This window comes from Hyperoodon ampullatus, assembly GCF_949752795.1.
Source record: "Hyperoodon ampullatus genome assembly, chromosome: X".
Classification (NCBI taxonomy): Eukaryota; Metazoa; Chordata; class Mammalia; order Artiodactyla; family Ziphiidae; genus Hyperoodon; species Hyperoodon ampullatus.
The window spans coordinates 113,533,795-113,673,845 of NC_136913.1; the positions used below are offsets into that span (position 1 = coordinate 113,533,795).

At 38.8% G+C, this 140,051-nt stretch overlaps 1 protein-coding gene and 1 pseudogene across 2 annotated transcripts; both read left to right on the top strand.

The window, feature by feature from the left end:
- Nucleotides 1-36,147: 36,147 nt before the first annotated feature.
- Nucleotides 36,148-106,285, top strand: LOC307069800 (uncharacterized protein; the record flags this gene model as incomplete). Its single annotated transcript, XM_079728115.1, is given in 7 exon segments — nucleotides 36,148-37,137; nucleotides 89,693-89,756; nucleotides 91,234-91,419; nucleotides 105,345-105,647; nucleotides 105,649-105,804; nucleotides 105,808-105,971; nucleotides 105,973-106,285. Coding segments are annotated over 7 exon segments (2,121 nt in total). The 5' UTR covers nucleotides 36,148-36,202.
- Nucleotides 106,286-113,556: 7,271 nt separating this feature from the next.
- LOC307069801 (olfactory receptor 2W1-like) lies at nucleotides 113,557-117,181 on the top strand (annotated as a pseudogene). Its single transcript has 3 exons — nucleotides 113,557-113,568; nucleotides 116,350-116,713; nucleotides 116,803-117,181. The product of its transcript is annotated as an olfactory receptor 2W1-like (transcript).
- Nucleotides 117,182-140,051: the final 22,870 nt, after the last annotated feature.

Below are 140,051 nucleotides of genomic sequence, written 5' to 3' on the forward strand. Positions count from 1 at the left end.
CCAGGACCTTGATCACCTCTTCACTGGTAGATTGTTGCAGAATCAGAATGCCCCGAAATGGCCATCAGAAACTGAACTCAAGGTTATCAGGTATCATTTGGATCCTGTGAAAGAGCAACCGAAAGATTCATGAAGTTGTTGTCTGATCATCACCTGATCGATTCCTTTAACTATGCTTGGGGCAAAGGTTATGCAGCTGCACAAAACTAACTGCAAATTCCACAAGGACTTGTTGGTCAGATCTGTCTGAGCAAAGGGCCAGGTCACAAAATAGTTGGAGTCAGGTGGCACTGAGGCTAAGTGCATGGACTCTGTCCCCCTCTCTTGTGGTCACAGGATATTTCTAATGCTGACTTGCTCCCTCACACAAATGCCTGGGTCTTACCCTGGATGAAGCACCAAACAAGAGAAGGGATAAATCCATACAGATCCATCTCCACTTATACAATTTAAACTAAATCAGAACCCTTGTGTTTCACTGGATGGCCATCAGCAAGGGGTGTTTAGAAGGGATTCCTGTATTCAGTGAGAGTGTGGACAAGGAAACCTCAGAGGGCTCTCCCAACTTTGATTTAAAAAAAAAAAAAAAGAAAAAAAAGCCTATCTGTTTCAATTCACCAGAAAACATAGGTTCTTTATTTGGTGTAGTAGTTAAGGTGTCTGATTCTGGAGCTATACGGACCTATTTGAATCCTGGTTTTGGAGATCACTCGTTCTGTGACTTAGGACTTAACCTACCTAAGTGCACTAATCAGTAAAAGAAGGGCACTAATAAGACCCACGTTATGAGGCAATAGCAAAGGTTAAACTAAATATTTTAAGTAAAACACTTGGTACATATTAATTGCTCACTGACTTCTACGCTCTTTATTCCTTTATGACCACTCCTACTTATGTATTTACTATTTTTTTTCTTCTGCATTTCACTAAATGGAAGCAGAGGTATTGTTTTTTGTATACTATTATCGTTTTAGACCAACAGCAGTGAACCTTAGAGACTGGCTGAAGTATAATCTCCATGTTTCACCCCCTAACCATCCCTCAGACACACACACACACACACAGACACACACACACACACACACACACACACACACACACACACACACACCACAGCAGTTTTGTCTGGAGCAGATGAAAGAAGCATCTTTTACTTGTGGTAGTAATTCACTCCTTTTTGCTCTATCCAAACTGTTGGAGTTAACTCCTGCTGCTAGTGCTGCTGCTGCTCAGCACAGCAGCCTGCCCAGTGGAATATTCAACTTATACCTCCAAAATGGGAAGACTGGAGGAGAAATCCTGGGCTGAGTGGAGACAATGGATAAAACACTGTTTTGAGAGACAAAAGACATGAGTTCTAGTCCTGGCACTAATTTGTATTGTCTTTCAGTGGAAAAGCCACTTACCCCCTTTGAGCCCCATATTTTCTCATCTTGAAAATGGAAAAAGCAATATCCACCATGGCATTCTTTTAGGGTTGGCATGAGGATCAAATAAGATAATGAATGTGAAAACACTCCGTAAACTCTGAAGGGTGATACAATACACCTGGAACGGATCCCTATTATTCTTCCATCATGGGAGGTGGGAGAGGGAGGAGGAATGCGTCAATATGATCATTTTCTGCTGCCTGCTTCAGTTCCTGCTTACAGAGCTGTACTCTTTGCCCTCCCACTCACCCCCTACACACACATCATCTATTCTGCCTCTCCACTGTGAAAGTTTCAACCTGTGAAGGCTTAAACAAACAGCTCTCGGTTGTTCATGTATCTTGAATCACAAACGACAGGTTTTCAATGTTAGTTTCACGTCCTTGTATCATTTTTTAAATTTCCCATTTTAGGCTAACACTATTCCTTGATGTCTGTATCCATTGCAGGCATTCAAAAAATATTAGTTGAATGAATAAATGACTCTCTATTAGTCTTTAGAACATAGTGAAATCTTCCCTTAAAATAAGATTGAATTGCTTTTTCTTCCCCAAAGAAATAAACATACAAAATTAAGACTGTATTAAGGAAATGATTGGATACACCCCATCTGCACATGCCACTGCATTAACTAGTGTCAATATAACAGCCAGAATGGGTATGTTATTAACTTGGCTAATGTGTCTTGGATATGTACTTATAGGAAATAATCAGGCACTCCTCTTATTTGTTGAAGAAGTAACCTTTCATGTTCAAAAAATGCATTCATGTAAATTTACAGTACCAGATGTTTAAGAAAAATTTTTTGGTTACCCGTCTTTTCTTCAGTTATGTAGCTCACTGGGAATCTTCCAAAAATAGCATAACATTTAGAATTTAAATAAAAATTCACTTATTTACTTATTCAATAATTTTTTTTTTAATGCGGTACGCGGGCCTCTCACTGCCGTGGCCTCTCCCATTGCGGAGCACAGGCTCTGGACGCACAGGCTCAGCGGCCATGGCTCACGGGCCCAGCCGCTCCGCAGCATGTGGGATCTTCCCGGACCGGGGCACGAACCCGTGTCCCCTGCATCAGCAGGCAGACTCTCAACCACTGTGCCACCAGGGAAGCCCTAAAATTTCTTTTTTTAAACATCTTTATTGGAGTATAATTGCTTTACAATGGTGTGTTAGTTTCTGCTTTATAACAAAGTGAATCAGTTATACATACACATATGTCCGCATATCTCTTCCCTCTTGCATCTCCCTCCCTCCCACCCTCCCTATCCCATCCCTCTAGGTGGCCACAAAGCACCGAGCTGATCTCCCTGTGCTATGCAGCTGCTTCCCAATAGCTATCTATTTTACATTTGGTAGTGTATATATGTCCATGTCACTCTCTCAGTGCAGTCTTCCAAAAAATCATATATTCCAACCCACATATTTCCAGATGAAGAAACAGAAGTCCAGAGAGGTTAAGAGACTTGTCTAAGGTCTCACAATGAATCAGTAGCAGAGCTGGTGTTGGCACCCAGATCTCCTTGACCTAATTCAGTGACCTTTTCACATCACTATCTGGCTTTCCCCTTAATTTGTTTTCTGAAGTTATTCTGGATAGGACTTTCACATTTGGTACATTCATTCTTTCAATAACAGATGAAATAACAGCGTCATCCTCTGTTGCTGTATTTGAGCTATACAATCTTGTGAAAATATCTTGCTCTTTCTGGGTCCTAGTTTCTTCATCAATAAAATGAAGCAGCTAGATTAGGTGGTCTCTGAGGCTCTTTCCAGCTTTGAGCTCTAATTTCCCATGGCTCTGTGAGTTAAACTGTACACACATCATTGGTCATTCTCAATATCTGACTGAGGGATGCTGAAAGATAATTTCTGTAATTCCATGAATCTAGGCTATACAAACCACTCCATCCTACTTGCTCTCTCAGCCCTCACAGTGACAGAAATGTCATATTGGTGTTTGGTCTTAGTGCGAGGCACTGAGGTAAGAGCATGGGAGGGATGTTTCCAAACTTACTAGCCACCTTAAGGTAGAAAAGCTCAATCAAAGATCGGGTTAAAGTGTCCAGGTTATGTCACATTCTAACCCTATAATCTCAGACAGTTTTTTCAACCTCTCTGCCATCAATTCCCTTATCTAAAATGGAAATAATTTTACCTAAATTAAATGACTGTTTTGAAGATTAAATAAGAAAAAATATACAAAGTGCTTAACAGATATTTAGGTGCTTAATAAATGTTGCGTTGGCTTCTCCTTAAAAGTCCATTTTGTGTTTTATGATTCCATATATATGAAAGGTCCAGAACAGGCAAATCTACACAGGCAGAAAGTAGATTAGTGGTTGCCAAGGTCTTGAGGAGTGGTGCAGGAATGGTAGGTATGGAGGTTGGTTTGTCTGCTTGTTTGTTTTGATCAAAAGCTACCTGATCCTTAAAAATTTATGGACTTATACTTTTAATAGGTCTTAAACTTTTAACACTTATGTTGCCAAGGACCTTATTGTTCCTTTATTTCAATGTCCACCATTATTTGATATTCCCATATGTTTACAAGTTTCTCAGCCTTTCTCTCTTTTTTTGGTGATGAAATGTTCTAAAATTATGGTGAAGGTTGCACAATTCTGAATATACTAAAAATTCTTGAATGTACACACATTCACATGTGTGTATTTTATGGTATGTGAATTACATCTCAATAAATCTGTTACCAAAAAAAGTAATCCTGATGAGTACTAGGGGAAAAAGTCCATTATAGATTGGTCATCCTTGGCTGCATCTAAATCCTTCTACTGACCTACAGCAGAGAGCCCTGGTAAGCACTGGATGAGATGATTAATTTAAAAATACTTTGAAAAACTTAAGAATGATACAAGAAATGTATTCAAAACAAATGATAAAATCATAATTGGAGAAATAAAGAAATGGAAAGAGACACCTTGCTCCCAAACAGCAAGGCTAAAATATAAGAAAGATGAGACTCTTTAAGTTAATGTATAGATTTAATGCAATATCAATTTAAAATTCTCCGGGATATTTTATAGACTATGAAAATTTTATAGTGAAATTCACCTGGAAGAATAAGAAGACAAAAATGACAAAAAGTATTATTTTTAGTAATGATGCAGATAGCCTCTCAGGTTTTAAACTTTATTACAAATCCATACATGTAAAAAGGACCATCTGGCATTGGGTTAAAAACAAAGATTGATCAATGAAATAGCATATTTTAGAGAAAGAGAACCAAATACATAAAAACATCTCCAGTTGGCTAGAAAGAACCTGCATACACATACATATATATACACATACAGTAAAGGAAGCACTAACAAATAAATATTATTGGGAAAAGTGTGTAACCATAAAAAGAGAAATAAATTTGGATATGTACCTCACATCATATATTTCAGTAAACTCCAGATCAAAAAGTTAAACATAAAAATCTAAACTGTGAAACTAGAAAAAAATGAATAGCATTGTTTATCTAGCTAGTGTAGCCATTGAAAAAATGGAAGGTAACATCAAAGCCAAGATGATGTGTTCAAATATGACTGAAAATCTTGTGCACACTGTACTATAACAAAATGAAGATCAAAAAGGAAACAACAGAAAGATAAAATTATGTAATTGAGCAGAACTTTTAAAACACATCAGTCAGAACATATAAATAAATAATGAAACATATGAGATCAATGTATGAAGCTCACTAGATGAATGGTCAAAAAATGGACAACATTCACAGTAGGAAACATACTGAGTATGTAATCACATAACAAAACATGTGACCTCAGCATAATACAAATTAAAACACAGTTTCCCAAAAACCTTGGTAGGTATATATACATAATAAAGAGCACTATCAGGAAACAGGTCACCCTGTAAATTCCTGATGGAAATGTTTATTATCTGTCTTGCCATGTAAATTGCTGGTGATATTTCTGAAACACAGCTCTTTGCCCAAGTAATTTTATTTGCAGGAATACAATCCAAAATAAATAAAACTAATTTATGCAAAAATGTTCATTATATTGCTATTTAAATATTCATCTACTGTATATGTATATCTGTAAATCACCATGTTATATGTTTAGGGGATTCAATTACGTGTAAGACCCAATCCCTCTCCTCAAGGATCCCATAATGTAGCAGGGAAGGCAACTATATGTAAGATAAAGACAAAGAACTACAGCAGCAAAGAAGAAGAACCAATTTCATTCCATGGGGGTGGAGTGGGGTGGGGTTGGGGAGAAAAAAGGTATCATGGAGGAGGTAATATTAAACATGGACCTTGAAAGATGAGTGGGGTTTGGTGAAAGATGGGAATGGTTAAAAGACATTTCATGAAAGATTCCAAATGATCAATAGCTGAGAGATGGCTAAACACACCATTGGATATTAACAGGCTGGATGCCTATGTAATCACTAGAAACAATGAAAAGAAATATATTTGTGAAATAACCTCAAGCCACATAAAACCATGATTGTAACTGAAAAATGTCAGACAGGCACTCAGAGTGCTGGATATCCACAATGTTTGATTCAGTGAAGTTGCTCAAGTTTCATAATTTTAAAAAGTCAACACCACTAGATACATATGAGTGCTAAGACAAACCAACAAGCATTTGATCTGATCCTTCTCTGAGATTAAACTCTCAGGGTCAGGAAGGCTGTGAACATTGAGTTCCTGCAGTGTCTTCAGGAAATTAAGAGTGGTAGTTGCTTGTGGTTACTGCAAGGGGCTGGATTCTGTGCTTCACTTTTACATTTCCTATGAACACGAGTCATGTGTTTGACGTGCTGCTCCCTCCTCTATTCACCCTCTTGCCCCCTCATATCCTAGCCCACTAAATCCTCTTCTATTTCAACAAGCAATTGCAATGCCTTGTCTCCAAAATCTATGAGTAATGGGATAGGAGTTAGGAGGACTCCAAACATCTGTCTTGTTTTACTAAGTCTACTGACAGGGAGAAAGAAAAGCACCCAGGATTGAGAACCTTAGTTTATGTAAGCTTGGAATTCATCAGCTCTGATTCCTCCCCACTACATTCTTACCCAAATTTATTGAGTGTTTCCTTTGCAGACATAAAATAGAAATGTGAAAAGCAATTTGGAGCTACTCAAAGACTATCTTGTTTCTATGTCTGAAGTTTTTCAAGTTCTATGCCTCAGGCAAACATATAAAAATAGATCAGTTTTTACTGTATGACCAAAATCAGTGGCTCTTGGTGAAAAAGCCCACCCCATTGTTCACTCTCCTCCACTCCAAATGTAGGAATTTCAACAAAATGCACAATGCCGCTAAACTCACCGACAATGTCTTGTCATCTTTATCAAGGACACCTTTAGCATTTCACCCATCTCCCTCAACTGTTTCTTCTGGAAGGATTGAGGCTTTCAGCTTCCTGGACTTCCATATAAATAGCCACTTATGATCCAACTGTGTAGTATTCAAAACAAGCAATATACATCATATAATGCAGAATCATTCTCCTCTGAGAAAATCTGAGGCTAACTGAAAGGCTACTGTGTAAAAAAACTCTTTGCTTAATTATATCTTATGTTTTAGCAAATGTTAAAAAAAAACCTCATGCCACTAATTTTTTTCATCCAAATCCCACTCAAGTCTATTCCTACACTTTCACTGTCCTAACACCCCTGTGAGATTACTAGGCCAGTGTTGGTACACACTTTCACATCTGGGCTGATTACAATCAGGTCCTATCAACAGGCCTCAAATTAGAAAGAGCAATGGGAGAGACCTTCAGGATGGCAGAGGAGTAAGATGTGAAGATCACCTTCCTCCCCACAAATACATCAGAAATACACCTACACGTGGAACAACTCCTACAGAACACCTACTGAACGCTGGCAGAAGACCTCAGACCTCCCAAAAGGCAAAAAACTCCCCACGTACCTGGGTAGGGCAAAAGAAAAAAGAATAAACACAGACAAAAGAATAGGGACGGGACCTGCACCAGTGGGAGGGAGCCGTGAAGGAGGAAAGGTTTCCACACACTAGGAAGGCCCCTCACGGGTGGAGACTGTGGGTGGCGGAGGGGGGAAGCTTCGGGGCCGCGGAGGAGAGTGCAGCAAGAGGGGTGCGGAGGACAAAGCAGAGAGATTCCTGCACAGAGGATCAGTGCCGACCATCACTCACCAGCCCGAGAGGCTTGTCTGCTCACCCTCCGGGGTGGGTGGGGGCTGGGAACTGAGGCTTGGGCTTCAGAGGTCGGATCCCAGGGAGAAGACTGGGGTTGGCTGCGGGAACACAGCTTTAAGGGGGCTAGTGCACCACAGCTAGCCGAGAGGGAGTCCGGGAAAAAGTCTGGACCTGCATAAGAGGCAAGAGACAATTGTTTTGGGGTTCATGAGGAGAGGAGATTCCTGCCCTGTGTGCCCACAGAAGGCAGATAGAGCACTGCCTAAGCGAGCTCCACAGATGGGCGCGAGCAACTGCTATCAGCTCAGACCCCAGATACAGGCATGAGACGCTAAGGCTGCTGTGGCCGCCACCAAGAAGCCTGCATGCAAGCACAGGTCACTATCCAAACCCCTGCCTCCCAGGAGCCTTGCAGCCCGCCACTGCCGGGGTCCCGGGATCCAGGGACAACTTATCCGGGAGAACACACGGCATGCCTCAGGCTGTTGCAACGTCATGCTGGCATCTGCCGCCGCAGGATCTCCCTGCATTCTGTACCCCACCCTCTCCGTGGCCTGAGTGAGCCAGAGCCCCCTAATCAGCTGCTCCTTTAACCCCATCTTGTCTGGGCAGGAACAGACGCCCTCAGGCGACCTACATGCAGAGGCGGGTTCAAATCCAAAGCTGAACCCCAGGAGCTGTGTGAACAATGAAGAGAAAGGGAAATCTCTCCCAGCAGACTCAGGAACACCGGATTAAACCTCCACAGTCAACTTGATGAACCCTGCATCTGTGGAATACCTGAATAGACAACAAATCATTCCAAAATTGAGACGGTGGACTTTGGGAGCAACTGTAGACTTGGGTTTGCTTTCTGCATGTAATTTGTTTCTGGTTCTATGTTTATCTAAGTTTAGTATTTACAGTTTATTATCATTGGTAGAATTGTTTATTGATTTGGATGTTCTCTTCCTTTTTTATTTTTTTATATGTACATATATATATTTTGTCTGTATAGCTTTGCTTTAACCATTTGCCCTAGGGTTCTGTCTGTCTATTTTTTTATTACGTATTAATTTTTTTATTTTCAATAATATCTTTTTTATTTTTAAAAATATTAATTTAATTTATTTATTTGTTTCTTTCATTTTTTCTCCCTTTTCTTTTAAGCAGTGTGGCTGACAGGGTCTTGGTGCTCCGGCCACTTGTCAGGTCTGCGCTTCTGAGGTGGGAGAGCCAAGATCAGGACATAGGGCCACCACAGACATCCCCACTCCAAGTAATATCAAACAGTGAAAGCTCTCCCAGAGATCTCCATCTCAATGCTAAGACCGAGCTCCACTCAACGACCAGCAAGCTACAGTGCTGACACCCTATGCCAAACAACTAGAAAGACAAGAACATAACCCCACGCATTAGCAGAGACGCTGCCTAAAATCATAATAAGGTCACAGACACCTCAAAACACACCACTGGACATGGTCCTGCCCACCAGAAAGACAAGATCCAGCCTCATCCACCAGAACACAGGCACTAGTCACCTCCACCAGGAAGCCTACACAACCCACTGAACCAACCTTAGCCACTGGGGAGAGACACCAAAAACAACAGGAACTACAAACCTGCAGCCTGTGAAAAGGAGACCCCAAACACAGTAAGATAAGCAAAATGAGAAGACAGAAAAACACACAGCAGATAAGGGAGCAAGGTAAAAACCCAGCAGACCAAACAAATGAAGAGAAAATAGGCAGTCTACCTGAAAAAGAATTCAGAATAATGATAGTAAAGATGATCCAAAATCTTGGAAATGGAATGGAGAAAATACAAGAAACGTTTAACAAGGACATGGAAGAACTAAAGAGCAAACAATGATGAACAACACAATAGGTGAAATTAAAAATTCTCCAGAAGGAATCAATAGCAGAATAACTGAGGCAGGAGAACGGATATATGACATGGAAGATAAAATATTGGAAATAACTACTGCAGAGCAGAATAAAGAAAAAAGAATGAAAAGAACTGAGGACAGTCTCAGAGACCTCTGGGACAACATTAAATGCACCAACACTCGAATTATAGGGGTCCCAGAAGAAGAAGAGAAAAAGAAAGAGACTGAGAAAATATTTGAAGAAATTATAGCTGAAAATTCCCCTAATATGGGAAAGGAAATAGTCAATAAAGTGTAGGAATCGCAGTGAGTTCCATACAGGCTAAATCCAAGGAGAAACATGGCAAGACACATATTAATCAAGCTATCAAAAAATAAATACAAAGAAAAAATATTAAAAGCAGCAAGGGAAAAACAACAAATAACACACAAGGGAATCCCCATAAGGTTAACAGCTGATCTTTCAGCAGAAAATCTGCGAGCCAGAAGGGGGTGTCAAGACATATTTAAACTGATGAAAGGGAAAAACCTACAAACAAGATTACTCTACCTAGCAAGGATCTCATTCAGATTTGACAGAGAAATTAAAACCTTTACAGACAAGCAAATCTAAGGGAATTCAGCACCACCAAACCGTCTTTAAAATAAATGCTAAAGGAACTTCTCTAGGCAGGAAAAACAAGAGAAGGAAAAGACCTACAATAACAAACCAAAAATAATTAAGAAAATGGTAATAGGAACATACATATTGATAATTACCTTAAATGTAAGTGGATTAAATGCTCCCACTGAAACACAGACTGGCTGAATGGATACAAAAAAAAAGACCCATATATATGCTGTCTACAAGAGACCCACTTCACATGTAGGGACACATACAGACTGAAAGGGAGAGGAAGGAAAAATATATTCTATGCAAATGGAAAACAAAAGAAAGCTGGAGTAGCAATTCTCATATCAGAAAAATAGACTTTAAAATAAAGACTATTACAAGAGACAAAGAAGGACACTATATAATTATCAAGGGATGAATCCAAGAAGGTATACCAACTGGAAATATTTATGCACCCAAAATAGGAGCAACTCAGTACATAAGGCAAATGCTAACAGCCATAAAAGAGGAAATCCACAGGAACACAATCATAGTAGGGGACTGTAAAACCTCACTTTCACCAATGGAAAGATCATCCAAAATGAAAATAAATAAGGAAACACAAGATTTAAATGACACAGTAAATGCAATGGACTTAATTGATACATATAGGACATTCCATCTTAAAACAACAGAATACACTTCCTTCTCAAGTGCTTATGGAACATTCCCCAGGATAGATCATATCTTGGGCCACAAATCAAGCCTTGGTAAATTTAAGAAAACTGAAATCATATCAAGTATCTTTTTGGACCACAATACTATGAGACTAGATATCAATTACAGGAAAAAATCTGTAAAAGATACAAGAACATGGAGGCTAAAGAATACACCACTTAATAACCAATACATCACTGAAGAAATCAAAGAGGAAATCAGAAAATACCTAGAAACAAATGACAATAAAAACACAACTACCCAAAACCTATGGGATGCAGCAAAAGCAGTTCTAAGAGGGAAGTTTATACCAATACAATCCTACCTCAAGAAACGAGAAACGTCTCAAATAAACAACCTAACGTTACACCTAAAGCAATTAGAGAAAGAAGAAAAAAAACCCTAAAGTTAGCCAAAGGAAAGAAATCATAAAGATCAGATCAGAAATAAATGAAAAAGAAATGAAGGAAACGATAGCAAAGATCAATAAAACTAAAAGCTGGTTCTTTGAGAAGATAAACAAAATTGATAAACCAGATTCATCAAGAAAAAAAGGGAGAAGACTCAAATAAATAGAATTACAAATGAAAAAGGAGAAGTAACAACTGACACTGCAGAAATAAAAAGGATGATGAGAGATTACTACCAGCAGCTATATGCCAATAAAGTGGACCACCTGGAAGAAATGGACACATTCTTAGAAAAGCACAACCATATGAGACTGATCCAGGAAGAAATAGAAAATACAAACAGACCAATCACAAGCACTGAAATTGAAACTGTGATTAAAATCTTCCAACAAAAAAACCCAGGAGCAGATGGCTTCACAGGTGAATTCTATCAAACGTTTAGAAAAGAGCTAACACCTATCCTTCTGAAACTCTTCCAAAATAAGCAGAGGGAGGAACGCTCCCAAACTCATTCTGTGAGACCACCATCACCCTGATACCAAAACCAGACAAAGATGTCACAAAGGAAGAAAACTACAGACCAATATCACTGATGAAAACAGATGCAAAAATCCTCAACAAAATACTAGCAAACAGAATCCAACAGCACATTAAAAGGATCATACACCATGATCAAGTGGGATTTATCCCAGGGATGCCAGGATTCTTCAATATATGCAAATCAATCAATGTGATAAACCGTATAACAAATTGAAGGAGAAAAAACATGACTATCTCAATAGATGCTGAAAGAACTTTTGACAAAATTCAACACCAATTTATGATAAATCCCTCCAAAAATTAGGCATAGAGGGAACTTTCCTCAACATAATAAAGGCCATATATGACAAACCCACAGCCAACATCGTCTTCAATGGGGAAAAACGGAAACCATTTCCACTAAGATCAGGAACAAGACAAGGTTGTCCAGTGTCACCACTATTATTCAACATATTTTTGGAAGTTTTAGCCACAGCAATCAGAGACAAGAACGAAATTAAAGGAATCCAAATCGGAAAAGAAGAATTAAAACTGTCACTTTTTGCAGATGACATGATACTATACATAGAGAATCCTAAAGATGCTACCAGAAAAATACTAGAGCTGATCAATTAATTTGGTAAAGTAACAAGATACAAAATTAATGCACAGAAATCTCTTGCATTCTTATAAACTGATGATGAAAAATCTGAAAGAGAAATTAAGGAAATATTCTCATTTACCTTTGCAACAAAAAGAATAAAACACCTAGGAATAAACCTACCTAAGGAGACGTAAGACCTGTATGCAGAAAACTATAAGACACTGATGAAATTAATTAAAGATGATACAAACAGATGGAGAGATATACCATGTTCTTCGATTGGAAGAATCAACACTGAAAATGACTCTACTACCCAAAGCAATCTACAGATCCAATGCAATCTCTATCAAACTACCAATGGCATTTTTCACAGGAATAGAGCAAAAAATTTCACAATTTCTATGGAAACACAAAAGACCCAGAATGGCCAAAGCAATTTTGAGAAAGAAAAACGGAGCTGGAGGAATCAGGGAGCCTGACTTTAGTCTATACTACAAAGCTACAGTAATCAAGACAGTATGGTACTGGCACAGAAGCAGAAATATAGATCAACGGAACAGGATAGAAAGCCAGAGATAAACCCACACACATATGGTCATCTTATTTTTGATAAAGGAGGCAAGAATATACAAGTGAGAAAATACAGCTTCTTCAATAAGTGGTGCTTTGAAAACTAGAGAGCTACATGTAAAAGTATGAAATTAGAGTACTCGCTAACACCATACACAAAAATAAAGTCAAATTGATTAAAGACCGAAATGTAAGGCCAGACACTAAAACTCTTAGAGGAAAACATAGGCAGAACACTCTATGACATAAATCACAGCAAGATCCTTTCTGACCCACCTCCTAGAGAAATGGAAATAAAATAAAAAATAAACAAATGGGACCTAATGAAACTTAAAAGCTTTTGCACAGCAAAGGGAACCATAAACAAGACCAAAATACAACCCTGAGAATGGGAGAAAATATTTGCAAATGAAGCAACTGACAAAGGATTAATCTCCAAAGTTACAAGCAGCTCTTGCAGCTCAATATTAAAAAAACAAACAATCCAATCCCAAAATTAGCAGAAGACCTAAAAAGACATTTCTCCAAAGAAGGTATACACATTGCCAACAAACACATGAAAGGATGCTCAACATCACTAATCGTTAGAGAAATGCAAATCAAAACTATGAGGTATCACCTCACACTGGTCAGAATGGCCATCATCCAAAAGTCTACAAACAATAAATGCTGGAGCAGGTGTGGAGAAAAGGGGACCCTCTTGCACTGTTGGTGGGAATGCAAATTGATACAGCCACTATGGAGAACAGTATGGAGGTTCCTTAAAAAAGTAGAAATAGAACCACCATACGACCCAGCAATCCCACTACTGGGCATATACCCTGAGAAAACCATAATTCAAAAAGAGTCATGTACCACAATGTTCATTGCAGTGCTATTTACAAGAGCCAGCACATGGAAGCAACCTAGGTGTCCATTGACAAATGATGGATAAAGAAGATGTGGCACATATATACAATGGAATATTACTCAGCCATAAAAAGAAATGAAATTGAGTTATTTGTAGTGAGGTGGATGGACCTAGAGACTGTCATACTGCATGAAGTAGGTCAGTAAGAGAAAAACAAATACTGTATGCTAACACATATATATGGAATCTATAAAAAAAAGAAAAAAGCAAATGGTTATGAAGAGCCTAGGGGCAGGACAGGAATAAAGGCACAGACATAGAGAATGGATTTGCGGACACTGGGATGGGGATGGGTAAGCTGGGACGAAGTGAGAGAGTGGCACGGACTTATATATACTACCAAATGTAAAATAGGTAACTAATGGGAAGCAGCCACATAGCACAGGGAGATCATCTTGGTGTTTTGTGACCATCTAGAGCAGTGGGATAGGGAGGGGAGTGGGAGGGAGACGCAAGAGGGAGAAGATATGGGGATATATGTATATGTATAGCTGATTCACTTTGTTATACAGCAAAAACTAACACACCATTGTAAAGCAATTATACTCTGTTAAAGATGTTAAACAAAAAGAAAGACTACCTCTGCGTCAAAAAAAAAAAAAAAAAAGAAACTAAAAATAGAACTACCATATGACCCAGCAATCCCACTACTGGGCATGTACCCTGTGAAAACCATAATTCAAAAGGAGTCATGCACCACAATGTTCATTGCAGCGCTATTTACAATAGTCAGGACATGGAAGCAACCTAAGTGTCCATCGACAGATGAATGGATAAAGAAGATGTGGCAAATATATACAATGGAATATTACTCAGCCATAAAAAGAAACGAAATTGAGTTATTTATAGTGTGGTGGATGGACCTAGAGTCTGACATACAGAGTGAAGTAAGTCAGAAAGAGAAAAACAAATACCATATGCTAACACATATATATGGAATCTAAAAAACAAAAACAAAAATAGGTTCTGAAGAACCTAGGGGCAGGACAGGAATAAAGACGCAGACGTAGAGAATGGACTTGAGGACACGGGGAGGGGGAAGGGTAAACTGGGATGAAGTGAGAGAGTGCCATGGACTTATATATACTACCAAATGTAAATTTGATAGCTAGTGGGAAGCAGCCACATAGCACAGGGAGATCAGCTCAGTTCTCTGTGACCACCTAGAGGGGTGGGATAGGGAGGGTGTGAGGGAGTTGCAAGAGGGAGGAGATATGGGGATATATGTATATGTATAGCTGATTCACTTTGTTATAAAGCAAAAACTAACACACCATTGTGAAGCAATTATATTCCAATAAAGATGTTAAAAAAGAAAAGAAAAAGAAAAAATACCTATTGGAAAAAAAAAGATTCAATGAGTTTAAATTCATAGACATGTTTCAGGGCAGTCCACTATTTGCAAAATATAGTATTGGATGAGACGCAAGAGGGAGGAGATATATGTATATGTATTCACTTGGATTCACTTTGTTATATAAAGCAGAAACGAACACACATTGTAAAGCAATTATACTCCAATAAATGTGTTAAATAAATAAATTAATTAATTAATAATAAAGTTGAAATTATATTGGCTTTGACATACAAGAAAACTGAGTCTGAATCTTGTATTTACTACTAAGCAGTTTTACTTTAGCAAAGTTGTCCTCTCTGAACCTCACCTTTCTTGTCTGTAAAAAGGTGATAGTAATACTAACCTCATATGCTATCGTGATGATTAAATATGAAACATAGGTAAAGCACATGGCACATGACAGCTTCTCAATAAATGGTGGTCACTATTAGCTGCTATGTAGGTTAATACATTGTAGCTTTCTCTTCAGAACATATTTGTACATTAATTATTTATAAATACTCTCTCTTTCTAGTTCTCAGAATAAACATAGATCTTCTCTACTTTCCCAAAGAATAGCTTGGCAATACTGTAATTATTAGCAACCTGATTTTACACATAAGGAAACCAAAGTTATATGACTAGTGTAATGTCATACAGTGAGTTAGTGACAGAGCTGAATCTAGAACCCAGGTCATCTCATCCCCAGGTCAGCAGATTTTATGCACTCAACTGATACCCTTTAGACTAGGCTGTACTGCTATTAACAGTTTGTGGTGTCAGGCAATAATAACAATTATTTTCATTCACTTTTTTTAACATCTTTATTGGAGTATAATTGCTTTACAATGGTGTGTTAGTTTCTGCTGTATAACAAAGTGAATCAGCTATACGTATACATATATTCCCATATCCCCTCCCTCTTGTGTCTCCCTTCCACCCACTCTAACCCACCCCTCTAGGTGGTCCCAAAGCACCGAGCTGATCTCCCTGTGCTATGCGGCTGCTACCCACTAGCTATCTATTTCACACTTGGTAGTGTATATATGTCCATGGCACTCTCTCACTTACCCTTCCCCCTCCCCATGTCCTGTATTGCTTATCTAAGTCTATGCAAGAAGAGCGAAATAGAATACTGGAAATCTGAGTAATTCAGACTAAAGCTTTTTTCCTATGTTCGGGGCAAAAGAGCCAAATGAAAAATACTTGGGCAGTTGCAGAAGGAGCAGGGCAAATTAATGTCAATGCTTACTTCCCCATATATACTCCTGTCCTCCTCCAATTAGTCTGACCATCTGAGTGAAGGGTGCAACTCTCCATCTAGCCAGAAACCTAGGAGTCACACTTAACACCTTCATATCAATACCTCCTTTCTCCACTCCTCCCTTATCCAAGGTAACCAAGTCCTTCTAACTCTATCTTCTAAATTCTGTTCAATACTTTCTAACCCCTTTACTAGGTGAAAATTTTTTCTCACCTGGAAACTGCAAAAATCTGCTAATTGATCTCCATTTGGATTTTCTTAGGCTTCTAAAATAAATTTATTATGCACATCCAGTTGGTCTTTTAAGACAAAAATTGGAATATGTATGGAAAAAGTGAAAATTTATGTACTATTATTATGTATCTTGTCCTGTATACCTCTTTTCCTTGAGTCTCTAATTATCATGTTGACTTGACTAATTTTCTATATAATTATTTTCACTTTTCCCACAAACACTATCAGATGTTAAGACTACAAATATCATTTCTTCCAAATAATAAAATGTCAGATTAATTTATTCAACAAATATTTACTGAGGGTCTATTATGTCCTAGGCACTAGAAATGCATAGTGAATAAGATAGACAATATCCCTATTTTTATGAAACATGCATACTTGTAGATGAAGACATATAATAAACAAATATATAAATATATAATACAATGAAAATGCTACAATAAACTTGTTCAATGCCATGATGAAAAAGGGTTTCCAGTTAAATGCAGTGGATTAGACATTCATATTTATCTATAAATGACATAAAAGAACTATTTTAGAGCCATAAACCCATGAGAAAAAAACAGGAAAGAGTATGAAAACAGCAGCATTTTGGGAAATGGAAAGCTAAAGGCAAATATTAACTGATTAGCAAACCCATGGAACCTGAATCCTAAACCAGCAGTGAGAAAATGAACAAGACAATTTGTACCAACAAACTCCCAAAAGGCTCAGAAACTAGCAGCATCAAGTCAGCATCCGGTACTTCTATAAGTGAGGGTAAAAGTGGAGCCAAAAACATGGGAATTAGTAGATAAGTGATTTGTGAAGCAATTAGGCCTCCAAATCCCCTTCTTTATTCTTTGCAGCTGGGTAATTCCCCTACATACTTCCCTCTCACAAAAGACTAGAGACTTATTCTCTGATAATTAAAATAGGAGTTCTGTCTTAGAACTGAGTGTAAGATTAGGTGAAAGTCTAGCTATATACTGCATGTTGAGACCACCAGCCCTCTTCCACTTGGTTCTCAGAAACCTAGAGCCAAGGCTTGTATCCCCCAAGTAGAAGATTAGAAGATTATTTTCTGAGAGAAGTTGATCAGACTTACAGAAAATTATCTGAAAATAATTAGGGATTCACCAAAGGAAAGAATCCAGCCAAATCATCCTACAGTAGGGCCCACCATAACAAAAAGTTTTAATCGTGCTTTTCATGCCCCATTCAAATATAACCAAACATTCAAGGATCCCAAGACATATGATTTGTTTTTAATTCTTTCATGGAAGGAAGAGATCAAAACAAATGAGGAAAAAAAGCAACTTAGAGGAAACATTTCAGGAAGATGAGAACCTTAAAAATCTTTAAGATCATCACAAATATAAAAGAAGATATTGTAGTCATTAAACAAGAATAGTATATTATTTTTTAAATGTGCATTAAATAAAAGAGTTCTTGGATATTTTAAATGACAGCAGAAATAAAGCTTCAGTAGAAGTAGTGGAAAATGAAGTTGAAAGATTCTCACAAAAACTAGACCAGAGGGGGAAGATGGCGGAAGAGTAAGACGTGGAGATCACCTTCCTCCCCACAGATACATAAGAAATACATCTACACGTGGAACAACTCCTACAGAACACCTACTGAACGCTGGCAGAAAACCTCAGACCTCCCAAAAGGCAAGAAACTCCCCACGTACCTGGGTAGGGCAAAAGAAAACAAAATAAACAGAGACAAAAGAATAGGGACGGGACCTGCACCAGTGGGAGGGAGCTGTGAAGCAGGAAAGGTGTCCAAACACTAGAAGCCCCTTCGTGAGCAGAGACTGTGGGTGGTGGAGGGGGGAAGCTTCGGAGCCGCGGAGGAGAGCACAGCAACAGGGGTGCGGAGGGCAAAGCGGAGAGATTCCCACACAGGATCAGTGGCGACCGGCACTCACCAGCCCGAGAGGCTTGTCTGCTCACCCGCCGGGGTGGGGGGGCTGGGAGCTGAGGCTCGGGCTTCGGTCGGATCCCAGGGAGAGGACTGGGGTTGGTGGCGTGAACACAGCCTGCAGGGGCTAGTGGGCCACAGCTAGCCGGGAGGGAGTCCGGGGAAAAGTCTGGACCTGCCAAAGAGGCAAGAGGCTTTTTCTTCCCTCTTTGCTTCCTGGTGCGTGAGGAGAGGGGATTAAGAGCGCTGCTTAAAGGAGCTCCAGAGACGGGCACGAGCCGCGGCTAAAAGCACGGACCCCAGAGACGGGCATGAGACGCTAAGGCTGCTGCTGCCACCACCAAGAAGCCTGTGTGCGAGCACAGGTCACTATCCACACCTCTCTTCCAGGGAGCCTGTGCAGCCCGCCATTGCCAGGGTCCCGGGATCCAGGGACAACTTCCCCGGGAGAACGCACGGCGTGCCTCAGGCTGGTGCAACGTCACGCTGGCCTCTGCTGCCGCAGGCTCGCCCCGCATCATGCCCCTCCCACCCCCCGGCCTGAGTGAGCCAGAGCCCCCGAATCAGCGGATCCCTTAACCCCGTCCTGTCTGAGCAAAGATCAGACGCCCTGAGTCAACCTACATGCAGAGGCAGGGCCAAACCGAAAGCTGAGCCCCGGGAGCTGTGCGAACAAAGAGAAAGGGAAATCTCTCCCAGCAGCCTCTGGAGCAGTGGATTAAATCTCCACAATCAACTTGATGTACCCTGCATCTGTGGAATACCTGAACAGACAATGAATCATCCCAAATTGAGGAGGTGGACTTTGAGAGCAAGATTTATTATTTTTTCCCCTTTTCCTTTTTTTGTCAGTGTGTATGTGTATGCTTCTGTGTGAGATTTTGTCCTTATACCTTTGCTTTCACCACTTGGCCTAGGGTTCTATCTGTCCATTTGTTTTTCTTTTCTTTAAAAATTTTTTTCTTCATAATTTTTTATTTTAATACATTTATTTTATTTTATCTTACTTTATCTTATTTTCTTTATCCCTCCCTCCCTCCCTTCCTCCCTCTCTTTCTTTCTTTCCTTCTTTCCTTCTTTCTTTCTTTCATCTTTTTCTCCCTTTTATTCTGAGATGTGTGGCTGAAAGACTCTTGGTGCTCCAGCCAGGAGTCAGTGCTGTGCCTCTGAGGTGGGGGAGCAAACTTCAGGACACTGCTCCACAAGAGACCTCCCAGCTCCACGTAATATCAAATGGCAAAAATCTCCAGGAGATCTCCATCTCAACACCAGCACCCAGCTTCACTCAACGACCAGCAAGCTACAGTGCTGGACACTCTATGCCAAACAACTAGCAAGATAGAAACACAACCCCACCCATTAGCAGAGAGGCTGCCAAAAATCATAATAAGTCCACAGACAACCCCAAACACACCACCAGACATGGACTTGCCCACCAGAGAGACAAGATCCAGCCTCAGCCACCAGAACAAAGGCACTAGTCTCCTCTACCAGGAAGCCTACACAACCGACTGAAACAACTTTAACCACTGGGGAGAGACATCAAAAACAACGGGAACTACGAATCTGCAGCCTGCAAAAAGGAGACCCCAAACACAGTAAGATAAGCAAAATGAGAAGACAGAGACACACACTGCAGATGAAGGAGCAAGATAAAAACCCACCAGACCTAACAAATGAAGAAGAAATAGGCGGTCTACCTAAAAAAGAACTCAGAATAATGATAGTAAAGATGATCCAAAATATTGGAAATAGAATAGAGAAAATGCAAGAAACATTTAACAAGGACCTAGAAGAACTAAAGATGAAACAAGCAAAGATGAACAACACAGTGAATGAAATTAAAAATACTCTGGAAGGGATCAATAGGAGAATAACTGAGGCAGAAGAACGGATAAGTGACCTGGAAGATAAAATAGTGGAAATAACTACTGCAGAGCAGAATAAAGAAAAAAGAATGAAAAGAACTGAGGACAGTCTCAGAGATCTCTGGGACAACATTAAATGCACCAACATTTGAATTATAGGGGTCCCAGAAGAACAAGAGAAAAAGAAAGGGACTGAGAAAATATTTGAAGAGATTATAGTTGAAAACTTCCCTAATATGGGAAAGTAAATAGTTAATCAAGTCCAGGAAGCACAGAGAGTCCCATACAGGATAAATCCAAGGAGAAACACGCCAAGACACATACTAATCAAACTGTCAAAAATTAAATACAAAAAAACATATTTAAAGCAGCAAGGGAAAAACAACAAATAACACACAAGGGAATCCCCATAAGATTAACAGCTGATCTTTCAGCATAAACTCTGCAAGCCAGAAGGGACTGGCAGGACATATTTAAAGTGATGAAGGAGAAAAACCTATAACTAAGATTACCCAGCAAGGATCTCATTCAGATTTGATGGAGAAATTAAAACCTTTACAGACAAGCAAAAGCTGAGAGAGTTCAGCACCACCAAACCAGCTTTACAACAAATGCTAAAGGAACTTCTCTAGGCAAGAACACAAGAGAAGGAAAAGACCCACAATAACAAACCCCCCAAAATTAAGAAAATGGGAATAGGAACATGCATATTGATAATTACCTTGAATGTAAATGGATTAAATGCTCCCACCAAAAGACACAGATTGGCTGACCGGATACAAAAACAAGACCCATATATATGCTGTCTACAAGAGACCCACTTCAGACCTAGAGACACATACAGACTGAAAGTAAGGGGATGGAAAAAGATATTCCATGCAAATGGAAAAAAAAGAAAGCCGGAGTAGCAATTCTCATATCAGACAAAATAGACTTTAAAATAAAGACTATTACAAGAGACAAAGAAGGGCACTACATAATGAACAATGGATCGATCCAAGAAGAAGATATAACAATTGTAAATATTTATGCACCCAACATAGGAACACCTCAATACATAAAGCAAATACTAACAGCCATAAAAGGGGAAATCGACAGTAACACATTCATATTGGGGGACTTTAACACCCCACTTTCACCAATGGACAGATCATCCAAAATGAAAATAAAAAAGGAAACACAAGCATTAAATGATACATTAAACAAGATGGACTTAATTGATATTTATAGGACATTCCATCCCAAAACAAAAGAATACACATTTTTCTCAAGTGCTCATGGAACACTGTCCAGGATAGATGATATCTTGGGTCACAAATCAAGCCTTGGTAAATTTAAGAAAATTGAAATTGTATCAAGTATCTTTTCTGACCACAATGCTATGAGACTAGATATCAATTACAGGAAAAGATCTGTAAAAAATACAAACACATGGAGGCTAAACAATACACTACTTAATAACGAAGTCATCACTGAAGAAATCAAAGAGGAAATAAAAAAATACCTAGAAACAAATGACAATGGAGACACGACGACCCAAAACCTATGGGATGTAGCAAAAGCAGTTCTAAGAGGGAAGTTTATAGCAATACAATCCTAACGTAAGAAACGTGAAAAATCTGGAATAAACAACCTAACCTTGCATCTAAAGCAATTAGGGAAAGAAGAACAAAAATAATCCAAAGTTAGCAGAAGGAAACAAATCATAAAGGTCAGATCAGAAATAAATGAAAAAGAAATGAAGGAAACGTTAGAAAGATCAATAAAACTAAAAGCTGGTCCTTTGAGAAGATAAACAAAATTGATAAACCATTAGCCAGACTCATCAAGAAAAACAGGGAGAAGACTCAAATCAATAGAATTTGAAATGATAAAGGAGAAGTAACAATGGACACTGCAGAAATACAAAAGATCATGAGAGATTACTACAAGCAACTATATGCGAATAAAATGGACAACCTGGAAGAAATGGACAAATTCTTAGAAATGCACAACCTGCCAAGACTGAATCAGGAAGAAATAGAAAATATGAACAGACCAATCACAAGCACTGAAATTGAAACTGTGTTTTAAAATCTTCCAACAAACAAAAGCACAGGACCGGATGGCTTCACAGGTGACTCCTATCAAACATTTAGAGAAGAGCTAACACCTATCCTTCTCAAACTCTTCCAAAATATAGCAGAGGGAGGAACACTCCCAAACTCATTCTACAAGGCCACCATCACCCTGAAAGCAAAACCAGACAGGGATGTCACAAAGAAAGAAAACTATAGGCCAATATCACTGATGAACATAGATGCAAAAATCCTCAACAAAACACTAGCAAACAGAATCCAACAGCACATTAAGGGGATCATACACCATGATCAAGTGGGGTTTCTTCCAGGAATGCAAGGATTCTTCAATATACACAAATCAATCAATGTGATACACCATATTAACAAATTGAAGGAGAAAAACCATATGGTCATCTCAATAGATGCAGAGAAAGCTTTCGACAAAATTCAACACCCATTTATGATAAAAACCCTCCAGAAAGTAGGCATAGAGGGAAATTTCCTCAACATAATAAAGGCCATATATGACAAACCCACAGTCAACATCATCCTCAATGGTGAGAAACTGAAACCATTTCCACTAAGATCAGGAACAAGACAAGGCTGCCCACTCTCACCACTCTTATTCAACATAGTTTTGGAAGTTTTAGCCACAGCAATCAGAGAAAAAAAGGAAATAAAAGGAATCCAGGGGCTTCCCTGGTGGCGCAGTGGTTGAGAGTCCGCCTGCTGATGCAGGGGACACGGGTTCGTGCCCCGGTCCGGGAGGATCCCACATGCCGCAGAGCAGCTGGGCCTGTGAGCCATGGCCGCGGAGCCTGCGTGTCCTGAGCCTGTGCTCTGCAACGGGAGAGGCCACAACAATGAGAGGCCCGCATACCGCAAAAAAAAAAAAATAAATAAAATAAAAATAAAAGGAATCCAAATCGGAAAAGAAGAAGTAAAGCTGTCACTGTTTGCAGATGACATGATACTATACATAGAGAATCCTAAAGATGCTACCAGAAAACTACTAGAGCTAATCAATGAATTTGGTAAAGTAGCAGGATACAAAATTAATGCACAGAAATCTCTGGCATTCCTATACACTAATGATAAAAAATCTGAAATGGAAATCAAGAAAACAGTCCCATTTACCACTGCAACAAAAAGAATAAAATATCTAGGAATAAACCTTCATAAGGAGACAAAAGACCTGTATGCAGAAAATTATAAAACACTGATGAAAGAAATTAAAGATGATACAAATAGATGGAGAGATATACCATGTTCTTGGATTGGAAGAATCAACATTGTGAAAATGACTCTACTACCCAAAGCAATCTACAGATTCAATGCAATCCCTATCAAACTACCACTGGCATTTTTCACAGAACTAGAACAAAAAAGTTCACAATTTGTATGGAGACACAAAAGACTCCGAAAAGCCAAAGCAATCTTGAGAATGAAAAACGGAGCTGGAGGAATCAGGCTCCCTGACTTCAGACTATACTACAAAGCTACAGTAATCAAGACAGTATGGTACTGGCACAAAAACAGAAAGATAGATCAATGGAACAGGATAGAAAGCCCTTAGATAAACCCAGGCACATATGGTCACCTTATCTTTGATAAAGGAGGCAGGAATGTAGGGTGGAGAAAGAACAGCCTCTTCAATAAGTGGTGCTGGGAAAACTGGACAGGTATATGTAAAAGTATGAGATTAGAACACTCCCTAACACCATACACAAAAATAAGCTCAAAATGGATTAAAGACGTAAATGTAAGGCCAGAAAGTATCAAACTCTTAGAGGAAACCATAGGCAGAACACTCTTTGACATAAATCACAGCAAGATACTTTTTGACCCACCTCCTAGAAAAATGGAAATAAAAATAAACAAATGGGACCTAATGAAACTTAAAAGCTTTTTCACAGCAAAGGAAACCATAAACAAGACCAAAAGACAACCCTCAGAATGGGAGAAAATATTTGCAAATGAAGCAACTGACAAAGGATTAATCTCCAAAATTTACAAGCAGCTCTTGCAGCTCAATAGCAAAAAAACAAACAACCCAATCCAAAAATGGGCAGAAGACCTAAAAAGACATTTCTCCAAAGAAGATATACAGACTGCCAACAAACACATGAAAGAATGCTCAACATCATTAATCATTAGAGAAATGCAAATCAAAACTACAATGAGATATCATCTCACACCAGTCAGAATGGCCATCATCAAAAAATCTAGAAACAATAAATGTTGGAGAGGGTGTGGAGAAAAGGGAACACTCTTGCACCGATGGTGGGAATGTGAATTGGTACAGCCACTATGGAGAACAGTATGGAGGTTCCTTAAAAAACTACAAATAGAACTACCATATGACCCAGCAATCCCACTACTGGGCATATACATTGAGAAATCCATAATTCAAAAAGAGTCATGTACCAAAATGTTCATTGCAGCTCTATTTACAATAGCCAGGAGATGGAAACAACCTAAGTGTCCATCATCGGATGAATGGATAAAGAAGATGTGGCACATATGTACAATGGAATATTACTCAGCCGTGAAAAGAAATGAAACTGAGTTATTTGTAGTGAGGTGGATGGACCTAGTGTCTGTCATACAGAGTTAAGTAAGTCAGAAAGAGAAAGACAAATACCGTATGCTAACACATATATATGGAATCTAAGAAAAAAAAATGTCATGAAGAACCTAGGGGTAAGACAGGAATAAAGACACAGACCTACTAGAGCATGGACTTGAGGATATGGGGAGGGGGAAGGGTAAGCTGTGACAAAGTGAGAGAGTGGCATGGACATATATACACTACCAAATGTAAAATAGATAGCTTGTGGGAAGCAGCTGCATAGCACAGGGAGATCAACTTGGTGGTTTGTGACCACCTGGAGGGGTGGGATGGGGAGGGTGGGAGGGAGCGAGAAGCAAGAGGCAGGAGATATGGGAACGTGTGTGCATGTGTGGCTGATTCACTTTGTTGTAAAGCAGAAACTAACACACCATTGTAAAGCAAGTATACTCCAATAAAGATGTAAAAAAAAAAAAAAAAAACTAGTCCAAAGAAACAGCGACAGAAAATAAGAAAAGAAAATTTTTTTTATTTTGAAGATCAAACCAGGAGGTTTGGAATAGTTTTGATAGGAATGAAAAGTTTTTCTGAAAGAGAGCAGTGAAAATGGAGGAGTGGAAATTATCAAAGAAATCATTTAAGTAAAATTCCCAGAACTGTAGAAATAGTTTCCGGATTAAAAGGGCCAATTGAGTACCCAGCAATACTGATGCAAGTAGGTTCACACTAAGGCATGCCATATTGAAATATAAGAATACTGGAAACCAAGAGGAGATTATATTTGAATGGCAGAAGTTGAGTAGGAAGGCAAAGATGAATAAGGGCCACAGAGATGACCATAGTCATGGCACTGCATATAACTACTATATCCAATTCATCATACTCTGCCTGCTCTGCTCTAAAAGGTCATCCAGTATCCAAAGACTTCTATTTACCTCTACTGTACCCTCTTAGCCCAATCCAATTGTCTTTCTCTTAGATTACTACAATAACCTATAACTGGGCTCTCTGTCTTTACTCTGGGTCCCTATCGCCCATCGTCCAGATAGCAGCCAGAATCATCTTTGCAAAGTGTAAATCAGACCCCTTTTCTTCCTTTCTTAATCCTATCAATGGCTTTCCACTGCTTTCAGAATTAAGTCCAAACACTTCACCATAGCATTCTGGACTCCACTATTAGATGCCCTTGAATATCTTTTGACATCATCATCTATCTGTCTCTCTCATTACTTCCAGACACATTGATTTAATTTACATTCTATGTACATGCCCACTACATTTCCAGCTTAGGTGTTTTTCACTAGTCTCTATCTGCAATCTCCAGCTCTTTCTCATCACTCATTACTTAGGTCTCAGCTCACTTGTCACTTCCTCAGAGAAAAATTCCCTGATTAACTTACCTAAAGCAGTCACTGACCCAGCAATTCTCTACACCATTTTATTCCAGCATTTATTCTAGCTATTATCAGCTAAAATTATGTTTTTAAATTCATCTCTCTGTATATATTTATTATCTGTATTCTCCGACAAGAATATAAGTGCCATATGGGCAAAAGTGAATTTGCCTATCACTTTGCATGTTCATCGGTGCTCAATAAATATTGCCTGAATTTCTAATGGATTAACCACCAAGAGTTCACAGACCTTAACACAGCAACAGAATAGAGTTGCAGATATTCATGGTGACATAGTGGCCACATATTAGATAATCCGAAAGGCATCCCATGGCTGAGGAAAAAAATGATAAACAGGCTCATCAATGTCACACCTGAAGAGAAACCGATAGCTTCAAACTCTGCTATAATGTCCTCTAGCTTCTTTGTTCCCATGACTAAGGAGTAGCAAACATGGAGAAAAGACACACTAGTGAGTAAGAAATACACAAATGGTGTAAAATGGAGCATGTATGTGTAAGGTAGCGGTGATTATTTTTATACAAGAGGGTAATCAAGCCCAGTTCCTCAGTATAGCAATAGAAAAAATAATTTTTATTGCCCCTCAAAAAGAGACCCCTGAAGAGCCAGGCTCTAACGGATTCTCAAGAACATAAACTCAAATTGGTGGTATTAGATTTCCTTTCTTTACAGATCACATGGCAAGCCCAGTTTAGGAGAGGGTACTTGTCTTAGTCTGCTAAGGCTGCCATAACAAAATACCACTGAGTGGCTTAAACAACAGAAATTTATTTTCTCACAGTTCTGGAGCCTAGAAGTTGCAGATCAGGGTGTCAGCATGGTCAATTAATGGTGAGAGCTCTGTTCCCAGCTTGCAAACAACCACCTTCTTGCTGTGTCCTCACATGGCAGAAAGAGAGAGAGAGAGAGAGAGAGAGAGAGAGAGAGTGAGAGAGAGAGAGAGGGCACCCTCTGATGTCTCTTTTTATCAGACATCTAATACTAATCCCATCATGAGGTGCCCACACTCATAACCTCATCTAAACCTAATTACCTCCAAAAGGTCCCATCTCCAAATGGCATCACACTGGGGGTTAGGGCTTCAACATATGGATTTGGGTGGGGGGACACAATTCAGTCCATAGCAGTAATGAAACCGATAGAGAAAGGGGGCAAAGTGTAAGGCAGGCCTGCCAGATGATACAGTTGAATGAAAGAGTCTACAATTACATCCCTCGCAAGATTTATCTATTGGTGGAGCTCACTAAAGCACTCCTACGTTTCCAATTATCCAACTCCCAGAACTCCCCCTCTCCATCCTACTACCCTTCCAAACCATCATGTGGTAAATACAAAGATTGTTATATTCTAAAGTTATCTGATGGGATCAACTTACATAGCCAGGAAAGGAATTCCTTCGTGTTTAATAGATCATAAATCTAATATGCATATTAGGAAAATAATATGTTCAAAGTCACACTGAAAATAAGATTTCAAGCCGGATTTGGGACCAGAGCTCTTGTGTCCCAGCAAAAGGCTTTTCCCTCTGAAGATACGGCTATTGTCCAAAGGGACCCATGCCTCAGGTTGGTTCTGAAAGAATGCCATAGAGATTTAAGGGCTGCTAAAACCTTGGGTCACTGTGACCCTTACTCTGTACTTCGTTGTTGAATTCTGTCTTTCACTTCATCTAAGTAACTGAAAATCAGGAAGATCCTCCTTCTCTACCAACCTTGAATCTCATTAGGGAAGAAGTACACTGTGTACTTGTTCCCTTGGCACTTCGGGTGGCAAATTTCATCCTTTCCCAGGCCAATTAGAAGCTTGCAAGTATCTTGTTCCCTCGCCAGCTGTCTTCAAGGACAGTGTGCTCCCTAAGACCCGCATGACAACAAATATTACTTAACACAGACCAATAATTCCATACCACAGTTGAAAATATCAAGATTACTACTGAGATTGAAGCATTGACTAGAAAAGAGTCTCAATGATCTCCTGATTATGAAGCAATTATGGGTATAGGAACTGTCACCTCCCCTAAACTTATGTTCTCCAGGACATCTTTTATGATAAAACCCACCTAACTCTGACTACTCAATTCCTCTACTTTGCATTCTATTGTTTGCCTTTGTTCAGTTGTTGCTTTAAAAGACTACTTTGGGATGCAGAGCTGTCATCGTACAAGTATGTGTTCTCCCTAACCAACTTGTGTGTTCTGTATAGCTGCTTCTGAGTATGGTCTTCATCACCTGTGCTTTATCTGTTCTAAATTTCTCTTTCCTGCATTTCTTTTCACTGACAAAATAATCTAATGTTATGGGGAAGCATAAAAGCTAAGGATTGGCAAAATATGGCTCATGCACCAAAAAAGCAAGCTGAATAGCAAAATGTGACACCATCTGCTATGATCCTCTGTGATAATAGGAACTAAATGGTTTAAATTTGATGCCCAAATATCTCCCTACTAATCTCCCTTCAATAGTCCTGCTAGGTCCCAATGTCTCCTTATGTAGCTGCCAACAAGACCTTCATAAATTGATAATTGGATGGAACAGGGATGCTGTAGGTAATCTAACACTTGCTCTCTCAGCTTTCTCACTCCTCTCAGTATTTTTTGTTTTATTATTATTTTTTTGCTGTAAAGGATGTTTGTGGAGGGGAAAGAGAAACAGGTAAGAAGGGGAGTCAATCATAGATGCTTGGGCCCCCTCCCCCAACTGGATGAGAGAGGAGAGGGGAGACCTGTGGGATGCTTCTCTCACTTCATTTTCTCTTCTCTAATCCTGAAGAACAGCTTTAATACTGCCTCTTTCTCCCATTAGTGAAACAATGAATTAATGGATAATCTGTTTGTCCACCCTGAAGAGATTGCCATTAAAGGTAGAAACAGAGACTGGCTCCAATTTAGTTGACAAGCTGATAACAGTTCCCAGTGTTTTTCAAAAACTTTTATTAATCAGATTACTTAAAGCTATGTTTAATCTTTTTCTCTCCCTTCTGCTGCTTACCTTTACTACCACCTCCAGATGACCTCTCTTCCCTAACACCTCTTCTATAATAAGTCCACTACCCCCACACATAGCATAGGTGAACCGATCAGGCAGACTGTAATTTTATTGTCACAAACTCTTTCTAAGCTAGAAATTGAAAAACTTCATGAATTATACATCAAAACACATACACCAAACCAACTGTGTTAGATGAAAAGAAATTGTACTATTTCTAATACCCACCTTCTAATCATCGATGATCACATTTCCACCACAACTTTCATAAATGTACCCAATTAGAAATCATAGAATTGTCAAGTGTCAGAGTGGGAAGGGAGTATAGAGATAATTTAGTCTAACCCTCTCATTTACAGAGGATAAAACTAATACCCAGAGAAAGGGCTTTCCAAAGGTCACTCAGGTAGTTGAGAATATAAGTTCAACTAAAACCATGGCCATGTTTATGACCCTCTGTGTCAAAACAAACATATATTCAACTAAGAATTTAAGGGTATTTGGATCCATCCTCCAAACGAGGAAGCATCAATCTTTTCAAAGCAAAAATGACCCCATTCATCATATCTGAACATCCCTGCTCTTTTCTGTACTGCTTTGCTGCTATTGTCAATTCCCAGGACTCTTTCCTTCCTTGGCCTCTGAACAGCCCCCACGAATGAGCAATTCCTAAACGCATTTGCTATGACGTTTGCAAAGGCAGCCACTCAGAGAAAAGGTCAGTGTCACTGTTCTCTGTTTCCAAATATGTCCCTTTAAAGAATCAGACATTACAATACTGAATACCAATTGCCTAAAGACTTAGAAATCTCCTCTAGGAAAGTTCAAGGCTCCTGAAAAAAATGAAAAATCCAGTGAAGTTTGTGAAGTGATTTACCAAGTTGAAAAAGGAACACAAAAGGGGAATGAAGAGACACCATTTTTCTACTGGCCTGGGGAATTGCGCTGATGGGTTCACAAGAGAGTGACATGACTCCTCATCCCTCTGTCTTTATACTCAGCCATTTCTCTAGTGAGTTGGAAAGTCAGGCAAGCCCCACACATGCTCTCTGGTCACTAGAAATAGGGGGTCAGGTTTCTAGGGAGCCTCCAAACATAGAAGTAGAGCCACAAAGGAAAGAAGTAATTATTTATAGCTATTTTGCTTTGTACTTCTGATGTTAGTTCTTACCTGGTACCTGTCAGTCAGCTCTGATCTCTGAATTTCCCACGACAGAAAATGATGTTTACTATTTCTCTTAGATGTTTCCAAGCATCCTTAATCATATGGTATACACAAAAACCTTCACAATCATACCCAACCTATTACTTTCTAGTCTCACCTTCTACCACTTTCTCCTGTGCTACAGCCCACACTGGACAACTCTAAGTTACTGCACGCATCTTGTATTTTGAGGACTCACACATTTTTCCCCTCTATATCTTTACAAATTGTGTTTCAAATTGCTAGAATGCCTCCATCCCATCCTCCATTTCATTACATAAAACATATTTTTAAGCTATTTTCTCTTTAAAGTCTTCCATGATCCCTACCCCTACCTCAAATTAATTGTTCTATAAATAATGTCTATTCTTCTATTAATTCAATCATTCACAAATTGTTGAGTATGAACAATTTGTCAGGCACTTTGCTAAGCACTGGTAATATAACAGTAGGTAGACATATTCCCTATCCTTATAGAATTTATAGGATAATAGGAAAAATAAGTATTTGCAGTACTTTTCATAGGAGATGTATACATGGCTATGGGATGTCACTGCAAGGATTTGACATAGTCTTGAGAGGTCAGAAAAGGTATACCTTCAGAAGGAGCATTTAAATTGAGAACTGAAATAAAAACATGAGTTAGCCAAATATAAAGACTATTCCCTTCCAGAAAGAGAATATAAACATATGAAAAAAACAATAAGGTAAGAAGGAATTTGGTATTTTCAAGAAACTGAAAGAAGGGGAAAGTGGCACAATGTGAGAATTCAGAAGAAGGCCAGGCATTGTAGGCTACATTATTAATTCTGGAACATAAACTAAGAGGATTAGGAAGTCACTGAAAATTATCAGCGTGGGGACTATTTGGAGAAAACAAAAGTAGATGTAGAGACATGGTGATGGCTTAGAATAGGGTGATGGAGAGAAGCAGATACATTTGAGAGATATTTAAGATGGGGAATCTACAGGACTTAAATAATGGGATCTTAAGAAATAAAGATGGAAGGTATCAAAAATGACAAAAATTGATAATGCTATATTTTATTGAGGTAAGGAATAATAGAGGAGGGCCAAAATTAATTTCAGCAGTGTTGTGGGTAGACAATGAATATGGTTTTGAAAATACTGAATTTGAGGTGCTTATGAGATACAAAATTGAATATAACAAACAGTCAGGTGTGTGGTTCTGGGGTTCAGAAGAGAGAGCTAATTAAAGATAAGAAACAGAATCATCAGCATAAAGGTGGTAACTGAAGTCATGAAAGTGGATACTTTTATTTTAGGGATAGAGTAGAGTGAGCAAATAAAAACTTTGTGATATCACAACAAACATTTAAAGGTTATATTGAAGAGCCATGAAAGGACATGGAGAAAGAGTGGTCAAAGAGATAGAAGGAATACCAGGGGATTGCAGGTTCTCAACATCCAACAAAAGAGGGTACATCAAGAAAGAGGACCTACTGTATAGCTCAGGGAACTATACTCAATATTTTGTACTAACCTACAAGGGGAAATAATCTGAAAAATTATATATATATATATATATATATATATATATATATATATATATATACACACACATATATGCCTGAATCACTGTGCTGTACACCTGAAACTAACACAACATTGTAAATCAACTATACTTCAATTAGAAAAAAAAATATATATATATATATAAAGAAAGAGGACCATCATCTGAGGTGAGTGTTGTTGAGTTGCCAAGAAGTGTGGATTTAGCAACATGGGTGTCATTGTGACCTTATCAAGATCTATTTCAGTAGAGTTGTGTGAGGCAGAAGACAGATTGGAGTGGGTTGAGGTGAAGAAATGGAGACAGAAATGTAGACAATTCAAGAAATTTGTGTTTAATGGTAAGAGTGAGATTGTTTAGTAACTGAGGAGGCTAAGGGATCCTGGGGGCCTTGCTTGTCTCTTTGTTTGAACATAAGAAAGACTATAACATGTTTTAAAGCCAAAAGAAAAATCCAGTAGAGAAGGGCTGATTGAAGATATAAGAAATAAGTTAACTGATAGCATAAGTCTTCTGGGAAAGCAAAAGGGGAAGGAATCCAGAATATAGGTGAAGGGATTGGCCCTTAATAAAAGGAAGGATAGCCTTCCATAGTAACATTAAGAAAGAAGAGGGTAGTGAAATGTCCATAATCTCTCGGTTTGGAGGCAGAGTTGAACAGGAAGTGAGGTCCTTTGCTGGGATTCAGGGTAGGGAGAAAGATAGGAGTGAAGTTTCAGAAGATAATTTTTAGTCAAGTTCTCAGAATGCTTTTTTTTCTAGAGCTCCCCCATGATTAATAAGGGATATTTTAATGCAGTGATTAAGAAAATGGGATCAAGAGTGAGAGTTTCTGGTAAGAACCTTGGCTCTACCATCAAGTAGTTGTATGACCTTGGGCAAATCATTTAACTTTTTTATTTTCAGTTTCCTCATCTGTGAAAAGGGGATGATATTTTTACCCACCTCATACTTTTATTGTGAAAATAAATCAACTGAGTTAATATACATGAAGGGCTGAGAATAGTGCCTGACAAGTAATCAGCACTCCGCAGTGTTGCTTTCATTATTAAAGCTCACCAAATATCACCTGAGTCAGTATGTTATCAGGTTACGAGGAGATACAAAAGATAATTATTAGGTAGAAAGGAAGGTGAAGTTCTTCAAAAGTTGATATTTTAGTTTTCTAACTAGAGTAAAAATACAACAGGGACATAAGGCTTACTTTCTATTCATATATGTGTATATATATATATATATATATATATATATATATATATATATATATATATATATATATAAATCCCAAGAAATCAGTGAGTATCAATATATCCCAGTAGAGAGGACTTCATCCATAGAGGATGGAATTGAGAGTGGTTTCTAGTGAGTAGCCTAGAGAATTGTGTCCTGAGCCCTAGGGTGATCTTTTTCTAATTCCAGCAGCAGGGACAACACCACAAGTTGAGGTTTTCAGTTTTATTTCAGCCCTCTCCTCTGTCTTTTTCTGTATTTAGAAAGAGAAAAGGTTCACATCTGTGGCTGGGAAAATCACCATTTTTTGAGTGGAGGAAGTGGAACTGTTTTTTTCTGGAAAAGCTTTGGAAATAGCCACAAAACGTCTAGGTAAGTTCTAAAGGAGGGGGATCCCCAACCCAAATACACAAATGTTTGTTCCCCAAGTCCACTACAAGAGTATTGTGCCTTGATTCAAATCACAAATTAGTGACTTGAAAATACAAGGGTTGAAAACCTGAAGATACTTATGTGTCTGGTTGTAAAAGATGGTGCCACCTAGGAGATAGTAGATGAGAACATGCAGTTAAATGGAACTGACTGATATGGTGTTTGAAGGTGAAATCAGAAACGTGGACTGTCAAATTTTGCTAATACAGTCTGCATTAGTGAAAAGCCTATATTACATGTACATAATAATATGCCACTTTATTATTTTCAGTACATTCTGTACATATGAAATGGCTAAATGTTGCCTAGCAGAGGTCCCACCAGAACTGATCCTGCCTGATTTATAATCAGCACATTTATTTGTTAGTATGCAAATAAGAACTGCTATAGTACTTGAGGAAAATTGTGTTGTTAAGTAAGTGCAACATTTCTCCTGCAATTTTGCTCCAACTGTTAATTAGTTCTGCTAACCTCTTTTTGCAGATTGTATGAAGTTAAACAGCAAACCAGCAGAAGTATGTGAATTTATACAATGGCAATCCAGTTGTGTTACACTGGGAAGGTTGTAAGAAGACATACAGATTTTTTAAAAGAATTTTTTATAGGTTTTATTTATTTATTTATTGTTATTTATCTATCTACCTATCTATTTATTTATTTATTTATGGCTGCGTTGCGTCTTCGTTGCTGTGCGCGGGCTTTCTCTAGTTGTGGCTAGCGGGGACTACTTTTCGTTGTGGTTCGCGGGCTTCTCATTGTGATGGCTTCTCCTGCCATGGAGCACCGGCTCTGGGAGCATGGGCTTCAGTAGTTGTAGCACGCGGGCTCAGTAGTTGTGGCGCATGGGCTTAGTTGCCCCTCGGCATGTGGGATCTTCCCGGACCAGGGCTCGAACCCGTGTCCCCTGCATTGGCAGGTGGATTCTTAACCACTGCACCACCAGGGAAGCCCAAGACATACAGATTTTTCAGTAAGTAGCAAGTGTGTAAAATGGATTTCACAGCAGCATAGATAAGGTACAAGCTGGAATAATCAAAGACAAAGCTTCCCATTTGTTAGCCCATTTGCTCTCATTTGGGCTTACACAGATATGGCAAAAACGCTTTGGCATCAAGATTCAAAGTCAAGCTCCACCACCTGCTAGCTTTGTGACGTTGGCTGAGCAAGCTCTTATGTGCCTAGAACATAGGTGATGGTCTTCACAAACATGAAGCTGTAAGCAATATAGTAGCAATGGAGCACAGTTGTTAAGTAAGAGGGTTCTGAAGTCAGACTAACTGAGCTCAGAATCCTCACTCCACTACACTAGCTATGCATCACTTTTATCAAATTATTTAACGTCTTTAATTCTTGATTTATTCATCTGTAAATGGAACATATTCTTAGTAGACCTACTCAGCTCACAGAGTTGTGGTGAATATTTAATAAAATAATCAATGTAAAGCACTTAGCACTTGCATGCAACTGCAACATAGTAAGCCCTCAATAAACACTCGCTGTTAAAAGTGTTATCCCAAAACTTTCTTCATTGTGGCTTATGCCCAATCAGCTCCAATATAAATAGCCTTGTTAAGGACACTTACCTTTGCATTGCTTAATTCAGTGGACACCCCTGCATGACTTCAGCAGCATTTATGGCAAATAACTAATTTTTCCTTGTTGAGAAGTAAAAACTGGGAAGTTTTCAGAAAGATATGAGGAAGAGCTAATTACTTAAAGGATAAAATTTTGGATCAGGTGCTGGAAGTAGAGTGTGGCATCTCTCTCTCTGGAACACTAAAACATGATCAGCTAAACCATTGCATGCATATTGAATATTTAACTGCCCAAATACAGAGGCTCAGCTAGATGTTCTCTGAAGGTTTCTTTTTGCCTTTAAAGTCTGTGATTTTTCCAAATTAGTGAATGATATCAGCTACTATTTGTGCAGCAATAGCTAAAATACAGATATGGGTATTTTACATATGTCCTTGCAATCCTCACAAAAATCCTATAAAGTGGGTATTCTCCACGTTTTAAAATTGGTGAAATAAGCTTAGAAAAGCACAGATAACAGTCATGAAGATACTGAGTGGTAAATTCAAAATACTTCTTTTTTAATTTATTCACTCATTCTTGTATAAATACAACCAATATTTATGAACACCTACTATGTGCTGGGCACTGTCTTTAACACTGGTGTATAGCACTGAACATAGTAGATAAAATCAACGCCCTTGTGGAGCTTGTATTTTGGTAAGCAGAAAATAAGACACAAAACTATCTGGTTCCAAGGCTTGATTCACTTCTATAATATGGTACAATGTCCTCTGACTGGATTTTGTGTCATGTTACCATTTTACGGTGAAGTCGAATTTTTCCTGTTTTAGACACAGCAAAATCATGCACCAAGGAAACCAAACTATCTCCGAATTTTTCCTCCTGGGACTCTCAGTGGTGTCTGAACAGCAGCAACACATCTTTACGCTGTTTCTGTGCATGTATCTGGTTACGATAGTGGGAAACTTACTTATCATCCTGGCTATTATCAATGATGCTCACCTCCATAGCCCCATGTACTTCTTCCTTGCCAATCTATCCTTCACTGACATCTGCTTCACAACCACTACCATCCCAAAAGTGTTGGCAGACATCCAAAGCCAGAGCCTAATCATCTCTTTTGCAGGGTGCCTTACACAAATGTACTTTTTTATGTTGCTGGTGGACCTGGACAATTTCCTCTTGGCAGCCATGGCATATGACCTGAATATTGCCATCTGTCACGCATTACACTATGCTGCATTACTGAGTCCCAAGGGTTGTATCCTGCTGGTAGTGACTCCATGGGTTGTCTCTAATCTTGTTTCAGTACTGCATCTCAGTCTGCTGGGCCTCTTGAATTTCTGTGATCAGAGAGAAATCCCACACTTCTTCTGTGACCTGGAAACCATGTTAAGGCTTGCTTGTTTAGACACCCAGATCAATGATTTGACAATCCTAGTCATTGGGGGATCAGTTATCTTCATCCCATTCACCTTCATTTTTGTCTCCTATTCCCTTATTGGTTGCACTGTACTTAGGATTCCTTCAGCCAAGAGGAAGTGGAAAACATTCTCCACTTGTGGCTCCCATTTCTTAGCTGTGGCCCTCTTCTATGGATCCATTGTTGGGGTCTACTTTCCTCCATCTTCTGCCTACTCAGCAGAAAGGGATAAGGTGGTGGCCATCATGTATACAGTTGTAACTCCCATGATGAAGCCTTTCAGCTATAGTCTAAGGAACAAGGACATGAAAGGAGCACTGAGACTACTCATCAGGGAAATCTATTTCTGGAGATGGTGATCCCTGCCGTAAGAAATACCTGTATCAACTTCTTAGACTTAGATGAGCACACAGAGGATCTAAAGCCTCAGGCTACTGTGCCACCATGGTAGTTTCTTCCCCATCCATTTCCTGCCCCCAATACAGGTCCCAGACTCTAGATCGGACTCATCTCTCCATAAAAAATAATACCAAAATAAAACAAAAAAATGCTCCTTTACTCCACAGTCCTTCACAATTTACAAACAGAGTTTTACCTGAATAAGCTTATGGCTGTGTAGTCAGTAATTACTAATTGGTCTCTAATTTTTGGTTGGTGTCTCCTTTCCCCCTCTACCAAACCCTACATGCTAGATCATTGATAGGAAGGAAGGGAGGAAAAGAGGAAGGAAGGAAGAAAACATTGATGACAATAGTTCAAAATATCTTACAGATAATACCATTTCGAACTTCACAACTTCCAAACAATGACTTGATTCACACTAATATTTTGGGGTGAATACTGTATCATTCTCATGTACGAGGCAAGAAAAAAGATGCACTAATAGAAGATAAACAAACTAAGGCAAAAACAATCATGTCATTTGTCATGCTCTGAGCCCTACAGAGGATCCACAGCAAAGCTTAAGTTCTTCAGCATCTAAGGTCCTCTACCACCTACAGTCACCTACATTTCCAGAAGTAAGAATCATCATTCTCTACCTGCTCAACATCTTTTGAACACCCTACATCCCAGGTACACTGGACACTTTGTCATTCTTTGGGCAGCGTATGGATTTGCATGACTCTTGTCTTTGTACATGTTACATCCTCTCCTTGGAATATCTGTTCCATTCTCTCTTCCTATAGACATTTGACACTTTTTAAAGGCTCCATCTCAGGTCTTACATTCTCTATGAATTATTTCATAATTCTTCCACCTTTCCAGGTAAAATTATTCCCTTCTCTCCTCTAGGATCCTGTAGCACTTTATTTTGCTATTGTATCACTTATCACAATTAATTATAAGGATATTTGTCGGTGTTATTCAAGATGATCTGAACTCTTTACAGTGTACAGGAACTATGTTTTATTAGTTTCTGTAGCTGTAGCCTAGTATAATGCCTGAAACAGGGTAGGTATTCAGTAAACCAAATTGAATAAAACAATTGTAATCTCTCAAAACAGAAAATTTATTTTTAGTTTATCTTCTGCTGACTTGTTGAGTAATACTAGATGACTCAATTAATCTCTCTGAGCTTAGTTTCCCATTGATACAATTCATGAAACAGTATACTAACTTTTGCCTCCTAGCTACCCCCATTGATGATATAGAACATGTTAGAGGTTAAAACTTTCTGAGACAGAAGGCTGTTAAAGTGCCACACTGGGTAGGTGCCAGGAGTCCAAAATAAATCAAGAGAAACATAAAGAAAATCAGGTGTTCAACATACACAAGAATATGAGGATTTGAGGTGTGGTTATGAAACTTAAGACATGATACCTGGGCTCTTTTATTCTGTATCTGTGTAATATCCTAACCTTTGATCACGGAGGAAACTTCAGGCTTTTCATGCATCTGATACTGCTAAAACATATCCCAGTTATACTGTCTGGTTGAATGAACCTAGCACTTTGTTCTGCCTTCAGGGTTGGGTTGGTGGCTTTGCTGTGACACCACAATAGTCCAGTCAGTGCACTCAAAGTGTAGTTTGCCGACCTACACTAATCACAAAACTATTTGTTACTGGTTAGCAGAGGGATTGAGGTGAGATAAGTTTAGAAACTGAGACAAACGTTTAGAAATATAGAGCAATTTCACATTGCTATGAAGTTTTTGTTTTATTTTACAAAAGTATCAGTTTACAAAAATTTGGAAATTAAAAAGTCTAGAAGCACTAGATGCTTCTCTGTCTTCTCCTCCTCCTTCTACTTCTTTTTCTTCTTCTCCTTCTTATACTCCCCTTCCTCCTTTCCCTCCCCAATTTCTCCTTCTCCTTCATCATGTTCAACATAAAATCTTAAGCAGGACTCTGTATGATGAATACCTTTTAAACCAATACCATCAGGGACTGATATTGGATATTTAATTTAAAGCATCAATTAAAGCATTTCTAAAGTATACAAACAACTCATACAGCTTAATACAAAAAAGAAACAAACAACTCAATCAAAAAATGGGCAGAAGACCTATATAGACATTTCTCCAGAGAAGACATACAGATGGCCAACAGGCACATGAAAAGATGCTCAACATCACTAATTATTAGAGAAATGCAAATCAAACCTACAACGAGTTACCACCTCACACCAATCAGAATGGCTGTCATTAAAAAATCTACAAATAATAAAAGCTGGAGAGGATGTGGAGAAAAGGGAACCCTCCTACACTGTGGGTGGGAATGTAAGCTGGTGCAGCCACTATGGAGAACAGTATGGAGGTTCCTTAAAAAAGTAAAAATAGAACTACCATATGTTCCTACAATTCTACTCCTGGGCATATATGTGGAAAAAATGAAAACTCTACTTTGAAAAGATACATGCACCCCAATGTTCATAACAGCACTATTTACAATAGCTAATACATGGATGCAACCTAAATGTCCATCAACAGATGAATGGATAAAGAGGATATAGTGTATATATATCAATGGAATACTACTCAGCCATAAAAAAGGATGAAATAATGCCATTTGCAGCAATATGAATGTACCTAGAGATTATCATACTAAGTGAAGTGAGTCAGACAGAGAAAGACAAATATCATGTGATATCACTTATATGTGGAATCTAAACTATGACACAAATGAACTTATCTACAAAACAGAAACAGACTCGCAGACGTAGAGAACAGACTAGTGGTTAGCAAAGGGGAAAGGGGGGGAACTCAGTTGGGAATATGAGATTAACAGAGACACATATCTATATTTAAAATAGACAAACAACAAGAACCTACTGTATAGCACAGGGAACTATATTCAATACCTTGCAATAACTTATAATGGAAAAGAATCTGAAAAAGAATATATATATGTGAAACAATCACTGTGCTGTACACCTGAAACATTGAAAATCAACTACACTTCAATTAAATAAATAATTTAAATTTTTAAAATTAAAAATACATCAATTAAAGCAAAGAGTCATTAAGCACACACAGCCCCTTAACACTTCATTTTTCAGAATACTCTATTTTGGCTTATTCCATGCAAAGATATATTCCTTAACTAATCTTTTGATGTAGGGGACAAGACCCTTTCTTTGATTATGGATTGACTGATTGTGTTCTGAATAATCACTGTTGAATGAACTTCACATTTTAAAAAAATATCATATATTGTTTTATTCTTGATAATAAAACTGGGCCTACTCATGTTATAAAATTTAGAAAATACAGTAAACTATATAAAAGATAAAATTTTAAAAATCACCACAATCCCACTTTCCACAGATAGCCATTGTGATATTTTGGTGTATTTTTTTCTATGAAAATATATGAGATATATAAAGAATATATATAAGGATATACATGTAATATAGAAGTTAAACTAGAAATGTAACAGGTGAGGCCTTAGATGTACTTTTGGCATAGATGTATTCCTTTTGATATCAGTGTTGCTAAGCCCTATGCCTTCAAGTCTTTGCACCCCTGTTTAGTTTTGCAACATGCCCTCACCCCACCCCCAGCACTTCCAGCTTCCCTATCCTGCTCTACTTTTGTTTTCTTCAACACTTGCCACCTTTAATCTATTAAAAACTTTTCTTATTTATTATGTTTATTGCTTTCTGTGTGTCTTTTCCTCACCCCTTCAGTGTAAGCTCCAAGAAGGCAGGATCTTGTCAGTTTTGTTCAATGATGTATCTCAAATGCCTAAAGCAATGGCAAGCGCAAAGTAGGTGCTAAATAACTCATTGTGAAAGAATGACTTAAGATTATATGAGTCTTGGGGGGGAGTAGTCAAGATTGCAGAAGACGAGGACGTGAAATTCACCTCACCTCACAAGTATATCAAGAATACATCTACATGCAAAGGAAACCATAAACAAGACCAAAAGACAACCCTCAGAATGGGAGAAAATATTTGCAAATGAAGCAACTGACAAAGGATTAATCTCCAAAATTTATAAGCAGCTCATGCAGCTCAATAGCAAAAAAACAAACAACCCAATCCAAAAATGGGCAGAAGACCTAAAAAGACATTTCTCCAATGAAGATATACAGATTGCCAACAAACACATGAAAGAATGCTCAACATTAATCATTAGAGAAATGCAAATCAAAACTACAATGAGATATCATCTCACACCAGTCAGAATGGCCATCATCAAAAAATCTAGAAACAATAAATGCTGGAGAGGGTGTGGAGAAAAGGGAACACTCTTGCACTGCTGGTGGGAATGTGAATTGGTACAGCCACTATGGAGAACGGTATGGAGGTTCCTTAAAAAACTACAAATAGAACTACCATATGACCCAGCAATCCCACTACTGGGCATATACACTGAGAAATCCATAATTCAAAAAGAGTCATGTACCAAAATGTTCATTGCAGCTCTATTTACAATAGCCAGGAGATGGAAACAACCTAAGTGTCCATCATTGGATGAATGGATAAAGAAGATGTGGCACCTATATACAATGGAATATTACTCAGCCATAAAAAGAAACGAAATTGAGTTATTTGTAATGAGGTGGATAGACCTAGAGTCTGTCATACAGAGTGAAGTAAGTCAGAAAGAGAAAGACAAATACCGCATGCTAACACATATATATGGAATTTAAGAAAAAAATATCATGAAGAACCTAGGGGTAAGCCAGGAATAAAGACACAGACCTACTTGAGAATGGACTTGAGGATATGGGGAGGGGGAACGGTAAGCTGTGACAAAGCGAGAGAGAGGCGTGGCCATATATATACTACCAAACGTAAGGTAGATAGCTAGTGGGAAGCAGCTGCATAGCACAGGGAGATCAGCTCGGTGCTTTGTGACCGACTGGAGGGGTGGGATAGGGAGGGTGGGAGGGAGGGAGATGCAAGAGGGAAGGGATATGGGAACAGATGTATATGTATAACTGATTCACTTTGTTATAAAGTAGAAACTAATACACCAATGTGAAGGAATTATACTCCATTAAAGTTGTTAAAAAAAAGAATACATCTACAAATGGAATGATTTTCACAGAACACCTGCTGAACACTAGTGGAAGACCTCGGACACTTAAAAGGACAAGAAAAATCCCCACACAACTGCATAGGATGAAAGGAAGAAAAAAAGAAAAGAGGAAACAGGAAGGGACCAGCACCCCTGGCAGGGAACTGAAGGTGAAGAGAGGTTCTCGCACTCAGAAAAGCCCTGCTCATGGTGGAGAAATCAGCTGGGACAGAAAGAGACCTTCGGGGAATTGGAGGGGAATGCAGTAACCAGTCTGTGGAAGGCAGGACAAAGTAAGAACTGTGCTCATGGTCCGTGCCACAGCCCTGCACACCCCAGCATGAGTCATGTGTCCCCCTGTAGAGTGGGGGCCTGGGAGCTGGAAAGTGGGGTATGGAGAGTGGACCCAGGGAAGGGACAGCTGTTGGCTGTGAAGAGACAGCCTGAAGGGATGGAGTAAGGAGCCCCACAACTGGAAAAGTTGCAGAAGAAGCCTGGGCCACCATAGAAGCAAGGTGCCACTGTTGAGTGGCATGCAAGGGGCGGGGTCAGCATTGCAACCCCTTCCCCCCTCACTGGCCCCTGCCTCCATGGGCACTGGCGGGGGGCACCCATCTGAACAGGCTCACCCGCTCCACAAGCTAAGGCCTCCTCCATCTGTGCAGGCTCCAAGGTCCTGAGCGCTGACACTGCCAAAGCCTCCATTGGCTGCACAGGCCCTGGTGGGCCCACGCATGCCGCTCATGCCAAAGCCTCCTTGGGAATCAGCCTGAGATGGGAATCTGCCAATGCTGGCAGGGGCTGAGCGCTAAAGTGTGGGGTTAGGAGAGTGGATCAGGGAGAGGACTGCTATCGGCTGCTTGGAGAAAACCTGAGGGGATGGGAGTGAGGGACTCCAAGGACAGGAGTGAGGAGCTCCATGGCCGGGAATGCTCCTAGAGGAAGCATGGTCTGCCTTGGAAACGAGGCACCATTGTTGAATGGTGTGCAAGGGGCGGAGCCTACATCCCGGACTCTCTCCCCACATGCCAGCCCCTGCCTCTGTGGGCACTGGGAGGGACTCCCACCAGAGCAAGCACACTGTAGGCTGTTGCAACTTCCTTCCAGTCTCTGCCACCACAGGCACTTTGCGCATGCCCTAGTTGTGACTGCCTTATCCTTCCCCAGCCTGAGCAAGTAAGTGTGCCCCAATCAGTTACCGCTTTTGGTCCCTCTCGCCTGGGCAGGGAACAGATGCCTGAGGGTAGCCCACATGCAGAGGTGGGGCCAAAAGCAAAGCTGAGCTCCAGGGCCTGTGCAACTAAGGAAGAGGAACAGAAATCTCTTCCTTGCACCTGCACAAACTGTGGATTAAAGCCCTGCAATTGGCAAGGTAAACCCTGCATCTGTGGAATATCTGAATGGGCAAGTGCTCCCACAACTGAGACCAGTCTAGCTTTAGCAGCTGTGGACTTTGGGGGCAAGTACACATGGGAGTTGTGCCAGGTCAGAGTCTGAGCTGCCCCCACAGTGCCCACAGTGGGTTCAGAGACCTACCTAGAGGTATTGGAAAGCCTGCTGGGGAGGCAGCGTTTGGCTGTGGCTCACTGTAGGGGCAAGGACACTGACAGTGGAGGCCCCAGGAAAATATTATTATTACTATTTTATTGTTTTGTTTTGTTCTGTTGTTGCTTTTACTTTTTATTTATTTTTTCTTCTTTTAACTTTTTAATGTATTTTTTCTTTTAATATTTTTACTTTACTTTTTTGTTGTTTCTGTTCTTGTTTTTGTTTTGTTTTATTTTTATCTTTTTTTGATTGTTTTTCTGTGTTTGTTTTACGTTTTCTTTTTTTTTAGTTTGCTTTCTGTTTTTCTTTTTTTGTGTGTTTTGTTTTTATTGTTTGTTTTCATTTTGGGTATTTTTTGTTTGATTGGTTGTTCTCTTATTTTGTTTTCTTTGTTTTTTGGGGTCTGTTTCATAGTTTGTTTTTGTTTATTTTGTTTTGCTTTTATCACTTGTCTTGGGTTTTGTTTGTCTGTTGTTTTCTTTTCCTTTTCTTTTGGCTGTTGTTGCTGCTGTTTCTTTGTTTTTGTTTTTGCTATTTGTCTTGGGTTTTGTTTGACTGCTTCTTTTCTTTTCTTTCTTTTTTTTTTTTTTGGCTGCACCACCTGGCTTGAGGGATCTTGGTTCCCTGGCCAGGGGTTGGGACTGGGCCTCCGGGATGGGAGCGCTGAGTCCAGGATGCTAGAACACCAGATAATTCCTGGCCCCAGAAAATGTTAATAGGCCTGAGTGCTCCCAGCGGTATCCATCTTGACACCAAAACCCAGTTTCACCCAAATGCCTGCAGGTTCCAATGCTGGACGCCTCTCGCCAAACAACCAGAAAGACAGGGACACAGCCCCACCCATAAGCAAGACAGGCTGCCTAAAGTTGTACTAAGCTCACAGATAACCCAAAGCACAACCCCTGATGCAGGCCTGCCCATCAGAGGGACAAGACTCAGCTCCACCCACCAGAGTGCAGGCACCAGTCTCTCTCACCAAGAGGCCTACACAAGCCCCTGGACCAACCTCAGCAACCAGGGGGCAGGCATCAGAAGCAAGAGCAAGACCCTGCAGCCTGCTGAAAGGAGACTACAAACACAGTAAGTTAGACAAAATGAGATGACAGAGAAATATGTTGCAGATGAAGGAGCAAGGTAAAAACTCACAAGACCAAATAAATGAAGAGGAAAAAAGTAATCTATCTGAAAAAGAATTCAAAGTAATGACACTAAAGATGAATGAAGATCTCAGAAACAGAAGGGAGGCACAGATTGAGAAGACACAAGAAATGTTTAACAAGGACATAGAAGAACTACAGAACAAACAAACAGTGATGAACAACACAATAACTGAAATGAGGGACTTCTCTGGTTGTCTAGTGGTTAGGACTTCACCTTCCAATGCAGGGGATGTGGGTTTGATCCCTGGTCAGAGAGCTAAGGTCTCACATGCCTTGCGGCCATAAAAACAAAACATAAAACAAAAGCAATATTGTAAAAAATTCAATGAAAGCTGAAGAAATGAGGGGGGGGGGACCTTCAAGATGGAAGAGGAGTAAGACGTGGAGATCACCTTCCTCCCCACAAATACATCAGAAATACATCCACATGTGGAACAACTCCTACAGAACACCTACTGAACACTGGCAGGAGACCTCAGACTTCCCAAAAGGCAAGAAACTCCTCACATAGCTGGGTAGGGCAAAAGTAAAAAGAAAAAACAGAGACAAAAGAATAGAGACAGGACCTGCACTTCTGGGAGGGAGAAGTGAAGGAGGAAAAGTTTTCACACACTAGGAAGCTCCTTCACTGGTGGAGACGGGGTGGAGGCTTTGGAGCCATGGAGGGGAGCACAGCAATAGGGGTGCAGAGGGCAAAGCGGAGAGACTCCCGCACAGAGGATCAGTGCCGACCAGCATAACCAGCTGGAGAGGCTTGTCTGCTCACCCGCTGGCTGGGATGGGTGGGGGCTGGGAGCTGAGGCTTAGGTTTCAGAGATCAGACCCCAGGGGAGAGGACTGGGGCTGGCTGCGTGAACACAGCCTGAAGGGGGCTAGTGTGCCACAGCTAGCCGAGAGGGAGTCCAGGAAAAACTCTGTGCCTGCCTAAGAGACAAGAGACAATTGTTTTGGGTTGCATGTGGAGAGGGGATTCAGAGCACCATCTAAACGAGCTCCAGAGACAGGCGCAAGCCACTGATATCTGCATGGACACCAGAGATGGGCATGAAACACTAAGGCTGCTGCTGCAGCCAACAAGAAGCCTGTGTGGAAGCACAGGTCACTATCCACACCTCCCCACCTGGGAGCCTGTGCAGCCTGACACTTCCAGGGTCCTGTGATCCAGGGACAACTTCCCTGGTAGAACACACGGCATGCCTCAGGCTGTTGCAACATCATGCTGGCCTCTGCTGCTGCAGGCTTGACTCGCATCCCCGTACCCTTACCTCTCCCTGGCCTGAGTGAGCCAGAGCCCCCTAATCAGCTGCTACTTTAACCCTATCCTCTCTGGGCGGGGAACAGATGCCCTCAGGCAACCCAAATGCAGAGCTGGGGCCAAATCCAAAGCTGAACCCAAGGAGTTGCGTGAACAAAGAAGAGAAACGGATGTCGCTCCCTGCAGCCTCAGGAGTAGTGATTAAATCTCCACAATCAACTTGATGTATCCTGCATCTGTGGAATACCTGAATAGACAATGAATTACCCCAAGATTGAGGCAGTGAACTTTGGGAGCAATGATATATATATTTTATTACTTTTCCTCGTTTTGTGAGAGTGTATGTGCATGCCTCTTTGTGTGATTTTGTCAGTATAGCTTTGCTTTTACCATTTATGCTAGGGTTCTGTCTGTCCGTTTGTTTTTGGGTTTTTTTTAGTATAGTTTTTAGCACTTGTTATCATTGGTGGATTTGTTTTCTGGTTTGGCTGCTCTCTTCTTTCTTAATAATTATTTTTTATTTTAATAACTTTATTTTATTTTATTTTTATTTCTTTCTTTCTTTTCTCCCTTATCTTCTGAGCCATATGGCTGACAGGGTATTGGTGCTCCGGCCAGGCGTCAGGCGTTTGCCTCTGAGGTGGGAGAGCCGAGTTCAGGACATTAGTCCACCAGAGACGTCCCGGCTCCACATAATATCAAAAGGTGAGAGCTCTCCCAGAGATCTCCATCTCAACGCTAAGACCCAGCTCCACTCAACAACCAACAAGATACAGTGCTGGACACCCTATGCCAAACAACTAGCAAGAGAGGGACACAACCACACCCATTAGCAGAAAGGCTGCATAAAATCATAATAAGTTCACAGACATCCCAAAACACACCACCAGATGCCATCCTGCCCACCAGAAAGACAACATTCAGCCTCACCCAGCAGAACACAGGCACTAGTCCCCTCCACCAGGAAGCCTACACAATCCACTGAACCAACCTTAGCCACTGGGAGCAGACACCATAAACAAAGGGAACTAAGAACCTGCATTCTGTGAAAAGGAGACCCCAAACACAGTAAGTTTAGCAAAATGAAAAGACAGAGAAACACACAGCAGATGAAAGAGCAAGGCAAAAACCCACCAGACCAAACAAATGAAGAGGAAATAGGCAGTCTCCCTGAAAAAGAATTCACAGTAATGATAGTAAAGATGATCCAAAATCGTGGAAATAGAATGGAGAAAATACAAGAAACGTTTAACAGGGACCTAGAAGAACTAAAGAGCAAACAAACACTGAGGAACAACAAAATAGGTGAAATTAAAAATTCTCTAGAAGGAATCAACAGCAGAATAACTGAGGCAGAAGAACGGATAAGTGACCTGGAAGATAAAATAGTATAAATAACTACTGCAGAGCAGAATAAACAAAAAAGAATGAAAAGAATTGAGGACAGTCTCATAGACCTCTGGGACAACATTAAACAACCCAACATTCAAATTCTAGAGGTCCCAGAAGAAGAAGAGTAAAAAAAAAGGGACTGAGAAAATATTTCAACAGATTATAGTTGAAAAGTTCCCTAATATGGGAAAGGAAACAGTCAATCAAGCCCAGGAAGTGCAGAGTCCCATATAGGATAAATCAAAGGAGAAACATGCCAAGACACATATTAATCAAACTATGAGAAATTAAATACAAATAAAAAATATTAAAAGCAGCCAGAGAAAAACAACAAATAACATACAAGGGAATCCTCATAAGGTTAACAGCTGATCTTTCAGCAGAAGCTCTGCAAGCCAGAAGCCCAGAGGATACATTTTAATAGACTCAGTCATGAGCACCATAAAGGGCTTGCTGGCATGACCTGAGTTAGTAAATATGTACACAAGACCAGTTACTGGTTGTCATGGAACAATGGTCTGGACTCTGCCACTGTCTCCATGGGTATCTTTGCATCTTTGCTCTCAAGATTCCCCATTTACAAATGAGATTAAATGAGATGCTTTCAAAGGTTACTTCTGAGCTCAACATTCTGTGATCGCTTTTAGTAAATTTCTTGATGGAAATATTGCCTAACACAAATGCTCAATGTTAGTTTGTACTTTAAGAGGAAGCTAAACGAAACTCTCACTGGAAGAGTTTGTGAGGTCAGGTTATTCCAGTTCCTAGTGTGACCACAGCACCTGTGACAGGAGTAAGACTTCAATGTGGGTTCTCTATTCTTGGAGGTAAATGTGTTCTTTGAACGTTATGTTGTATATTATTTTTAATATTCCTTTGGGAGCCATGTAGAAATTCTAAGAAGATGCCAAACTTTATTTGAAGAAATTATATCATCAGGCAGTTACCTTGGATTTACATCTTTTTCATTTTTGCCACACAAGAAAGATCTACAGAAATGAATTAGTTCAAAGTTTTGAATGTGTATAGGCAAGAGCATTTTCCCTCTTCTCTCTTTATGAACCATTCACATAATAGGCATTTGAAATCTAAATCCAGGTTAACTTAACAGATCTTTCTAGAGTATCCATAAACTCACCAGGTCATGAAATTCACATACAAGAGAAAGTTTATGTAACCCACAAAACTGTACTTGTATTTAGATAGCCATCTCAGATGTGTGTTCAGAGCTAAATAAGGAGCCGATCTAGATAACGTGCTGGCTTAAGTAAAGGGAAAAAAAAAACCCCTGTATATGCTTAAGTCACAATGTAAAAACTACATATAAATGATGGTGGTATTAAAACATTAACTATATCCATTCTGGTAAGAATCACTCACAACTCTATTAAAACCAAAAAGAGGGCCTCCCTGGTGGCGCAGTTGTTGGGAGTCCGCCTGCCGAGGCAGGGGACACGGGTTCGTGCCTCAGTCCGGAAAGATCCCACATGCCGCGGAGCAGCTGGGCTCGTGAGCCATGGCAGCTGAGCCTGCGCGTCCGGAGCCTGTGCTCCGCAACGGGAGAGGCCACAACAGTGAGAGGCCCACGTACTGCCAAAAAAAAAAAAAAAAAACCAAAAAGAATGCTTGATTGAATATATTCCAAAATAATGCTTTGTGGAAGGTCAAGAAAATATGGTTCCATTGAAAACTGCTGGAAATATGAAAGTATATACATACATGTAAGTTTACTAAAGTGTTAAATATCTGAAACGCGGGACTTTCAGAAATACTGTGAATAAGACTTCCCAAGTAAAGGGACATTCAAAAAATCATAGACATTTCATTATGAACATGGACACCTCCTCACAGGTAAAGAATGTGAAGTGCAGAGAAGATTAAGGGTAGTTTCCACTCATAAAAGAAAGAAGAATGAGGCAGACATTTCAGCTTAAAGGGCACCCCAACTTTTTGCTGACACGCTGGAAAAAAATGCATACCCACAAAGGGAAAATAAAGACGTTAAGGGAGATGGAGTTAGAAGAAGGGGCCAAAGTAAGAGGATGCAAGTGCTCAGTACAGGTCCCAGCAGACATTATGACTCTGGGCATGTGGTGGGAGTACCCATTTATCTCTGCCATCTCTCCCTGCCCACTCATGCTCAGTCCCTCTCTAGAGAAACCCCTGCTCTTGAGAGAAAACCCTAGATCATGCTCACTACAATAGAAAGACTAATACCAGTTCCCTGGGACTCCTGGGAATTGCTGGGGGTGAGCAGGAGAGAGGTGGGGAGACAGATGGAAGAGAGGGTGGCGAAGGGTGTGACTGTTAATAAAGGTGACACCAGTGAATTCAGCTAAAGGAGTCTGGTGCAAGTGGGAGAAGTTGGGGCAGGAGGTCTTCCCTCTCTTCCTGCATCTGTGTGGGGCTGTGCTGGTGACCACCACGCTTTCAAAAATGTCCTGTTGCAAACAAGTGCCAGTGTTCTTGCTACACTAACGAGCTAAGTGACGCAGTGGACAAAGCAAGGATGCTTGTTCCTGGCTCAATCTCCCTTCAACAACGATAATTTGCCACGTCAACTTATCTTGCCAGGCATGAAGCATCAGAGGGTTAGCTATTAAAAGATTTTCCTGCTCATTACAGCCTACAATGCAAAATGTCCAGAGATGTAAAGAGTTCTGTTTTCACCATTAAAGTAGAAATTATTTCCGGCAGCTTTGGGAGAAAATGCAATTATTTTTCTTCCTGTCACCGAGTCTCCACACTCTCCTAGAGATGATCATACCCTATTAAAATGGCCTCATCTTCCTTTGAATGATGCCAGTGAAAGATCTTCCCTGACCTGGGTGGGGGGCTGGTCCCTGAGCCCTCACGCCTTGGGATGTGGGGTCACCAAAGGCAGAGGTAATTAGACAGCACTGAGTCATTGCCACTCACATCCCCTCGCCACAGGAAGAGGAAACTTTTTATGGAGGCAAATGAGCTCTTCAGGCAGAGTCCACTCATTTTTCCAATGACCAGAACCCACTCGGGCCAGATTGCCACAGGCTGTGTCAGCGCTCTACTCCTGGAGAAGTCCAGTGGGCCCCCGTAGGAAACGTTACACTTTGGGTCTGCTTAGCCTCAGCTCTTTCCCCTCTTAGCCACCACAGAGAAAGAGGGACACCTGTAGCTCCACCTACACGAATCAGAGCTCATTGGTGGTGGTCACATCTCTCCGCCAGCTTGGTTGTTGAGTGAAATTGGCCCAGGTGGCAATTTGCCTCCCTGCGCAACTGATTCACTCGGCTTTGATCTGGCCACTGGGCTGGCCATAATCTCAGCCCCTGCTTCAGGCCCTCTTCCTCTTGGTTCCAAAGAAGAACCCAGTGAGATGGTGTGGCTATCTCAGTGCAATCTCGTCCTCATAAATTCAGGATCAACATTCTAAAGATGACACGTTTGCACCATCTGGCCTCATGAACATTCGTATCACCACCCAAGACAGATATCCAGAATAGGTAAGTCAAGAGTCCTTCTCTCTCTACACACATACCTTCTTACCATGCTTTTTACTTCAGTATGTTTTCCATAGTTCAGTGAAAATTAAGTGTTATGATATAACTGTAGCAATGAAGTATTCTGATTTATGTTTTTTAAAAAAGATTGCTCTGTTGAAAGTGTAAAATAGATTCAAAGAGAAGGCAAGAGAAAAGTTGGAGCTGCACAGAGGTTCTGGGCAATATGTGATAGTGTGAGAAGGGTACCTGGAGAGATAGGTTTCTATATAAGACAAATTTTGTAGATGGAATACACAGTATTTGCTAATGAATTTTAAATAAGGGGTATAGGGAAAAGAGGATACAAAGATGACTCACAATTTTCTGACTTGAATAACCAATTTTACGAACATTCCAGTTTTGGAGATAGTGAAGATTACACTTGTGAACAGGTTTTGGGGTAAAAAACTTGTATTTCCATCAAACAACTAACTTTCTGACCATTCTCCCCCACTCATAAATCAAATCTAACAAGTCAACTCCATCTGGTTAAGGCCAGCCAAGCACGACCAGTGCTCCCAAAGGATAGTCCTACGTTCTCATTTTTGTGTGGTTCCAGCATAGACTGTGAAGGGAATAAGTCATCATACTGGTAATTCTTATACAATGACAAATATCTTCATGCAAAATTCAATCCACCATCCAGAAATTTCCAATTAATAAAACAGTAGAATATTATTCAGCCTTAAAAAAGGAGATCCTGCCATTTGCGACAGCATGGATGACCCTGAAGAATGTTATGCTAAGTGAAATAAGCCAGATACAGAAAGAAAGATGCTGCATAACCTTACTTATATGTGGAACCTAAAAAAACTCAAATACATAGAAGCAGGGAAAGAAATGGTAGTTACCAGTGGCAGGGAGGTGGGAGAAATGTGGAGATGTTGGTCAAAGGTTATAAAGTTGTAGTTATATAGGATGAATAAGTCTAGAGATCTAATGTACAGTATGATGACTGTAGTTAATAATACTGTAGTGAGTACTGGAAATTTGCTAAGAAAGTAGATTCCAGGTGCTCTCACCATACACACAAAAAAATGGTAATTGTGAGAAGGGGATGTTAATTAGCTTAATTGTAGTAATCACTTCACTATGTAAAAATCAAAATATCAACTTAAATATAAACAATTTTTACTTTTAAAAAATGGATGTTTGAGCAATATTTTTAGATGTTTGAGATTTTTCTCTTTTGATCCAGATATTTCATGCTATAGACCATATCTTGAGCATGCCAAGGAAAAGTTAAGCATTGTGTGGTCACTCTAAAAACCACTTAGGGTAAAAACTTTTCTTCCTGGAACTTTGATATAGTGAAGGATCACAGTTATTTGACCACCTCCTTCACCAAAGATGCAAGTGCCACAACCTCAGGCTTCTGGGCATATTGTTACACTTTTCCATGTCAAGGGACGATTTTCAAGGCTGTCATTCTTTAACACATGTAATAAAAATGTCATGATCTGCTTCCTTCTTAAGCAAGAGACAAAGCCTAGGTTGCCATGACAACAAACAATTTCATAAAAAATATAAAAATTCAATTAATCAGTAAATCAGTCAATCCTTTCATTTCCAGAAGGATCAAACAACTTACTGGGCATAGTGTGACATTCTTTTAATGTCTTGAAGAGACAACCAGAATTTTTACAGCAAATTTTAGTATGATATACGAATAATTTAAGCAAAATATTGCCTTTCAAGTTTCCTGTTTAACTGGATATTTCAAATAAAAATGTTAATGTTGCTGAAATGAGTTGATAAATGTTCTCAACTCCCCATATCACTTGACACTTCTTGGCAATTTAAGTTGCCTTCATATTTCAAGCTCATAATAGTAATGGAAATCAGACCTGCAATAACAGAGATTAACTTTCATCACATGAGAACCCAGTTTCTTATCACTAATTAACAAAGTATAACATACAAACACTGACTGTAGGACGTATATGTGAATTGTAACTCCTATCATGTAGTTGTGTTGCACTGAGTCAGTCATAGTCCCATATTCTCACTTTTTTGGCAACAATATGCATTTGTTAAATGATTTTTAAGGATTTAGAGTGAGTTTGTAGTTGACATGATGAATCTTTCTGTGGCCAGGACGAGGATCTGTTTGTTTATTTATCTTTCTCTATCTAAATCTGTCCAGTGAGCTATTATTCTATGACTAGAAAAAAACAGTTTGAGGCAGATCATAAAGCTAAACATAATACAAGATACATATAAAACTATTAGTAAAGTTAATGTGCTAAGTTTATGTAACAATCTGTGTACTATGCTAAGAAATGACCCACAAATTTCGCTCAGTCCCACACAGTAGCAAAAGCAAAGGAGGAAATACAGTGACAACAGCCATAGTGTTCACAAGAGTATTATAAAAGAAAATTTTCATGAGAGACAGTTTTTTTGGGGTAGCAAATCCAGAAAGAAATGTATAACATGGGTCTTTATAAAACTGGAAAATAGGGCCTCCCTGGTGGCGCAGTGGTTGAGAGTCCGCCTGCCGATGCAGGGGATACGGGTTCGTGCCCCGGTCTGGGAGGATCCCATATGCCGCGGAGCGGCTGGGCCCGTGAGCCATGGCTGCTGAGCCTGCGCATCCGGAGCCTGTGCTCCACAACGGGAGAGGCCACAACAGTGAGAGGCCCGCATACCACAAAAAAAAAAAAAAAAAAAAACTGGAAAATATAGAGAACAATGTCCTCAAAAGCATTCTGTCAGTAAAATACAATAAGTAGCTAGCTTCATAGGACTCTTGATGATATACCTCAATGCAGGCTGATAGCATTTTGTTAAAGGGCAATTTCATTAAATAATTCTGCAAAAAGACAAAATAATGTGGTCTAAATATACATCTCTCTGATGATATAGCTTGATTTCCAAAGTATAAATCTGGAGAAGTGAATGTAATATATTTCCTTTAAGCTATTATATGTATCCTTTTCCCCCCCCTCACAACTCAGGTTTAGATAAGATACAAAAATTAAGACTATACTTTCTGAAGACCAATTGGGGTAAAGATTTTCCAGTTTGCCAATTAAGGACAGACTAGTAAGTTTTAATAGTTGCTTAAACAGCTTTGAGATAGATATCACATCATGAAAATTACACAGTGTAATACTAATTTCTGAATGTATGACCACATATTGAATATTTTCTCAAAAAATGAGCAAATGAGCTAAAAAGGTCCCAAAGTTCTGTGACATGATGCAAGGTCTTTTTAAAAATTTCTAACCTTTTCAATTCAGTGGTGTTAAATGTAAAATATATTCACAAGGTTATGCAACTATCACCACTATCTAATTTTAGAACATTTTCGTTACCCCAAAAAGCTGTCAATCCCCATTTTCCCACCTCTCCAGCCACTAATTATCTGTCTATAGATTTGACTATTCTAGCCATTTCATATAAATTGAATCATAGTATATGTGGAGTTTTGTGACTGGCTTCTTTCACGTAGCATAATGTTTTCAAGGTTTATCCATGTTGTAGCATATATCAATGCTTTATTACTTTCAATGGCTGAATAATATTCCATTGTATGAATATACCAAACTTTGTTGAGTCATTCATCAGTTGACAAACCTTTGGATTTTCCCAGTTCTGGGCTATTATGATTAATACGGCTATGAATATTCATGTACAAGCTTTTGAGTATATACCTAGAAGTGAAATTGCTGGGTCATATGTTAACTCTATGTTAAACTTTGGCCAACTGTAAAACTGTTCTCAGAAGTGATTAGGATTGACATAAATACACTACCATGTGTAAAACAGATAGCTAGTAGGAACCTGCTATAAAGCACAGGAAGGTCGGCTCAGTGCTCTGTGATAACCTAGATGCGTGGGAAGGGGGTTGGTGGGAGAGAGGTCCAAGATGGAGGGACTATATGTATACACATAGCTGATTCACTTCATTGTACAGCAGAAACTAACACAACATTGTAAAGCAATTATACTTCAATTTAAAAAAAGTGAATGCAACATTTTACATTCTCACTAGATATGTATAAGATTCCAATTTCTCCACCCTTGCCAACACAGTATTGTCCATATTTTTATTATAACCATTATAGTCGGTGTGAAGTCTTATTGTGATTTGGATTTGCACCTCCCTAATGACCAATGACGCTGAGCATCTTTTCATGTCCTTACTAGCCATCTGTATATCTTCTTCAGAAAATAATGAGTCCAACCCTTGGCTTATTTTTAATTGGATAATCTGTGTTTTTATTATTGAGTTGTAAAATTTCTTTATATATTGTGGACACAAGTCTCTTATCAGATATGTTACTTGCTAGCATTTTCTTTAACTCTGTTCATTGTCTTTTTCACTTTATTGATGGCATTCTTTGAGAACAAATATTTTCAACTTTGACAAAGTAGAATTTATCCATTTTGTTGTTGTTGTTGTTGTTATTGTGCTTTTGGTGTCATAGCTAACAAACCGTTGCATATTACAAAGTCATTAAGATCAACATCTAGGCTTCTATCTAAATTTTTTTATAGTTTAGCTATTACAGTAAGGCCTTTTAATCGATTTGTAACTTTTGAGCTAATTTTTTTAGATGACAACAGTCCAACTTCATTCTTTTGCATGTGCATATCCAGTTTCCCCAGCACTGTTTGTTGAAAAACTACTCTTTCCCCCATTGAATTCCCTTGGCATACTTGTCAAAAAATAAATTGACCATAAATGTGTGGGTTTATTTCTGGATTCTCAATTCCATGCCATTGATCTATATGTTTGTATTTATGCTAGTACTACACTGCCTTACCATGACTCAAGCTGTGCAATAAGTTTTGGAATCCAGACGTGTGAACTCTCCAACTTTATTATTCTTTTTCAATTGCTTTGGTTGTTGTGGGTCCCTTGTACTTCCATATGAATTTTAGGATCAGCTTCTCAATTTCTGCAAAAATGCAGGGGGGATTTGATAAGGATTGCATTGAATCCATAGGTCAGTTTGTGGAGTATTGCCATCTTAATATTAGTCATCCAACCCATGAACCATTTATTAGGATTTTTAGAAATTACTTTCAGTGATATTTTGCAGTTTTCAGTAGTAAGTTTTGCACATATTTTAAAAGTTCTTCCTAAGTTTTTTTTTGTTTTTATTGTTTTGTTTTGTTTTGTTTTGCAATATGCAGGCCTCTCACTGTTGTGGCCTCTCCCGTTGCAGAGCACAGGCTCCGGACGTGCAGGCTCAGTGGCCATGGCTCACGGGCCCAGCCGCTCCACGGCATGTGGGATCTTCCCGGACCGGGGCACGAACCCGTGTCCCCTGCATCGGCAGGCGGACTCTCAACCACTGCGCCACCAGGGAAGCCCTTCCTAAGTATTTTATTCTTTTTTTATATTATTGGAAATGGAATTATTTTCTCATTTTGTTTTCAGATTTTCATTACTTGTGTATAGAAATACAATTGATTTGGTACACCGATCTTGATACCTGTAATCTTGCCAAACATATTTACTAGATCTAATAGTTTTTGTGTGCATTCCTTAGTATTTGAAATATAGAAAATCATATCATCTGTGAATAGAGGTAGCTTTACTTCTTTTCCAACTGGGATTCTATTTTATTTTACTTTCTTCCATAAATGCCCTGGCTAGAAGCTTCAATACAGCATTGAATAGAAGCACAGAGGAAATATGTGGGCTTTTTATAATGCCCTTTATTGGGTTAAGAAATTTCCCTTCTATTAATATTTTGTTGAGTGTTTTATCATAAAAGGGTGTTGGATTTTGTCAAATATATTCTCTGTGTCTACCAAATGGTCTTGTGAGTTTTGTCCTGTTCCTCTTAATGTGGTTTACTATTTTGATCTACTTTCCTATGTTGAATCACTCTTCCATTCACGGGATAAACTTCATTTAGTCACACTGTATAATCCTTTTTATATATTGCCAAATTTGATTTGTTAGCATTATGCTGAAATTTTTTCTATCTACATTCATAAGGGATATCAGTAGGTAGTTTTCTTTGTCTACATTGATACCAGGGTAATACTGGCCTCAGAATGAGTTAGGTAGTGTTCGCTCTTCTTCTATATTTTACAGAATTTGTCAAAATTTGATGTTAATTCTTCTTTAGATGATTGGTAGAATTCACCCGTGAAGATTCTGGTCTTGAGATTTCTTTGTGGGGAGTTTATTGATAACTAATTCAGTTTCTTTACTTGTTATAGGTCTGATCAGATTTTTTCTTTCTTCTTGAGTCAGCTTCAGCAGTTTGTGCTTTTCTATGAATTTGACGATTTTGTCTAGGTTACCTAATTTATTGGCATATAATTGCTAGTAATATTCCCTTACGATCATTTTCATTTCTGAAAGGTTGTTAGTAGTACCACCCCTTTCATTCATGATTTTAGAAATTTGACTTCTCTCTCTTTCTTGAGGGGTTGTACACAAAAGACTTGTCAACATTGTTGAAATTTTTGGTTTCATTGCTTTTTCTCTCCTGTTTTTCTATTTTATATTTCATTTATTTCTGTCTAATATTTATTTTCTTTCCTCTACTTGTTGTGGGTTTATTTTGCTCTTCTTTTTCCACTTTCTTAAGGTAGAAAGTTAGGTTATTGATTCGAGATCTTTTTTCCCCAGCTCTATTGCTCTACTGAGATATAATATATATATATATATATATATATATATATATATATATATATATATGTATACATATATAGAATTGCATAAGTTTGAGGTATACGATGTGATTACGTGATGTTAATATATATTTTAAATGTTTATGACAATAAGGTTAGTTAACATATCCTTCACCTCACATAATTACCATTTTGTTGTTGTTATGGTGAGAACATTGAAGTCACTCTCATAGTAATTTTCAAGTATAAAACTCAATATCTTTAACTATAGTCACCATGCTGTACATTAAAAGCCTGGAACTTACTCATCTTATAACTGAAAGTTTGTACTCTTTGACCAATATATCCCCATTTCTAACACCTCTCAGGCCCTAGCAAACACCATTCTACTCTCTGGTTCTATGAGTCTGATGATTTTAGATTCCATATACAAGTGAGATCATAAAGTATTTGTCTTTCTTCTTCTGGCCTATTTCACTTAGCATAATGCCCTCAAAGTCCATCCACGGTTTTGCAAAATGCAAGATCGTTTTCTTTTTATGGCTGAATAACGTATGTGTGTGTGTGTGTGTGTATATATATATATGTGTGTGTGTGTGTGTGTGTGTGTGTGTCTGTGTGTGTGTATATATCTCTCATTTTCTTTATCCATTTATTCATCAATGGATACAAGTTGTTTCCATATTGTGGCTACTCTGAACAGTACTGCAATGATCATGGAGGTGCATACATTTTTTCGAATTTGTGTTTTCATTTTCTTTGGGTAAATACCATTGACCACAAATGTGAGGATTTATTTCTGTGCTCTCTATTCTGTTCCATTAGTCTATATGTCTGTTTACTGCCTGCATCATACAGTTTTGGTTACAGTATGTTTGTAATATATATATTTTGAAAACAGGAAGTGTAATACCGCTAGCTCTGTTCTCCTCAAGATTGCCTACATGTGGTCTTTTATAGTTTCATACATATTTTAGGATTGATTTTTACAATTTCTGAAAAAATGCTATTGGTATTTTTTTAATTGAAGTATAGTTGATTTAAAACCATACTATAGAGGAGCTTCAAGATGGCGGAAGAATAAGGCGTCGAGATCACCTTCCTCCCCACAAATATATCAGAAATACATCTACAGCTGGAACAACTCCTACAGAACACCTACTGAACACTGGAGGAAGACCACAGACCTCCCAAAAGCCAAGAAACTCCCCACGTACCTGGATAGGACAAAAGGAAAAAGAAAAAACAAAGACAAAAGAATAGGGACGAGACCTGCACCAGTGGGAGGGAGCTGTGAAGGAGGAAAGGTTTCCACACACTAGGAAGCCCCTTCGCGGGAGGAGACTGCGGGTGGCGGAAGGGGGAAGCTTCAGAGCCGCGGAGGAGAGAGCAGCCACAGGGGTGCAGAGGGCAGAGCGGAGAGATTCCCACACAGAGGATCGGTGCCAACCAACACTCACCAGCCCTAGAGGCTTGTCTGCTCACCCGCCAGGGCGGGCAGGGGCTGGGAGCTGAGACTCGGGCTTCAGTCGGATCGCAGGGAGATGACTGGGGTTGGCGGCGTGAACACAGCCTGCAGGGGGTTAGTGCACCACGGCTAGCTGGGAGAGAGTCCGGGAAAAAGTCTGGATCTGCCGAAGAGGCAAGAGACTTTTTCTTGCCTCTTTGTTTCATGGTGCACGAGGAGAGGGGCTTAAGAGCGCCACTTAAAGGAGCTCCACAGACGGACGCAAGCCGGGGCTATCAGCGAGGACCCCAGAGACGGGCATGAGATGCTAAGGCTGCTGCTGCAGCCACCAAGAAACCTGTGTGCAAGCACAGGTCACTCTCCACACCTCCCCTCCCGGGAGCCTGTGCAGCCCTCCATTGGCAGGATCCCGTGATCCAGGGACAACTTCCTCGGGAGAACACATGGCGTGCCTCAGGCTGGGGCAACATCACGCCAGCCTCTGCCGCCACAGGCTCGCCCCGCACTCCGTAGCCCTCCCTACCCCCGGCCTGAGTGAGCCAGAGCCCCCGAAGCAGCTGCTCCTTTAACCCGGACCTGTCTGAGCGAAGAACAAATGCCCTCAGGCGACCTACAAGCAGAGGCGGGTCCAAATCCAAAGCTGAAACCCAGGAGCTGTGGGAACAAAGAAGAGAAAGGGAAATCTCTCCCAGCAGCCTCAGAGCAGTGGATTAAATCTCCACAATCAACTTGATGGACGCTGCATCTGTGCAATACTTGCATAGACAACAAATCATTCCAAATTGAGGAGATGGATTTTGGGAGCAATGATATATATATTTTTTTCTTTTTCACTTTTTGTGAATGTGTATGTGTATGCTCCTGTGTGTAATCCTGTCTGTATAGCTTTGCTTTTACCATTTGTCCTAGGGTTCTGTTTGCCCGTTTTTTTTGTTTGCTTGTTCATTTTTTAAGTATAGATTTTAGCAATTCTTATCAGCGGTGATTTATTTTTTGTTTTGCTTGCTCTCTTCTTTCTTTCTTTGTTTCTTTTTATTACTTCTTAATTTTTTTTAATAATTACTTTTTCTTTTAATAACTTTATTTTATTTTTCTTTCTTTCTTTCCTTCTTTCTTTCTTCCTTTCTTCCCTCCTTCCTTCCATTTCTTTCTTTCCCTGCCTTCCTTCCTTCCTTCCTTCCTTTCTTTCTTTCTTTCCTTCCTTCCTTCTTTCCTTCTTTCCTTCTTTCTTTCTTTCATCTACCTATCTATCTTCCTGTCCATTTTATTCTGAGGAGTGTGGATGACAGGATATTAGAGCTCCAGCCAGGTGTAAGACCTAATTCTCTGAAGTGGGAGAGCCGAGTTCAGGACATTGGTCCACCAAAGACCTCCCAGCTCCAGGTAATATCAAATGACAAAAGATTCCCAGAGATCTCCATCTCAACGCCAGGACCCAGCTCCACTCAACGACCAGCAAGCTACAGTGCTGGACACCCTATGCCAAACAACAAGCAAGACAGGAACACAACCCCACCCATTAGCAGAGACGCTGCCTGAAATCATAATAAGCTCACATACACCCCAAAACACACCACTGCACGTGGACCTGCCCACCAGAAAGACAAGATCCAGCCTCATCCACCAGAACACAGGCACAGGTGCCCTCCACAAGGAAGCCTACACAACGCACTGAACCAACCTTAGCCACTGGGGGCAGACACCAAAAACAACGGGAATTACAAACCCACAGCCTGCATAAAGGAGACCCCAAACACAGTATGTTAAGCAAAATGAGAAGACAGAGAAACACACAGCAGATGAAAGAGCAAGATAAAAACCCACCAAACCAAACAAATGAAGAGGAAATAGGCAGTCTATATGAAACAGAATTCAGAGTAATGATAGGAAAGATAATCCAAAATCTTGGAAATAGAATGGAGAAAATACAAGAAATGTTTAACAAGAACTTAGAAGAACTAAAGAGCAAACAAACAATGATGAACAACACAATAAATGAAATTAAAAATTCTATAGAAGAAATCAATAGCAGAATAACTGAGGTAGAAAAACGGATAAGTGACTTGGAAAATAAAATAGTGGAAATAACTACCGCAGAGCAAAATAAAGAAAAAAGAATGAAAAGAATTGAGGACAGTCTCAGAGACTTCTGGGACAACATTAAATGCACCAACATTCGAATTACAGGGATCCCAGAAAAACAAGAGAAAAAAAAGGGACTGAGAAAGTATTTGAAGGGATTATAGTTGAAAACTTCCCTAATATGGGAAAGGAAACAGTCAAGTCCAGGAAGCGCAGAGAGTCCCATACAGGATAAAGCCAAGGAGAAACATGCTAGGATACATATTAATCAATCTATCAAAAATTAAATACAAAGAAAAAATATTAAAAGCAGAAAGGGAAAAACAACAAATAACATAAAAGGGAATCCCCATAAGGTTAAAAGCTGATCTTTCAGCAGAAACTCTATAGGCCAGAAGGGAGTGGCAAGATATATTTAAAGTGCTAAAACGGAAAAACCTACAACCAAGATTACTCTACCCAGCAAGGATCTCATTCAGATTCAACAGATAAATTAAAACCGTTAGAGACAAGCAAAAGCTAAGAGAGGTCCTGAACCAAGATTGCGGAGTAGAAGGATGTGCTCTCACTCCCTTTTGCGAAAACACCAGAATCACAACTGGCTTCTGGACAATCATCGACAGGAAGACACTGGAATTCACCAAAAAAGATACCCCACATCCAAAGACAATGGAGAGGCCACAATGAGACAGTAGGAGGGGCACAATCACAGTAAAATCAAATCCCATAACTGCTGGCTGGGTGACTCACAGACTGGAGAACACTTATACCACAGAAGTCCATGCACTGGGGTGAACGTTCTGAGCCACAAGTCAGGCTTCCCAACCTGGGGTCTGGCAATGGAAGGAGGAATTCCTAGAGAATCAGACTTTGAAGGCTAGTTGGATTTGATTGCAGGACTTCACCAAGACTGGGGGAAACAGAGACTCCATTCTTGGAGGGCACACACAAAGTAGTGTGCGCATCGGGACAAAGGGGAAGAAGCAGTGACCATAGGGGAGACTGAACCAAACCTACCTCCTAGTGTTAGAGGGTCTCCTACAAAGGCAGGGTTGGATGTGGCTCACCGAGGGGACAAGGACACTGGCAGCAGAAGTTCTGGGAATTACTTCTTGGCGTGAGCCCTCCCAGAGTCTGGCAATAGACGCAGCAAAGAGCCAAGGTAAGCTCCAGTGTTGGGTTGCCTCCAGCCAAATAACCAACAGGGAGGGAACACAGCCCAACCCATAAGCAGTCAAACAGACTAAAGTTTTACTAAGCTCTACCCACCAGAGCAACAGTCACCTCTACCCACCACCAGTCCTTCCCATCAGAAAACTTACACAAGCCTCCTAGAGACCCTCATCCACCAGAGGGCAGATAGCAGAAGCAAGAAGAACTACAATCCTGAAGCCTGTGCAACAAAAGCCACATTCACAGAAAGATAGACAAGATGAAAAGGCAGAGGGCTATGTACCAGATGAAGGAACAAGATAAAACCCTGGAAACTCAACTAAATGAAGTGGAGAGAGGCAACCTTCCAGAAAAAGAATTCAGAATAATGATAGTGAAGATGACGAGGACCTCAGAAAAAGAATGAAGGCAAAGATCGAGACGATGCAAGAAATGTTTAACAAAGACTTAGAAGACTTAAAGAACAACAAACATAGATGAAGAATACAATAACTGAAATAAAAACGACACTAGAAGGAATCAATAGCCGAAGAACGAATAAGTGACCTGGAAGACAGAATGGTGGAATTCACTGCTGTGGAACAGAATAAAGAAAAAAGAATGCAAAGAAATGAAGTCAGCCTAAGACTCTACTGGGACAAAATTAAATGCAATAACATTAGCATTATAGGGCTCCCAGAAGGAGAAGAGAGAGAGAGAAAGGACCATAGAAAATATTTGAAGAGATTATAACTGCAAACATCCATAACATGGGAAAGGAAACAGCCACCAAAGTCCAGGAAGCACAGAGAGTCCCATACAGGATAAACCCAAGGAGAAACACGCCGAGACACATAGTAATCAAATTGGCAAAAATTAAAGACAGAGAAAAATTATTGAAAGCAGCAAGGGAAAAGAAAATAACATACAAGGGAACTGCCATAAGATTAACAACTGATTCCTCAGCAGAAACTGCAAGCCAGAAGGGAGTGGCATAATATACTTAAAGTGATGAAAGGGAAGAACCTACAACCAAGATTACTCTACCCAGCAAGGATCTCATTCAGATAGGCTGGAGAACAAAAGCTTTACAGACAAACAAACGCTAAGAGAATTCAGCACCACCAAACCAGCTCTACAACAAATGCTAAAGGAACTTCTCTAAGTAGGAAACACAACAGAAGAAAGGACCTACAAAAACAAACCCAAAACAATTAAGAAAATGGTCATAGGAACATACATATCGATAATTACCTAAAACATGAATGGATTAAATGCTCCAACCAAAAGACACAGGCTGCTTAATGGATACAAAAACAAGACCCATATATATGCTGTCTAAAACAGACCCACTTCAGACCTACAGACACATACAGACTGAAAGTGAGGGGATGGAAAAAGATATTCCATGCACCTTTTTGAATTATGGTTTTCTCAGGGTATATGCCTAGTAGTGGGATTGCTGGATCATATGGTAGTTCTATTTTTAGTTTTTTAAGGAACCTCCATACTGTTCTCCATAGTGGCTGTACCAATTCACATTCCCACCAGCAGTGCAAGAGTGTTCCTTTTTCTCCACACCCTCTCCAGCATTTATTGTTTCTAGATTTCTTGATGATGGCCATTCTGACTGGTGTGAGATGATTTCTCATTGTAGTTTTGATTTGCATTTCTCTAATGATTAATGATGTTGAGCATTCTTTCATGTGTTTGTTGGCAGTCTGTATATCTTCTTTGGAGAAATGCCTATTTAAGTCTTCTGCCCATTTTTGGATTGGGTTGTTTGTTTTTTTGCTATAATTCAGAAAGAGACATGTACCAAAATGTTCATTGCAGCTCTATTCACAATAGCCTGGAGCTGGAAACAACCTAAGTGTCCATCATCGGATGAATGGATAAAGAAGATGTGGCACATATATACAATGGAATATTACTCAGCCATAAAAAGAAACGAAATTGAGCTATTCGTAATGAGGTGGATAGACCTAGAGTCTGTCATACAGAGTGAAGTAAGTCAGAAAGAGAAAGACAAATACCGTATGCTAACACATATATATGGAATTTTAAAAAAATGTCATGAAGAACCTAGGGGTAAAACGGGAATAAAGACACAGACCTACTTGAGAATGGACTTGAGGATATGGGGAGGGGGAAGGGTAAGCTGTGACAAAACGAAAGAGAGGCATAGACATATATACACTACCAAACGTAAGGTAGATAGATAGTGGGAAGCAGCCGCAGAGCACAGGGGGATCAGCTCGGTGCTTTGTGACCGCCTGGAGGGGTGGGATGGGGAGGCTGGGAGAGAGGGAGGTGCATGAGGGAAGGGATGTGGAAACAGATGTATATGTATGACTGATTCACTTTGTTATAAAGCAGAAACTAATAAAAAAAAGGAAAAAAAAGATATTCCATGCAAATGGAAATCAAAAGAAAGCTGGAATTGCAATTCTCATACCAGACAAAATAGGCTTTAAAATAAAGAATGTTACAGGAGACAAGGAAGGATACTACATAATGATCAAGGGATCAATCCAAGAAGAAGATATAGCAATTATAAATGTATATGCACCCAAAATAGGAGCACCTCATTACATAAGGCAACTGCTAACAGCTATAAAACAGCAAATGGACAGTAACACAATAATAGTGGGGGAGTTTATCACCTCACTCACACCAATAGGCAGATCATCCAAAATGAAAATAAATAAGGAAACAGAAGCTTGAAGTGACAAAATAGACCAGAGAGATTTAATTGATATGTATAGGACATGCCATCCAAAAAAATCAGGTTACATTTTCTTCCCAAGTGTGCACGGAACATTCTTCAGGATAGCTCACATCCTGGGTCACAAATCAAGCCTCAGTAAATTTAAGAAAATTGAAATCATATCTAGCATCTTTTCTGACCACAATGATATGAGACTAGAAATTAATTACAGGGGAAAAAAAGTAAAAAAACAAACACATGGAGGCTAAACATTACGTTACTAAATAACCAAAAGATCGCTGAAGAAATCAAAGAGGAAATCAAAAAATACCTAGAGACAAATGACAAAGAAAACACGATGATCCAAAACCTATGGGATGCAGCAAAAGCAGTTCTTAGAGGGAAGTTTATACCTATACAAGCCTACATCAAGAAACAAGAAAAATCTCAAATAAACAATCTAACCTTACACCTAAAGGAACTAGAGAAAGAAGAACAAACAAAACCCAAAGTTACCAGAAGGAAAGAAATCATAAAGATAAGAACAGAAATAAATAAAGGAGAAACAAAGAGAGCAATAGAAAAGATCAATATAACTAAAAGCTGGTTCTTTGAGAAGATACACATAATTGAGGAACCATTAGCCACACTCATCAAGAAAAAGAGGGAGAGGACTCAAATCAATAAAAGTAGAAATGAAAAAGGAGAAGTTACAACAGACACCAAAGAAATACAAAGCATCTTAAGAGACTACCACAATCAACCCTATGCCAATAAAATGGACAACCTGGAAGAAACGAACAAATTCTTAGAAAGGTACAACCTTCCAAGACTGAACCACAAAGAAATAGAAATTACGAACAAACCAATCACAAGTAATGAAATTGAAACCGGGGTTAAAAATCTTCCAACAAACAAAAGCTCAGGACCAGATGGCTTCACAGGCGAATTCTATCAAACATTTAGAGAAGAGCTAACACCCATCCTTCTCAAACTCTTCCAAAAAATTGCAGAGGAAGGAACACTCCCAAACTCATTCTATGAGGCCCCCATCACCCTGATACCAAAACCACACGTAGACACCAGAAAAAAAGAAAATTAAAGACCAATATCACTGATGAATATAAATGCAAAAATCCTCAACAAAATACTAGCAAACAGAAAGCAACAACACATTAAAAGGACCATACACCATGACCAAGTGGGATTTACCCCAGGGATGCAAGAATTCTTCAATATACACAAATCAATCAATGTGATACACCATGTTAACAAATTGAAGAATAAAAATCATAGGATAATCTCAATACATGCAGAATAACCTTTTGACAAAATTCAACACCCATTTATGATTAAAAAAAAACTCTCCAGAATGTGGGATAGAAGGAACCTACCTCAACATATTAAAGGACACATACGACAAACACACGGCAAATATCATGCTCACTGGTGAAAAACTGACAGCATTTCCTCTAAGATCAGGAACAAGACAAGGATGTCCACTCTCACCACTATTATTCAACATAGTTTTGGAAGTCCTAGCCACGGCGTTCAGAGAAGAAAAGGAAATAAAAGGAATACAATTTGGAAAAAAGATGTAAAACTGTCACTGTTTGCAGATGACGTGATACTACACATAGAGAATCCTAAAGTTGCCACCACAAAACTACTAGAGCTAATCAATGAATTTGGTAAAGTTGTAGGATACAACATTAATGCACAGAAATCTTTTGCATTCCTATACACTAATGATAAAAAATCTGAAAGAGAAATTAAGGAAACACTCCCATTTACCATTGCAACAAAAAGAATAAAATACTTAGGAATAAACCTACCTGAGGAGACAAAAGACCTGAATGCAGAAAACTATAAGACACTGATGAAAGATATTAAAGATGATACAAACAGATGGAGAGATGTACCATGTTCTTGGATTGGAAGAATCAATATTGTGAAAATGTCTATACTACCCAAAGCAATCTACAGATTCAGTGCAGTCCCTATCAAGTTGCCATTGGCATTTTTTAAAGAACTAGAACAAAAAATCTTAAAATTTGTATGGAGACCCAAAAGACCCCGAATAGCCAAAGCAGTCTTGAGGGAAAACAACGGAGCTGGAGGAATCAGACTCCCTGTGTTCAGACTATACTACAAAGCTACAGTAAACAAGACAATATGGTACTGGCAGAAAAACAGAAACATAGATAAATAGAACAAGATAGAAAGCCCAGAGATAAACCCAAGAACTTATGGTCAACTAATCTATGACAAAGGAGGTGCAATATACAATGGAGTAAACACACTCTCTTCTATAAGTTGTGCTGGGAAAACTGGACAGCTACATGGAAAAGAATGAAATTAGAACACTCCATAACACCATACAAAAAAGATAAACTCAAAATGGATTAGAGACCTAAATGTAAGACCAGACACTATAAAACTCTTAGAGGAAAACATAGGAAGAACACTCTTTGACATAAATCACAGCAAAATCTTTTTTGATCCACCTCCTAGAGTAACGGAAATAGAACAAAAATAAACAAGTGGGACCTAGTGAAACTTCAAAGCCTTGGCACAACAAAGGAAACCATAAACAAGAAGAAAAGACAACCCTCAGAATGGGAGATAATATTTGCACACGAATCAACGAACAAAGGATTAATCTCCAAAATACATAAACAGCTCATGTTGCTCAATATTAAGAAAAAAACCCAATCCAAAAATGGGCAGAACACCTAAATAGACATTTCTCCAAAGAAGACATACAGATGGCCAAGAAGCACATGAAAAGCTGCTCAACATCACTAATTATTAGAGAAATGCAAATCAAACTACAATGAGGTATCATCTCACACCAGTTAGAATGGGCATCAGCAGTAAATCTACAAACAACAAATGCTAGAGAGGGTGTGGAGAAAAGGGAACCCTCTTGCACTGTTGGTGGGAATGTAAATAGATACAGCCACTATGGAGAACTGTATGGAGGTTCCTTAAAAAACTAAAAATAGAATTACCATATGATCCAGCAATCCTACTACTGGGCATATACCCAGAGAAAACCATAATTCAAAAAGACACATGCACCCCAATATTCATTGCAGCATTATTTACAATAGCCAAGTCATGGAAGCAACCTAAATGCCCATCAACAGATGAATGCATAAAGAAGATGTGGTACATATATACAATGGAGTATTACTCAGCCATAAAAAGGAATGAAATTGGGTCATTTGTCGAGACGTGGATGGATCTAGAGACTGTCATACAGAGCGAAGTAAGTCAGAAAGAGAAAAACAAATATCCTATATTAACGCACATATGTGGAATCTAGAAAAATGGTACAGAGGAACTGGTTTGCAGGGCAGAAATTGAGACACATGTAGAGAACACACGTACGCACAACAAGGAGGGAAAGGGGCAGTGGGGTGGAGGTGGGGATGTGATGAATTGGGCGATCGGGATTGACATGTATACACTGATGTGTATAAAACTGATCACTAATAAGAACCTGCTGTATAAAAAAATAAATAAAATTAATTTTAAAAAAAGCTAAGAGAATTCAGCACCACCAAACCAGCTCTACAACAAATGCTAAAGGAATTTCTCTAGGCAGGAAACACAAGAGAAGGAAAAGACCTACAGTAACAAACCCAAAACAATTAAGAAAATGGTAATAGGAACATACATATCGATAATTACCTTAAATGTAAATGGATTAAACGCTCCCACCAAAACACACAGACGGGCTGAATGGATACAAAAACAAGACCCGTATATATGCTGTCTACAAGAGACCCACTTCACACCTACGGACACATACAGACTGAAATTGAGGGGATGGAAAAAGATATTCCATGCAAATGGAAATAAAAACAAAGCTGGAGGAGCAATTCTCATATCAGACAAAATACACTTTAAAATAAAGACTATTACAAGACACAAAGAAGGACACTACATTATGATCAAGGGATCAATGCAAGAAGAAGATATAACAATTGTAATATGCACCCAATATAGGAGCACCACAATACATAAGCTAAATGCTAACAGCCATAAAGGGGAAATCGACAGTAACACAATCATACTAGCGGACTTTAACACTCCACTTTCACCAATGGACATATCATCCAAAATGAAAATAAATAAGGAAACAAGATTTAGATGATATATTAAATAAGATGAACCTAATTGATATTTAAAGGGCATTCCAGCCAAAACCAACAGAATAAACTTTCTTGTCAAGTGCTCATGGAACATTCTCTAGGATAGATCATATCGTGCGCCACAAATCAAGACTTGATAAATTTAAGAAAATTGAAATCGTATCACGTATCTCTTCGGACCACAATGCCATGAGACTAGATATCAATTACAGGAAAAAATCTGTAAAAAACTCATACGCATGGAGGCTACACAATAAACTACTTAATAACCAAGAGATAACTGAAGAAATCAAAGAGGAAATCAAAATTACCTACAAACAAATGACAATGAAAAAACGATGACCCAAAACCTATGGGATGCAGCAAAAGCAGTTCTAAGAGGGAAGTTTATAGCAGTACAATCCTACCTTAAGAAATGAGAAAGATCTCAAATAAACACCCTAACCTTACACCTGAAGCAATTAGAGAAAAAAGAAGAAGAAGAACAACAAAAAAAACCAAAGTTAGCAGAAGGAAAGAAATCATAAAGATCAGAGCAGAAATAAATGAAAACAGAAATGAAGGAAACAATAGCAAAGATGAATAAAACTAAAAGCTGGTTCTTTGAGAAGATAAACAAAATTGATAAACCATTAGTCAGACTCATCAAGAAAAAGAGGGAGAGGACTCAAATCAATAAAATTAGAAATGAAAAAGGAAAAGTTACAACAGACACTTCAGAAATACAAAGCTTCCTAAGAGACTACTACAAGCAACTCTATGCCAAGAAAATGGACAACCTGGAAGAAATGGACAAATTCTTTGAAAAGCACAACCTTCCAAGACAGAACCAGGAAGAAATACAAAATATAAACAGACCAGTCACAAGCACTGAAATTAAAACTGTGATTAAAAATCTTCCAGCAAACAAAAGCTCAGGACCAGATGGCTTCACAGGTGAATTCTATGAAACATTTAGAGAAGCGCTAACATCTATCCTTCTCAAACTCTTCCAAAATATAGCAGAGGGAGTAACACTCCCAAACTCATTCTACGAGGCCACCATCACCCTGATATCAAAACCAGACAAAGGTGTCACAAAGAAAACAAACTACATGCCAATATCACATGAACATAGATGCAGAAATCCTCAACAAAATACTAGCAAACAGAATCTAACAGCACATTAAAAGGATTATTCACCATGGTCAAGTGGGGTTGATCCCAGGAATGCAAGGATTCTTCAATATATGCAAATCAATCAATGTGATACACCATATTAACAACTTGAAGTAGAAAGAACATATGATCATCTCATTAGATGCAGAGAAAGCTTTCCACAAAATACAACACACATTTATGAAAAACACCCTCGAGAAAGTAGGCATAGAGGGAACTTTTCTCAACATAATAAAGGCTATATATGACAAACCCACAGCCAACATCGTCCTCAGTGGTCAAAAATTGAAACCACTTCCACTAAGATCAGGAACAACAAAGGTTGCCCACTCTCACCACTATTATACAATATTGTTTTGGAAGTTTTAGCCCCAGCAATCAGAGAAGAAAAAGAAATAAATGGAATCCAAATAGGAAAAGAAGAAGTAAAGTTGTCACTCTTTGCAGATGGCATGATACTATACATAGAGAATCCTAAAGATGCTACTAGAAAACTACAAGAGCTAATCAATGAATTTGGTAAAGTAGCAGGATACAAAATTAATGCACATAAATCTCTTGCATTCCTATACAGTAATGATGAAAAATCTGAAAAAGAAATTAAGGAAACACTCCCACTTACGATTGAAACAAAAAGAATAAACACTGTCAACCACTGCGCCACCAGGGAAGGCCGCTCAACATTATTGATCATTAGAGAAATGCAAATCAAAACTACAATGTGATATCATCTCACACCGGTCAGAATGGCCATCATCAAAAAATCTACAAACCATAAATGCTGGAAAAGTTGTGGAGAAAAGGGAACCCTCTTGCACTGTTGGTGGGAATATAAATTGATACAGTCCTTATGGAGGTTCCTTAAAAAACTGCAAGTAAAACTACCATACGACCCAACAATCCCACTACTGGGCATAATCCCTGAGAAAACCATAATTCAAAAAGAGTCATGTACCACAATGTTCATTGCAGCTGTATTTACAGTAGGCAGGACATGGAAGCAACCTAAGTGTCCATCAACAGATGAATGGATAAAGAAGATGTGGTGCATATATAGAATGGAATATTACTCAGCCATAAAAAGAAATGAAATTGAGTTATTTGTAATGAGATGGATGGACCCAGAGTCTGTCATACACAGGGAAGTTAAGTCAGAAAGAGAAAGGGGCTTCCCTGGTGGCTCAGTGGTTGGGAGTCCGCCTGCCAATGCAGGGGACACGGGTTTGTGCCCCGGTGCGGGAAGATCCCACATGCCGTGGAGCAGCTGGGCCCGTGAGCCATGGCCACTGAGCCTGCGCATCTGGAGCCTGTGCTCCGCAATGGGAGAGGCCACAACAGTGAGAGGCCTGCGTACCACAAAAAAAAAAAATAAAGAAAGAAAGAAAGAAAAAGAAAAACATATACCATATGCTAACACATATATATGGAATCTAAAACAAAAAACATGTCATGAAGAACCTAGGGGTAAGACGGGAATAAAGACACAGACCTACTAGAGAATGGACTTGAGCATATGGGGAGGGGGAAGGGTAAGCTGGGAGAAAGTGACAGAGTGGCATGGACATAGATACACTACCAAACGTAAAATAGGTAGCTAGTGGGAAGCAGCCGCATAGCACAGGGAGATCAGCTCTGTGCTTTGTGACCACCTAGAGGGGTGGGATAGGGAGGGTGGGAGGGAGGGAGACGCAAGAGGGAGGAGATATGGGGACATATGTATATGTATAACTGATTCACTTTGTTATAAAGCAGAAACTAACACATCATTGTAAAGCAATTATACTCCAATAAAGATGTTAAAAAAAAACTGCAAGGTTTGAACATGTGTAAAAACAGACTGTTTTTCCTGGATTTTCTGGGATAATCCTGGTGTCAATTTGATCATATCTAAGATGCTATTGATTTTAAGACACACCGTTATTTTTTGTACTGCTGATCAAGAAAAAAAGTTAAACCAACTTGTTATTGATTGCAAGACACATCCTTATCCTTATTTCAGTGATGTTAGAATAATAAAACTATGTGTATATTAGAATTGATTAAAAAATACTCTATACTGTGTTCTTGTTTGACCATGTGCACCTAGACCAATGTGTCTGACCAGTATGCTTCAAATTTGATTCAGAAAATATGATTATATTATACATAACTAAAAAAAAAAGCACAGACACACTCACTAAGCAAGGCTGGGCCATGTAAAAAGGGTACAAGAAACTATCTTGCTTTCAAATAGATTCCAGGTTTAGACACTCTCACAATAATGCACAGAACCTAGTACAGGGCTGACATCAGAAATCACCATCCAGCATAATTTCCCCAAGGATTCAGAATACAACACAGTAACCCCTGCAATGCCTTTGTCCTGTGCCACTGGGTGGGGTTAACTACTTTCTGTTATTAGACCTTTAAGTGCTACTATAGCTATCTGCAAATGGAGGACTTAGATAAATGCATTTAGAAACTAGGAGACAATGAGGGGACATTGATTGTAGGACTAATAAGAAATGGGACTAATCCTAGCAGTTAACTCCTCCTCTGCATTTATCTCATGCCACTGGCTAGCTGATTTTAAAAAGACTTTGATAAATATTTGCTGATATCTGGGGTGTCTCCTTGTGGGAGTATAGCTTCCCATCTCCTCTGCTTCCATTCGTCTTCATTCATAATGCATTTATTGAATATCTATTTTTGTAAAGCACTTGGCTAGGCATTGTGACAGGTTATAAGAACAAGACACTGTTCCTGCCTTCAAGGACCTGAGAATTCATCAGAGGAGGTAAGACATGAATGCAAAGCTCACTAGGGCAGAGTAGAGACAGACATGTTCTAATAATCCTAAGGAAGCACGTGGTAAACTCTGAGAAAGGACAAAGAATATATTTAGAAGGCCTTGAAGGATGTTAATGTTTGCACGTGTGATTGTTTGAGAGGGACATTTCAAATGTAAACAAAAACATGGCAGCAGCAAATTATAAGACATGTTTGGGGAAAAAAAGGAAATAATTTGATTAGGCTGAAACTCAGTCTCTGACTGACTATAGGGCAGTGGTTGTATTTAGAAACATTGAATGCCAAGTTAATGGTTTAAACAAGTTTTTGTAGGTAACAAGTAGCCAGTGAAGATTTCTGAGCAGAAAATGACAGACTCAGAGGTATGGTTTAGGAAAGCTAACATAGGAACAAGTAGAATGGCCAGAAAGTCTGGAGGCAAAGAAAACACACACACACACACACACACACACACACACACACACTGCTGCCTGGCTAGTTCAATAGCCTGGTGAAAGCTTACTAGACTGTGAACAAAGAGATTAGAAGGGGGAAGAGAAAGGAGATGACAAAGTCAAGAGATGTTGAAGATGTAAAATTGCCAGGCTTTGGCAATGGATGAGATGTGAGAACATGAGGGATGGAGGTAACAAATATGACTGACGCTTTCAGCCTGGCTGACTCGAAAGATTCAATGTCATTAACATAGGAAAGGAACAGAAAAAGAAGAAAAGGTATGGGAGGTGTTAATGATGTTTTTTATTTTTTAAGACAGCCTTGGAGAGGAGAACTTCTCAGACTTTAAGGTACTTTCGAATCACCCAAGGATTTTGCTAAAGTGAAGAGTGATTCATTAGGTGAGGAGTGGGGCATGATATTCTACATTTCGAACTGAGTGCATAAGAAATGTTAATGTCACTGCCCTACACCACAGTTTAATGCAGCAAGGCTGCAGAGAATGCCAAGCGGAGAAGTCAAGGAGAATTTTGGTGGAATAAAGCAGGCCTGCCTAGGAGCTGTGCCAAGAAATCAATTTGACAACAGCATTAATAAAAATCCATATAAAAGGAAAAACAACATAATTTAGGTCAAATATATTTTAGGAAAATTAAGCGCAATTATTTTTAAAGTGCTTTCAATTTTTCTTGCTTCTTATTCATAGTACCCATAAACACATATGCATACTTGCTACTCACATTCACAAACCCACAAACACATACAAACACAAACACATGCAACTTCTTTATTTATTACATGGGTTTTTTTCCAAACAGAAATCCCTCATAAACACCTAAGTGTACTGGTATAGACAAGTATCTATATTAAAAATTAAGATGGAGGGGTTCCCTGGTGGTGCAGTGGTTAAGAATTCGCCTCCCAGTGCAGGGGACACGGTTTTGAGCCCTGGTCTGGGAAGATCCCACATGCCGCGAAGCAACGAAGCCCATGTGCCACAATTACTGAGCCTGCGCTCTAGAGCCTGCATATCACAACTACTGAAGCCCGTGTGCCTAGAACCCATGCTCTGCAACTAGAGAAACCACCACAATGAGAAGCCCGTGCACGGCAACGAAGAGTAGCCCCCACTCACCGCAACTAGAGGAAGCCCGCGCGCAGCAACAAAGACCCAACTCAGCCAAAAATAAATAAATTAAATAAATATTTTTTTAAAAAAACAGTGTATATGTGTCAATCCCAATCTCCCTAAAAAAAAAATTAAGATGGAGAAAAGAAATTAATGTGCCTTCAAAAATACCATATTCACACATAATTGACTGTAAGTTGCTCTTTCTCCTTGAACTCTCACCCCCTACTTCATGATAACTTTGATTATATGGATAAATAATTTTATCCTTTTAATTCTCAGATGTAAATATGAATTATCTCTACATGCCATCTTTTCACTAGTCAGTAAGTGAACACTTCTGTCAGATACACCATTTAGCATGAGTAATAAAATTAAATATTTGCTAACTTTATATCTTCTCTAAAGAATTTGGTTAGCCTGACTTATATGAGGAGACTCAGATGATTCCACTTAATGGGCAGGGAAGGTGCATTGATATACCATGAACACCTGACTGTGCACAACTTCTCAGGGAAATCATGGATTCTCTTTTAACCGAGAAGTTGTTTTTTTTTTTAACATCTTTATTGGAATATAATTGCTTTACAATGTTGTGTTAGCTTCTGCTGTATAACAAAGTAACTCAGCTATATGTATTCATATATCCCCATATCCCCTCCCTCTTGGCTTCTCTGCTATCCAAAAGAAAGGGCATCAGAACAGCCAAAATACCTGCTGTGGAAATGTTTCTTCACTGGTCTTTGAAACCTCTATTCTATGCTGACTTTCATAAGTATAAAATCTTCCATACTCGATCACCTGGGGAGCTGTGATGTTAACTGCCAAGGACCTGCATGACACAAAAGTTGAAACCAAAGGGCAAGAAGAGGCTCCATGTGGATAAACAAGCATGGGCACTGTGAACCCCATCCCAGGCACATATTGTGGATTTGTTAGAGGGAATGTGGGGCATCACAGGCGGAACTTCTTCTGGCCCTTAATTTTTAGGACGCTCCCTGAAAATTCTCAGCAGAGGAAATGGCAGGACTGATGAGCCTGTTTCCAAAGCTCTTTCCAACAACCTTCAGACTTGATACATTCAGATTGCAATTAAAAATATCAAGCAACTCACCAGTATTTTTAGAAGTGTTCCAAATGGGTCACCTTTAAAGGAAATAATTGGAGGCAAGCTGAAAAAACAGCAGGCACTCAATAAATGCTTCTATGAATGAGTGAAATGAATGAATGTGTGAGAGAGTGAATGAAAAGCCTACAATCTAAATAGTCTAAATCTGTAAATGATAAGAAAAGTACATTTCCTGAGGAAGCTAGTTCATCTCAGTTTGAAAATACTAATTTCTGACCTTAAGAGTGCATATAATGTATTTTCTCATCCATTTGATATATGTTTATAAACTAGCTTTTCCAGACAAAGTTCATTATAGGAAAAAGAAAAAAATAACTTATTCATGCCCTCTGCCTGAGCCCTTGAATCTGATTGATTCGAATGAGAAACCTGGTCCTACTGACTTTTGTCCAGTGTTGCAGCCATTTGATGAAGTTTTAACTGCATTGCGCTGGTCTGTCCCCATCTACAGTTATAAATCCCAGGTAGATTTCAGAGGGACCCAAAATAGGAAAAAGAATGAGTTCTCTTCTGCTGCTATACAAACGCATTTCCCATGGTCAATATGATTTTATACAAAGTCAACTGCTTTTCTTCACTGAACAATGGCCATGCTCCTCCAATACATTATTATGAGGTGAGAAATCAGTAAATTATGAGCTTTAATTTCTACAGGAGTAAATAAAATGTTCATGAGATGACTATGGAAGTCCTTCCTAAGAATCATTTCAAATGATTTTGATAGATTATCTTAATATTGAAAAATAAAATAGTACTTAATATTAATTTTCATTGCTAATTTTGGAAGAAAATTGAAACTGTGTGCTCAAATATGTCTTTTTTGAAAAATGGTTATGTTAACTACCGAGCACACTGAATTGCAGCTAACTCAATAAGAAGCCATTATTGGAAGGAAAGTAATGATTCTATTAAAAACTGATGAACATAGGGTAAATCTAAATTTATTAAAGTGTTAACTCTCTGAAATGTAGGACTTTCAGAAACACTTTTTGTGAATAAGACTTCCCAAGTAAAGAGACATTCAAAAAATCATAGACATTTCATTATAATCATGGACACCTCCTCACATGTATAGCATGTGAAGTGCAGAGCAGGTTAAGGGTAGTTTCCACTCATAAAGGAAAGAAGAATGAGGCAGACATTTCAGCTTAAAGGGCACCCCAACTTCACACTGACACGCTGGCAAAAAAATGCATACCCACAAAGGGAAAACTAAGCCATTAAGGGAGATGGAATTCGAAGAAGGGACCAAAGTAAGAGGATGCAAGTGCTCAGTACAGGTCCCAGCAGACATTATGACTCTGGGCATGTGGTGGGAGTACCCATTTATCTCTGCCATCTCTCCCTGCCCACTCATGCTCAGTCCCTCTCTAGAGAAACCCCTGCTCTTGAGAGAAAACCCTAGATCATGCTCACTACAATAGAAAGACTAATACCAGTTCCCTGGGACTCCTGGGAATTGCTGGGGGTGAGCAGGAGAGAGGTGGGGAGACAGATGGAAGAGAGGGTGGCGAAGGGTGTGACTGTTAATAAAGGTGACACCAGTGCATTCAGCTAAAGGAGTCTGGTGCAAGTGGGAGAAGTTGGGGCAGGAGGTCTTCCCTCTCTTCCTGCATCTGTGTGGGGCTGTGCTGGTGACCGCCACGCTTTCAAAAATGTCCTGTTGCAAACAAGTGCCAGTGTTCTTGCTACACTAACGAGCTAAGTGACGCAGTGGACAAAGCAAGGATGCTTGTTCCTGGCTCAATCTCCCTTCAACAACGATAATTTGCCACGTCAACTTATCTTGCCAGGCACGAAGCATCAGAGGACTAGCTATTAAAAGAAAGACATTTTCTTGCTCATTACATCCTACAATGTAAAACATCCAGAGATGTAAAGAGTTCTGTTTCACCATTAAAGTAGAAATTATTTCCGGCAGCTTTGGGAGAAAATGCAATTATTTTTCTTCCTGTCACCGAGTCTCCACACTCTCCTAGAGATGATCATACCCTATTAAAATGGCCTCATCTTCCTTTGAATGATGCCAGTGAAAGATCTTCCCTGACCTGGGTGGGGGGCTGGTCCCTGAGCCCTCACGCCTTGGGATGTGGGGTCACCAAAGGCAGAGGTAATTAGACAGCACTGAGTCATTGCCACTCACATCCCCTCGCCGCAGGAAGAGGAAACTTTTTATGGAGGCAAATGAGCTCTTCAGGCAGAGTCCACTCATTTTTCCAATGACCAGAACCCACCCGGGCCAGATTGCCACAGGCTGTGTCAGCGCTCTACTCCTGGAGAAGTCCAGTGGGCCCCCCTAGGAAATGTTACACTTTGGGTCTGCTTAGCCTCAGCTCTTTCCCCTCTTAGCCACCACAGAGAAAGAGGGACACCTGTAGCTCCACCTACACGAATCAGAGCTCATTGGTGGTGGTCACATCTCTCCGCCAGCTTGGTTGTTGAGTGAAATTGGCCCAGGTGGCAATTTGCCTCCCTGCGCAACTGATTCACTCGGCTTTGATCTGGCCACTGGGCTGGCCATAATCTCAGCCCCTGCTTCAGGCCGTCTTCCTCTTGGTTCCAAAGAAGAACCTAGTGAGATGGTGTGGCTATCTCAGTGCAATCTCGTCCTCATAAATTCAGGATCAACATTCTAAAGATGACACGTTTGCACCATCTGGCCTCATGAACATTCGTATCACGACCCAAGACAGATATCCAGAATAGATAAGTCAAGAGTCCTTCTCTCTCTACACACATACCTTCTTACCATGCTTTTTACTACAGTATGCTTTCCGTAGTTCAGTGAGAACACACTTTGACGTAAATTGTAGCAATAATTTTTTGTATCCGTCTCCTAGATTAATGGAAGTAAAAACAGAACTAAGCAAAAAGAAACAAATGGGACCTAATTAAACTTAAAAGCTTTCACACAACAAAGGAAACCATAAAGAAAACAAAAAGACAACCCACAAAATGGGAGAAAATATTTGCCAACGATGCTACAGACAAGAGATTAATTTCCAAAATATACTAACAGCTCATACAGCTGAATATCAAAAAAAACCGAACAACCCAATCAAAAAATGGGCAGAAGGCTTAAATAGACATTTCTCCAAAAGAAGTCAAAATGATGGCCAACAGGCATATGAAAAGATGCTCAATTATTACAGAAATGCAAATCAAAACTACAATAAGGTATCACCTCACACCAGGGAGAATGGCCATCATTAAAATGTCTAGAAATAATAAATGCTGGAGAGGGTGTGGAGAAACAGAAACCCTCTTACACTGTTGGTGCGAATGTAAATTGGTGCAGTCACTATCAAGAACAGTAAGGAGGGCTTCCCTGGTTGCGCGGTGGTTGAGAGTCCTCCTGCCGATGCAGGGAATGGGGGTTCGTGCCCCGGTCCGGGAGGGTCCCGCGTGCCGCGGAGCGGCTGGGCCTGTGAGCCATGGCCGCTGGGCCTGCGCGTCCGGAGCCTGTGCTCCGCAGTGGGAGAGGCCACAGCAGTGAGAGGCCCGCATACCGCAAGAAAAAAAAAAAAAGAACAGTAAGGAGTTTCCTTAAAAAACTAAAAATAGAGCAACCATCATGGGAGTGATACAGTAATACCACTTCTGGGCATGTACCCAGAGAAAACCGTAGTTTGAAAAGGTATATGTACCCCAAACAGCAGCACTATTTACAATAGCCAACACATGGAAGCAACCTAAATGTCCACTGACAGATGAATGGATAATGAAGATGTGGTGTATATATATATACAATAGAATATTACTCATCCATTAAAAAGAATGAAATAATGCCATTTGCAGCAACATGGATGGACTTAGCAATTATCATATTAGTGAAGTAAGTCACACAGATAAAGACAAATATCACAATACCACTTATAGGTGTAATCTAAAAAATGGATACAAATGAACTTGTTTACAAAACAGAAATAGACCCACAGACATAGAAAACAAACTTGTGGTTACCAAAGGGGATAGTGGGGGAGAGATAAATTAGGAGTTTGGGATTAACATATACACACTACTACATATAAAATAGGTAAACAACAAGGACCTACTATATAGCACAAGGAACTATACTCAACACCTTGGAATAACCTATAATGGAAAAGAATCTGTATAACTGAATCACTTTGCTGTACACTTGAAAGTAATACAACATTGTAAATTCAAAAAATTTTAATTAAAAAAATAATACTGAGCTTTTATAAATCTAATAAATTAAGCTCAAATGTATAAGGCAAAAAAGTTAATAGATATACAGGAGAAATGAACAATCCTGACATCATACTGGGGAGATTTCTACATAACTTTTCTTGATTATGCACAGGTGATTCAGATAAAAATTAAATATTAATGATTTGTAAAATACTATTAACAAGCTTAATCTAATGGACAAAGGTTGAATTCTGTACACAACAATTAGAATATACCAATTATTCTCATACATACACAGAACATTTACAAATATTAATTATACTAAGGGGTTAAGAAAGTCAAGTTTCAGAGAACTGGTATCTGACTAAAACACAAGCTAGATGTCAATAACAAAAAATTTTTTAATTCCTTACATTTGGAAATTTAAAAGCACATTTCTAAGTCATAGATTAAAGAAGAATAACACTGGAAGTTTTTAAATACTTAGAACTCAATAATAATAAAATGCTTCATATAAAACCTGTTAGATATAAATAGCAGGTACTTAGAAGGAAAGTTATTGTCTTATATGTTTTTATTAGAAAATGATATCAATTAATTAATTTAATTTACTTAAATTATCTCAAAATTAATATGCTATGCATCTAACTTAAGAAATTTGAATAAAGAACAAGATAAAAATGTAATAAAAGGAAGGAGACAACAATGATAAGAAAAACAGACAATGAAATAAAAAACAAGGAGATTAAAAAGAATATACAAAACCAAAGATTGCTTCTTTGGAAAGATTAACAAAATTGGCAAACCTTTGGTAAAATTTATCCTAACAAAAATAGAAGGCAAAAACTATAATTCTAGAAATGAAAAGTGGGTCATCACTACAGATACCACACAGATTAAAAATATAATAAGATAATACTTTTAAAAACTTTATGCCAAAAAGTGAAAAAAATAAAGTTCTAGTTACATATAAATTACCAAAATTTATTAGAAATATACAGTATTAATAGTCCAATAACTATTTAAAAAAAAGAAGCAGTACTAAGAACTTTCCCACAAAGAAAATACCACACCCAAATGTTCTTGCTGGTGTTTTCTACCAAAATATCAAGGAGCAGATTATTTCCATCTTAAATAATACATTCTAAAAAATAAAATAGGTAATACTCTCTAACTCATTCTGTGAAGTTATTATAATCTTGCTATCCAAACCAGAAAAAGACACTGTGAGAAGGGAAATTCATAGGCCATTCTCTCTCATGACCTAGATTAAAAGAAAATCTTAAAATTGAAAAGAGTTAATTGAGTCAAAAGATATGTAAAAATACTAATATACAATGATCAAGCTGAATTTATCCCAAGCAGTCAAGAGTGATTGGCCTAAAAGAATCAATAAATATTATTATGTTAACATATTAACCACAAGGTGAGAAATGAAAATTTCATCCTGAACATGCATCTGAGCCCATGTGGAACAAATTTGCCTCCCACTGACACTCATTCATTTATTATTCAAATATATTTAATGAATACAGACTCTATTCCACGTGTATTATCACATGGCACTGTAATGATATATTTATGCGATGGCTTCTTCAAAGAAACTGAGTGTTCCTTAAAGGCAGTCAGTATTCACCACTGTGTCTATAGCACAATCACTGGAATAGTCTGTATATATAACATATGTGTGTATATGTGTGATATATGCTTGGAATATTCTAAGAAACAGGGCAAAAGATACCTCGCGTAGAGTCAGGAAAGCCATGTTTGAGTTGGCAGTGCCCAAACTGAAACTTACCTTAAACAACACATGTAGCAAGAGTCAAAATATGGAAACAACCTAAATATTCATCGACAGATGAATGGATAAATAAAATGTTGTATTACCATTCAGGGAAATGTTATTCTGCCTTTAAAAAGAATGAAATCCTGCCATTTGTAACAACATGGATGGATCTGGAGGACATTATGCTAAGTGAAATAAACCAGACACAGAAAGACAAATATTGTATTATTTCACTTATATAAGAAATCTCAAATAGTCAAATTCATAGAAGCAGAGAGTAGAATGGTGGTTTCCAGGGGCTGAATGGAGGGGGAAACAATGAGGTGATGATCAAAGGGTCCAAAGTTTCAGTTATGCAAAATAAACAAGTATTGGCGATCTCCTATACAACATAGTGCCTATAGATAACAATGCTGTATTGTGTACTTAAAATTTCCTAAGAGAGTAGGTCTTATATTGAGTGTTTTTAACACAAACATACACAAATAATAATGATAACAATAATAATAATAATAATTGGAGTAAGAGGAAAATTTGGGAGATGAGAATACATTGTAGTGAGAAACCATATGGTGTGTGTGAGAGAGGAGTGATAAAACCATTCATTATTGTTTGAGTTCAAAGTGTGACACACTGAGTGGTAAAAGCTGTGCCTGCAGAAGCAGTCAGAAGCATATCATGGAAGGCCTTGTTTTTAATATTGAAGAATTTGGACTTCATTATGCTATTATTAATCAAATGAATAGATTCTCTAATACTGATCCATCATTGCTTTCTGGGAATGAGCTCCACTTGTGCTGCTTTATTCTATTTGCTAAAATTTTATTTAGGATATTTGCCTCAATATTATGATTGATATGAGGGCTTTTTTTATATATACTATTTTTGTCAGGTTTTGATATTGGTGATATTCAAGCTTAGGAAGACATTGAAAACTTTCCAATCTCTGCCAGTGATTCTCAATCTTTTGTGTGCATAAGAATCACTTTGGAAACTTGATAAGAATGCAGATTCCCAGACTTCACTTTCAGGTCTATAATTCAAAATGTCTGGGTTAGAAAAGCAATTTGGGGGACTTCCCTGGTGGTTCAGTGGATAAGACTCCATGATCCCAATGCAGGGGAACCAGGTTCAATCTCTGGTAGGGGAACTAGATCCCACATGCATGCTGCAACTAAGAGTTTGCGTGCTGCAACTAAGAGTCCATATGCCACAACTAAGGAGCCCACATGCCACAACTACCAAACCCACATACCGAAACTAAAGATCCAGCATGCCGCAACTAAACATGTCACAACAAAATCCCACATGCCACAACTAAGACCCAGCACAGCCAAAATAAATAAATAAATAAATAATTTTTAAAAAAAGAAAAGCAATTTTGAACTTCTCAGGTGCTCTTGAGTCAGATACTTTAATGGTCAAGCTTTTTAAGAAACAATGTTGAATGTTCTGGATCAGGTTAAATAATTTTGAAGTTACCTCATTCTTAAAGGTTTCACAGAATTTCATTTGGAGTAGCAATACTCATATCAGACAAAATAGACTTTAAAATAAAGACTGTTACAAGAGACAGGGAAGGACACTACAGAATGATCAAGGGATCAATCAAAGAAAAAACAATTGAAAATATTTATGCACACGACATAGCAGCACTTTAATATATAAGGCAAATACTAACAGCCATAAAAGGGGAAATTGACAATAACACAATAGAGTGGGGGAAATTAACACCCCACTGACACCAATGGACAGATCATTCAGACACAAAATTAATAAGGAAACACAAGCCTCAAATACACATTAGACCAGATAGACGTAATTGATATTTATAAGACATTCCATCCAAAAGCAGCAGAACACACTTTCTTCTCAAACGCACATGGAACATTGTCCAGGATAGATCACATCTTGGGTCACAAATCAAGCCTCGGTAAATTTAAGAAAATTGAAATCATATCAAGCATCTTTTCTGACAACAACACTATGAGATTAGAAATCAATTACAGGAAATAAAAAACACAAACACAGGGAGGCTAAACAATATGTAACTAAACAACCAATGGATCACTGAAGAAACCAGAGGAAATAAAGAATTACCTAGAAACCAATAAAAATGAAAACACAACGACCCAAAACCTATGGGATTCAGCAAAAGCAGTTCTAAGAGGGAAGTTTAGAGCAATACAACCTTACCTCAAGAAACCACTCTTATTCAACATAGTTTTGGAAGTTCTAGCCACAGCAATCAGAGAAAAAAAGGAAATAAAAGGAATCCAAATCGGAAAAGAAGAAGTAAAGCTGTCACTGTTTGCAGATGATATGATACTATACATAGAGAATCCTAAAGATGGTACCAGAAAACTACTATACTCATATCAGATAAAATAGACTTTAAAATAAAGAATGTGGGCTTCCCTGGTGGCGCAGTGGTTGAGAGTCCACCTGCCAATGCAGGGGACATGGGTTCGTGCCCCGGTACGGGAAGGTCCCACATGCCGCAGAATGGCTAGGCCCGTGAGCCATGGCTGCTGAGCCTGCGTGTCCGGACCCTGTGCTCCGCAACGGGAGAGGCCACAACAGTGAGAGGCCCATGTACCACACACACAAAAAAAAAAGAATGTTACAAGAGACAAGGAAGGACACTGTGTAATGATCAAGGATCAATCCAAGAAGAAGATATAACAATTATAACTATATATGCACCCAACATAGGAGCACCTCAATACATAAGGCAACTGCTAACAGCTCTAAAAGAGGAAAGCGACAGTAACACAATAATAGTGGGGGACTTTAACACCTCACTTAAACAAATGGACAGATCATCCAAAATGAAAGTAAATAAGGAAACAGAAGCTTTAAATGACACAATAGACCAGATAGATTTAATTGATATGTATAGGACGTTCCATCTAAAAACAGCAGATTACACTTTCTTCTCAAGTGCACACGGAACATTCTCCAGGATAGATCACATCTTGGGTCACAAATCAAGCCTCATTAATTTAAGAAAATTGAAATCATATAAAGGATCTTTTCTGACCACAATGCTATGAGATTAGAAATGAATTACAGGGAAAAAAACGTAAAAAACACAAACACATGGAGGCTAAACAATACGTTACTAAATAACCAAGAGACCACTGAAGAAATCAAAGAGGAAATCAAAAAATACCTAGAGACAAAAGACAATGAAAACGTGATGATCCAAAACCTATGGGATGAAGCAAAAGCAGTTCTAAGAGGGAAGTTTATAGCTATACAAGACTACCTCAAGAAACAAGAAAAATCTCAAGTAAACAATCTAACCTTCCACCTAAAGGAACTAGAGAAAGAAGAACAAACAAAACCCAAAGTTACCAGAAGGAAAGAAATCATAAAAATCAGAGCAGAAATAAATGAAATAGAAACAAAGAAAACAATAGCAAAGATCAATAAAACTAAATGCTGGTTCTTTGAGAAGATAAACAAAATTGATAAACCATTAGCAAGACTCATTAAGAAAAAGAGGGAGAGGACTCAAATCAATAAAATTAGAAATGAAAAAGGAAAAGTTACAACAGACACTGCAGAAATACAAAGCATCCTAAGAGACTACTACAAGCAACTCTACACCAAGAAAATGCACAACCTGGAAGAAATGGACAAATTCTTAGAAAGGTATAACCTTCCAAGACTGAACCAGGAACAAACAGAAAATATGAACAGAGAAATCACAAGTAATGAAATTGAAATTGTGATTAAAAATCTTCCAACAAACAAAAGTCCAGGACCAGATGGTTTCACAGGTGAATTCTATCAAACATTTAGAGAAGAGCTAACACCCATCCTTCTCAAACTCTTCCCAAAAATTGCAGAAGGAACACTCCCGAACTCATTCTATGAGTCCACCATCACCCGGATACCAAAACCAGACAAACATACTATAAAGAAAGAAAATTACAGACCAATATCACTGATGAATGTAGATGCAAAAATCCTCAAAAAAATACTAGCAAACAGAATTCAACAACACATTAAAAGGATCATACACCATGATCAAGTGGGATTTATACCAGGGATGCAAGAATTCTTCGATATACGCAAATCAATCAATGTGATACACCATATTAACAAACTGAAGAATAAAAGCAATATGATCAACTCAATAGATGCAGAAGAAGCATTTGACAAAATTCACCACCCATTTATGATAAAAACTCTCCAGAAAGTGGGCATAGAGGGAACCGACCTCAACATAATAAAGGCCATATATGAAAAACCCACAACAAACCGCATTCTCAATGGTGAAAAACTGAAACCATTTCCTCTAAGATCAGAAACAAGACAAGGATGTCCACTCTCACCACTATTATTCAACATAGTCTTGGAAGTCCTAGCCACGGCAATCAGAGAAGAAAAAGAAATAAATGGAATGCAAATTGGAACAGAAGAAGTAAAACTGTCACTGTTTGCAGATGAAATGATACTATACATAGAGAATCCTAAAAATGCCACAAGAAAAATACTAGAGGTAATCAATGAATTTGGTAAAGTTGCAGGATACAAAATTAATGCACAGAAATCTCTTGCATTCCTATATGCTAATGATGAAAAATCTGAAAGAAAAATTATGGAAACACTCCCATTTACCACTTCAGCACAAAGAATAAAATACCTAGGAATAAACCTACCTAGGGAGACAAAAGACCTGTATGCAGAAAACTATAAGACACTGATGAAAGAAATTAAAGATGATACCAACAGATGGAGAGATATACCATGTTCTTGGATTGGAAGAATCAATATTGTGAAAATGACTATACTACCCAAAGCAATCTACAGATTCAATGCAATCCCTATCAAATTACCAATGGCAGTTCTTACAAAACTAGAACAAATCGTCTTAAAATTTGTATGGAGACACAAAAGACCCCAAATAGCCAAAGCAGTCTTGACAGAAAAAATGGAGCAGGAGGAATCAGACTCCCTGACTTCAGACTATACCACAAAGCTACAGTAATTAAGATAGTGTGGTACTGGCATAAAAACAGAAAGATAGATCAATGGAACAGGATAGAAAGCCCAGAGATAAACCCAAGCACATATGGTCACCTTATCTTTGATAAAGGAGGCAGGAATGTAGGGTGGAGAAAAGACAGTCTCTTCAATAAGTGGTGCTGGGAAAACTGGACAGCTACATGTAAAAGAATGAAATTAGAACACTCCCTAACACCATAACAAAAATAAACTCAAAATGGATTCGAGACCTAAATGTAAGACGGGACACTATAAAACTCTTAGAGGAAAACATAGGAAGAACAACTCTTTGACATAAATCACAGCAAGATCTTTTTTGATCCACCTCCTAGAGTAATGGAAATGAAAACAAAAATAAACAAATGGGACCTAATGAAACTTCAAAGCTTTTGCACAACAAAGGAAACCATAAACAAGATGAAAAGACTACCCTCAGAATGGGAGAAAATATTTGCAAATGAATCAACGGACAAAGGATTAATCTCCAAAATATATAAACAACTCATGCAGCTCAATAGCAAAGAAACAAACACCCCAATCCAAAAATGTGCAGAAGACCTAAATAGACATTTCTCCAAAGAAGACATACAGATGGCCAAGAAGCACATGAAAAGCTGCTCAACATCACTAATTATTAGAGAAATGCAAATCAAAACTACAATGAGGTATCACCTCACACCAGTTAGAATGGGCATCATCAGAAAATCTACAAACAACAAAAGCTGGAGAGGGTGCAGAGAAAAGGGAACCCTCTTGCACTGTTGGTGCAAGAATGTAAATTGATACAGCTACTATGGAGAACAGTATGGAGGTTCCTTAAAAAACTAAAAATAGAATTACCATATGATCCAGCAATACCACTACTGGGCATATACCCCGAGAAAACCATAATTCAAAAAGTGACATGTACCCCAATGTTCATTGCAGCACTATTTACAATAGCCAGGTCATGGAAGCAACCTAAATGCCCATTGACAGACGAATGGATAAAGAAGTTGTGATACATATATACAATGGAATATTACTCAGCCATAAAAAAGAACGAAATTGTGTCATTAGTTGAGACGTGGATGGATCTAGAGACTGTCATACAGAGTGAAGTAAGTCAGAAAGAGAAAAACAAATATCGTATAGTAACGCATGTATGTGGAACCTAGAAAAATGGTACAGATGAACCGGTTTGCAGGGCAGAAGTAGAGACACAGATGTAGAGAACAAACGTATGGACACAAAGGGGGGAAAACCGCGGTGGGGTGGGGATGGTGGTGTGTTGAATTGGGTGATTGGGATTGACATGTATACACTGATGTGTATAAAATTTATGACTATTAAGAACCTGCAGTATAAACAAACAAACAAAAGAATTTCCATAATACTAACTGCCTTTTGTTAAGTGTTTCTTATGTTCTAGGCACATTGCTTATCACTTCCTATATAAACTGTTTTATCTCCTTAAGCCCATTTCTTAATCTACAAATTATTATGTGTTTCATAGGTCTATTGTAAAGGTAAATGAGCTAATCTATATATCTATGGATATATATTCCCCCCCCAAAAAAAGACAGATAAGGCACAGTGTATTCTACCTGAAATTTAGACCTAATCCTGAGATCTATAGGCTTGTTCTGATTCTATTTAAAACCCTTAAAATAATTCCATGAATTTGCATATTTCTTTATCATCAAGTGTCTTTCATACTCAGTATATAATTTGGTTCTTACAATGCCCATATGCAGTACTTAGAGTGGGGATTATTGTTCACCATTTCACAAACAGGAAGAGGTTAATAGACATACTACAATATTAACGCAAGTTTGTGACACAGCCAAGCCTAGAACCCAGATCTCCCCCACAGGGCATTTGTATTTTTTATATTGGGGTCATTTATGATAAAGTCTCATATTCTAAAATTTGTGTCATTTAAATGAGCACATCTGGTACAACTCTCTTGTGTGAAACTCATAAAAAGTTTTTGAAATTAAATCCCACTGCTTGGCTTCTGTTCATACAGAACATTTTTTTCTTGTTTTTAAGCCTTCAAAGTTCCTCCACTCTCATCTTGAGGAAGAGTTCTACATTTTCCCCATTGTTTACAATTAGTATGTCATCATACAGCTGGAAGTTTCAGGTGAAGTTAACTGCCAAGTCTGCCAACTTCTTAACAATGCCCAGTGTGGCATCTTTGGGGGTTTGTAAGAAATAATTTTTAATTGCTCAACTTTGAACAATGCACTGAGGCTAATCATGCCTCCTGAGCCTGGACAAACCTCCAGACACAAAGCTGTTAGAAGCGTTCTGTAAGTTCCTTTATAAACCATTCAAAAGTTAAAACCCTAGACCCTTAGTAGTCACACCATAGCCCTTTACTTTAATATGTTTCAAATGGAAAATATTTGAATTTGGAGGGAAAGAATGACTTTACAGTATTTAGTCTGAACCACCTCTAGAAGGAGGCATTCACTGATTCATTCTTTATTTCAACAAATATTTATGGGGTACCTGCTGTACCCTAGGCACTGCTGGACCTGGGATAAAGCATTTAATAATCTTACTGCATGTTACATTAATTAGGGTTCCCTTCCTTTATTCTAAACTTATAGCTTATATTGTTACCAATGTATTGTCATAGGCAAGATGGGACATTTGTCTCAAACCTTACTTTATTTTTTCAATCTGGTATTCACAGATATTTTCAAAGTTAATAAGGCAGTGTTGTGGGTTCCCTTTAGTGATCATTCATTAAGGTGTTTTTCTTATATTTCTTCTTTTACTGATCCTTAGTTTTCAAAGGCAAATTCTTGCCTTTGTATTTGACAGCAAGGGCCAAATACAGAGACGCACTTGGGTACTGTGCAATTACAAGAAATAAATATTTAGCGTGAATTTTTCAAAAAGAAAAAGATGTGTTCTGTTTGTCTGGGATCAACCTCAAAGAATCACAGGTGGGAAGAACATTTTTCCAATTGAAGATGAGCACATCATATTTCAATGTTAAGACAAATTTCCTTATAAATCTTTTTAAAGACCATTATGAGATGTTTGGCTAATCAGTCCTCCCCGGAACCTCATCTCCCTTTTTTTCTGCTAACACGTGGTTCAGGTCTACCTCGTAACATGAAGGAAAAGGAGAAGGCAGAATTGTTACTTGCTAAATGAAGATTATAATTTTGTGCATAATTCCAGACAGGCACCCAAAGACTAGGATGAGGAATTGCTTATACTACAGTCAGCCCTTTGGAAACCACTACACACTCTTTCTTTTGCTCATCCTCTGACTAAGGATCTTTCAAGAGTGCATCAGAAGCAGAGTTACTGAAGAGGTCTTCTACTAGTCACAATCTTTCCGAAACAGAGAAATGTATTCCCACCAGCTTAGTCCCCAACCCCTGCCTCTTTCCCTTTGCCCACAGTAACTCCTGCTGTTCAGTCTTCAAAGGGCTTCATTTGACTGTTAGGATACCTCCCTACACTAAGCTACAGAATCCACAAATGTTTCCTTTTTTTACCTTAACCCAGATCTTTCCTGACACCCATTTACTAGGACTTAACATAACTTCCTTAGCTGTCTTCCATATACAAGAAAGATATTTATCACCCACTATCAAAAAAGAATGCTTTGAATAGGAAGAGTTTCTCTAGAACCAAGAATGTCATAGCTGGAATGGGCCTTAGAAATGGTCTGTGCAGTAAAAAAACAGAAAAAAAAAAACAAAAAACTGAGCCCCAGAAAGTTGAAGTGACTTGCTCAAAGTCAGGCAGCTTGTAAGGTGTCCACTCTCTCATTAGGTCCTCCCTTTTAACCAATTTGAGAAATGACACATTAGGGATGCATTCAGTGGTTATAAGGCTGACTGAAGTTAAGTACTCTCATAAGAACTCATTCTTTACCCTAAATATTACTGTTTTCTAATTGGCAGGGAAACAAGCTCCAGCTAAAGACAGATGTCTTAATAAAGTGGTAACAATATCATGTCACTCTGAGTTACCCAAAGACCTGGAAAAAATCCTGCTCAGTACCAGCTTTGATACATTTGCCCTCAAAGCAAGCATCAAGCAAAAGACCATATGGATAATTTCTAAAAGTCAGTGATCTGGAAGTACTAAACTCTGAGTTTCATATCCATCTCTGTCTCAAATTAATTGTGTGACCTTCAGTCAATTCACTTCATTGCTTTAGGCTACAATTTTCTCATTTATAAAATATAGGAACCAATTTATGCAAATGTGTTTGTAGAAGCAAAAATAGCTAACAATGCTAATATTTATTGAAACTTACCATGTGCCAGGCACTATTATAAGCATATCCATGGGTGTTTCCACAGAGCTGGAACTCCCGGCTCGGGGTCTCTTCCCTCCGCCGTCATGGAACTGCCCCGGAGCCCAAGGGGAGGGCGGCCTCACTGAGGCTGCCGGCTCTGGAGGGGCCTCGGTGGCCGAAGCCACGACAGTCGTGGGGACAGCGGGCCAGAATCATCGTACCTAGGGGGGAGGAGGAAGATGGAAGAAGAGTAAGTCCCGGAGATAATCTTCCTCCCCACAGATACATCAGAAATTCATCTACATGTGGAACAACTCCAACAGAACACCTACTGAACGCTGACAGAAGACCTCAGACCCCCAAAAGGCAAGAAACTCCCCACGTACCGGGGTAGGGCAAAATAAAAAAGAATAAACAGAGACAAAAGAATAGGGATGGCACCTGCACCAGTGGAAGGGAGCCATGAAGGAGGAACGGTTTCCACATACTAGAAGCCCCTTTATGGGCAGAGACTGCGGGGGGCGGAGGGGGGAAGCTTCGGAGCCACAGAGGAGAGCACAGCAACAGGGGTGCGGCGGGCAAAGTGGAGAGATTCCCGCACAGAGGATCGGTGCCAACTGGCACTCACCAGCCCGAGAGGCTTGTCTGCTCACCCGCCAGGGAGGGCGGGGGCTGGGAGCTGAGGCTCGGGCTTCGGAGGTCAGATCCCAGGGAGAGGACTGGGATTGGCGGCGTGAACACAGCCTGCAGGGGTTAGTGCACCACGGCTAGCCGGGAGGGAGTCCGGGGAAAAGTCTGGACCTGCCAAAGAGGCAAGAGACTTTTTCTTCCCTCTTTGTTTCCTGGTACGTGAGGAGAGGGGATTAAGAGCGCTGCTTAAAGGAGCTCCAGAGACGGGCGCGAGCCGTGGCTAACAGGCATGAGACACTAAGGCTGCTGCTGCAGCCACCAAGAAGCCTGTATGTGAGCACAGGTCACTATCCACACCTCCGCTCCAGGGAGCATGGGCAGCCCGCCACTGCCAGGGTGCCATGATCCAGGGACACCTTCCCCGGGAGAACGCACGGCGCGCCTCAGGCTGTTGCAACATCACGCCATCCTCTTCTGCCGCAGGCTCGCCCCGCACTCCGTACCCCTCCCTCCCCCCAGCCTGAGTGAGCCAGAGCCCCCGAATCAGCGGCTCCTTTAACCCCGTCCTGTCTGAGCGAAGGACACACACCCTCTAGCGACCTACATGCAGAGGCGGGGCCAAATCCAAAGCTGAACCCCGAGAGCTGTGCGAACAAAGAAGAGAAAGGGAAATCTCTCCCAGCAGCCTCAGGAGCAGTGGATTAAATTGCCACAATCAACTGGATGTACCCTGCATCTGTGGAATACCTGAATACACAACGAATCATCCCAAGTTGAGGACGTGGACTTTGAGAAGAAGATATATTATTTTTTTCCCTTTTCCACTTTTTGTGAGTGTGTATGTGTATGCTTCTATGTGAGATTTTGTCTGTATAGCTTTGCTTTCACCATTTGTCCTAGGGCTCTGTCAGAACATTGTTTTGTTTTGTTTTTTTACTTAAAAATTTTTTTCTTAATAATTTTTTTTAATTCTTATTTTAATAACTTTATTTTTTATCTTATGTTATTTTATTTTATCCTCTTTCTTTCTTTCTACTTTTTCTCCCTTTTATTCTGAGTCATGTGAATGAAAGGCTCTTGGTGCTCCAGCCAGGAGTCAGTGCTGTGCCTCTGAGGTGGGAGAGCCAACTTCAGGACACTGGTCCACAAGACACATCCCAGCTCCACATAATATCAAACGGCGAAAATCTCCCAGATATCTCCATCTGAACACCAGCCAACACCCAGCTTCACTCAACAACCAGCAAGCTGCAGTGCTGGACACCCTATGCCAAACAACTAGCAAGACAGGAACACAGCCCCACCCATCAGCAGAGAGGCTGCCTAAAATCATAATAAGTCCACAGACAACCCAAAACACACCACCAGACGTGGACCTGCCCACCAGAAAGACAAGATCCAGCCTCATCCACCAGAACACAGGCACTAGTCACCTCCACCAGGAAGACTACACAACCCACTGAACCAACCTTAGCCACTGGGGACAGACAACAAAAACAACGGAAACTACGAACCTGCAGCCTGCAAAAAGGAGACCCCAAACACAGTAAGATAAGCAAAATGAGAAGACAGAAAAACACACAGCAGTTGAAGGAGCAAGGTAAAAACCCACCAGACCTAACAAATGAAGAGGAAATAGGCAGTCTACCTGAAAAAGAATTCAGAATAATGATAGTAAAGATGATCCAAAATATTGGAAATAGAATAGAGAAAATGCAAGAAAGATTTAACAAGGATCTAGAAGAACTAAAGAGGAAACAAGCAATGACAAACAACACAATAAATGAAATTAAAATTACTCTAGAAGGGATCAATAGCAGAATAACTGAGGCAGAAGAACGGATAAGTGACCTGGAAGATAAAATAGTGGAAATAACTACTGCAGAGCAGAATAAAGAAAAAAGAATGAAAAGAACTGAGGACAGTCTCAGAGACCTCTGGGACAACATTAAACGCACCAACATTCGAATTATAGGGGTCCCAGAAGAAGAAGAGAAAAAGAAAGGGACTGAGAAAATATTTGAAGAGATTATAGTTGAAAACTTCCCTAATATGGGAAAGTAAATAGTTAATCAAGTCCAGGAAGCACAGAGAGTCCCATACAGGTTAAATCCAAGGAGAAACATGCCAAGACACATATTAATCAAACTATCGAAAATTAAATACAAAGAAAACATATTAAAAGCAGCAAGGGAAAAACAACAAATAACACACAAGGGAATCCCCACAAGGTTAACAGCTGATCTTTCAGCAGAAACTCTGCAAACCAGAAGGGAGTGGCAGGACATATTTAAAGTGATGAAGGAGAAAAACCTACAGCCAAGATTACTATACAAAGCAAGGATCTCATTCACATTTCATGGAGAAATTAAAAACTTTATAAACAAGCAAAAGCTAAGAAAATTCAGCACCACCAAACCAGCTTTAAAACAAATGCTAAAGGAACTTCTCTAGGCAAGAAACACAAGAGAAGGAAAAGACCTACAATAACAAACACAAAACAATTAAGGAAATTGGACTAGGAACATATATATCGATAATTACCTTAAATATAGATTGATTAAATGCTCCCACCAAAAGACACAGACTAGCTGAATGGATACGAAAACAAGACCCATATATATGCTGTCTACAGGAGACCCACTTCAGACCTAGGGACACATACAGACTGAAAGTAAGCAGATGGAAAAATATGTTCCATGAAAATGGAAATCAAAAGAAAGCTGGAGGAGCAATTCTCATATCAGACAAAAGAGACTTTAGAATAAAGACTATAACAAGAGACAAAGAAGGACACTACATAATGAACAATGGATCGATCCAAGAAGAAGATATAACAATTGTAAATATTTATGCACCCAACATAGGTGCACCTCAATACATAAGGCAAATACTAACAGCCATAAAAGGAGAAATCGACAGTAACACATTCATAGTAGGGGACTTTAACACCCCACTTTCACCAATGGACAGATCATCCAAAATGAAAATAAGGAAACACAAGCTTTAAATGATACATTAAAAAAGATGGACTTAATTGATATTTATAGGACATTCCATCCAAAAACAACAGAATACACATTTTTCTCAAGTGCTCATGGAACATTCTCCAGGATAGGTCATATCTTGGGTGACAAATCAAGCCTTGGTAAATATTAAAAAATTGAAATTGTACCAAGTATCTTTTCTGACCACAGCCCTATGAGACTAGATATCAATTACAGGAAAAGATCTGTAAAAAATACAAACACATGGAGGCTAAAAAATACACTACTTAATAACCAAGTGATCACTGAAGAAATCAAAGAGGAAATCAAAAAGTACCTAGAAACAAATGACAATGGAGACACGACGACCCCAAACCTATGGGATGCAGCAAAAGCAGTTCTAAGAGGGAAGTTTATAGCAACACAATCCTACCTTAAAAATCAGGAAACATCTCGAATAAACAACCTAACCTTACCCCTAAAGTAATTAGAGAAAGAAGAACAAAAAACCCCAAAGTTAGCAGTAGGAAAGACATTATAAAGATCAGATCAGAAATAAATGAAGAAGAAATGAAGGAAATGATAGCAAAGATCAGTAAAACTAAAAGCCGGTTCTTTGAGAATATATACAAAATTGATAAACCGTTAGCCAGACTCACCAGGAAAAAAGGGAGAAGACTCCAATCAACAGAATTAGAAATGAAAAAGGAGAAGTAACAACTGACACTGCAGAAATACAAAAGATCATGAGAGATTACTACAAGCAACTCTATGCCAATAAAATGGACAACCTGGAAGAAATGGACAAATTCTTAGAAATGCACAACCTGCCAAGACTGAATCAGGAAGAAATAGAAAATATGAACAGACCAATCACAAGCACTGAAATTGAAACTGTGATTAAAAATCTTCCAACAAACAAAAGCCCAGGACCAGATGGCTTCACAGGTGAATTCTATCAAACAATTAGGGAAGAGCTAACACCTATCCTTCTTGAAGTCTTCCAAAATATACCAGAGGGAGGAACACTCCCAAACTCATTCTACGAGGCCACCATCACCCTGATACCAAAACCAGACAAAGGTGTCACAAAGAAAGAAAACTACAGGCCAATATCACTGATGAACATAGAGGCAAAAATCCTCAACAAAATACTAGCAAACAGAAGCCAACAGCACATTAAAAGGATCATACACCATGATCAAGTGGGGTTTATTCCAGGAATGCAAGGATTCTTCAATATACGCAAATCAATCAACGTGATGTGCCATATTAAAAAATTGAAGGAGAAAAACCATATTATCATCTCAATAGACGCAGAGAAAGCTTTTGACAAAATTCAACACCCATTTATGATAAAAACCCTGCAGAAATTAGGCATAGAGAGAACTTTCCTCAACATAATAAAGGCCATATATGACAAACCCACAGCCAACATCGTCCTCAATGGTGAAAAACTGAAACTGTTTCCATTAAGATCAGGAACAAGACAAGGTTGCCCACTCTCACCACTTTTATTCAACATAGTTTTGGAAGTTTTAGCCACAGCAATCAGAGAATAAAAGGAAATAAAAGGAATCCAAATCGGGAAAGAAGAAGTAAAGCTGTCACAGTTTGCAGATGACATGATACTATATATAGAGAATCCTAAAGATGCTACCAGAAAACTACTAGAGCTAATCAGTGAAGTTGGTAAAGTAACAGGATACAAAATTAATGCACAGAAATCTCTGGCATTCCTATACACTAATGATGAAAAATCTGAAAGTGAAATTAAGAAAACACTCCCATTTACCATTGCAACAAAAAGAATAAAATATCTAGGAATAAACCTTCATAAGGAGACAAAAGACCTGTATGCAGAAAACTATAAGACACTGATGAAAGAAATTCAAGATGATACAAATAGATGGAGAGATGAAACATGTTCTTGGATTGGAAAAATCAACATTGTGAAAATGACTGTACTACCCAAAGCAATCTACAGATTCAATGCAATCCCTATCAAACTACCACTGGCATTTTTCACAGAACTAGAACAAAAAATTTCACAATTTGTATGGAAACACAAAAGACCCCAAATAGCCAAAGCAATCTTTAAAATGAGAAATGCAGCTGGAGTAATCAGGCTCCCTGACTTCAGATTATACTACAAAGCTTCAGTAATCAAGAGAGTATGGTACTGGCACAAAAACAGAAATATAGATCAATGGAATAGGATCGAAAGCCCAGAGGTAAACCCACGCACATATGGTCACCTTATCTTTGATAAAGGAGGCAAGAATATACAGTGGAGAAAAGACAGCCTCTTCAATAAGTGGTGCTGGGAAAACTGGACAGGTACATGTAAAAGTATGAGATTAGAACACTCCTTAACACCATACAGAAAAATAAACTCAAAATCGATTAAAGAACTAAATGTAAGGCCAGACACTATCAAACTCTTAGAGGAAAACACAGGCAGAACACTCTATGACATAAAACACAGCAAGATCTTTTTTGACCCACCTCCTAGAGAAATGGAAATAAAAACAAAAATAAACAAATGGGACCTAATGAAACTTCAAAGCTTTTGCACAGCAAAGGAAACCATAAACAAAACCAAAAGACAACCCTCAGAATGGATGAAAATATTTGCAAATGAAGCAACTGATAAAGGCTTAATCTGCAAAATTTACAAGCAGCTCATGCAGCGCGATTACAAAAAATCAAATAACCCAATCCAAAAATGGGCAGAAGACCTAAATAGACATTTCTCCAAAGAAGATATACATATTGCCAACAAACACATGAAAGAATGCTCAACATCATTAATCATTAGAGAAATGCAAATCAAAACTACAATGAGATATCATCTCACACCTGTCAGATCGGCCATCATCAAAAAATCTAGAAACAATAAATGCTGGAGAGGGTGTGGAGCAAAGGGAACACTCTTGCACTGCTGGTGGGAATGTGAATTGGTACAGCCACTATGGAGAACAGTATGGAGTTTCCTTAGAAAACTACAAATAGAACTACCATATGACCCAGCAATCCCACTACTGGACATATACCCTGAGAAAACCATAATTCAAAAAGAGTCATGTACCAAAATGTTCATTGCAGTTCTATTTACAATAGCCCGGAGACGGAAGAAACCTAAGTGTCCACCATCAGATGAATGGATAAAGAAGATGTGGCACATACGTACAATGGAATATTACTCAGCCATAAAAGTAAACGAAATTAAGTTATTTGTAGTGAGGTGGATGGACTTAGAGTGTATCAGATAGAGTGAAGTAAGTCAGAAAGAGAAAGGCAAATACCGTAAGCTAACACATAAATATGGAATCTAAGAAAAAAAAAGTCATGAAGAACCTAGGGCTAAAACGTGAATACAGATACAGACCTACTAGAGAACGGACTTGAGGATATGGGGAGGGGGAAGGGTAAGCTGGGACAAAGTGAGAGAGTGTCATGGACATATATACACTACCAAACGTAAAATAGATAGCTAGTGGGAAGCAGCTGCATAGCACAGGGAGATCAGCTCGGTGCTCTGTGACCACCTCCAGGGATGGGATAGGGAGGGTGGGAGGGAGGGAGACACAAGGGGGATGGGATACGGGGATATATGTATACATATAGCTGGTTCACTTTGTTATAAAGCAGAAACTAACACACCATTGTAAAGCAATTATACTCCAATAAAATGTTTTAAAAATAAATAAATAAATAAAATTATTTGGACCAAAAAAAAGCATATCCATGTATTTACTCATTTCCTATAAAAAGGAAAATTAGGCTCAGATTATTTGGATTACTTGAACAAGGTCACATAGTTGGCATGCCCCTGAGTACACAGCCATAACTACCACCTCAGACTGCTTCCCACTACCCTATTATCTACTGGCACTACCATAAAAAGTCCTAAAGAAATAGAAAAACAAGTATCTGGCTTCTGGTTACCTATGATATAGCTGAAGAATCAGATAACATAGAGAACCATGTAACAAAATAGATAACAAAAGAGCCAAAAACTAGGTTTAGTGTTGAAAGATGGATTAGGTGCTATTTTGCTTTCCAAGTTGGTATAACATCAGGATCATTGGTGTAGAAGGATTAGGGGTGAGCACTCATGGAGCAATGAAGAAGGTAACCAGACTTAAGTGGAGAGAACTTGTTGAGCAGTCATAGGAGACAGAGGTGGATGTGGGAATCAATAACAAATACCACCAAGTAGCTTGTCTGCATAGCACTTACCACAGGTGCGTATTTATATTCTTGATAGTTTGGTTAATGTCAGTTTTCCCTACCAGACAGTAAGCTCCATGAAAGTGGGAACTGTGTCAGAATTTTTTTTTTGCTCCGTTGTATCTTCAATGCAAAGCACATTGCCTAACACACAGTGGGTACTCATTAAGTATTTGTAGAATAAATATATTAATGTGTAAATGCGCGAACAAATGAATGTTAAATGATAGATGAGGAACTGCCACAGTTGGCCTCGCATGTCACATGACTTGATACAGTTGAAAAGAAGCTCCCATGGAAGCTCTTTGAGCAGGCTGGGGTGGTGGAAGTGGGAATGGAAAGGCAAACATAAGGGCTATTTCAACGTGGGAATCAATAACACATGCACCCTCTGTTGTGCACTCTCTATCCCAGCTGTCCCCTGATAGACATTTCTCTACCAGCTGCAGGCTCTGTCACGACACCAATTTAATACTGAAAGAATGTGAAGAGACTATGGACCAAAATAAAAAAGAATTATTTCTTAGTTCTCTGGAAAGCTCAACAGTGGTATACAGAAGTCTCATGGTCTCAAAAGTCTCCTTTCTCTTTATTTGTTTTCCCTACACAAAATACTACTTTTTTTTCAAACAGCTCTGGTTTGGCAAAATTTAATTGCCTGTTTGGGATGAGGTCCCTGAAGCTCTCACAAGCTAATTATTTCTTTCTGCTGAAGACCAGAAACTTTGAACTGTACTCGTGAGATAAATAGTCTGGTAGCACTTTGGAACTTCAAGTTATTTAAGTTACTGAGCAGCTCATCAACTTTCTCCCTGCATTTGGAATTGAATCTGGAAGAGAATCAGACCCCAGACATCATAAGTATGCTGATGATGTAGGATTTATAGATTTAGTTCAGAGCAAAGTATGCTCCCAGAGATAGAGCTCTGGTGACAGCTTCCGGGTAAACATGTATCGATGGATTCTTAACCTAGATCAAGAGAAGGGGAGGAACGGCACAATTTATAAAAACCATACTGCTCAATGAAAGGCAGGTTCTGGTAGTTATATTTTCTGGACAAGTGAGGGGTAACCAAACAGCTTTGCACTTCAACTCCAGTTTAATGCTTTTGAAACGCCTGAGTCTATTGTCCAGCCTTAGTGGGTAGAGTAACTGTCATTAGATCTTTTTGCTGACCGAGGGATGCTCAGGACCTTGGAGTCCTCAGGTTGTACACTTTCACACTCCGGCACTGAAAATAGGTAGTGGAGAAATAGTAGGAAACTGGGTAGGGTATACACAGAGCCCAGGACACTTCCTTGAAATCATCCAATTTAGTTTAAAGCCCTGGATGCTGCATGTTTTATTATCATTTCCCTCTTTCTAAAGAAAGTGACAATTTGGTTTAATTGTGTTCCAGTTCATCAAGATAAGATAACAGATAGATAAATATTGCCAACAGGAAAAAAAAGATGTCTAATCTAGCAGGTCGAAAATTGAAATAACCTAAGGGTCTTGATGCAAAGTATTCAAATGACCTCAATCGTCCTTGTTATAACTTTTCTAGGGAAGATAGAACAAAGATGTACATGAGTCAAAGGACAGTGAAAGAAATGTTTGCCTAAGAAATTAAATAATTTAATCAGATACCATCACCAAGGGCTGCACATTAAAGTTTCTGGCAACTGTAATTTGATCTAATCAAAAAAAATTTTTTTTCTTCAGAGGTTTCCAGGCATTTGAGAGTTTGAGAAGCTGGGAAGGCTTTTGAAATCTCACCAGGAGAGTTTGCACAGATATCGTCATGTTCCAAACCTGACAACCGTTGGAAACTTGGTATTTTCAGCAGTCTCATTCTGCTCCACCTACTGGTACTTGAGGGGAACCTCCAATGGTAAGTCAGTAACAGGAAAATGCTCCAGTTTCTTTCATTCCCCCTCCCACTTTTTTTTTTTAACCTCTAACCATTTATCAGACATGGGTGACCTCCAGGAAGGCAAGAGGGCAGCTGTTAGTTGAAAGAAAAGTTAGGCTATATAAATAATTGCAGGCAACAAGACTAAGATGGGAAACATTCTAAGCCCAGTTTTCCAGGAATCTTTTAACGATAATTTTAGGATGAGACAATCAGCACTGCCTTGGAAAGCAGGGCCCAGACTAAATGATTAATAGGTCCCTCAGTTTAGATGCTGAGTAGCCTTTAAGTGTGAAAGGGAAGTTGACATCAATTTTAATTCCATAGGTTCAGACACAGTACTAATGGAGGCAAGGTCATGGGTTCGATCCCAATCTCTATCAGTAAGCTTAACACCATTAAAAACAAGTCTTCCCGCAACCATAGACAGATCACCAATTTTTAATCAAATCGCTCATCAATTTATTCAGCTAGGCTCATGAAAGAATGAGGGATAGACTCCATAAATAATACCTCAATACTGGAGAAATAAAATACATCCTGCTGGTCATTAAGAATTATAGGTTCTGGGCTTCCCTGGTGGCGCAGTGGTTGAGAGTCCGCCTGCCGATGCAGGGGACACGGGTTCGTGCCCCGGTCTGGGAAGATCCCACATGCCGTGGAGTGGCTGGGCCTGTGAGCCATGGCCGCTGAGCCTGCGCGTCCGGGGCCTGTGCTCCACAATGGGAGAGGCCACAACAGTGAGAGGCCTGTGTACCGCAAAAAAAAAAAAAAAAAAAAAAAAAAAAAAAAAAAAAAGAATTATAGGTTCATATAAGGAGGGAAAACATTTATTTATCAATATTTAACAGCAAAATCAGTGTGCTTTATAGAGTTCTAGGAGCAACAGAGACTTTTAAATAGCATAATAATCAGCCATCTACTTCTATGCAAAACCAGTTCCTCCTCCCATCTGCAGCTTGTCCATCATCTTTTTAGATATTCTACTGTGAATGGCCCATATATAGGTAATTGAGAGTTAAACATAGACCACAAAGAAATTTAAGGTATGACTGTACTAAATTAAAATATAACAGGCTTCTGCACATTGTTTCATACAGCCATGTGACTCTCATCTTTCTGCATTTTCCCTCTGTGGAAATGATTATCTCATTAGGTCTCTCAAGATCTGAGGACACTCCTGTGAAGGCAAGTTACTATCTTCTCCCTCCCTTACATGTGTTTGACACTTCACAAGTGGCACATACACTTTCACTTCCATGAATTTGCCATTCTTATGTACTTAGCCTGTCTGAGAGGCTGAACAAAGTAGAGGACTAGACACAGGGACAGGTTACTTGGACTCCAGGACAGGGAAGTGGGGGAACTGTAGAATCTTCTTTGCTAAAGACTTTTAAGGACAAGCGAGTCTCCCATTTCAAAGATGGTTAGAGAAACTTCATCCCTTAGTAAACCCCTTCTGTAGCCCACATGAATTTCCAACAATGGAGGAAAATGTAGTAGATTCCTCATATTCTGAGGAGTGTTAAGTTTTGTTTTGTCTTCCTTTTAATTGAGGGAAATCAGAGAATCCTAGCATGTTAGAGCTAGAAGGGCTCTTAGAGATCACTTAGTTTAACTAGATTGCAAATAAAAATCTAAGCCAATGAGGGGAAGAAACTTATCCAGAGAAATAGCCAGTGAGTAACAGAAGCTTCAAGGAAGGGATTAGAAGAAAAGGGAGAGTTAATCTCATGAAGGATCACATACACATTAGGGGGTGCTTGCCATATAAACAGCAATATCTAGGGAAGAGGCAGATGGAAAAAGAGAGGCTGTCTTTCATTGTGGAAAAGCTAAAGAGTTCCATTCACACATTCATTCAGCAAATAATTCTTAAGCACCTTCCATGCACCAGGCACCATTCTAGGTTTTGGGCATATAGCAGTGACTTCACTGAGTATGCATTCTAGTTGAGAGAAACAATCAATAAACATAATTAATAGATAAAATATACAAGATGCTAGAAATAATAATTCTAAAGAGAATTGGAAAGGGGAACATAAAATGCCAGGGGCTAGAGATGAGCTTTTAGACAGGGTGGCCAAAGAAGAACTGACTAAAAAGATGCGCTGTGAGTAAAGACCTGAGAGAAGTGAGAAGGTAAGCCATACAAGGATCTCGGTTTCAGAAATATGGAGCAGCAAGATCAAAGAGATCAAAGGCTCTGAGAAAGGGATGTGCCATTAGTGTTTAAGGAACAGTGAAGAGGCCAGTGTGACTAGAAGAAAGTAAGCAAGGAAGAGTAGTAGGAACAGAGGTCATATAGGTAAAGGGGAGGCAAACCATGTAGTGCCTGATAGGTCACAGTAAGGAGGTTGGTGTTTAATTAGGTTGAAATGAGAAGCTATTGAAATTTTTTAATGGAAGAGTAACCTGATCTGACTTACAATATAACTGAATCATTTGAACTGAATGGAGGCAAAGCCAGAAACAGGGGAACCAATAAGGAAGTTATTGACAAAATCCAGGTGAATAATGACAATGACTTGGAATAAAGGATGGCAGTGCAGGTGGCAAGAGGAGCAGTTAGATTCTGAATAATATCTGTAACAGCCCAGGACTTTATACGTTCATTTATTCATTCGATATCAGCTCCTTATGATGCCCCAGGCACTGTTCTAGATACTAGGGATAAGCCAGGAAACAAAGCAGACAAGGTTCTGTTCTCAATAAATTTACATTCGAGTGGGAGACAAGTAATCGAGTAATACAGGAGTCCCCAACCCCTGGGCTGCAGACCAGTACCGGTCTGCTGGCCTGCTAGGAACCGGGCCACACAGCAGGACGTGAGCGGCGGGCGAGCAAGTGAAGCTTCATCTGCTGCTCCCCATCGCTCCCCATCGCTCGCATTACTGCCTGAACCATCCCCCCGCACACCCCGCCCCGTCCGAGGAAAAACTGTCTTCCAGGAAACCGGTCCCTGGTGCCAAAAAGGTTGGGGACCGCTGAAGTAATAAACAATCAAATCATTAATGTAGTTTCAAATATTGGAATGTGCTATAAGGAAAATTAAGCAGCGTGAGGGAAAAGAGAGTGATGAGGGTGAGAAGAGAGTGACTTTTCAGGTAGGCTGGTCACTCCTTACCACTCATACTTTTAGAAACATCACATTAGATTTTCACATTGCTAACTGGGGCTCAGCAATCACAACACAGAAAACACCAGAGAACCTGGAAATGTAACTCCAACCACAGACATTAGCAGAGGGTTTTCATAGACCTCAAGGGTTCCATGACATACTGTATTTACATAATATCAGTTCAGATCAAAGAAATACTTGGGGGCTTCCCTGGTGGCACAGTAGTTAAGAATCTGCCTGCCAGTGCAGGTGACATGGGTTTGATCCCTGCTCCAGGAAGATCCCACATGCCGCGGAGCAACTAAGCCTGTGCACCACAACTACTGAGCCTGTGCTCTAGAGCCCGCGTGCCACAACTACTGAAGCCCACGTGCCTAGAGCCTGTGCTCCGCAACAAGAGAAGCCACTGCAATGAGAAGCTCGCACACCACAATGAGTAGTCCCCGCTCGCCGCAACGAGAGAAAGCCCGCGCACAGCAATGAAGACCCAACACAGCCAAAAATAAATAAATAAATTTATTTTTTTCAAAAAGAAATACTTGGCAGGACTCTAGGACAAGCACCGTGGTAGATACTAACACAATGGGAAAATGGAGGTATGAACAATCTAGGAGTGACAGACAGACAAAAGAATAGGCAATATTTTAGCTAAGACTATCAGAAGATACCCTCTTGGTGGAGATTAGTAACTCAAGCTGACAGAGGTTCAACCATCTCTATGAATCAGATTTATCTTTGAAAATGGAGAACGAGTGAGAGAAGCAGGAAGATGCCCTCCTTTTCCTCTGTTCTTACTTGGAAAAAAAATGATACTAAAAAGTATCTGGCAAAAGTGGGCTGCAGAACTTTTCATATAACCATTTCACAAGGATGGGGAATTTGCTGTTTTCCACGGGAGGGAGTAGATTTTTAACTTTGCCTCTGTTTCCATTATAGATATCTCATTTGTATTCTTATATCTTTTTTTTTTTTTTTTTTTTTTTGCCATACGCGGGCCTCTCACTGCCGTGGCCTCTCCCATTGCGGAGCACAGGCTCCGCGGCCATGGCTCACGGGCCCAGCTGCTCCGCGGCATGTGGGATCCCCCCAGACCGGGGCACGAACCCATGTCCCCCGCATCAGCAGGCGGACTCTCAACCACTGCGCCACCAGGGAAGCCCTGTATTCTTATATCTTTTGAAGAGGACAACGAGAATGATCCTGTACACCCTAGTTATTTCCAACTTTCTCATACCATCCCTCCATCTTTATTCTCATTCTTTCAGGTAAAATTAGGCAACTACATTGGCACCCATCCAATGAATAGTGGCAAGTGGGAAGAATGGCCATGGACAGTGCTACAGCAGTATTTGAGTTTCTTCTTATTGGAATCTCTAACTATCCTGAATGGAGAGTCACATTTTTCACATTGGTGCTGATAACTTACCTCAGAACATTATTGGGGAATGGACTTATCATCTTTCTTATCCACACTGACCCCCACCTCCACACTCCAATGTACTTCTTCCTTAGTAATCTGTCTTTCTTAGACCTTTGCTATGGAACAGTCTCCATGCCCCAGGCCTTGGTGCATTGTTTCTCTACTCATCCCTACCTCTCTTACCCACGATTGTTTGACCCAAATAAGTGTCTCCTTGGTCTTGGCCACAGCAGAGTGCCTCCTGCTGGCTGTTATGGCCTATGATCATGTGGTTGCTATCAGCAATCCCCTGTGCTATTCTGTGGTCATGAATGGCTCAGTGTGTGTTTGGCTGGCTGCTACCTCATGAGGGGCATCACTTGTGCTCACTACCATGCTCATCTTATCCCTGCAACTTCATTTCTGTGGGGCTAATGTCATCAACTATTTTGTCTGTGAAATTCTCTCCCTTCTTAAGCTGGCTTGTTCTGATACCAGCCTCAATGAGCTTATGATCTTCATCACAAGTATTTTCCCTGCTCCTACCCTTTGGGTTTGTTCTCCTCTCCTATGTCCGAATTGCCACTGCTGTTCTAAGGATTCGCTCAGCCCAGGGTAGGCTCAAGGTCTTTTCTACCTGTGGTTCTCATTTGACTGTGGTGGCAATCTTCTATGGGGCAGCCATTTCCATGTATATGAAACCACAGTCCAAGTCATCCCCTGACAAGGACAAGTTTATCTCAGTGTTTTATGGGGCTTTGACACCCATGCTGAACCCCCTAATATATAGCCTGAGGAATAAGGATGTTAAAGGGGCAACGAGGAAAGTTATGGCAAAAGGGGCATAAGCCTTCTTTGCTTCTAAACTTCTAAAATAATATTCAGCTACATCTTCACTGACAGAAAAAACTGTTTAAAACATCTGACTTTACCTTGGTAGAGTAGGTGATCATTATATGAGAAGCTTCAGGAAGTGCTCCCACCCCAAAGTATTATTCTTACTAAGACTTGAATTTCCGTTACAGGCATTTTTTTTTACTCTTTCTTTACATATAACACATTAGTGGTCGGTCACCCATTAAGTTACTCAACTTCAGGTAAATAAATTTATCAGAATCATTTCCTCACTGACAGAAGAGACCTAAACAGCAAGAGAATCTCCTATGACTGTTAGCAGGAGGCGAGGCATAACCGAAATTGGAAAATAGGACAAAGAATGATGTAATAAAAGGTCAGAAGACAAATGTCAGAAATTTTACAACTTTACTGAAGGCAAGCCCTGTTGTGAAAGCACAATCCCTTACTCTACTTAACCTCAGAATCATGAGAAAATTTTATCATAGACATTTCCTACATTAGTGTAGAGTGTTTCATTTTTTTCTTTTTCTTTTTCTAAACTTCTTTCAAATATATTATTTCGTTCTGTATTCCTAATATCCCTGTAAAATTGGTAAGAAAAGTCACCATAATCCACCCCTCACGTTAACAATGAGAAAAAAAATAGAATGAGTAAATCACTTATCAAAATAGCATAATTTTCAAATAAATGCAACATTCATTCAAATTCCATCTATTATACATTTTTTTAAATTATGGTATGCTCAGCCACTGAAACCATGTTTTAATATCAAGAAATAAAAAATATTTAGAAAAAAATCCAAGTGACTTAAATCTTTGATTTATTCATTCAACAAATATTAACTTTCTACTTTCAACCAGGAACTAGGAACTAGGTGCCAGGGCAAGTTTCATACATTATGCAAAACATTTCAAATTAACATTTTGAAATAAAGTTAAATTGGTGAAATCAATAAAATTTTACAGGGAAAAACAATAGAGCCTTCAGGTAGAGAGAAATTCAGAAATTAGGAGAAATATTCAGAGTACTCATTTTAATGACCCTGCTTTTGGGGGGAGAAATATTCTACTCTTTATTACAGCTCTCTATTTGCAGCTTAAAATAAGAATCATATTTTTGTTAATGGTGCCCCTACTACAAAATGGTAGCTCTGTCACTATATGCTTTGTCTCTTTATTGACTTGTTGGTACAGGCACAGCCTATAGACAGAGTGACATAGTGGAGTTTGGAGACAGGGCTGCAGAATTGATTCTGCTACTAACTAGCTGTGTGACCTTAGTTATAGCACTCTTTGGCCCTCAGATTTGCTCATCAATATAATAGGAAGGTTGTATTTTGTTACCCAAGGATCTCTCTAGTCTTAACATTCTGCATCTAGGTTTTATATAGATTTTCTTTATTTTCTTAAAAAAATAGAATAATATCATCAATTTACTCTGCAACTTGCTTTTTCCACTTGACAATATATCATGGACATTCCTCAAGATCAATATATATAGATCTGCCTGACTTTAAATGTTAGCTTTGACTGGAAAAGTAGACATACATAGCAGCTAGTTAACATAGCTATGGCCCTTCCAGCACTAACATTCTGTTTCTAGGCATCTAAACCCCAAAGACAATCTAATTCAACATTGATATTAATTCCTTTTAAATATAAAAATGAACTCTATGAGGGTGCTGTGGAATGAAATCAATTCTTGATTGTTGAAAACTCCTAAGGTTGACTGTCGCTTCTCCACCTGATCACTCACGAGCATTGTGAGAAGCATTCCACTGTGCACCTCATCCTAGGCAGCTGGGTAGTGAAGCTTACTTTGCTTCACCCTGGAAAGCAAATAAAGACTGGTTTGAAACTAAGATAGTTCTGTTAGAAATTGAGGAGAAAGTTTGAAAACTGAAAAATAGTTTCCAAGTGATATTTTCCAATAGGGATTTAAGAAAAAGACGCCATACCCCATTCACAGGATTTGGGATTTCACTTGAGGAAAGGCAGTGAAGTATAACTATTTAGGGCACAGGCCCTGGAGCCAAACTTTTTGGATTCAGACTTTCATTCTACCACTTATATTTCAAGTTACTCTCTATGCTTTGATCTCTTCACCTAAGTGAGCTAATAGTACTTGTAACACTAACTGTAGTGTTCAGAGTTTGATCATGTAGACACAACCACTCTAGTTATACCAGGCAGGAAGGGATTTAATAAACAGAATTAGAGGCCTATGAAGCCTTTGGAAGGGCTGTGACATAGAAGGTAAAGGAATATTGCCAACAACCTCAGACAGTTGCAGGAATCGCAGGAATCTTGGGAAGTTTTAGAGATATTATGTGGGAAACTGTTACCAATGATGTCACTGAAGTAGATGTTTCAGAGAAGAATGCTCAGAAGCCATTTAAATCTCTGTTTACAAAGTCTACACACTTTTACAATACAGGTGAGAGCTAAAAAGGATGTGTTGAATGTGACTTCATAGCTTGGTTATAAGAACTGTATGACTCAATTCATGTAAAGCACTTAGAAAAGTGCCTGGCCTATAGTTAGAGAACAATAAACGTTAGCTGTCATTGTGAAGTCTGGATCACGTGAGCCTAAGACGCCACGAATTGAAATGCCTACTTGCTCCTTAAATAGTGCATTCCAAGGTTGCTCTCTCACCCATGCATTCAAGCATCTGTACATATATCATTCAATTAATATGCATTTATTAACTACCTACTATACAGCCGGTACTGTGATATTGCCAGAGATGCGGTGGTCAAATAAAAGCATATTTGATCCTTCCCCTCAAAGAATTCACTGTCTAGGCGGGAAGAAAGACGTGTACGCAAGCAACATTACTATGTGAATTTAAATCTTCCTAGTTCTTAAGATTATAAAGCACTTTATACACTTTACAGTTTATCTTATTCTTGAAAATATATTACCTCATATCATCTTCTAAATAATTTAATGAGATAAGCAAACAGATATTGTTATTAATATTATGAAACTGACATTAAGAGGTGATAAAAAGATATAGAGAGGCTGTGATATCATCAAGGTCAACAGTTAGCGATCTGACTAGGAAGAGAATACAGTTCTCCTAGAATTATGGTGGTGGTAATTTCTCACTGTATACACATATCAAATCATTATGGTGTACACCTGAAACTAATATAATGTTATGTGTCAATTATACCTCAATAAAAAGTTAATTTAATTTAATTTAATTTAAAAAATACAATTCTCCTGATGCCTAGATGCTCTTTCTGATGGGAGCTTGATGGGTTCAGGGAGTCTTTGAAAAAGAAAAGTAGGAAGAAGGTAAGATTGTTGCTGAACAGAGAAAGGAAAAAATGCTATGTTTTCAGATTGTCTAGCTAAAACATCTGACCCTGACACTTATTGGCTATATGACCTTGGGCAACTTCCTACCTCAGTTTCCTCATCTATAACAGGAAGACAATCATAGGACTGACCTCATAAGGTTGTTAAGAGGATTAAATCAGTTGATTTTATATAAAATGCTGAGAACTATGGCTGGGACATAGTAAGCCCTCAATAAGCATTAACTTATTTTATTATTGTTATTATACAGTTATTATTACTAATACTGAAGTCTCAATTGGCTCAAAAGTAGTTGGTGCCCATCTCACTGGGTGCCTTCTCTCCTGTTTTTTCTCCCACTAGTAATATGCAGAGCAAATGTTTCCGATTAACTGTGAGCAGCAGGTCAAACACTTTTTCAGTACAACATCACGATGGAGTGAGAAAAGCACATGATTAGGCGTCAGGATGTCTGGATTCTAGTCTGGGTTCTGCCATTAATGAGCTACGAAACTCTGGGCGAATCACTTAATTCTCTGGACTGAATCTGTCAAACAGGGAAAAATATATTCTTTAACTTACCTCAGAAGGGTTGGAAGATCAAATGAGATCATAGATGTTAGATGTTAAAAAGTTAAAAGCATGTTACAAATGCTACATGATGGTATTTTCATTATCCTCAGAATTAGCCTCTACATCTTCTCCTCACTTACCCTTAATGACCACTCACTCACTGAATCTTATTGTTTCTTGCTCTGAAAAGTCTTCGAAATCCATCCCTTCTCTGTCCTCAATGCATCTGTCCTAGTCCACAGCTTACTCAACCCATACCAGGATAACTGTAATAAGCTCCTATTTTTCCCTAGTCCAGTCTCTCTCTAAACTAGCCATCCAATCAACTTCTCCAGAATGATTTTCTAAAGCGAAAATCTCATCATGTTAAACATTCTTCTACAATTCCCCTCCAAGATTAGAAACTTGCAGTGGCTCCCTATTGCCTATAGGATATGCCAACATTAATTGAGGACCCTGCTAACCTCTTTATCCTCCTTCTCTACCTCATCTCCACAAACCCCATGCTCCAGGAAAACAATACTTTTTTCTCCACCTTTTATGTGTATATGCCACTGTATACACTGTTCTCTCTGCCTGCAGTGCCCTTATTGTCTTCCATGCCTGGCAAAACCTCAGTCATCCTTCAAGGTCAGATCTAATGTCATGTCTTCAGTGAAGCCTTCCCCAGAGCTCATTCAATTCTGTTTAACCCTGGATAGGTGACTTAATTCCATTTTCTTTTGCTTAATAACATTTTGTTCAACCCTAAATTTAGCCTCTTCCATATTATTTTATAATCAGTTGTTTTGGAGTGTTTATCCCCAATTAGATCATAAGTTTATTGAGAACAAGAAGTTTGTTTCATTCATCTCTGTCTCCCTAGCATAATTCCTGGCACAGAGTACATGCACAATAAGAATTGCTTAAATGAATAGGTGTTAAACCAATACTTCTCAAACTATCTGTGGTAAAACACAGCTGTTTTTTTAAAGTTCCAAGCTGTCACAGTCTGATATTTTATAAAATACAATGAAAATATTATGGCAATGTCAAATCACTTTAAAAGTTACTGTTTACTCTCAATTCTGTTTTTTTGTTGTTGTTGTTGTTTTGTGTTTTTTGTGGTATACGGGCCTCTCACTGTTGTGGCCTCTCCCGTTGCGGAGCATAGGCTCCGGACACGCAGGCTCAGCGGCCATGGCTCATGGGCCCAGCTGCTCTGCAGCATGTGGGATCTTCCTGGATCGGGGCACGAACCCATGTCCCCTGCATCGGCAGGTGGACTCTCAACCACTGCACCACCAAGGAAGCCCATCAATTCTGTTCTTATGTCATTGCAAACATTTTGAGTAGCACTCAGCTAGACCATTTGCTGAGATGCCTCATTCCTAGCCACAATATCTTGAACTCTAAGTTGGAAATTTTGAGAAGGATACATGAAAAAATAATAAACAATTACATCATATATTCAGGCCACAACTAGGCAAGAAGTCAATAAAATAATACTATTATAATTAGGTACATGCACAGATGAAGTAAATCAATGGGACAGTGAATGAGAAGATGATTATATTTAGACAGTCACAGTTTGTATGGCACCTCAAATTTAATTCAGCAAAGTTTTAGGAAAAAGTGGGATTTCCAGAAACTATTCAAGTCAAAGATGGCTGGGATGGGCTGGGGGGAGTTAGGATAAAGTGAAGAGGAAGAGGAAACCTCCAGTAAACACTGTTAACATTATTTACCTGAATGCTTAATTGAAGCTTTTGTAGCATCCCAATAAATTGTGGCCATTCCCCCTTTCCTATTCATTCATTACCTTCTGAGTCACTGTATTGGAAACCCTCCCAAGAAACACAGGACTCTGAGTAATCACCCTAGAGTTGGTTCTGCTCCCTGGTAACTTAAGAGCAAAAGTGGAGTTGAGGGTGTTAGTCAAAAGTTTTATCATATTGTCACTAATGAAGTATTGGCATTAGTAGACAAAATCTACTTGTATTTTAATGACTTAGAAATAACACTCCCAGAAGAATGTACAGCTTTAGTTCAGTAGCAGGATTTAATTGCCTTTTAGGGACCTGATCCCTGATATCTCTTCAGTGAAATCACCTTTTTGGAACCAGAATGAATAAACTCAGAAGGTAACAGCAGAGAATGTTTAAGATTCTTCTCTCCTTCTTCTCTTGTTCATATTTTGGACCATTTGGAGCCCCGGTTTCTAAAATGCTGAACAGAATCAAGACAAAACCCATTGTAAGAGCAAGTGACGAACATACACCCTGGCAAGGAGGAAAGAAGCCATAGTTGTTTGTTGGAACAAATCAACATATATGTGTGGAATGGTCAGTCTTGACATGGATCTCCCAGGATGCACCTGTAACTCACTCCCCTTGAAAGACTCCAACACTTCAGTGAGCTAATGATCCTGCACAACTCTTAGAGACCTTGGTGTTTTTGTTTGGGGGGCTTTTATGCTATTCAGGTGAGAAAAATCAAGTTGATTCCCCAAATAATCATTTATTCATTAAGTTCCTGCCATGTGTCAGGAATTGAGACATGTAATGAAGTTATAGAAATGAAATGCATATTCTTCTTTCAGAAGGCTCACAGTATAATCTGACCATATTGCCTTATTTTTGTCCTCATTTATTTATTTTCCCCCTTCCAGAAAAGAAAGGTAACAAATGTGGCCATATTGTCATGGGTGCTACTTCCCAAATGAGGATTCATTTTAAAATATTATTAAAAATAATAATAGCTTATATATATGGCACAAAAGCCCTATGAGATAGTTACTATAATTTTCCCAATTTTATAATTGAGGAAACTAAGGTGTAAACAAGTTAAGAAAATTACCAATGTCGCACAGTGAATCAGTGATGGATCCAGAATTCAAACTTTGATCCAGGATCCATGCTCTTAACCAACAGTCCACACTGCCTGATATGAATAATAGAAATTCCGGTCTGTGTGCACTATCTATTCTAGTATATGTTGAACTCCTGGGAGCTTTCTGAAGAGCTCAGAGAACAGGGAAGATACTCCAAACATCCCTTAATTTAAGTATTAAAAATGAAATGAGTCCTCCTGGGAAGCATGCTCCTACATGGTAAGTGGGACCAGGAAAGCCCTCTTTGGGAAATCTGTGTGAAGAAAAGTACACCCAACATGTTTCCAAAAGATCAAAAGCCTGTGACTATATGTGAGAATCTCCACATATGTCTAGTTAATTTAGGAAAATTCTGGCCTACACAGTGCTAAAACACTGAATTATTCAATAAAAAATATATATGGTTAGTCTAGTGAAATTCTCTAAAATCACGTAAACACATAAATGTGTTCTTTGTTTTTCAGCTATCTATACTGGCATTTGTTTTGAGATTTTTAAGACTATAACATGGTGAATATTGTAAGTCAAAATAAGGCTTTATGATTTTAAATGTTGCCATTCTAGTGTGAAACTTTAGTACCCCTTGAAAAAGTTTGTGCCCCGAAAATCCCATTCTTGTAATGCTGTTAAGAAACTATGCGTTTGGTGTCACCATTGAATAAAGACTAGATTACCTGACTTCTGCTTCAGTCTCAATCCTATAACTCTACCCCAAGAAGACTTTTCACTTCAGATTGATTCTGTTTTCTGATTCCAATTCTGGGAGTATACAGAACAAAAAGGAGCCTTTAAATTCTCATTACAGGTAGTCAAGGGCCTCCTTGTAGGATCACTCTCTTTAATAAGTAAAAAAACAACTGTAATTAGAAGTTCAGCAGCAGCTAAGTATTTTTTCAGTTTTTCAGCCCTTGGTTCTGATTTCTTTTCAGAACACCCTTATCCTGTATTAGGTTTTATTGAGGATCTTGTTATAAATTCTTACTCTACTTCCTGAATTACTTGTCCATAAAGGTCTTCTATCTCCTGAGATTTGGAGTTTGTCCTGAGTAGAGAATCCAAAGAGATCACCTACATCATTAACCTGAATAGTTCTCTCTGCTGCCTAGCTCCTAAGACAAACCTTCCCACCCACAGCCTGTTCTCACCAAGGCCTGACAACTGCCTCATGAGTCTGAAACTATACACTGTAGATGCCCCCAATCCTGATTTATGACTACAACTTCCTGGAAATTTTACAGACAATCCAGGAAAAGATCTTGACCTTAATAATGAGCTGGTCTGTGATAGCATGCATATCTGATAGAACTAGAACAAACAAAGAAAATAAAATTTTGATTGGATGAAAAAGGGTGAAAACACTTTTCTTTCAGATTCTAGAATAAACCCATTTTCTCTCTTCACTATCACACCTTCCTTCCATGCAAAGGGCAAATTGTAAGGCTAAAAAAGTATCATTTCTGAGCTACAGGGCATTAATAAGACTGAATACTATGAGGAACTTCCCTGGAAGTCCAATGGTTAAGACTTTGTGCTTCCAATGCAGGGGATACGGGTTCGATCCCTGGTTGGGGAACTAAGATCGCACATGCTATGCGGTGCGGCCAAAAAGTAAAAAAATAAAAAAGACTGAATACTATGAGATATTAACTGTTTCTCATCATAGGCTTTTTACCATCAAACATTTACTTTCTTCAGCCAGTTCAAAGTAGTTTCAGTCAAATCAATTTCATGACATTGGGTAAGAGAGAAGAACCAAATAACTGGCTTTGATTCATTCAATAAACGTATATTGAACCCATATTTTGTGGGTTCACACCAGGTATTGTGTGAGGTAGTGAAAATAAGGTAGTACATAGAACGGTCAGGGCCTCGTTCCTCCTAGGGCTATAGTAAGAGAGAAGAAGTTAAATAATCACACAAATATATAAATACAAACTGTGATAAGAGCCATACAAGGAAAGTTCTGAGTACTATGAACAATTTTAACAGAGATCTGATTTAAATTAGTGGGGTTAGGGAAGGCTTTTGTAATGAAGTCCCTTTTAGGCTGAGGTATTAAGAATGACTAGGAGTTCACCAAGCAAAAACGGTAGGAAGAACATTTCCCCCAGCAAGAACACAATGTGCAAAATCCTGAGGTAGGAACAATCTTAGAGTGCTTCATAAAGATAATATTGCTGAAACAAGGTCAGCATGAGAAGAGACTATGCAAGATAAGGTTAGGGTCAGGTCATTTAGGCTCTTGTGGGTCATGGTAAACAGGTTAGATTACATTCCAATTGTAATTAGAAGCCCTAGAGTGGTTTTAAGCATGGGAATGATACAGTCATAATTATGTATGTTTGTAAAAGGCTGCTATGTGTAGAATAGACTATAGAGAGGCAAGAATGGAAGTAGGGAGACGTATTAAGCAGCTCTTGTGTTAGTCCAGATGTGAGACGATGGTGGCTCTTACTAGATAAGTGTTGGCTGTGGATATGGAGATTTGTAGGTAGATCTGAAATATATTTAGGAGGACAAGCCAATAGTACTTAGTGATTGATTGGATGTGCAGGTTAAGGAAGAAATGAGAGTGAACTGGGCACACATTTTATGCCAAGGATATGAACAAGCTAAAGATAAATCTCTGGCTAATATCCATAGCAGGAAAGAACAATTAGTAATTCTGTAATTCAGGGATCTGATTACATTTAAGCAGTAAATTAGCACATTTTCTTTTAGGGGGAGTGTTCAAAGCATGCTTCAGTTGGAGTCCAACCTCCCTCATTTTATAGATGAAGGGATTAAGACTCACAATGGGGCTTCCATGGTGGCACAGTGGTCGAGAGTCCGCCTGCCGATGCAGTGGACACGGGTTCACGCTCCGGTCCGGGAAGATCCCACATGCCGTGGATCGGCTGGGCCCGTGCGCCATGGCCACTGAGCCTGCGCATCCAGAGCCTGTGCTCCGCAACGGGAGAGGCCACAACAGTGAGAGGCCCGCGTACCGCAAAAAAAAAAAAAAGACTCACAATGGATTGTGCTACTTTGCAAATTAATCTTGTGCTGTGTATGAATGCTTTATCTTTCAAAATAGAACATAAACTTACAAACAGCATCACTTGTTTCATAGACATCTCCTCCTAATAGCACCTGATATACTACTGAGGATACAGCAAACACTCAATAAATGTTTCCCAAATTAAAATGATTTCAATTTCTTCTTCCTCAGCAGATAGAACAAAATGGATATTCTGATTACAGATAATGCCAGCAAAGTGACAGAGTTCATCCTGGTGGGTTTGTCCAATCATCCAAAAGTCCAGGGTAGCAGTCTACCTGATTACATTGGTGGGTAACAGTCTCATCATTGTTGTGGTTAGAGTAGATAAGCAGCTTCACACACCTATGTATTTTTTCTTAAGCAACGTGTCCTTCCTTGATATCTGCTACTCTAGCAATTTAGTGCCTTTTTTATTGTTCAATGGTTTAAGAGACTACCCCACCATTTCCTATACTAGCTGTTATGTTCAGATGACCATTGCTCTTTTTCTGGGGATGACAGAGTGCCTCCTCCTTGGTGTCGTGGCTTATGATAGATTTATTGCAATATCCAATCCCCTGTGTCACACCATCATTATGAATGACCAGGTCTGCATACAGTTGGCTGTGGTGACCTGGGCTAGTGCCTTCCTTTTAGCAGTAATACCAATCACTGCAAGTCCTGCCAGTTTTTGTGGACACAATATCAACCATTTTACCTGTGAGGCACAGGCCCTGTTGAAGCTCATCTGGTCAGACACCCTAGTCAGACTTATTCTGGGTCTGGTCATCGGCATATTGACCTGCCACTGCCCTTCACCTTCATCCTCATCTCCTGTACTCGCATTGTGGTTGTCGTGCTGAGGATCCGCTCTGCAGAGGCCAGGCTCAAAACTTTCTCCACCTGTGGATCCCATCTGACTGTGATCCCATATTTTATGGGACAGCCACCTGCATGTACCTGAAACCTCAGTCAAGGGAGTACCAGGACCAGGGCAAAGTCACCTCTGCATTTTACAGTGTTGTAAGCCCTGTGTTGAACCCTCTCATTTATACCTTGAGGAACAAGGATGTGAAAGATGCCCTAAGAAAAATAATTAAGAAGAAATAGTCCTAAAAAGGGCATGAATAACCTACAGAGGCTCATCTAACCAACAGCTTGACTTTGACTTGTAAAAATAACAAGGTCCAAATACTAAACAATATTTTAGTAACGTAATTATTTTCAAATGTGTTTTTTTCTATTTCCAACAGGTGTGTGATAAAGAACTTACTCTCACTGAGAAAAACAGTAAACATTTACAATGTCATCCATTTAAGTAATAAATTATACAGGACAATCTTGTGGGAGAGCTTATAAAACAAAATAATAATTAGCACATTTGAATCCTGAGTGGCTTGATTTTGTTTTAATAAATGAGAAACATTTCAATATTCTAGATTCCCTTTTATAGATGATAAAGAGCAAACTTGTAAAATGGACAATTCTTAACTCAATACTTTTTGTATGAGGAATATTATGACCCAGGCTTAGAAATGATAGATGTGAGTGGGTGGAGAGAGAAAAATTACTCAACTGCTATATAACACTTCCACATAGAAAGTCCTCTGCTGAAGCAACGAGCCCTTCAAGACTGTGTACATACTGAGGGCCAGAACTGATAACTCTACGGAACCTACAATTGCATATCTTGATCAGTAGATAGGGCCACATTTTCTCTGCCAATGTACCCTACTTCTGGATAATTGCATGCCACTTCCAAAGTTGTTGAACTCACATAGAGGAAATTTAACTCAGGAGGAACTCCTTAAAAAAAAAAAAGCATGTACTGTATCTTTTGATTATAAGAATTATAATGTTCATTTTTTAAAACACACTGGGGAAGAAGAAATGAAATACCACCTATAATCCCAGCACTCAATGAGGCTTGCATAGGTGTTAGAATCTGGAAGACATGTATTTAAGTCTGGTACTCATGGTTGTGTGGTGTTTAGTTAGTTTCCATCTTTAAGCTTCAATTTTCTCATCTGTAAAATGTAGATTATAAGAGTGCCTACCTCACAAACTCATTTTGAGAATTAAATAGGATAATACACGTTAGCTTCTACCACAATGACTGGCACATGGTGGACACAGAATACACATCAGTCAAAAAAGAAAAAAACTGTCAATAACTCTCTAACACAAAGCCATTTTTGAGTGTTTGCTTAAGTCTATATAAATAACGACTATATCATTTTTAAAATAATCCATGAAAATAGGATAGACTGAAAAAATATGTTCCCACTGTGGTCTTAATTTGAATTTATCTTATTAGAAAGGAGACTGAATATGTTTCTCATGTTCATTGGTCATTTGTGTTTCAATAGTCAGGGTCTTTGTTGTTGGTTCAAAATGGCAATGAACCAGTCCAATTTAGGAAACAAAATGCTGCACTCAGTAACATATGACTAATAAAAAGCCACAAAATTCGTTTCAACATTGATTGACTCCATCAGTTTTCAGATACATCCTGACAGGCAGATCCCCAGTTTGAGCCATTTTATTTCACTCTGGTAAGCACTCCTGCAATTAATGCCTAATCAGTCGACAACAGAAGCTGTTGTAAATGAAAATGAAAATAATAAAACTGTGTAAATCCCAATAGAGAACTCTTTAAAAAGAGAATCTATGGTGTTATGCAAATTTCGTTGTAACATTACCATTTTAACCTTGAACAAATTCTTGTGTAAGTTTTATTTCTGGTGTTTCTAAAACTTCTCGCTTAAACTAAAGCACCCCTGAAACTAAAGGGAAGGTACTAATAACTAACTAACAAGACACAGTAAGCAGATAAAGTCAAACACTAGAGGGGGGAAACAAACGTGATTCCTCAAAAGAAAGGAAAAATGGAGTAAAACTGCAAACCTAATACTTATTGGAATTTGATCATTTTCATTAGGGACTAAGAAGAGGTAGAATAGAACAAGCAATGAGATGTGCCTTTTGCTGACAGAAAGAAATTTATTGGGGAGAGGCAGGGACTTTTTTAGCTACAAGAGAAAATTAGACAGGTAAACTAATGTCTTCCCTTTTGATTACCTCAGGAAGAAGTGAGACAGGGTTCTCTCTAGAGAGATAAATATGTTACATCTAGAAGTGGAGAACAAGCTGCAGGAAGACTTCTGACATGAAGTCAAGACTCTGGATGAAAAAAGAAAAGACTGGATGAATAGAAAGTGTAAGATATTATAAGAACAATTAATCAGATAGAGATATGTGTGTAAGGTGCCTTTATGTTAAATGTTTATTGTGAGAGCTGTTTTCTTAAAACCTTCCTTGTATTACTAAGTAAACAGGTTAGAATTATAATAAACAGGCAATACTTTGGAACTACCTATGCCTTGGGAAACTTGTTTAAATTTCTTATCTCTGCCAAACAGCACTTTTGGCTTGCAGCTGATAATGGGCAACTCTGCCTCCCTGCACACCATCTCCTCAATAAGGTGTGCCAAAATCACAAGGCGACATCTTAAAAGGTTGAACTGACCCCTTAAAAATCAACAGCACTGAGAAGAGAGCTTCGTGCTGTGTACTGGCAGCAGCAAAGTGAAGAAAATGCACTTGAGAGCCATAACAACAACTTTTCCTGTAAGTGTTTAAAAGAAAGAATTTAAAATTTGAAGAAGGCTAAGAATATATCATTGGCTTTTGAGTATGTCAACAACACCAGTACTAAGTAATAAGAAAATAAAATTATCTGCAGAATGACCCTTGAGTTTCTATAACTCATGAAAGCAGAACTGTGAAGTCTACCATTTTCATCATATGGAAAGGAGCACACAGAAAAGTGTTCATTTATTCCTGCAATAGTTTTGTTGAATATGATGTAAATAATAGAATATGATATAAAGGAAAGCATACAATATGTACCTTTTTAGCATAATGTTTTCAAGGTTCATCTATGTTGAGTAATGATTTATGGCTGAATGATATCCCATTGTATTGGATATATCATATTTTGTTTATCTATTCATCAGGTGCTTGTCCCTATGTTTTCAGAAATAATCTTCAGGATGTGAATACATGTGTCTGCAAAACTAGAGAAATAGGGGAATCCACACCATAGCAACATATAGTTTCCAATTTCTCCACATGCTAGCTAATTCTTGTTAGTGTACAATTAGATTTTTATAGCCATCTTAGTGGGCTAAAACTGGTATCTCATTGTGATTTTTATTTGCATTTTCTTAATAACTAATGATGTGCATCTTTTCATGTGCTTGTTTTGTGAATCTTCCAACTTTGTTAGTTTTCAAAATTGATTTCGCGACTGTGGGCCCCTTGCATTCCCATATGAATTTTAGGGTTGATGGGCCAATTTCTACAAAATTCCAGCTGAGATTTAGATAGAGATTGGGTTGAACCTATAGATCAATTGGGGGAGTATTGCCCTCTTCCTATTTTCCAATATTAAGTCTTCCTAGTCATGAAAATAGGAATTTTTCCCATTTAGTTAGGTCTTCTTTACTTTCTTTCAACAGTTTTTTGTCATTTTCATTGGACAAGTCTTGTACTTTTTTTGTTAAATTTATTCCTAAGTATTTTATCCTTTTTTATGTTATGGTAATTGGAATTACTTTCTTAATTTCATTTTTGATCATTCATTGCTAGTTTACAGAAATACCATTGATTCAGTATATTTTTGTTGAAAGAGCTTATTAGTTCTAATAATTTTCTCTGTGGGTTCCTTAGGATTTCCTATATACAAGATAATGACATTTGTGAATAGAGCTAACAGAACTTCTTTTCCAATATGGATGACTTTTTATTTTTATTTTTATTTATTTATTTATTTTTGCCTAATTGCCCTGGCAAAAAATGCAGAACAATGTGGAATAGAAGTGGCAAAAGTAGAAATCTTGGTCTTCCAGGATCTTAGGGGGAAAACTTGCAGTCTTTCACCATTAATTACAATGTCAGTTGTGCGGTTTTCATCTATGGCTTTTATCAGGTTGAGTAACATTCCTTCTGTTCCTAGTTGCCCAATGCTTTTAATTTAATTTTTATTTTTTTGGCTGAGATGGGTCTTCATTGCTGCACGCTTGCTTTCTCTAGTTGCAACGAGCGGGGGCTACTCTTCGTTATGGTGCATGGGGTTCTCATTGTGGTGGCTTCTCTTGTTGTGGAGCATGGGCTCTAGGCTCGTGGGCTTCAGTAGTTGTGGCTCATGGGCTCTAGAGTGCAGGCTCAGTAGTTGTGACACACAGACTTAGTTGCTCTGTGGCATATGGGATCTTCCTGGACCAGGGCACGAACCTGTGTCACCTGCATTGGCAGGCAGATTTCCAACCATGCGCCACCAGGGAAGTCCCCCCAATGCTTTTTTATTATGAAAAAGTATTAGATCTTGTAAAATTATTTAACTGTATCTGTTTAGATGATGATGTGGCTTTTGTCCTTTAATGAATTAATATAGTGTATTACATTGATATGTTAAGTCAACCTTGCAGTTCTGGGATAAATATCACTTAGCTATGGCAAATAATTCTTTTTATATGAAGCTGGATTTGCTTTGCTAGTATTTACTTAAGGATTTGGGATCTATATTCAAAAGGGATACTAGTTTGTAGTTTTCTTGTGATGTGTGTCTGGTTTCCCTGCTCTACTATTTTTGGAAGAGTTTGTGAAGTACTGGTGTCAATTATTCTTCAAATGTTTGGAAGAATTCTCCAGTGAATCTATATTGGTTAGAACTTTTCTTTGCAGAAAGATGTTTGATAATTAATTCAATCACTTTACTTATAATAGGCCTATTCAGATTGTCTATTCCTTCTTGAGGCATTTTGTATTTTTTGGAATTTGTTCATTGAATTTGGTTTATCAAATTTATTGGCATACAATGATTAACAGTATTCCCTTATAATTATTCTCACGTCTCTAAGTTTGGTAGTGATGTCCCAAATTTCATTTCTGATTTTTTTTTTTTTTTTTTTTTTGCGGTACGTGGGCCTCTAACTGTTGTGGCCTCTCCCATTGCGGAGCACAGGCTCTGGACACGCAGGCTCAGCGGCCATGGCTCACAGGCCCAGCCATTCCGTGGCATGTGGGATCTTCCCAGACCGGGGCATGAACCCGTGTCCCCTGCATCGGCAGGCGGACTCTCAACCACTGCGCCATCAGGGAAGCCCCATTTCTGATTTTATAAATTTGAGTTTTCTTTCTCTTTTTCTTGGTCAATCAAGCTAAAAGTTTATCATTTTTTTAATCTCTCCAAAGAATAAATGTTTATATTTTTGATGCATTTCTATATGATTTTTCTCTTCTCTATTTCATTTATTTCCATTCTAATCTTTATTATTTGTTTCTCAATGCTTGTTTTGAGTTTCGTTTTATCTTCACTTTCTAGTTTCTTTACATAAAAGCTTAGGTTATTGAAATATTTCTTTTTTTACTATAGACGTTTAAAGCTAAAACTTTCTAAGAACTGATTTAACTGTATCTCATGAATTTTGGTATTTTATGTGTTTTCACTCATTTCAAAGGACTTCCTAACTTACCTTTTCATTTCTTTTATGACCTATTGATTACTTAGAGTATTTGTTTAATTTTCATATATTTGGGAATTACTCTAATTTTTGTTTTTAATTTCTAATTTTATTCCACTGTGGTCATAAACATACTTGTATGGTTTAAATTATTTTCCATTTATTGAGAATTGTTGCATTTCTTAGTTTTTGATCTATCCTGGAAATGTTTTATGTGCACTTGCGAGGAATGTTAATTCTGTTGATGTTGAGTGGAGTCAACATCAACAGAATTGGATAGATCCAGGTGGTTTACAGTGTTGTTAAAGGCTTTTATTTTCTTGTCTTCTGTTTAGTTATTCTATCAATGATTGAAAATGGGGTATGGAAGTCTCTAACTATTATTGTTGAATTGCCTATTTCTCACTTAAATTCTGTCAGATTTTACTTTATGTATATTTTGACTCAGTTGTTAGATGCATATGTTGTTAGATGCATATAGCATATAACTATTGTGTGTCCTTGATGGACTGACACTTTAATCATTACAAAATGTTCTCCTTTGTCTGTAGTAACAATGTTTGTCTTAAGGTCTATTATGTCTAATATTAGTTTAGTTCCACCAGCTCCATTTTTGGTGGTGCTTGCATGTTTTCTAAACTTTTATTTTCAATACATTTGTGTCTTTGAATCTAAAGTGAGTTTCTTGTAGACAGTATACAGTTTGATCATGTTTTGATATTTTCTAAATCCCACTGGCCAGTTTCTATCTTTTGGTTGGAGGGTTTAGCCCATTTACATTTAATGTAATTATTGATATGGTAGGATTTAGACCTGCCATTTTGCTTTTACTTTTCCATATGTCTTATATCTCATTTGTTACTCTATTCCTCCATTATTATTTTCTTTTGTGTTAATATACATTTCCTAGTATTTCATTTTAATTCAATTGTTTCTTTTAATATATATTTTTAGTTATGTACTTAATGGTTGCTTTTGGAATTATAATTAACATCTTAATATATAGCAATCTAGTTTGGATAAATAACACTTGAATTTCAACAGCATACATAAACTTTGTTCTTATATAACTCAGTTCCTTCCCACCTTATTTGTAATGTTGTCATACAAATTATATCTTTATACCTTAGAAGCCAATAAACATACTTTTATAATTATTCCTAAATCTTTGAAAGAGTTTGGGTAGTGGAGAGTCCTGATCTGACTTACATTTTTAAAGAGTAACTCTGACTGTTAAATGAAAAAAATGACTTTAATGAGGGCAAGGACAGAAGCTTTGAGACTATGTAGAAGGATATTGAAATAACCCAGGTAAAAGATGATGTTGGCTCAGAACAAGGTGGTAATCAAAGTAGTGAGAAGTGATAGGATTTTGGAAATATTTGAAGGGAGGGTCATCAGAATTCAAAGACAGTGGATCAGCGGTATGAAGGAAAGAGTTAAGGATGACTCAAATGATTATGTTCTAAACAACTACATATGGGGGATAATAGAGATGGAGGTTATCAGGAAATATTTTGGAGATGGAAAGTGCAGGGAGAGGGCAAGATTTCAGTTTTACACATGTTAATTTTGAGACATGTATTAAGCAAAAAAGAGACAATATCACTAAACAGTTAAACATATGAATCTGGAGTTCAGAGGAGAGAGGTAAACTAGAAATATAAATATGGAAATTTTCAAAATACAGAGTATATTTAGAGCCATGGTATGAATGAGATTGTCAAGAGAAAGTAACGGGAGAAGACAAAAACCCAAGAACTCTGACCTGAGGAACTCCAACATTCAGAGGTCATGGAGAAAAAGAACCTGCAAAAGATAGAGACATAGAGAGGCCAGTGAGTTGTAAAGCAAATTACATAGGTGTATTGTCCCAGAAAACAAAAAAACAAAGGTTCTCAAGAGGGAGAGAATGACCAACTCTTTCAAATGCTGTTGATAGACCAAGTAAGATGAGAACAGATAATTGACCAGAAAACTGGCATTTTCTATGAAGTGAAATCAAGATAGATATCACTTTCCATTTAATAAACTGGTTACTGAGAGAAGAAGTGATTGTTCCCATGGTTACACAAACCCCTCCCCAGAAATTGAGATATATATTATAGAAAAAACCACAGATAACTGTATGACATTTTCAGTTTCATTAGTAAATGTATCGGCACAATTCAGCCTGTGATATGTCATACAATTTTTTTTTCTCTTTTCAACATTTTTTAAAAGACAAAAAATTTGGACTCTGGTAATGGCAGAGTGGCTTGTTTTGGACCAACTGTCTCACAGATTAAAACAAAATCTGGAGAGAATATTAGAAATGAACAATTTGGAAGCATAACCTGCAGAGTATTCAAACTGTCAAAAGAACACAATCGCACTAGGGGCGATCCATATTTATATGGCTTTTCCTCTGAAGACATTACCCAGGAAATTTGGTGTGAGGTAGCTAAAACACAAGCAGAAATCTCACATCATATTGGCTTGGGGTACCAGAGAATGGATTTGGGGCTTTCCAGAGAGGCTGAAATTTGAATGAAGAAGTCCCAAAAAGAGGAGCATCTGGGCTTCCCTGGTGGTGCAGTGGTTGAGAGTCTGCCTGCCGATGCAAGGGACACGGGTTCATGCCCTGGTCTGGGAAGATCCCACATGCCACGGAGCAACTAGGCCCACGAGCCATGGCCGTTGAGACTGCGCGTCCGGAGCCTGTGCTCCGCAACGGGAGAGGCCACAGCAGTGAGAGGCCCACGTACCACAAACACACACACAAAAATTACAGGCCAATATCAAATGAACATAGACGCAAAAATCCTCAACAAAATACTAGCAAACAGAATCAAACAACACATTAAAAGGATCATACATCATGATCAAGTGGGATTTATCCCAGGGATGCAAGGATTCTTCAGTATACTCAAATCAATCAATGTGATACACCATATTGACAAATGCAAGAATAAAAGAGCATGATCATCTCAATAGATGCAGAAAAACCTTTTGACAAAATTCAACACGGATTTTTGATAAAAATTCTCCAGAAAATGGGCACAGAGCGAACCTATCTCAAGACAGTAAAAGCCATATACGACAAACCTACAGCAAACATCATTCTCAATGGTAAAAAACTGAAAGCATTTCCTCTAAGATCAGGAATAAGACAAGGATGTCCACTCTCACCACTATTATTCAACATAGTTTTGGAAGTCCTTGGATGGCAATCAGAGAAGAAAAAAAACATAAAAGGAATCCAAATTGGAAAAGAAGTAAAACTGTCACTTTTTGCAGATGACATGATAAAATACATAGAAATCCTAAAGATGCTACCATAAACCTACTAGAGCTAATCAATGGATTTGGTAAAGTAGCAGGATACAAAATTAATGCACAGAAATCTCTTGCGTTCCTATACACTAATGATGAAAAATCTGAAAGAAAAATTGAGGAAACACTCCCATTTACCACTGTAAATAAAAGAATGATATACCTAGGAATAAACCTACCTAAGGAGACAAAAGACCTGTATGCAGAAAACTAAAAGACACTAATGAAAGAAATTAAAGATGATACAAACAGATGGAAAGATATACCATGTTCTTGGATTGGAAGACTCAACATAGTGAAAATGACTACCCTACCCAAAGCAATCTACATATTCAATACAATACCTATCAAACTACCAATGGCATTCTTCACAGAATTAGAATAAAAAATTTTACATTTCATATGGGAACACAGAAGACCCCGAATAGCCAAAACAATCTTGAGAAAGAAAAATGGAGCTGGAGGAAACAGGCTCCTGGACTTCAGACTATACTACAAATCTATAAAAATCAAGGCAGCACGGTACTGGCACAAAAGCAGAAATATAGATCAATGGAACAGGATAGAAAGCCCAGAGATAAATGCATGCACATATGGTCACCTTATTTCTGATAAAGGAGGCAAGAATATACAATGGAGAAAAGACACCCTCTTCAATTAAGTGCTGCTGGGAAAACTTGACAGCAACATGTAAAAGAATGAAATTAGAACACTCCTTAACACCATACACAAAAATAAACTCAAAATGGATTAAAGACCTAAATGTAAGGCCAGACACTATCAAACTCTTAGAGGAAAACATAGGCAGAACACTCTATGACATGAATCACAGCAAGATCCTTTTTGGCCCACCTCCTAGAGAAATGGAAATAAAAACAAAAATAAAATAAATGGGATCTAATGAAACTTAAAAGCTTTTGCACAGCAAAAGAAACCATAAACAAGATGAAAAGACAACCGTCAGAATGGGAGAAAATATTTGGAAACGAAGCAACTGAGAAAGGACTGATCTCCAAAATTTATAATCAGCTCATGCAGCTCAATATCAAGAAAACAAACAATCCAATCCAAAAATGGGCAGAAGACCTAAACAGACATTTCTCCAAAGAAGATATACAGATTGCCGACAAACACATGAAAGGATGCTCAACATCACTAATCATTAGAGAAATGCAAATCAAGACTACAATGAGGTATCACCTCACAGCAGTCAGATAGGCCATCATCAAAAAATCTACAAACAATAAATGCTAGAGAGGGTGTGGAGAAAAGGGAACCCTCTTGCACTGTTGGTGAGAATGTAAATTGATACAGCCACTATGGACAACAGTATGGAGCTTCCTTAAAAAACTAAAAATAGAACTACCATATGACCCAGCAATCCCACTACTGGGCATATACCCTGAGAAAACCATAATTCAAAAAGAGGCATGTACCACAATGTTCATTGCTGCCCTATTTACAATAGCCAAGACATGGAAGCATCCTAAGTGTCCATCGACAGATGAATGGATAAAGAAGATGTGGCACATATATACAGTGGAATATTACTCAGCCATAAAAAGAAACGAAACTGAGTTATTTGTAGTGAGGTGGATGGACTTAAGAGTCTGTCATACAGAGTGAAGTAAGTCAGAAAGAGAAAAACAAATACTGTATGCTAACATATATATGGAATCTAAAAAAAAAATGGTCAGAAGAACCTAGGGGCAAGACGGGAATAAAGATGCAGACCTGCTAAAGAATGGACTTGAGGATACGGGGAGGGGGAAGGGTAAGCTGGGACAAAGTGAGAGAGTGGCATGGACATATATACACTACCAAACGTAAAATAGATAGCTAGTGGGAAGCAGCCACATAGCACAGGGAGATCAGCTCGTTGCTTTGTGACCACATAGAGGGGTGGAATAGGGAGGTTGTGAGGAAGGGAGATGCAAGAGGGAAGAGATATGGGGACATATGTATATGTATAACTGATTCAGTTTGTTATAAAGCAGAAACTGACACACCAGTGTAAAGCAATTATACTCTAATAAAGATGTTACAAATAATAATAATAAAATAAAATAACACAATAAATAAATAAATAAACAAACAAACAAGAACAGCAACAAAACCTTTACAGTTACCACCATCAGGTGAAATACTGAATTATTTCCAGCTGATTTTAGGAAGCAGTTAAAGGTGTTAACTCTCACCACTTTACATTCAGTATAGTACTAGAGGTTCTTGATAGCAAAATATGGCAAGAAAATAAAATAAAGGCCATCAAACTGGAAAACTGTCCTTATTTGCAAATAGCATAATCTTGTATGTAGAAAATTCTAAACTATTTGTGAATATAGAAAGCTAGTAGAAAAAATAAGTGAATTTATAAAGTTTACCCACTACAGGTTCAATATACAAAAATCAATTTCATTTCTATGAGATGTTAATTCTCCCCACACTCATCTATATGTTCCACACAATGTAGTCAAAATCCCAAAAGGAGTTTTTGTAGAAATTGACATTTTTTCCTAATATATATATATATATATATATATATATCAAAAATGAAGAATCTAGAATAGCCAAACAATTTTGAAAAAGAAAACAAAGTTGGATGACTCACGTTACCTGATTTTAGGACTTACTCTAGAGCTAAGTACTGCTTTAAGCATGAGCAAATAGAGCAACAGATTAGAATACAGAGTACAGAACTGGAGCCTCACCTACAAGAGCTATTGAATTTTGACAAAGATTACAAGGTAATTTGGTGGTAAAAAGATAGTCTTTTCAAGAAATGGTGGAGGAACAATTGGAAATTGCAGTGGGTTGATTAGTATCTCTCCCCCCCAAAAAAAATTATCTTCACTCAGAACCTCAGAATGTGATGTTATTTGGAGAAAGTTTCTTTGCAGATGTAATTAGTTAAGGATCTCAGGATGATGCTATACTGGATTTAGAATGGGCCCTAAATCCAATGACTGATGTCCTTACAAGAAGAGGAGAGAACAAGAGACATAGCGAAGAAAGCCATGTGAAGATGGAGGCAGAGTTTGCAGTTATGCTATCACAAGCCAAGGATGGCCTGGAGCCACCAAAAGCTGGAAGAGGTACGGAAGGACTCTTACCTAGAGACCTGTTGACACCTTGATTCTGGATTTCTGGCTTCCGGAAATGTGAAACAACAAATTTTATTATTTTAAGCCACCCAGATAGTGGTAATTTGTTATGACAGTCCTAGAAAACTAATACAGATGCCATATGGGGAAAAAGTGAACCTCTACTTTTACCTCACACCATACTAAAAAATTAATTGAAGATAGATCATAGACCAAAGTAAATGTTAAAACTGTAAAGCTTCTAGAAGAAAATATAGAATATCTCTATGACATTGGCAGTGGTAAAGATTTCCTGGACAGATCACAAAAAGCACTAATCATTTATAAATGGATACACTGAACTTCATCAAAACTTAAAACTTCTTCAAAAATACCATTAAGGAAGTGAAAAGACAAACCACTGACTGTGAGAAAATACTCACAATGTTCACATTTGACAAAATACTACATTTGAGATATATAAGAAACTCCTAAAAATCAATAACAAAAAGACAACTCAATAAAAATAAGCAAAGGACTTGAGCACATACTTCACAAAGAAAGATTCTAAATCAACAATAGTCATATGAAATGTACTCAGCATTATTTGTCATTAGTGAAGTGTAAGTTGAAACCACAATAGGAGGGTGATGTTAGGGTGAAAAGTGTATGGGAACTCTCTGTACTATCATTATAATTTTTCTAAATATAAAGTTATTTCAAAATAGTTTTTTTTAAAAACCCAATGAGATACTACCACATACCACCAGATGGTTAAAATTAAAAATACCAACAACACCAATATTGGCAAGGATATGAGGCAACTGGAACTCATATATTGCTGGTGGCCATGTAAAATTTTATAAACAATTTCAAAAAACATCTGAAAACTTCTTTAAAATTAAACCTGTATCTACTCTGACACAGCCATTAGACTCCTAGGTATTTACCCAGGAGAAGTGAAAACAAATGTCGACAAAATGACTTTTACATGAATGTTTATAGCAGCATTATTCAATATAGCTCCAAATCAGAAACAACTCAAATTCTATCAATAGGGGAATAGATAAAACAATTGTGATATATTCATACAATGGTCTATTCCTCAATAGTAAGAAATCATAAGCAATTAATATATGAAACAACATGGATAAATCTCAAAAACATTACATTAAGTAAAAGAAGCTACATACAAAAATGTGCATTCTATATGCTTCCACGCATATGACATTCAAGAACTGGCAAAACTAATCTGGGGGAATATAAAACAAAATAGTGGCTGCCAGTGGCAGTAGTGATTGACTGGAAGGGAACACAAAAGAATTTTGGGGGGTGGTAGAAATATTCTATATCTTTACTGAGGTTGTGGTTACGTAGGTATATACATTTTTCATAATTCCTCAATTTTACATTTAGTGTATTTCACTATATGTAAATCTCACTTCAATTTTAAAGAAAGAAAAAGAAAAAATAACCTTAGTCTCAGAGAGGCTAATGGATTGCCTAAAGTTTTATTTCAAGTTTATGCAGGTGTCTTCAGACCTAGATCTCACTGTCTCAGCAAACACCTTTATAGTAGGCAACTGATACTCCAAAAACAAAAATGAGCAATTCCATACTCTTAGCACTTCAAGTCCAGTCCCAGGTGTATGAGAAGCTAACCCACTGCCTTCCAGCCTCCCTTTTTCTCCCTTCAGGTGCAGGTCTCAGATGTGTCTCCAACTCCTAAAAGAATGGGAGTTCTTCATAGAATACTTCAACTTTGCTTTCCAACTTGTCCAAGCCATATCCCCCAAAGCAAGAATTATAAATGCATTTCAACCACCTCATTGGGTTTATTATGTTTTTTGGAAAAGCCAAATATGGAGCTGTCAACCTTTTGCTAGAGAAGTGAAACAGTAAGATAGGCACAAGATATTATACCCCACTGCTTATCCTGTCTTGTGGTACCATAACTGAAGGCTATTTTTCTACCTGTTTTGCTTTAATGACCTAGGATTTTAGTTTCCCGATTGCTACTGTCTAAGCATACCCTGATATAGCTATAGTCCCAGAAGTTGAAGGGGTATTAAGGGACTACCGTTGCAGCCCTTCATAAATACATCTAACCTTACGATATGCCAACTCAACAGAATAATTGATGGTATACCCTCAGAATGACCTAATACTTCATAAAGTACTTGCATACACATTTACCACTTCAGCTACATCCTCTCATCTTGCGAACTCGATGAAGAGATCTGCTTCTCAATAATAGTAGCTACCATTTACTGAACACTTTAATCAGGCACTGCTGTGCATTGTTATATTTTATCCCCAAAACAACCCTATTAGATAAGTATTACTATATTCATATTTATTTTTCAGATGAAGAAACTGAGATGCAGAGAGGTCACACAATTAGTAGGTGGCAGATCTGGAAATTCAACTCAGGTTTGCCTGACAATGGAGCTCTCACTCAAATACTAGGCCATGCTGCTTCCTTGCTAAATATTTATCAGGCCCATAGCCTCGGTTTGCTCACAAAGGGAGTTTGAGACATGAAAGCAACATCTGATATTTTATAGTAAATTCACCCCTGTATGATGGAAGGACAAAAGAGGGTATGTGATCACACTCTGAAAATTGTTTCAAGAAATGAAAAGGGGGAGGGATTACTAGGAGAATCAAGTTATCAAAATATTTTCCTGGATAGTCTCTGTAATCATTGCAGAGCGGGTAAGGGAAATAATAAGTCATTGCCCAGGGACCCTGCCCCTTGAGTATCCAAAAGAGAAAAGCTTCTTGGAAATTGAATTTATAGCCATTAAATGTTTTCATTGCAATGCAATGCTTTCTTATTCAAGACATTAACAGCAGTTGGAAATATTTGGGGACCTCAAGGTAAATTGTTTGGCCTTGATAGGAATCTGGCATGACTTGCAAAGTGTTACAGAAGGCAGGTCCAGAATATGAGACTTGATCTCTTCTTAGATACCACAATGGGATGCCTCTGGGTCCAGTCCTTAAAAGCTTCTACCTCACACAGGCAGTGGAGCCATCATTTTTTCAGAATAAGAAAATAATTTATTTCAGTTCATGCCACAGGTATGAAGAAGAGTTTTTCAAGTTTCCCTGAATAGTTTTCCATATTTCTTGCAACAATAGAAGACTATTCAAATTAACCTCATCCATTCAGGTATTTAACATCAATAATATTCACATTCAGAGATAAAAGGAGCTTTTATATCTCGAGAGCTTCTTATTAACTGTTCTTATCTGGTCAAATTTCACTAGGCAGACCACAGGAAGTTGTAGATCCTAGCGCTTCCCGGATATTGGACTTTCTCCTACATCTCTGCCGGGGAACTGCCAGCTGAGTTATTGCTGTCGGAGAATTATGCAGTGTGTCTGGGCTTTGAGGTTATCTGATCAGCACAGGCAATGGTAAGTAAAGTTTATTTTCCCCTCGGCCAAAGAATTATAAACTCAGAGTCTCAGGCCTGGAATAACTTAAAGAGCCATTTTGTCCAACTTCTAGTCAATGCCTACATCACTTGTGCATCATATTCAGGCCCCTGTAATATTAATAGAATAGAAATAAATTTATCAAGTACTTATTGTATACCAAGGATAATGTTTTATCAGTCATCTCATTTAATATCCATAACATCACTCTAGAGTAGAAATTATTTTATAAATGACAAAACTAAAACTCAGAGAAGTTAGATGGTTTGGCCAAGGTCATGTGACGTAGCAAGGGCAAGATTCAAACCCATGTCTGTCTGCAGAGCCCACACCCTTAAACACCACACTGTCCCTCATAACTCAATTATCTAGGATAACTCCAACTTCTAATACTCCATCATGATATTCCTGAAAGTTGCCTAGTAATTGTCAGAACATCCATATCAGTTTCAGATTCAGAAAATTCAGTTACCATTCCTCTATCTTCTCATTTTTCCTCTTCTCCCAACAAAAACAACTCTACTTTGATTTTTAATATTAGTCCCTTTTCATGGTGAGAAAAAAAAATTGGCTAGCAGAAAAATGAAGCTGGTCATCAAATCATGAAATTCCAAGACAAAATAAAAGCCTCTATTGAAGACAATACAGGAAATTTGGAACCAAATATAAATCTGTCAAGTGAACTCAAGATCCCCTGGTCAAAATACATCTCTCAGTTGTTCACTGGGTTCTATAAAAGAGTGGCAAGACTTGTTTGTCTGACTTGTTTAAAGTTATTTGTATTCAGAGGTCCTCTCCTCTTCTACCTGCTAGGTGGTGACCACTGCCAGAGCAGGGACCATGTCTTTCACTTATCTCTGTTTCTTTTAAAGAATCTACATATTTATCCTTCCAACATTTATTGAGCACCCTTTTTGTCCTTGACACTGTACTAAGCACTGGATACACTTAAAAAAACATACTCTCTCTCTCAGTCTCGTGATGAAACCAAACTCTGAACAAACAGCTGCAGCTTAATATACAGAGTGCTCTAATAGAAGTATATGCAGAGTCCTATAAGAACACAACAGGTAGCACAGAATGTACATTACAGATGCTCAAAATTCATTTGTTAAATTTAAGTTACTTAAATAGAAGAAGAGTTTAGCTCAGTAGAGAGGAACCATGAGGTGGATCAAGGCCCAAAAATGTGTCTATAACCAATGGTTTCTCAGTGTACACTCCTCCTTGCCTCCCACTTACTTCCCCGAATTAAGCACACAGAGGCTAAGGATATTAAAATGTAAGAACAAATTCTCTGTCCTTAGTGTTTTACCCCCAACATTGCACTCTGCAAATGTAATCTTAAAGGAGAGTATCCTAGTATCACATGGCCCAGAAATAAGTTATGAGTGGGTTGGAACTGATGGTAGTGGCAGAAGTGATGTAACCCAAACTTTCTTGTGTTAGTACTGGTTAAAGCTTTAGGGTTAGAGAGGGTGGGGTGAAGGATGCTTACCATGGGTGGATTAATAGTAACAAGCTAAAAGTGATATGGAGGTAAGAGCCTCTGGAAATTGCGAATAGACAGTTGTATAATGTTGGCTGGTAGAGAACAGTAAGTAATTGATGTTTCCAGCAGAGGTAAACAGTAAATAGAACTAGGTAATCTTACTGAAGTAATGAAAACCAATTACTAAACTAGATTATAGATTATGTGGGGATGGTTCTTAGGAAAAATGTTTGGGTGGCATACCAGTAGGAAAGGAACGGATCTGCTATCACCTCAGGAAAAAAGAGCTCCAAGTGTATGAGATTTTCCTATCTCCCCTTTCTTCCTCCCTCTTCCTCCCTCTGTACCCCCTCTGTGCTCACATTTCTTTCTTTCCTTGCTCTCATCTTTTTTTGCTCCCTAATGTCTGTCAAACAAGTATTTATTGACCCCTACTGTGGACAAAGCATTATACCAGGTAAGGAAATAAATGATACATGGTTTCTGCCCTCAAAAAGCTTACAACATAGAGAGGGAGATAAACACGTACTATATATACTCAATTAGCTACAATTTATTGAAAAGAGTGATATGTACTATAACAGAGGAAGAAAAAACCAAAAGTACTGTGAGAGAACACTAGAGGAAAATATTAATTCTGAATTGAGAGAAAGGATTCTTGGAAGAGATTGATCAATAAATGTCTAGAATTTTAATGGAGAGAATAGGATGGTTAGCCATTCTGGTCAGAGGTGTGTGACCAAAGTCATAGAAAGTGGCATGTCTGGGGAATGATGAGTATGGAAAATCTATGGAGGCCAACTCATCCTAGTTTGCCTGTATTCCCCAGGTTTGGGCACTTGAACTCCTCCACTCCAGGAACCCTCTTAGTCCTGGGCAGAGAGTTTTGGTGTAGGACATTGAGTATAAACATCATAGGGAGCACATAAACAAAGGGAAAACCAAGGATCAGTGAACATAACTGACAGAAAGTTAGGTTGAGGACAAATAATGAAGGATAATGAAAGGTACTGAATGTCAGGCTAAGAAGTTATGACTTGATTTCATAGGCAGTGGAGAATGAAACAAGGGTTTTGGATAAGGGAGTGATATAATCAAAATATAAGATTACTCCGGCAAAAATGTCCAAGACAGATGAAAAGGATAAAAAACTATTTTGGAACCTATTGACAGAGTCCATGTAAAAGGTACAGAAAAGACTTTGACAGGGAATCTCTATCAGGGATGGAGCAGAAAAGCCACATTAAAGAGACAGTGAAGTTTGGTGATACGTTAGTGACTGATATGGGAAACTTAAGGAAAGAGGGATGATGACTAAGTTTCTCAACCTGCTTTATTGGGAAAATTCAGATGCCATTAGTACAAGTAGGGAAGTAACAATGACAGTTTTAAATAGGATGGTGACGAGTACATTTTAATTTTTTAAATTTTAGTTTCCAGTAGTCTGGGGCTTCAGAAGCCAAATGGACATGTGACTCTTGGGCTAAAAACAAAGCTATCTGGCCTCTAGTTATAAGCTTTTGGAGTCGTGAGTACAAAGAGTTAGATGAAGTCATAAAACTAGATATGACTATCCATGGACAGAATAAAGTTACAGAAATTAGGAAGGAATATATGGTAGTCATTAAAGTCTTTCACAAGTAATCCAGTTCTCATTTCCTTCCAGATACATGACATCATTGCCATATGATTGTTTAGCCAACTAAACATGAGTAAAAGTGACTTCCAGGCAGAAGGTTAAAGAGGCAATGCACAATTCAATATGCCTCTTTTTTCCTGCCTCAGCAATCATTAAAGCATCCATAAAGAAGACTCTTCAGTAAGTCTGGGTCCCTGGGTGACTTCAATGAGCAGAGACCCACCACAGATGAAAAAGTAGCATGAGCAAGTAAACTTTCATTGTTTCAAGCCACTCAAAATCTGAGGGTTGTTTGTTGCTATAGAGCAAGCTAGCTTATCTTGAATGCTACAGAAACTTTAGAAATACATACATTTAGAAGTTAGAAAGAAGAAGAAGCTAACATGGTAAAAGGATAATCAGAGAGGTGAGAGGTGAGAGGTGAATTGAGAGAAATGGACCTTAGAAGACAAAGGAAGAAAAAATTTCAAGAGGTGGGAATGGTAAGAAGTGTTAGATGAAATTAAAGACAGAGAAAGAACACTGGATTTGGTCCTTAGTAGTCCATTGAGTCACTTTCTAGTAGGTACAGTTGTGTGATGGAAATCGAAGCTCTGAGTTGACTTACTAATCTTGTATAGCTGAAACTTTGTACCCTTTGACTAATACCTCCTCATTTCTCCTTCCCTGCGCCCATCCCTGGCAACCACCATTCTACTCTCTGCTTCAATGAGTTTGACTATTTTAGATTCCTCATATAAGCAGTATCACCTAGTATTCGTCTTCCTAGTCTGGCTTATTTCGCTTAGCATAATGCCCTCCAAGTTCATCCATGTTGTCGCAAGTGGCAGGATTTCCTTCTTTATCAAGGCTGAATAATATTCCATCATGTGTACATACGACATTTTCTTTATCCATTTATCCACCAGTGGACATTTAGGTTCCTTTCATGTTTTGACTATTGTGAATCATGATGCAATGAAAATGGGAGTGCAGCTATCTCTTCAAGATACCGATTTAAATTCCTTTGGATATATACCCAGAACTAAGATTGCTGGATCATCATTCCTAGAGATCTACTGTACAGCATAGAACCTATAGTGTATTTTATACTTAAAACTTTACTGAGAGGGTAGAACTTGTGTTCTTATCACAAATACTAATTGATAATAATAGAAATAAAGAGGGAAGGAAAAAACTCTTGGAGGTGATAGATATATTTATGGCTTAGATTGTGGTGATGGCTTCACAGGTATATACTTATTCCAAACTCATCAAGTTGTATATATTAAATATGTACAGCTTTTTGTATAGCGATTATACCTCAATGAAGTGTTTTAAAAATAAAAGCAGCGTTAACAGGGAGGGTGGAAATGGAGCTAAGTAATAAAGATAACCCTAGTTAGAAGCTTGGTGAGGAGAGGAAGTTACTTAACCAGTGCCCTGCAGCCCTTTGAGGGCATGGTTCTTTCTCTCTCTTTCCACCTCTCTCTGCTTACTCTCTTCCTCCGTATTCCCCTAATTTAACTCCCTGGATCTGTCCCTCTCCTAGATCTGTCTCTTCTCTCTCCTGCCTTCTCTATGCCCTTGTTTCTTTCTTCCATTTCTTCTCTCTCATAATTATGGCATTATAGATTCTCACAGTTGTATAGACTGGGCCTAGTTCAGGCTATGGTCTAATATGGGAGATCCCCCTACTGTACTGATAACCAGGCTGAAATTGAGTGTTGCATCAGTGAGGGAGTGAGCTCACTAATTCATGAAATTGCTTATTCCATCATATTAGATAACTCTAGTTATCTAGACCGGGGTCCCCAATCCCCAGGCCATGGACTTGTACTGGTCTGTGGCCTGTTATGACCGGGTTGCACAGCAGGAGATGAGTGGTGGGTGAGCAAGCGAAGCTTCATCTGTATTTACAGCCGCTCCCCATCACCCGCATTACCACCTGAACTCCACCTCTTGTCAGATCAGCGGCGGCATTAGATTCTCATAGGAGCGCAAACCCTACTGTGAACTGCGCATGCGAGGGATCTAGGTTGCGTGCTGCTTATGAGAATCTAATGCCTGATGATCTGAGGTGGAGCTGAGGCAGTGATGCCAGCGCTGGGGAGTGGCTTCAAATACAGATTATCATCAGCAGAGAGGTTTGTCTGCACAGAGACCATAATAAATCAATTGCTTGCAGACTCATATCAAAACCCTATCAATGAGTGGCAAGTGACAATTAAGCTGCATCTGGTGGCAAATTTTATAGTAGCAAATGAGTTGATGTACTTCAATTGTACAGCTGCATCTGGTGGTGAGCTTTCAGTCAGAATCTGACACTTATTTTAGTCCACGCGTGGTCCGCCCATTATTTTATTTACCACTTCCGTCCTCACCTCTTTCCCGCACTGTGCACTTGTCACAGTTTTGGTAAGCCCACAAGCTAACCCTAGCCGAAATGAATAAAAAGCAAACGTCGCTGGAGAGCTTCTTTGAAAAGAGGGAAAGACCCAATGATGAGACAGCAGAAGACTCTAAGACTGCCAACAAAAAGAAAGTTGCATTGAAAAGAAAATACCAAGAGTCCTATTTAAATTACAGGTTCATTGCAACAGGTGATTCACATTCTCCAAGCCCACTTTGTATAATATGTAGTGATCAGCTATCCAACGAAACCATGAAACCTTTAAAACTGCTTCACCACATGGAGACCAAACACCGTGCGTTAAAAGACAAGCCTCTGGAATTTTTCAAAAGAAAAAACATGAACACGAAGAACAGAAGCAATTATTGAAAGGCCACCACCTCGTCAAATGTGTCTGCACTGAGAGCATCATTCTTAGTGGCTAACTACATTGCTAAAGCTAAGAAGCCCTTCACTGCTAGTGAAGAGTGGATCCTGCCTGCTGCTAAGGACATTTGTCGTGAACTTTCAGGAGAGGCTGCAGTTCAAAAGGTGGCACGTGTTCCTCTTTCGGCTAGCTCCATAACTAGATGAATTGATGAAATAGCAGAGGATATTGAGGCACAATTGTCAGAGAGGATTAATGAGTCACGATGATGCACAATCCAGGTTGGCGAGTCTACCGATGTTGAGAACAAGGCAACAATGCTTGTTTTTGTGTGATATATTTTTCAGGAGGATGTGCATGAGGATATGTTATGTGCACTTTTGTTGCCAACCAACACCACAGCTACAGACCTATTAAAGTCTTTGAATGATTACATATCAGGATAACTGAATTAGTCATTTTGTATCGGTATGTTCATGGACAGAGCGGCTGCCATGACTGGACGGCTTTCTGGTTTCACTACTCAGGTCAAAAAGGTCGCTTCTGAATGTGGGTCTATGCACTGTGTCATCCACAGAGAAATGCTGGCTAGCTGAAAAATGTCAACTGAACTTAACAACATTTTGCAGGATGTGATTAAAATTATCAGCCACATTAAAGTACATGCCCTTAACTCACATCTGTTTGTGTAGCTCTGTGAGGAGATGGACGCAGAGCACACATGTCATCTCTTATTCACAAAAGTAAGATGGCTTTCTAAAGGTAGATGACTGGCCAGAGTTTTTGAGTTACAAGAGCCACTGCACAGATTTCTTTTAGAAAAACAGTCACCACTGGCAGCACATTTCAGTGACACAGAATGGGTCGCAAAACTTGCTTACTTGTGTGACATATTCAACCTGCTCAATGAACTCAATCTGTCACTTCAGGGAAGAACTACAACTGTGTTCAAGTCTGCAGATAAAGGGGCTGCATTCAAAGCCAAACTGGAATTATGGGGGCGATGAATGAACATTGGGATTTTTGACATGTTTCAAACATTAGCAGAGATTTTGGAAGAGACTGAGCCAGGGCCTTCTTTCTCCCAGCTGGTGCACGATCACCTATCCCAGCTTTCAAGAGTTTGAGCACTACTTCCCAACCACAAAAGACCCCCGAACTGGGAAGGAATGGATCTGTGACCCATTTGTGAATAAGCCAGGTGAATCAACTTTGTCCACGCTAGAAGAGGATCGACTGCTTGAGATCGCAAATGACTGTGACCTTAAAAGTATGTTTGAGACAAATTCAAATCTCCATACGTTCTGGATTAAAGTCAAGGTGGAATATCCTGAGATTGCCACAAAGGCACTGAAAAGCCTGCTTCCATTTCCAGCATCCTATCTGTGTGAAGCAGGGTTTTCTGCAGTGACAGCAACCAAAACGAGATCATGGAGAAGACTGGACATAAGCAACACACTTCGGGTGTCACTGTCTCCCATCACCCCCAGATGGGACCATCCAGTTGCAGGAAAACAAGCTCAGGGCTTCCACTGTTTCTGCATTATGGTGAGTTGTATAATTATTTCATTATATATTACAATGTAATATTAATAGAAATAAAGTGCACAATAAATGTAACACACTTGAATCATCCCGAAACCATCCCCCACCCACCAGTCCGTGGAAAAATTGCCTTCCACGAAACTGGTCCCTGGTGCCAAAATGGTTGGGGATCG